General features: G+C 39.0%; 6 protein-coding genes and 1 long non-coding RNA gene across 13 annotated transcripts; 2 read left to right on the top strand and 5 right to left on the bottom strand.

Annotated features, from left to right (window-relative positions):
• Positions 1 to 655: 655 nt before the first annotated feature.
• On the bottom strand, positions 656 to 28,087 carry adam11 (ADAM metallopeptidase domain 11). 3 transcript variants are annotated; one of them, XM_074618880.1, is made up of 26 exons: positions 27,577 to 28,087; positions 27,021 to 27,172; positions 23,182 to 23,258; positions 22,600 to 22,666; positions 15,283 to 15,365; positions 14,218 to 14,275; positions 12,942 to 13,005; positions 12,033 to 12,193; positions 10,830 to 10,904; positions 10,596 to 10,667; positions 8,724 to 8,890; positions 8,202 to 8,286; positions 7,932 to 8,022; positions 7,395 to 7,446; positions 6,962 to 7,061; positions 6,517 to 6,588; positions 5,990 to 6,082; positions 5,775 to 5,855; positions 5,612 to 5,662; positions 5,467 to 5,530; positions 5,190 to 5,295; positions 4,955 to 5,074; positions 4,438 to 4,606; positions 4,207 to 4,318; positions 2,748 to 2,838; positions 656 to 1,158 (listed from the first exon to the last, which is right to left on the bottom strand). In XM_074618880.1, the coding sequence occupies exons 1-26, from the start codon at positions 27,632 to 27,634 to the stop codon at positions 1,119 to 1,121; spliced, it is 2,361 nt and encodes a 786-aa protein (XP_074474981.1). In that variant the 5' UTR covers positions 27,635 to 28,087; the 3' UTR covers positions 656 to 1,118. The 3 variants fall into 3 exon arrangements, with proteins under 3 accessions (XP_074474981.1, XP_074474982.1, XP_074474983.1); XM_074618881.1 differs by having other exon boundaries at positions 12,045 to 12,193; XM_074618882.1 differs by lacking the exon at positions 2,748 to 2,838 and having other exon boundaries at positions 12,045 to 12,193; positions 27,577 to 28,086.
• Positions 28,088 to 30,671: 2,584 nt separating this feature from the next.
• On the bottom strand, positions 30,672 to 39,115 carry dbf4b (DBF4B-CDC7 kinase regulatory subunit). 3 transcript variants are annotated; one of them, XM_074619945.1, is made up of 12 exons: positions 38,976 to 39,115; positions 37,049 to 37,249; positions 36,517 to 36,708; positions 35,530 to 35,580; positions 35,327 to 35,396; positions 35,034 to 35,098; positions 34,693 to 34,732; positions 34,544 to 34,589; positions 32,913 to 33,044; positions 32,670 to 32,808; positions 32,439 to 32,572; positions 30,672 to 32,304 (listed from the first exon to the last, which is right to left on the bottom strand). In XM_074619945.1, the coding sequence occupies exons 2-12, from the start codon at positions 37,196 to 37,198 to the stop codon at positions 30,891 to 30,893; spliced, it is 2,433 nt and encodes an 810-aa protein (XP_074476046.1). In that variant the 5' UTR covers positions 37,199 to 37,249; positions 38,976 to 39,115; the 3' UTR covers positions 30,672 to 30,890. The 3 variants fall into 3 exon arrangements, with proteins under 3 accessions (XP_074476046.1, XP_074476047.1, XP_074476045.1); XM_074619946.1 differs by having other exon boundaries at positions 37,049 to 37,202; XM_074619944.1 differs by having other exon boundaries at positions 37,049 to 37,252; positions 38,976 to 39,112.
• A 1,384-nt stretch (positions 39,116 to 40,499) lies between these two features.
• On the bottom strand, positions 40,500 to 53,329 carry LOC141758592 (gap junction gamma-1 protein-like). Of its 3 annotated transcripts, none has more exons than XM_074620165.1 (4): positions 53,208 to 53,329; positions 52,452 to 52,567; positions 49,641 to 49,714; positions 40,500 to 43,104 (listed from the first exon to the last, which is right to left on the bottom strand). In XM_074620165.1, exon 4 carries the CDS (start codon positions 43,049 to 43,051, stop codon positions 41,672 to 41,674), a length of 1,380 nt encoding a protein of 459 aa, XP_074476266.1. In that variant the 5' UTR covers positions 43,052 to 43,104; positions 49,641 to 49,714; positions 52,452 to 52,567; positions 53,208 to 53,329; the 3' UTR covers positions 40,500 to 41,671. The 3 variants fall into 3 exon arrangements, with proteins under 3 accessions (XP_074476266.1, XP_074476265.1, XP_074476264.1); XM_074620164.1 differs by lacking the exon at positions 53,208 to 53,329 and adding an exon at positions 52,652 to 52,810; XM_074620163.1 differs by lacking the exon at positions 53,208 to 53,329 and having other exon boundaries at positions 52,452 to 52,777.
• Positions 53,330 to 62,172: 8,843 nt separating this feature from the next.
• LOC141758134 (putative phosphatase phospho1) lies at positions 62,173 to 68,591 on the bottom strand. Its single transcript, XM_074619255.1, has 2 exons — positions 68,478 to 68,591; positions 62,173 to 65,849 (listed from the first exon to the last, which is right to left on the bottom strand). Exon 2 carries the CDS (start codon positions 65,811 to 65,813, stop codon positions 65,052 to 65,054), a length of 762 nt encoding a protein of 253 aa, XP_074475356.1. The 5' UTR covers positions 65,814 to 65,849; positions 68,478 to 68,591; the 3' UTR covers positions 62,173 to 65,051.
• Positions 68,592 to 71,910: 3,319 nt separating this feature from the next.
• Positions 71,911 to 90,680, bottom strand: LOC141759083 (synaptic vesicle membrane protein VAT-1 homolog). Its single transcript, XM_074621010.1, has 6 exons — positions 90,020 to 90,680; positions 83,244 to 83,451; positions 78,945 to 79,115; positions 78,651 to 78,740; positions 77,411 to 77,649; positions 71,911 to 76,348 (listed from the first exon to the last, which is right to left on the bottom strand). The coding sequence occupies exons 1-6, from the start codon at positions 90,413 to 90,415 to the stop codon at positions 76,139 to 76,141; spliced, it is 1,314 nt and encodes a 437-aa protein (XP_074477111.1). The 5' UTR covers positions 90,416 to 90,680; the 3' UTR covers positions 71,911 to 76,138.
• On the top strand, positions 86,140 to 89,802 carry LOC141759084 (uncharacterized). Its single transcript, XR_012592004.1, has 3 exons — positions 86,140 to 86,299; positions 89,461 to 89,584; positions 89,786 to 89,802. It is a non-coding gene; the product is annotated as an uncharacterized LOC141759084 (long non-coding RNA).
• Positions 90,681 to 96,900: 6,220 nt separating the features above from the next.
• LOC141758678 (rho-related GTP-binding protein RhoN-like) lies at positions 96,901 to 130,195 on the top strand. Its single transcript, XM_074620296.1, has 5 exons — positions 96,901 to 97,236; positions 99,231 to 99,318; positions 120,239 to 120,348; positions 125,680 to 125,814; positions 129,139 to 130,195. The coding sequence occupies exons 1-5, from the start codon at positions 97,129 to 97,131 to the stop codon at positions 129,391 to 129,393; spliced, it is 696 nt and encodes a 231-aa protein (XP_074476397.1). The 5' UTR covers positions 96,901 to 97,128; the 3' UTR covers positions 129,394 to 130,195.
• The last annotated feature ends 358 nt before the right edge of the window (positions 130,196 to 130,553 follow it).

Here is a 130,553-nt window from a genome sequence, read left to right as displayed (position 1 = left end):
ACGGAGACAGAAAAGGAAATCAGAAAAGGAAACAGAAAAAGGTCTGAGGGCTCGTAAGTGGAAGACATCTTTGTTTTGTTTCCTCAGAGCGGACTGGACACCGTGTAAGGAAGACAGGACAGCGAAGAGATACGACTCAACCCCCCCCAGATCTGGAGAGAGAGGAGGAATGAAGTGGAGAAAGAAGATGAAGAGATAAGGGAAGGTAAGAGAGAGAAAAACACTGAGGAATCTGATAGAACTGACAGGTCAGCTAAGACAAATTAAAATATGGAAAAGACTGATTATAGCTGCAACGAATGATGATTTTCATTATAGATAAGTTTTGTTTTTTTCATTTAATTACTTGGTTGGTCTATAAAACATCAGAAAATAGTTAAAAATTCCCATCACCATCTTCAAATGTCTTGTTTTGTGCGACTTACTGTCCAAAAACCCAAAGACGTTCAATTTACTATAACATAAAACCAGGAAATTCTTACATTTGAGAACTTGGAACCATCAAATGTTTGACATTACATGAAAATTTGACAATTAATCAATTATCAAAATAGTTGCCAACTATTTTTCTGTCGACTGACTAATCGATTAACCGACTAATCGTTGCAGCTGTTATGCAGATAGATCATATAAAGTAACAAAAATAAACAAAAACTTAAAAGAGGCATTCACATTTTATTATTGAAAGTCTTATGAAATTAACATTACAAAGTCAACACTGCAGCTATACTCTAGAAATGGCAGCCAAGTTAGTGAGGGGGACACATGCAATACAAATAATAATGAAGCAAACTAGGATTATAGATTATTGATAATGATGTTTAATACAAATAACTAAAATTATGATTAGGTTGTGTGTATTTTAAAAGGCCCATCTATGGAAGGGTATTGCAAACTAGCATAGGCAATATAAATGCTGTGGTATGTGTTCATGCTATATAATTGATCATATACATTAGATACAAAATGTGTGAAAGATGTAAAATGATGCCTTAAAAGCAGGTGACCGATAGATGTGTGTGGGTTTAGAAAAGGTGCTCAGAAGCAGATAATTATTATAAAACAGATGGCATCATAATGAACGGTGATTCAACACTCTGATAATGTTTTCAGGATCACTACTGAAAGGCGGGATCGTACCTTCCTCTCCGGATGTTCCTGGATCCGCAGTGAGGCGGGAACAAGACGGAGGGAGCAGACAAAAACAGACAGAGAAACCAGTGAAGTAGAAAGACAGATAAGAATATCAACTGTGTTGTTTCATGTGCGCAAGAAGCAGAGTGAGTAAGAAAAGAAACATGCAATGAACCCAAGGCCTTGAAAGCACAGCATCAAAGAGGCATTTGTTATTTTTGTTATGCAGAAAAGTCTACTATCAAGCAACTTGCAACTGCAGCATCCATCCAGGCAGATCTGCCGCTACCATACGAGGTAAATCACGAGATTAAGGCAAAAGATTACAGTCGCAGACAAGCGTTTTAGTTTGTTTGCATCCTGCAGGCATGCCACAGCAAAGCTAACATGAGGCGAGACAGCATTGAATAAAACAAACTGCAGAAAGAAGATCCAGTCGTGCAGAGAAGAACATGGAAAGAGCTTGTTAATCCATTTCTATATCTATATCTATGTATTATTTTTATAGGATTGAAGGAAGTATGCATCATTACTCCACTGATTACACTCCTACAACACTGTCAGACTCACGAGAGATGGATTAAAAATCTCTTTTTTTTTTTTTTTTAATGCAACACATTCTTCCTCCTTATCAAAACCTGGCACCTACATTACCCACAATGCAACTCGACCACCAACAGTTCAGTTGGAGACTGGCTACAGAGGCCTGGTAAGCTCACGTCTTTCTAACTCCACACACAGATTTATTTTCAATTTCAAACTTGTAGTCTTCAACCCCAACAACCGCTAAGTTCCCCTTTAAAATATACACCGTATCGGGGTGAGAGTTTATAGCAGTTTCACATCAATATAGTCTATAAAATGTCTAGAAATAGCGAATAATACTAGTCACAAGTTCCCAGACACCAAAGTGACGTCCAAAACGACAAAAGATATTCAATTCATATTGATATAAAACAGAGAAAAACAGCAAATCATCAGTTTTGAGGAGCTGGAACCAGAGAAAAATTACTTGAATAGGGCTACAACTAACTAAATATTTTTATTACTGATTAATCTACTGATTATTTTCTTGATTAATCGATAAAAGACAAAGAAAACCAGAAAATATTCATATTTGAAAATGTGAGGCCGGTTAATTTTTTGCAAATTTTGCTTTAAAAAAATTACTCAAACAATGAATCTATTTCTGTAAAATAATTGATTATTTGACCAACTATTTCAGCACTAGTTCAGGATTTAGCTCATTACAACTGATACAAATTTAGCTTTTACAGTCCACTTAAAGTCTTACAGATTTTAGCAAATTAAATACATATTATGCATATTGCAAAGTGGCCAATCATCTCATGCCATCAAAGAGCTTGCTAGCAAAAAAGGACTAAACAGGGTTTGTAAGTACTTTCATTCACGCTCCTCTAATAAAAGCCACAGATAGAAACCGATCTACCGCCCGTCCACCAGTGTTACTAATAGACCGACGTGGTCTCTGGATGTGAGTATGGATCAGACAACAAGCAGAGGAGCATTCAGCAGCGAGCCGCAGGCATGTGTGTTAGCTGACAGAGGAACACAGCAGGCACACACAGATGGAGACATGCCAGAGCTCTTACTTAAATCCCCAGCCAGTTCCCCCCAGGACTATCGCTGCCACCAGAATTGCACCGGCGACGGAACCTATTATGATATTGGTACCACTGGGACCTGTGGGAGTGAAGGAGTCAACCAGTGAGGGGGAATAAATAAGAAAACAAAAGCAGTGCTGAGAACCAAAAATTAGAAATACTTTTGGTTATCTTTTTTTATGTGTTGTATCTCTGTTGACTGTATAAAGCATCAAAACGTAGTTAAGATCTGTAAAACACTTTCAGCCGACATGGAAAAGTAGAAGAACACGTTATGATAACTGCTATCAAGATGGAATTGTGATTTGATGCGAGAGTCCTAGGTGGGAAAATATCCTTCAGCCTCCATGTCCTGCACCATTTATTTTTAATACTGAAATCTAGTGAAAAGATACAGTGAAAAAGGTGTTGAAATATGTACAAGAACGAGTGACCCGTTCAATAAAACACAGCCTGTAAATTGCCAAATATGATGCTTATTTTGCACATTCTGTAAATTCATATTTCTTTCTTCTTATTGTTGTAAATTTAAATTAATATGTTTTTTTCATTTGCTTTTATGCTTTATATGTGTATTTTTAGGTATTTTGTGTCTCACTGCACTCTTTAAACACGCTGTAATTCACACATTTGAACCCCTTTCATTCACATATATTTCTATTTTGTGTGTTAATTGTTTTTAGTGTTGCTAATGAGACGTAACAATTCTACTTTTTCTACTATTTGCACGACAACTACCCAGAAGCCTTAGGACATTGTTCAAGTTTAATTTTAACTTACAGAAAATAACTACATAAAATGACTAGCGGTTGTATGCCTCCGCCAACCTGTCAAGTTGCAGTTTACATCCATGTCTGTCCAAAATGTCACCACTTCATCATTTTATCCTGTTAGACATTTGTATTAAATTCTCAGAATTAATGTATTATTGTATGAATGTAAAATTAATTTTTCAATTTAATCAATTCCTCCTTGATTCCAGGTGGACATTTGTGCCAAATCTGAATAAATTCCCTGAGATATCACGTTCACGAAAATGGGAAAGACGTGAGGACACATTGATCTTTGATCACCAAAATTAAATCAGTTCATCCTTGAGTCCAGGTGGACGTTTGTGCCAAATTTGAAGAAATTCCCTCCAGGCGTTCCAGTGATATCGCGTTGACGAGAATGGACTGGACAGACCAATGGAGAACCCGAAAACACGTCGACGCAGAGGCATTATGACATTGTTTAGTTTTGTAGTGAGATGCAGATCGCAGTTTTCAGACCATCCTGTGTGGACAAATTGTATTTTGTTTCTTTGGGGGGAAAATGAGTGACTTTTGAATTACTTTTGTTTTATTCATATTTTTCTATCACAGCAGGTTCTTTTACAGATTTGAGGAGCAACTGTACTGTTTCTGTCAAAGGGACTATGTGGAGGTTTACTGCTCAATGTGGTTACCTCTGTATTTCTCTGGGTCTGAAGGGGTGGGGATGATGATTGGGTCAAACACGCTACAGTCCTTCCCAGTGAAGTCTGAATCGCAGATACACTTCACCTCGTTGCTGCAAGTCTGCGGAACGAAGACAAGAAAATTGAGTGGATGCATTTAATATCATGTTTATTATCCACAAAACTTTGTTTTCCACCAGCAAAACTCAGTGACAGCAGTGACAGCAGTGACAGACTCACCCCGTGGTGGGAGCAGATGCGTGAGGACGAGGAGCCCGGGCACGTGCTGAGGTTGAAGGTGGTGACGGGGAGGCAGCGACGCTCCAAGCACATCATGTTTGGCCCGCACGGCGTCCCGTCCTCCACGTAGCCCATATCCAAGCCGTCATCCAGCACCGCATGTCCGCCCCTGCAGGTCAGACGGTGACATAAAATCATCACTTATTTGTTTCTGATAGTACCGTTTGATGAAGTCAAGGCAAAACATTATTTGTATAGCACATTTAAAACAACCGCAGTTGACCAAAGTGCTGAACAGGCACAAAATACAAATGAATACAAAGCAAACAACAATAAAGGAAAAAAATAAGCACATAGTAAAAGAAGATAAAGTCTACTTTAAGTAAACTAAAATACAAATCCACAAATCTTTCCAACATGTAGTTAATCCAGATTTGGTTAAGCAGCCTGCTGTATTTGTTTAATCGTTGAAATTGTTGTTCAAACCAACCAAGCTACCAGAGAGAAGCTGCCTCACCTGCAGTCCAGGTATCTGTTCTGGTGGTGGATGGTGAGACTGGTGAGCCTCCCCTGCAGTTCACCGAACCTCGGCCTGTCTGTCAGATTGGTGCACAGCAGCAAACCGCACAGGACGTCTCTGATGGACACAAGGGAGAAAATAAAAAAAATTAAAATTAAATATACAAAAAAAACATGCAAGATTTCATATAGCAAAATTAACATGTGTTATGTGTATCATGCTGTTCACTCACTGCTTGTTGCACTGCACCCATCCCTGACCGCTGGAGTCCGGCCCACAGTTTCCTTTCTCTGTGCCCTCAGAGTTCAGCTTTTCATAGCAGAACCTGTCGGCTGAGTCTGACAAGAGAGAACACTCACTTAATACATTGCAACCCAATGCCCTCGCTTTAATTGTTACAAAGCTCTTCACAGATCTTTATAAAAGATTCATAGATGTGAGGAATGAAATTTTAACCATCAGAGGGCCATGCATTGAGAAATAAAGCTCAATATCCAATGCAAACCTACTGTAGCCCCACAGCGTTCTGCACTGGCCGTCTCTGGTCTTACAGCGACCTCCGTAACACCGACCCTGAGGAGGAGAGGCAAAATGAGAAATATGTTTTATTAAATGTAACACATTAAATTAATTAAATAAATAGCATGACATTACCTGTCCAGCATCACACATGTAGCCATCCAGTTTGTGGACGTTATGAGGACACTGCAAGAGAGACAGAGAACATTATCTGTCCGCTCACCATCACGGTTGGTTTCACATGCCTGAATTCTTTGAGCATCTTGATAAATGTACTGTGTATTGGAGCCTCTTTTACCTGGCTGGTGTCTCCCATGCAGGTCTCGGGGATGTCACAGTCGTTGACAGCGTCACGGCACGTCACCCCTCTCAGCTCGTGCTGTCACAAACAACCATAGAAGAAGAGGGCAGGTGGAGGATGGAATGGAGCAGGTGAGAGTATAAAGAGTCAATCAGGGCCTTAAGAATCAGCGACAAACTATCCAGTTAAAGAGATGTGTTAAAGCAGCTCACCTTGCATTCCCTGCAGCACAGCCCGTTGCTACACATGGCATTATGGGTAAGGGTGCACTTCTTACAGCAGTTGGCTCCACTCCGTGCACACTCCTATAGGTCAGAGAGGGTTTATAGTACATCTGTAGATCATGACTGTCAGGGTGTTTTGAACACATATAGCTGACTACACTTGCAAAGACAGAGGGATTGTGGGCAAACTTAGACCCCGGGAGTGTTCCCAGTTACGCCGTTTGTTCATTGAGAAGGATTTCTTCTAAACAATAACAACAAAATGTATTTTGAATATAAACCATGGGCTCTCCTTCATGATACAGGGAATGATAACTATCCTATGTGCAGCTCCACTTAAACTGAAATGTTCTGGACAGGTTGGAAAAGATGTGACTGGTCGTTACTGGAAGTCTCAGCTTTTCCAACCAGGCTTAAGGCTGAATGGCTGATTAAATTAAAATCGGTTCAAATCAGTCCTTATAGTCTGTGTATAAGACAAGCAATAAGAAATTAGTTAATTCAAATGTGCTCACCACTAGTGATCCACAGTCACATTCCTCTCCCGGCTCCACATATCCATTTCCACACTCTGAAGCGTCCAACAACTACAGGAGAAAAAAGTATACTTGTAAAACAACACATATCACCAGAAAACGGACAATGAAAATACATTCAAACCAATTTAACTTTGATAAAAACAAAAATCGATATTTAAATCACACACACAACACCGCTGTATCATTCTGGAGATCACAAACATTTGCTTTGTATTCTCGATTTGAAATATAGGTGTGTGTTTTACTAATGTAAAACATGTCTTTAAAGTAAGTGGATTTGCTTTGACTGTTCATCATGTCACAAATAAAGTCAAGAGTTAAGAGAGCAAATGAAAGAAGATAGCCGAAGCCTCAGCGTTGATCTATGGATGTGATTAAACCCCCAGCAGAGCCTCTCTGATGATGACCGACCACCTCTCACCTTGCTGGGCTTGTTGAAGAGACAGCTGCCTCCTCCCTGCTGGAGGAACCGCAGGTACTCGTCTATACTGCAGCGAGAGAACTTCCTGGGCAGGTAGTAACTAAATAATACAAAAGAAATATACAGAAATCACTCATTATTACATTTGCTTAGCAACATTTGCAATATGATAACCAGTCAACTAAAACGTTGTTTATATTTGGGTACTTTTACAAGCTACATATACAAGGCACATTTGATACTCCCAAAAAAAAAAAATCATACACAACTTGTCAATTACACTTTGGATGCTTTACGGAGACATATTTGACAAAAATAAAAGTGAGTGGTTGTCGAATACGTCTGTCTATGTACACTCCTGTTTTAACTGAGAATTATTTCTTAATGTACTACAGGTCACTCATTCATTTACTGTAAATTAAAAAGTGCGTACCCTGTGTCCTCCATGATACAGCCCAGCCATGGGTCTGGACACCTGCAGTCTCCTGGACACACAAACACACAAAAACCCATTTCAAAACAGGTGATGACTGCACACAACAAAACATTTTTGAGCAACTCTAATGTCACCACTTGAGGGAGCTGTTATTACGGCAGAGTTGGAGTGTTTTCATTTCTCAGAGATTAATTTAGTACAATCAGCACGTTCTCTGTGGAAAATCAAATGAGTGCTCTGTAATACGTTTACACTACTTGAGTTTGGTAAAAGACAGATTGTAGATATAACAGGGCAATACAATTTAGAATGTTATTTTACTTTGCTTAAATAACTAGATATTGCAGAAAGGAACAATTAAAAACAGGAAAAAGTATATACAGTATGTATGTATGGTGGACACCAGTATGTAAAGTAAAAAGCTTGTATGGCACATTTCCTTTTAACGCCTCTGTGTTTGAGTCATATCAAGAGAGATTGTCCTTCTATGACTCCTTGTGCAGGATCTCAATGTCTGCAGTACGTTGGACTCACCTGCAGCCAGTCGCTCTTTGTTCCTCAGCATGCCGATGTTCTGGCCGAGACTCTGACTCAGTGTGATGGCCATGGGGCCCACACTGCCAAACTGAAGACATACGAATAAATCAAGTTAATGAAAACAGCTAAAAGGAAGAGAGACTAAACCAACCTGAGTTACAGACTCATGAGAACGATTCATTACTTCTATAAAACACCGTTTTTATGAGGTTCATTGGACAATGATTTGCAGCTAATGTCTCCAATCTATAAAGTGTAAAGTCTCACCTCATTGATGCCTCCACCCCTAGTGATGGAGCAGATGCCGCCGATGTAGGCCGCCTCACTGCGGCTGCTCATGAACGTCCTCCCACTGTAGTGAAGACAGGGAGACTGCTATAATAATAAGCACAGGAGGAGGAGGAAGAGGAGGAGGACGACAGAAACGTAGAAGAAGAAGACATAGAAGGACAAGATGAAGGAGAAAGAGAAGAAGAAGAGGAAGAGAAGGAAAAAGAAGACAAAACAAAGAGTAAGGAAACAGAAGACGCCAGAGAAGGAGGAGGAAGAGGAAAAGAACAAGAAAGAGCAGGAGGAAGAAGAAGAAGGATAAAACAAAGAGAAGAAAAAGAGAAGGAGAAGACAAAGGAGAAGGAGGAAGAGGAAGAATAAGAAGATGAATGATAAAACGAAGAAGAGTAAAGAAACAGAGAAGAAGAAGGAAGAGGAGGAGAAGAAGATGAAGGAGACAGAAGAAGAAGAAGATGATGATGACACCAACAACAACTAAAATCAGGAGACTGAACCCACGAGAAGAGGTGAACGGCGTCGCAGCGTTCCTTGATGCTCTCCTTCCTGTACTTCATGAAGTCACGCAGGGTGAGCAAGGCGTCATCACCCACGGAGATCCTGTTTTCAGAAGACCAGGTTTCCATGGCCACCAGGACGATGCGAGTGTTGAGCTGCTCCTTGTAGATCTGGAAACAATTAATAATAATAAAAAAAAAACATTCAGATAATTAATCTTTTGTCCTTTTGTCAGTTATTTACCATCGTCCCTCAAAACAATTGAAGCAAAAACTGATTGACAGAATAATAAATAAAAACTAAACATTAGCTTAAACATGCATGTGTGAAAGTGAATATTATAATGATCAGAAATGTCGTCTTGGAAGATAACAACACTCTGAATGACCTCAAAACAAACGTAAAATTAAATACAAATTCAGGGACAAAAGTGCTAAGGACTGATCTAATAGTTTTGGGGGGTTTTTTAAACAAAATTTTACCATAATAAGAAATATTTTTAAGTGTTGAGTTGACATAAAATCTCAGATTTAGCCCCTATTTCTATTTATGGGGAAAAGGGGTAAGAAAAAAAACTACAAAAAGTTTCCTGTTGTCCTGAAAAAAAACTCAGATCTTGAGGAGTTAAGTGAGAGTTAAATACTGCAGATGATGGAGACAGTTGAATCCGTCTACCCTTAGACATGTGAGTGGGAAGAAAGCAGGCAGCAGTCGGTTGCCATGGAAACCAGCATCACTGTGTGTTTGTCCCCAGTCAGTGAAGGGTTTCCCGTCCTGCTGCTGCCACAGCTGAGGACACACAGTTAATTTCCTGCACTTCATTTGGTTGTTTTGGGAAGTAATCATGTCTGATCAGCTGTACCATTAAATACACAAAAAGCTCATTATATATATATATATATATATATATATATATATATAAATATAAATATGATGCAAACAGCTCAGTGATTTTAGGTAAAGCCTCAACTCATCACTGTATTCCAGCACAGATTCTCCACCTTCTTAAAAGCGTAGGCTGAAACATTGGAAATATCTATTTATAAAGCTATCCTGGTTAAACCTCTCTCCAACCTTTATATAGATATATATATATATTATTGTATAGAGTAAACTTTGCAACCGCTGCCGCATGATGATGCAAATTTAAAGGAGTTGTTAGACGTTAAAGAATTTGAAATACAAGATCAACGTGGAACTACTTCATTGGTAACTATCTCTTGAGAATTAATTCTTTCTTTCCACAAAAATAATAAACATATTTTAATATGCAATGATCTTTAAGAACGCATTTTCACATTTTTTGGTACCCAATTAAGAACATCTCACCACATATATAGGTAACTGGGCGACATCAATCCTCCGCATTTATGTTTATTGTGTTTCTACTGTGTTTAGTGTTTCTCTTTGTATATATTGCGCTGAAATTGATGTTGATGCAACTTTTAATACCTTGAAATGTAAAGATTGGGTGGGAAAAAAATGGGCTTAATTCATATTAACTAGATTTATATACATTTATATCACATGTTTATTTATTTATACATTTACAAACATCATATAAAAATGGATGAAATAGGAAATAACCATTGAAATCATTCATATTAAAAAGACCCTGTTTAATGATGATGAGGATTCAAGAGATGATAGCAAATTTTTGGCGTTTAAAAGACGGTTAAAAATAACATCAGACAGTAAACTAGATTGTTTGTGAATAAGAGATGGCGGCTGTCCCACTCAGGAAAAGTTTCATCTGCAGGGAAAAAGCTCTGAAATGTGGCGACTGTCCCGAGTAAGCACCAGAGACTCCCTACAATAGATTCACTATGAAGGGGTGCCATGGTTAAAAAAAGACGACAGGAAGAGGAAGCTCACCGCGTCGGCCATGTTCACCACCGCTTTGGCAAAGTTCTTCGTGTGACTGGTCGACCGTCGGAGCTGCACGAACTAACACGAGAGGAGAGGACAAAAATACAGAGTTACTGCCTTTCAGCTGATTATAAAAAGCCTTATCAGCTGATTAAAATTCAAATTTTAATGAGAGCCACACTCACTTATTATTCATGCAGCAGTTACAGATAAAAAAGTAAAAAGAAGCATCACACCTACCAGTTCATGGTCGTTGACCACCATCAGCTCGATGTACTTGGTCTCTGTCTGGACGGTGCGCTGACCTCGCCGCACCTGGAGAGGACAAAAGAAATCCACAGAGCCAAAGTTTTGAGTCCGCTGTCATAATCACCTTCACACAGGACAAACATAAACACAATGTACACACACACACACACACACACACACACACACACACACACACGCTGATGAAACTCTAGTCTTTGTCCTTGAGAGGGAAAAACAACTTGGAGAGCAACAGTGATTCTTATTCATTAAGCACAATATTGTTCGGCATTTGAAAAGATAAAATGCAGCTTCTGTATTAGATTACTTCAGGAGTGTAACAAGAAAGAAAACTAATTTTAAAGCCGCTGAAAACTTCAAATCTTTTTCTCGGTAACATTATATATGCACGACTAAATAAGCAGTCAAAGTTTAAAATAAATATCCTTAGGTATTATTATTTAGAAAGATTTTAACCAAAGACTATAAATAAGGAGTGAACGTAGTCACCGTGATGTATTTTCTTGATTAATCGATTAGTTGTTTGGTCTATAAAATGTCAGGAAATGGTGAAAAATGTCAATCAGTGTTTCCCCAAAGCCCAAGATGATAACGTCCTCATATGTCTTGTTTTGTCCACAACTCAAACAATATTCAGTTTACTGTCATAGAGGAGTAAAGAAACCAGAAAATATTCACATTTAAGAAGCTGGAATCGGAGAACTTAGACTTTTTTTTCTTTAAAAAATGACTCAAATTGATTAATCAATTATCAAACTAATTGGTGATTAATTGAATGGTTGACAACTAATCAATTAATCATTGCAGCTCTAGTTAGATAAACCATGCCTGGTAAAACCAACATCTTCAAACTTCACAACCTCAGTTTGTGATGCATGTAATGCTTTCTGTTAGAAATCTACAGTCCAAGCCTCTGTTGAGTAATTTTCTCAGATTTTAGAAAGCTCCTCCAGACATATCAGACTTCTCTTATTAGCATGAAAGCGGAGACAAGCTATTAGCATGCATGTGGAAATTTGGCATCATCTGACAGACGTCTCTGTAAAATATTAATTGTGTTTGAATATCTTAACTCTGATGTTTCCCTCATGATGCTGCAATGCATGTGACATGTTCCTGGCAGGGCCTTCTGTGTGCGTGTGTGTGTGTTGGGAGAAAGAGACTGATATCAGCCACCTGAAAACTGACTTGTCTTTTTGAGCGTCTCAGGCCTTCGATTAAAAAGGGCTTCTTCTTCTCCTCCTCTTTAGACCAGTCGTCTCCATCCTTCAGCTCACCGTCTCCTTCGCCGTGGCCGTCTGTCTGCCCTGCGGGCCTGGTGCTGTTCACGGAGCATCCTGGGAAACATGCAAAGAGTAAGTGAGAGAAAAGTGGCGAGTCATCAGTCCGGGGATGGATGTAACCATGTATTTTAGTCCACTGATCTGCAGGAGAAATCAATATCACAAAGCCAGCGGAGGAGAGAGGAGGAAAGGGGGAGAGTAGAACTGGCCAAATGGGAAGAGAGAGAGAGAGAGAGAGAGAGAGAGAGAAGGGTGAGGAGGAACGGCAGGGGGTTGGGTAACAGGAAGGAGGAAGGGAGGCGAGTGTCAGGGACAAAGAGGAGAGGCGGAGAAGAGGCAGCCAAATGAGACATTTAGCAAGGACGAGGAGGGCAGCTGGACAACCTGAGGAGGACGCTGTATGCTGCAGAGTGTGTTTGAGAAAAGCAGCCAAAAAACATTCTTGCCCAATGTCCAGGACGAGGCTGAACATGTCGTCTCCAAACAAGTAACCGCAAGCAGCTTTCGTGCTCATCAGTAACAAGCTGCATCCTGCCGGCTTTCGTCAAATCTAATCTTTTAACAGCAAAACAACAACCAAATATGTGCCAGTTTGACAAGTCTATAAATTTGTATTATAGCTTGATTTGTGCGGCAGGTATTTTGTCACTGAGGATTAGGAATTAGAGACGGGGGTTTTGTTTCCATCAAACTTTTATTGTTGCATCAGGAGGGACTGAGATATCATCAGTTACAGGGGAAAGAAAGTAACAGTGAGGAGGGTCAGTGTGCAGTTTCTCTGTTAGATGGACGGTGGTCCTACCTGGACAGGGAGGTGGGAAGAGGTCAATGTCCGGCATACGGTACATGATGTGGTCATTCTGCTCCTGAAGGAGAGAGAGAGAGTCATTAGTTTGTCTTATTTCTGCAGCTGAAAAGGTCTAAAAGTTTAGAAAAAAATGTTTTAATAGCTTTTCTGAGCTGCTTGTTTTAAATCAAAGACGCACGTGGAGACGCATTCTAATGCCAGGTGTGAACAGACGTATTTAAAGCTGTCCACTTGTGATCGGATCAGGAATAAAAAAAATGAGAAGTTAAAAAGTTTTACTAAACTAAAACTTCACCTCAAGCCAGAAAAAAAAAGGCCAGACAGCAGCAGATGTGGGATCCGGTCACAAGGAAAGATGACATTGGTCTAAAAAAAGGTGTGCCAGACAGTAATCAGCAGAGGTGAAAGAAACTGCAGAACTCTTCCCTGTGAAAGAGCGTGACTATGTAGACCTGAACAAATCACACTTATAACACCATACAAGCCTTGAAATGACTTCACATCCTGAACTTTTAGTCCACAGCTTCTCTGTGTGAGAAAGCGCTGCCGTGTGCTCTGAAGTACAGATGGATCAACGGGAAGGAAAAGTGCTCTGATGCATATTTAAATCAATCACTGGGCTGTCATAATGGCAATAACATTGCTGGACACTGTGGTACATTTGAGCTGGGGATAAATACTTTATGAAAATGACCCATCTCAGATAGAGAGCCGAGGAGAGAGGGAGTTTGGAGATGAGCTGGGAGGCTATTGATCCATCTCTCCAGTCTATGTAATTGAGCTGTACTTCGATTACTGTGGGCCTTAATGGAAAAAAATGCTCAGCCTCTTCCACTCTAAACACTTTCTCCCCTCTACCTTCACTCACTCTGTTATACATCCATTTCTTTTTAATACTACCTCTATTCTAAAATCAAATTGTGTATTTTTTTAAAGATCTAAAAAGCCTATTTTTTTGTCGATTTGAAATTCCTCCTCTCTGCCTCTGTGAGATGATGATATGAGACAGGAGATGTGTTTCAGTGCGGGATTAAGTGTCAACTCAATAGTTTCCATACAGCAGCTCAGAGATAGAGTAACACCGTCTGGACTGACGGTAAGTCATGGAGACGGAGAGAGAGAAAGCGAGACTGTGGGCGACATATTTTGTTGAGTTTGAACAATTGGTGCAAGTTTTGGGAGAAATTTTTTTCACACAACCTTGTTGCTGCCTTGGTTAGATGCCAAGAAATTTGATACGTGTGTGTTTACAACTAATCTGTTGACTCACCTTTCCACTGCCAACAGGTTCAATCCCGTACGAGAAGTTCCCATCAGAAAACATCCCGCTGAAAAACACCAAACACAGCAGCATGTTGTAGTTTGTCTGAGGATGATTGGGTCAGTGTATTTATTGTTTTTTAAAAAATTAATAGCTTGAGATTTGGGGGAATATGTTTGTTGACTTTCTCTCGTACAAAAAGTGTAAAAACAACAATTTTACGAGGGGATATGTAGCAAACTATTTCATGGCTTTTTGTACGGATTAAACAAACCAGATATAACGTGTTAATTATAGATAGATAAATGTAATTTATTTTTTATCCCAAATTGGGAAATTATTGTGTTACAGCAGCAGGTTATCCAGGTATTGCACAGGAACAGTAAATATACATATCAACACTAGAGATAAACATCTATTAAATATCTATAGAATACACAATATAAAGTATATATTAAATACACTATACATATACCAAGCTACTATAACTAAACATAAAAATATAAAATATGAACATAGGATAACATACTATAAACATTAGCAAAGTGTGCAAATTATTATTATTATTATTTTTTTTCACTTTAGTTTTTATTGATGTTTTTCAAGGTTACAAATTTTTTAATTTAATTTTATGATATAATAATTAGTGAGCTTCAGAGGTGCTGGTAGGTGGATTTTGTTGGACAGAGGCTAGCAGTTTCCCCCCGTTTCCAGTCTTTATGCTAAGCTAAGCTAAAAGATAAGCAGCTGCTGGCTCCAGCTACATAGTTACTGTACAGGCGTGCAAATAAGAGAAAGAAAAATAAGAGCAAATAAGCCCACTTGTTAAAATGTTGAACTATTCGTTGAATTTTTTTTATGTGTAATTTTCTACTAAACTAAAAAGGAGAAGAAGAAAAAAGATTTTCTACTTGATAACTTTGTAGAAAATCGACACGGAGCTCCCAAATGTGCATTGGGCAAATTTACAGCAAGTCTTTCAACATTTGAATCACATAAAAACACCAGACTTTGGGTCCTGACTGAGTCTAGATTAGATGAAGTGACAGCATTAACTCAAAGTACTGGACTCACTGTAGGCCGTGGCAGGTGGACAGAGCCGCCCAGGAGCCCGGCAGCCCCCGAACACAGCCATGGTAGTAGCAGTGCTCTCCTCCCTGGAAACAAACCATAGATTACACAGTGAGACACTGAACCGACTGAAGGATATCAATGACAACTGTACGACTCCGGGAAAACCTACACCTACAGAGGCTGCAGCTGAGTTGAGTTTCACCGAGGAACAGCTGTGTATACATGTGTTTGAGTGAACGAGAGAGCAATTAGAGTGCAACAAGGACAGGGGTCAAGTGGGAGAAACTTAGCGATGCACTCTGGTTTCAATGTAAAGTAAGTGTAAGCATGCACACTTTTCCTTCAAACGACAGTTTTTCGTAAGAAATTCAGCTTTGTGCATGCATTGCCCTCGACATTGGGAGAGTGAAAACTCATTGTTTTGATTTAATGAGTGAATTTGGCAACAATTTCAGTTTCCTGCAGCACAAAAATCAAAGAGTATCGCAGTCGGATCTCAAGGTTACAGAGTGTCTATACTGTAAGTTGATACTAACTGGACGCTGGACCTCAAAGAATGACCTCTCACTTATAAAGAAACCTGACTATAATGTGTTCTTACAGATGCTAATGTGTTTCTAAATCAGAAAACAAAATCACAAAAACATAAAAAAAAAAAAAAAAAAGTAATGTGTAGATTAACTGAGTTTGTTTGTTGTAATTATACTGCATTCTGTTGCTGTTGTAAAGTTGACAAGTAAATTGACTTCCTCGGAGTGGTCTTTTAATATAGGATAAAATGACAAACTTTGGAAGCAGGGTGCACAGTTAACACTTTACAGTATCAACTTAAACGGATACCTTCACCTGATTATTCATAATCAGGTGAAGTGGCTGCGACTGGATGACCGTGTTTTGAATATAGTGTTTCCACGCTGCCTCTCACAGTACAGGAACGATCAGATTACGACAATCGGAGAGGAGACTTTCGGCTGTCAGTCAAACAACACGTGCGTGTTTAAATGTGAGAGATAACAAAAGTTGTTGAGAAGAAAATAGACTTTGCTTGGCAGAGAGAAATACACTCGGGAGAAGATTCTCTTTTAATCAAGCAGGTTTCATAAGTGGATGGAGATTACAGTATTGTGTCTGTGTTTGGAGCTACAGAGTGTGTGTATGCATGTGTGTGTGAGTGTGTGTGAGAGAGGGTCAGTTTCAGGTGTTTGTAATGAACCCCAATAAGTCATGTCTGAGCCACCTGAGCCTGCTGTTGTCTGGCGCAGCTGATGGACCAAAAAGAAAAGCGGCGACGTGGAGCCGCTGCTCTTCATGCTCGGTCAACCTTTACTCCGAGCTCCCACTCAAACCTGAACAATCTCTCGGACGTCCCTTCAAATCAAGTACGAACTCGCAAAATAATATTCCCCCCTTACAAATAAGACTTTGCATGCTTTTTGTGCATTAAGTGGCTTCATGATTGGATCTTATATGGGCTACTGTACTGGGTTCACGGGGAGGAGGACTCTAAAATTTCTGCTTCAAGCTAAAATCAGAGTGCAACATGGGGAGCTTCAGATGAAGCTGTGTCCATCACACAGAGAAGGACGCACAGCACTGGTTTGTTTTTGATTACAAGCGGGGGGAGGGTGGTGTTAATGCATTTTGTCTGTCTTTACACTGATCTGATTGCACTAAGGCTGTTAAAAATTGCATTAATGTCTGTACACAATTTCATGGCAATCCATCCAACAGTTGTTAACATATTCTGGACCAAAGTGATGCATCAACTGATTCTCGCTGCTAGTGTGGCTAATAATTAGCAGTAGCTTAATGTTTAAATACATTTCTAAGTCTAGTCACATAGAGTCTGACGGTTAACTAAAACTAATAACCCAGTATTTTTCATAGAGCTTATTTAGATTCTGTGCCATTAGTTCATGTGTTGAGAAAGAAACAGGCTTTAATCATTCATACCGAATAGTGAGACAGCCCACAGCACTTAGTCCGGGGCAAGATAATAAATAAATAAAAAGGTAGGATTACAAGGCTAAATGGAGGAAATCAAATTGCCTAACACAGCAGACACACACTCTGACTGTGAGTGCGCTTCTCAGACCAGATGTATACGCTTCAAATAACGGCCACTCACTCGCGCAGAGAAACCATGTTTTATAAGAAATGATGGATTAAACATGAAATATCATGAGAGCTGGAAGGACAGGGACATGAACGCACATTAGAAGTGAGCGACTATATGGAATAAAAACTGCTTGCGCGAACAAATAGAGGCAAATAAACAGTTACGTCCCAGAGAGACGAGGATTAAATGTGACATTAGAAACTAACCGAATTAGAAAAGCTGGAGTTGACTTGATGTCTGGAATTTGACTCAGCGTTGTTGGAAAGGTAATGAAACAATAGGAGCTAATGTAAAGTGAAAGGAAGACGAGACGGAACAAAAGCATCAATAAGGAATACAAGACGTCCTCAGTGAATAAGAGAAGCATTTTTCCAGATAAAATAAAGCCTAAAACATATTAAAGAGATTTAAATTAATGAGAATAGTGAACACAAATCACCCTTCGGATTGTGTCTGATTGAAGCCAATTCATCATCAATGCCCAGGGATTGAGATTATTATCTAATATGCAAAACTGCAAGGTGATAAAAGGGTGTTAACATTGTCTATCAGTGTGTTAGTCTGTAAATAATATGATTAGTACAGAGATGAAGCTCTGTATTTGTATCAATCAGAATGTCAGGAATAATTCTAACAACTTAACACAGACATGCATATATATATATATATATATATATATATATACACAGTATATAGCATATACACATACCAGTATACTGTATGTATATATCCATACACAAATCCACAAAAATACAGGACATCTAACAAAACCACCAGTACAGCAATTGAATATTTAACACGCATACAATCCATCCCAACCCACCAATTAAATAAATAAAAAATAAAATAAATTGTATTGGTTGAGGATCATAATATGGTGATACACCTCAGTGCATCTTATATTATTGTATATTTTAAATAAAAAAAAACAGACTTGGACGTTGCAGAGGGCTACTTGCGGTTCATCCCCAGCCGCTTCCATCATATCCTATTGACATCTTGTGTTTTCAACCAATCACAATATACGAAAGAGTTTGTTGGTGCTCAAAGAGCACTCAAAACTGATTTTGTATTTTCAGAAAATAAAAGACTAAGAAATCAAAACAACAAGTATTCAGCAGGACACTGACAAATATACAGTATATAAACAGCTTCAATCAATTCCATCCTCGCCCCTAATTCAATTCCTCTTTTAGTCGTGTGTCATTGAGATTCAATCCGAACGAGTCGGTCACCAGCTCAATGCAATAGCATAGATCCAAAGGGACCAATAAAAAAAAAAAGTGACACACAAAGGCAGGAGGAATTTATTGGCGCGTCAATAAAACTAAATAAATCAAGATGGAGATGGTGGTGGAGGGGGAGGGGGCTGCATGCAACGAGTTCTCAGTCCAGCATGCAGAAAATGAAATGACCATATGAGCAATTTGTGCATTTCTAATGTGTGATTCCTCCATAGATGCATGAAAGTGTTTGTATGTGCATCAGAAAATGTGCAGGTATTTACATATGGTTAATTCATGTAGCGGCTCAGACATACAAATATATAATGTTAACTGACATCTGCCATTTTATAATCAGAAATGTGCAACATCAGAGCCAATCAGACGCAACTATTCATCCCAACAATAGGATGCTAAGAAATAGCCATTCAGACATAAGTGAGCGGAGGGGTATTCAGTTGGTTGCAATCTACAATAACTATTAACGGCTCATTCTAAGGTAACAAAAACAGACACTAATAAATCCTACCATATTAATCTGAATTTCATCTATATTCTTTATAGACATCTTTATGGTTTCCAAAAAGAGACTGTTCCACATATGTGGCTTTGCTTCACCTGACAAAACATCCACAGCATTTGACATTAATGAATATATTTGTACCATATTCCTAATTCTTTCAAAAGCTGTTCATACAGAGATTAATGTAACTTTACTAAGTAAATAAATTGTATTTATGGTTAAAAATGTATACTTCGCCAAGGTGTTCCTCAAGGATCCATTCTTGGGCCACTATTATATATATAAAAATATCAAAAAGAAATCCTATGTTATTATTTTCAGTGGCAAAAGGACATATTGTAAACTTGTAGAGTCCAACAGATTGAGGCCAACACCATCACCAATCTGATTCAATACATTGGTCAATATTCGTTTTACACATTAACAACATTTTCAGGAGTATCCTTTAAATTTGCTTATTAACCAATTTTGACAAGATATAGTATAACCGTTTTACAGTTGAAAAATAAACCTGTCTGTGCTGTCTGGTGGACTAATTTATCGATAATGCTCTAAAAACTTTGTCCATGATCTGTCACGAGAATAATAAAATGCTCCAGGACTTAGCTTCCCAAACATTTTACTAATTTATGGGGGTCTTTTTCTCAAAAGGACATGTACCTTTAAGTTCTACAGAACATACTCATATACATCTTTGTATATAATTGTTTTATATTATATAGGTAGAGAGATAATTAAATCAATCTTTTTCCTCCCCCTGCACACAGCATCCCTTCATTTGTTTAATTTCAACCTGTGTAAATGAACTCAATAATTGCTCCAATATTACACATCTGGTTGCAAAGGTCAGGGCAGAGGGGTGGTTGTAAGATTTGGTTTAGTTGGTTCTGGAAATGGACATGATTTGAATTCCCCTCACGACACGACAAAATAGACCCACGCTGCTGCTGCTGACTGCTGGTACCCATGGCAACCATCTACTGATTGGTCAGGTGGTCGTTGGCAGAGACAAAGAGAGTGAATGAGGGAGAGGTAGAGAGAAAGGGACAGAGAGAGGGAGGGACAGAGACTAAAATAAAGCAGAGGATACAGACAGAAAGAGACCGTCTCTTCCAGATGTTCTTCAGTCTTGTAAACAATCTAGACCATAACATTATTGTGGGGCGGTTTACTCAGATTTATAATGCACGACAGATCGGTCCATGTGCAAGCGCAGCCAGACAGCTGTTTTTGGATACCAAAATGTCAGCAGGATGTGTGGAGTGATGGGTGGAAGAAACCACACTATGCAGCAAAACACATGAGCTGAAGCAAAACATCTTCACAGCCCTTTACACTAGCCTCTAGACATTCAAAAACATTTCCTGTCTGAATTGCAGGAGAAACAAGCTCTGCTGCTATTGGTTATTGATTCTGTTCAATTTCACTCAAGGGGATACAATCACTGGAAACAATACACACTGGACATAAAAGCTACACTGCTGTACGCAGTGGCACAAAATCAATTTCTATAAAGATTGGCTGTGATGGAAAACTATCTCACTGACTTTTATTAAATTCTGATAGAAGGAGAGGGTGTCAACATTGGCCAAGAGCTTATTTAAAGGAATAGTTGGTCATTTGGGAAATACGCTTTATTATTTTCTTGTCGAGAGGTAGAAGAGAAAATCAATACCGCTCATGTTTGTATGGTAAATATGGGTTGTGTCTAGAAGGTAACCCGCAAATTGCGAAAACTTGCAAAAATGTGCAGAAAAATCTTGCAAGACTTGCTGCCCGACAACCTATCATAACCTTAACCATTCCAGGTCAATGCCTAAACTTTAACCATTCCAGGTCAATGCCTAACCTTTAACTATTTCAGGTCAATGCCTAACCTCAACCATTCCAGGTCAATGCCTAACCTCAACCATTCCAGGTCAATGCCTAACCCTTAACCATTCGAGGTCAATGCCTAACCTTTTACCATTCCAGGTCAATGCCTAAACTTTAACCATTAGAAGTCAAAGCCTAACCCTTAACCATTCGAGGTCAATGCCTAACCTTAACCATTCCAGGTCAATGCCTAACCTCAACCATTCCAGGTCAATGCCTAACCTCAACCATTCCAGGTCAATGCCTAACCCTTAACCATTCAAGGTCAATGCCTAACCCTTAACCATTAGAAGTCAATGCCTAACCCTTAACCATTCGAGGTCAATGCCTAACCTTAACCATTCCAGGTCAATGCCTAACCTCAACCATTCCAGGTCAATGCCTAACCCTTAACCATTCAAGGTCAATGCCTAACCCTTAACCATTCAAGGTCAATGCCTAACCCTTAACCATTCCAGGTCAATGCCTAACCCTTAACCATTAGAGGTCAATACCTAACCTTAACCATTAGAAGTCAATGCCTAACCTTTAACCATTCGAGGTCAATGCCTAACCTTTAACCATTCCAGGTCAATGCCTAACCCTTAACCATTAGAGGTCAATACCTAACCTTAACCATTAGAAGTCAATGCCTAACCTTTAACCATTCGAGGTCAATGCCTAACCTTTAACCATTCCAGGTCAATGCCTAACCTCAACCATTCCAGGTCAATGCCTAACCCTTAACCATTCAAGGTCAATGCCTAACCCTTAACCATTCCAGGTCAATGCCTAACCTTTAACCATTCGAGGCCAATGCCTAACCTTTAACCATTAGAAGTCAATGCCTAACCCTTAACCATTCCAGGTCAATGCCTAACCTTTAACCATTCCAGGTCAATGCCTAACCTCAACCATTCCAGGTCAATGCCTAACCCTTAACCATTCAAGGTCAATGCCTAACCTTTAACCATTAAAAGTCAATGCCTAACCTTTAACCATTAAAAGTCAATGCCTAACCTTAACCATTAGAAGTCAATGCCTAACCCTTAACCATTCGAAGTCAATGCCTAACCTTTAACCATTCGAGGTCAATGCCTAACCTTAACCATTAGAAGTCAATGCCTAACCTTAACCATTAGAAGTCAATGCCTAACCTTTAACCATTAGAAGTCAATGCCTAACCTTTAACCATTCGAGGTCAATGCCTAACCTTAACCATTAGAAGTCAATGCCTAACCTTAACCGTTCAAGGGCAATGCCTGAACTTAACCATCTTGCGAGAGTTTCCCAAATAGCGGGTTACCTTCTAGATATGACCGTAAATATGACCCTACAGGCAGCAGCTGGTTAGCTTAACTTAACATAACGACTGGAACCAGCTATCCTGGCTCGGTCCAAAAGGAACAAAATGATTAAATTAAACAAACAAGATAAAATGTGTTAATTAGTGAGGTTTAGATGTGGTTTAGGTAGATAAAATATTGCTTACTGCTCAGACAGTAGAGGTAGTAACAATCTTCTCCTCCAACTCTCGGCTAGAAAGTGAACAAGCTTATTCCCCAAACATGTCAACAATTTGTATGAAATGGTCTTACCATATTCTGTGACAGCTGCCCATCCTCGTCATAGTGACGCTCCACGTAGTCTGTAGACAGCAGGTTGCTGAAGAGAAGAGGAAGAAAAAAGTGAGAAGAGCAATACTCATTCTAACATTTAGTTTCAATCTGAATTCAATAATTGTTTGAAAAAACAAGACTGCAGCGCTGTGTGACCATTAGCAGCCGTTATTGGTCATTATTCTGGAGTGCTATTTAACAGAATAACATTATGACTTGCGTGAATCTAAATCAACAAATGGCTGATTCATAAGTAAAACCAAAATGTGTGAAGATTCATTTTATTCTAAGTGTTTATAAAGCCAGTGAAAGGTATTATATAAATGCAGTCCAAAGGAGCAAAATGTGTTGAGTGAGAGGAGGGGGAGGGGAGGTATACATTGAGCCTGCAGCCATTCCGTTAGGATGCCAACACACAGGACATACAGTACAGAACTGCAGGTGGGCGGGAGAGACGGATGAAGGAAGTACGGTCATGTCGGCGACTGCTGTAAACAAACCCTTAAACATTGTTTGTGGTGCAGCTATGTGTGAATGCTTTGCAGGCATGTGGCGACTTACTGGTTGAGTTCCAGGTCAAGGATGAAAGACGTGCCGAAGGCCTCCACCAAGAAGCTGCTCTGGGCCAGATGGACCGGCTGAGGGAGGGATGGAGAAAGAGAAGGGAAAAAAACAGGAACTGAGATTTACATTTGATTACATTTACTAAGATAATGATGCAAGCAGCAACAAAAACTCCGACTGAATCTTATTGGGTGTTATTGTGTTGATGGTAGTTTATAGTTTGTTCACTTCAGGAAATCAATTTAATCATTAGAAATCAATGGCCTTATTTGACCAATTTCAAGTTTGTTACGCTTAGTCCTGATTCATACTGCAGCTATACAGGATGTACTATATATATATTCAATAAATAAATAGTAGGGCTGTCAATCAAAATATTGAATCGCGATAAAATTGCATGATTGTCCCTGATTAATCGAGATTAATTGAATTTTTTTTATCTGTTCAAAATTGTACCTTAAAGGCAGATTTGTCAATTATTTAATACTTTTATCAACATGGGAGTGGGCAAATATGCTGCTTTATGCAAATGTATGTATATATATATATATTATTGGAACTCAATTAACAACACAAAACAATGATAAATATTCTCCAGAAACCCTCACAGGTACTGCATTTGCATAAAAAATATGCTCAAATCCCAACATGGCAAACTGCAGCCCAACAGGCAACAACAGTTGTCAGTGTGTCAGTGTGCTGACTTGACTATGACTTGCCCCAAAACTGCATGTGATTGTCATAAAACGGCCATGTCTGTAAAGGGGAGACTCGTGGGTACCCATAGAACCCATTTTCATTCACATATCTTGAGGTCAGAGGTCAAGGGACCCCTTTGAAAATTGCCATGGCAGTTTTTCCACGCCAAAATTAACAAGAGTAAGAAAAAATGCCCAAAAATCCAATTGTTATGTTTTCGAGGTGTCCCTGGAGCTCTTTTACCACCATCAACAACTAGTTTTACTTTTTCTTTTGGTATTGTTTAATAAAGTGCCTAATAAAAGCACACAATTTTTTTTTATTTTTTAGTATGCATACTTATTGTTTGGAGTATACTTTATTATGTTGCTTTTCTAATCTGATCCCACTACATACTCATTTGGGATTAGTATGTCGTATGGAGTTGGGACACAGCTTTAGTGTTGTATTTGCATTTATTCGTCTTTAAGGGATTCATGAGTTTTGTACTGCAACACTGCACTCCAATGCATTATCAAGTCAATTTTAAGTTACTTTATCTATGAAGCCCATAACCACACATTTGGCTTTTCAAATCGGTGCGCACTCCCTCTATCGTTAAACCTTCAATTAGGAAAAGAAAAGAACCTTTAACTGGACTTTAACTGCATGTACAGAGCAGACAGAGGAAGCAGTAGTGAAATGATTATACGGAAAATGTCTACATCTCTCTAAGTCAAGGTCATGCATTAATTTTTGTGCTTCGGTTTCCTGGTTTATGTCTCACGGCTCTGTCTGCTGGGAGGGCAAGTATTCAGTTCACTGCTGGATAAACAAACATGAAGATTTCCAGTGATGTGCATAAATAATACAGTACTTGGACGTCTAAAGCTTACTTTTAGATTAATAAACCATGCATCTTTAATTCATATCCCTGCTTGGTGTTGGAACCCAGACACTGATTCCAACAAATGACTCACTGCTTTGTCAAGTATTTCATGTTTTTCGGGGAAAAAGATGTGACGGAATAAGATAAGCAGAGAGTGGAGGAGGAAGAAGATTGATGGATATATATGAAATATTTTACAGTAAGTGTGCAAAGCAACAAAGACGCTATATAACGTCTTATTCCAGGAACCTCATCTATCCCAGAGGTGTTTTAGAATAATACTGGGTCTTGGGGCTCATCAGCTCTTTGTAACCTTGCTCCAAGGTGAGCCTCATCCCCATTATAAGACGGAGCTCTGTGGTGGCTCCCACCAGTACTTACTGGCCAAGCTGCAAGGCAGCTCTCATTAGTCTTGCCATGCACTCTCTGCAAACCACTTAGTATCAATCTAAACCTCCACTGGGTCCATATACAGTACAATAAAAGCCCACAATGGTGCCTGTGAGCAGAGATAAGAATGCTGCATCAGAGCTCTGACTGTGGAGATTTTTTTTATTGTATTCTTTTATTATTATTTTAACATCAAATCCCAAATATTCAATTGTTACACACCATAAAGTATCTCAGCTCAAGACACTGAATCTTTGAGTCGATAGACACAAATATGATGAAATTTAAAAAAAAAAATTAGTATAAATGGAAAATATTTGCCATCTTCTCAAATGTGAGTAGAAGCTAATTGCTGTTGGTAGGCTCTGGTAATTTACGATGGGCAGTTGCCATTACTTTTTTGACATTTTAACGACTAAAACATTGATGGATTAATGAAAAACAAAATAAAGATAACACACTAACATGCTATTTAGTACGCTAAAACAGTATGTGAGATATTTTAGTATGTCCGAAACCTTAATATGAAACCAATAGTACGCTAATGCATACTATTTACGGCGAAATATTACAGTATGCAATGCTGGACTACTACGGCGGCATAAATATCCCACAATGCAATGCGGTAGCGACGACAACGTTCATGTCAGGCGTTGACTGACAGCCTTGTAACATCAATGACACTTCAATTTAACCGTCAGTATAAGATTTCACTTTGCTTGAAGTAATATATATTTTAAATTAATTCAGACTTTCACAAACTGTTGTTTTGGTCACATGAGGTTGGCACGGGTTACCATGGTTACACGTCTCCAACCGGCAAGACTTAAATTACTGCTCAGTGTATCTGAAAAGACACATACTACTGTTTTTTGACACAAAAGTAGGTTGAACGATTGTACACATATTGGGCATGTACTGTATAGTATGCGATTTTGGACGAAACCGGTAAATTTTTACGTAAACTTGCCATGTCAAATTAAAACAAAAGATTATTATGTAGTTTACGGCTAGTTGAGGGACTCTGAAGGCTGGTTCTACCTCACATTTAAATTCACATTCTGCAGCGTGGCAGCCCTCAGACTTCCCGGTGGAAAACAAACAAGCACACATCTTTCCGAGGGCTCCTACTGTCTCAGAAAAAGAGCGGTCATGAGACCGGCACGCTGCCCACAGAAGGGTAGCCGAAGGTCAGACCTGTGTCATATCCACTGACAGGCCTGCAGCTGACTGACAGACAGACAGTGTTTATAGTGAAGGTAATGAGAGAGGGCAAGTAGAGGTGTGAAATATAATCTAATGGACTGGAGAGGAGGAGGAGGAGGCAGCTAGAAGAGGGGGTGGTGGTGGTTTATGCCCTGCTGTGACCCGGGCAAGCTGGGAGGGGTAGGAGTGACAGACGTGACCTCAAGAGAGAGGACAAACAGGGGGTTAATCGGGTCAAGGTTACATCCAATGTTTCTTTCTCTCCGTTTTCCCTTTTCAACTCATTTATCTATTTATTATGCAATTTTTGTCCCCATTGTAATCTGCCCCAGATATTCATTGTTTTGATTTAAGGTCATTGGGTGGGGGAAGGGCGTTGCTTGCTGTACAGTGTGGAGACATACAATATACTGTACACGTTGAGATGGGTCTATACTTTATCGTCAGTGTGGATATAGTAAAAGCAATAAAAACTTGATAACCAAAAGAAAAAAGATTTAAGGGCCGGGACAAACTATCTAGCAAAATTATAAAACTAACATATGAACATTTAAAATGGAACTAATGTCTGTCCAGCATGAATACTTAGTCGATTTTAAGTTTCACTGACGGTTTGACACAGTACAATGTGATCATATGTGCTCAAAACAAGTTAACAGGTGTTAAAACTCACCTGAGCTCCGGCTGTGTGGTTTCTGACCCGGGTGTCCAGGCGGCTGTGGAGCAGCTCCTCCTGGGAGTGGATCTGTTGCAGGAGCCTCTTGGGCTGGACGACCTCTTCTGCAGGAGGAAGTCTTCCTTCCAGACTCACCCGATCCCTCAGACCTGCAGAGGACAACAGGAGGTTCAGTGCACAAGTAATAATAATAATAATAATAATAATAATAAATGTATTTATATAGCACTTCTCAAAACAGATGTTACAAAGTGCTTCACAAGACAATAAAAGCAGATAAATAAAGTAAAAGATATGGTAACTGCTAAAACACAACATCACAGAACATATAGATAATAATAATAGTAATAATAATAATAAAAGTGGTAAAATGGTAGGACAAGTTGATAAGTGAGTGTTTATGGATCTGAATGTGACGTTCAATGTCTTATTTCTGCAGGATTCAACAGCTCCTGGTGAGCTGCTTGCTGACTGACACAGGTGCAACAATTAGACTGGATGCAATTGCATGACAGAAAAACGCACAATTGCATGAAAGAAACGCGCTTCTTACCTGTCACGGTGCACCGTGCACACACTGCAGCGAACAGCAGGCATCTCACAGCGAGCATGGTGCTCACATAGTCCCAGGGATGTCCTCGGTGCGGCGCCGTTAAATGAACGGAGAGGAGCTGCAGCAGGAGGAGGACTGTTGTTGACAGTGAAGAAAAACACAACAGCGGGGTTCCTTCAGACTCAGCGCCCGCATTTCTCACCCCTGTCCCCGCCTGAAGCGCGTTAAAAGCCCCCTGAAGAGGCTCCAGTGCTCGGCTCCAGCAGCATGGTGATGGTGATCACACTCTCCTCTCTCGACCTGACTAGACTGAAGCTTGATTGAAGCAATGAGGCTGCAGGAGGAGCCCAATCTGGACAACAAGGAGCACGTGGGGCTTGACGGGGGCCCACCCACGCGCTTTGATGGGTCCAAAGCTCTGGTCCGGGGACCCAAGGTTGACCCCCTGATAGTAGGCTACACCTATGAATCATGAAATATTGTATTTCTGTCAGAATTAGGATGCATATTAATTATTTAAAGGAGAATGAAAATTGTATAATGCATTTGATATGATGCTTTAATAATCATCATATAAGCCAGGGGTCAGCAATCTTTACTATCAAAAGTGCCATTTTAGGCAAAAAATCTGTCTGGAGCCACAAAACATTTGAGTTTATAGTCTAAGTATATAGTACTTAGACTATAAACTCAAATGTTTGTCCCCTAATTCCGTGAGGGGAAAAAAAATAAATCTGATTTCCAGAATAAAGTCATAATATTATGAGAAAAAAGTCATAACTTAACGAGAAAAAAGTTGTAATATTACGAGAATAAAAGTGTAATATTACGAGAATAAAGTCATAACTTTACGAGGAAAAAAGAAAATAGCATGTAAAATTACTACTTTATAATACTATAACTTTTTTTTCTCGTAATATTATGACTTTATTCTTGAAATCTCAGATTGATTTTTTTTCCTCAATGTGGCCCTAATACTCCGTCGTACCATAGACCTACAACAATGATAAATAAAAATAAATGTGAAAAAATAAGTTATTCATTTCCATTTTTATAAATCCACAGGGAGCCACTGGAGAGGGGCTAAAGAGCCGCATGTGGCTCCGGAGCCGCAGGTTGCTGACCCCTGATATAAGCAAACCTGATCAAAATTTTTAAATTTCCCCACTGTGGGACTAATAAAGGAATATCTTATCTTAAATACATTAATCATTATTTTGTTTCTCATCTTTGCAACTCTGGTGACTAAAGATTGGTGGCGTGGATCCCAAAAAGGAGTCCAAGGGATAAAAATGTAAGGGTCACAAGATGATTGGGATACAAAAAGAAAGAAAAATATTTCTGTTACACCCCAAAACAAACCGTGTTTTTGTTTTGATATACAGGGTACTTTTATGTCTTCAGGCCATGTTGCGATTTGTAACATTAAAGCACATAAACATGTTCTAGTAGAAACCCTTTATACAAGTATGAACCTGAAAATGAGCCTAATATGACCTCTTTAAATATATCATACTCTTTTTCTAATTAGTGTACATTTATATTGAGACGCAATATTCATTCTTGACATTGGAAACAGCAGCTGACAAAACAATGTGCCAAGTACTTTGACCAGAATATTTGGTATTTTGAGCTTTTGTTGGAAATTGCACCCCTCACAAGACACATTCCTCTCCAACAAAGTCTTCACAGTACATAACGACCAGAAACTGTCCTAAATTAAAGGGTTGGGTTGTTCTCCTCTCTGGTGACAAGCCGAAGATGTTTTGGCCGGGGTCACCCATACAAAGCATCCCTTCATTCAAACAAATCTGGATAGTCATGGGTTACGTAAGAAGATGAGATATCAAATATTGTTTGTGTCAGCTGGAAGCTGGCCTGATGAGCCCAACAGGACACATCGACCCACTGCTGCCCTTGCCTCATCCTTCCCTCCCCATTCAGCCCTCCTTTAGCCTACGAGCAGAGTCAGCATTTATGAAGACGACCGGGAAAATTACCCTCAGCATACTCCCAAGTGTTCTTAACTTTGCTTTACCTGAACTTTTTTCTGAACTATGCAGCAGGAAATGTTTAAGGTTAAAAACATTTATTTAAAAACACTGTACAAGACTTCACATATTCACACAGAGAACTGCTCGTCCTCCACATACTGTGCGATTTCTCTTTGCTTGTTGCATTCTGCATCTGTTTTAAATGTCAATGCATGATATTCAGATCCTGCAAGGTGAAGACAATAAACCTCCCTGCAGCTGCAGCGCACCACCGTGAAGCAGCAGTCTCCTCTTGACAAAGACAATCCTTTGGCTGACCTTCAGAAGGCAGGAAAAGCCATTTGACATTAATCAGATTTCTTTCTCACAGGTTGCGCGAGTCCTCCGCTCCATGAACGCCTCATCAACGCCAGCGCAAGTGGGATCTGATCCAGACGCAGCACTTACAGTAATTGAGTAATGCCCCCTTCAGAAAAGCCTCATTAAATTCTCAATACCGCCATGTGTTCCCGGACATGGCTGCTGAAAGACTGCAGTCAGCACAACATACTGTACATATTGCTTTGGGTCCTGTGCACAAGGAGGAAAAATTATAATGGACGCCCTTGGAATTCATGGGAAGATGCATCTGCTAAAAATCTGTAAAAATAGCTATTCATTACATCTTAGTTTGCACTAAATTTTAAATATTTATTCAGTGTACACACCATTAATTTATTTTGATGAGCGTAAGTGCTGCCCATTGTTTGTTGTGGTGGGATACGCAGCTGCAAAGTCAAAGCCTTGCTACTCCAGGTGCATGATGATATGGTGTCCACGGGATCCTTCCTTTCCACGCTTCCCATTCATTGTCTATGTAAACAGTTGTGCAGTGCATTCTGGTAGCGTGGTGGCATGATTCGAGAGACGGGGCGTCACGTTGGCCGCTCATCATTTGCTTAAAGTTGAGGTCTAGGCTACTTTATACAAGTATGGGGCGTCTGGCGCGACTCGCCGCCTCTGGAAACTCCAGAGAAACTTTTAAATTAACCGCTGTCGATCTAAAATGAAAACAGATTCAGCAACTGCATGGCTTATTTCTCGCATTAAATGTTATCAGAAATACATTCCAGTGATTTATTTTCATTATATAAGAGAAAAAAAGTTTCCAAACGAGCTGCCATGTTGGTTCTGGGTTTGAAAGCGTTCATACAATTGGGTGCCAAGTGTCTAGTGGAGAGTGAGGCGATCCCTCGCATCCAGAAATGCCTCTGTGGACACGTATCATTACACAGATTTAGTGGTTCTTCCAGTTCTTTAACCTGACCGAGGCAATAACTATCAGTGCTGAACCTCAACAATCGGTACCACAGTCCTGGAAAACGCTGAGGGGTCCAGTGATGTTGCCGGGGCTGACGGCTGAAGCACAGTGTGTAGACGCGACTCGTAGCTGGTGTCGTGCATCCAGGTGCACGGCACGTGGAGGCGCTCCTTGTCACAGTTTTGCTCAGCGGGCGACATAGGAGTAGCGGATGTCGGCCCGAGTCGCGACAGCAGGCCGCAGTCCCAGTCGGAGTCTGACGATGATGTAGAGAGCATGGCAAAATCTGGGATGAGGGCCGGCTCGATGCAAACTGAGGTGGAGTGGGATAGTGAACGCTGAGAGTCTTGACTGGAAAACGTGCTGTGAGATTTATGATAGGGGAACAGAAGTGGAGGATCACATGTCTGTGGCCGTGATGGATGATCGGTGCTGCCGTGACCTAAAATGTCCATTTTATTTGGTGCGTGAGTGAAATTCTGCACAGCAGGAACACAATACATGGTAAAAGTCTGTTTTGAACCAAGCGTTTCCTCAGTGCATGTGGGAGAGACCTTTGGGTTAGGACAGGACTGTCTTATCTGACAAGAGACTTTATCAAATAATAAACAGCCCTCAGGTTTTGCCTTAATGTCATTTTCTGGTTTGGCAGATATTTGTCCTTGTTCGTTCCAGCTACCACTGGAGCCAAACTCTGCTGTTATCCTCCTCCGTTTGCTCCGGCTGTGTTCGGGGCTGGCTGATCTGCAGCGCTTTCTGGGGTTTGGTGCCGTTGCTGACTGTCGAGGGAGGGACCGAGATCTACGTGACAACAGCGTAGCCCACTTCAAACCACTGGTGGAACATGTGATCTTGCGTTCTTGGTTTGATCCCTTTACTCCTTCTGCATTTGTCAAAGCCACAGAGGGAAAAAGTGTTGTGGAGATAAGATCTAGGGCAGAATGAGACGCACTTTCTGCAGTGTCCATTTCACAAGTGTGTCCTTCCACAGCCTCCTCTGCAGCGTACCGTTGAGGACTGAGGACAGGAGGCTCTGAGTGCGGCTCCATAATGTAGGAGGTATATGGGACTTGTGGGCTGAGGACCGGAGGCAGGGAGTAAGGGTCAGGGAAGGGGGGGAGATGTTGAGCATCAGGCTGCTGGCTGGCTGAGTTATCGGCTTGTGGTTCAGCATCTAAAACAGGCATGGCTGGACTTAAAGCGTGAGTATGGCTGTTAGGGAGCTCGCAGAAAGGCTGGATGTCCGCAGGCGGAGTGGCTGGTGGATTTGGGATGGGAAACTGTGATGGGCTGGCTGGGCCAGAGGAAAGAGGGCCCTTAGTAAGACTGTGAATATTGAATGATGAAACTTGTCTCTGCAGGTCCTGAACAGCATGCTCCGTCTCAGCATCCGTAAGAGGCTCCAGTTCACAGATGAGCAAAGGAGTTGGTGGTCTAGGAAGAGGAGGACACAGAAAATACTAAAAATCCTCCATATAAACACAGAAAATTCATTGTTCTCCAGCGAAAAGATGATTACAGGGAGTTGACAACATTAGGACAATGCTAGGTGATAATCAAAAACTCACCGGTTCGGTGTTTCATCCGATTGTTGAGCTGGATCAGGGTCGAATCCCGGAAGCATTTCGGTAACGAGTTGGTCCATCACATTGTAGTTCGAGGGGTCGAGCACAAACGCACGGTGCTGATCAGACTGCAAGTGCTGCAAGCGCCAACAAAGACAGACAGTCACAGATGTAAATATTAGCCTAACAACGAATGAAAAAAAATCAATTGTGCACCAAAAAAAGGGTTTCCACCTCCTCCAGATTAGTGAAGGGTTGATGACAGCATTCACAGAAGGACAGGTCCTTCTTGCGCGGCCGCCAAGGTGAAGGGTTACAGCTGAGTGGGGTTTGAGGTTTGTCCCGAATGCTGCTTTCAACTTTTTTCGTCTCCCTAATTTACAAAGAATAAACCACAATTATGATAAATCCTTTATAATAGACATTTGAATCCAAACTGTTTGTCTGTATGCTTCAAATAATGGCAGTTAAACAAACCTTGTTTTACTTTCTCCTTGCTCTTCCTGCTTTTCAAACAGAGGAGGAGGAGGAGATTCGAAGGGACTGAATCGGCCCGAATACCACAGAGTGGGGAAGGTCATAGATTGCATATGCAAGGGCTTGTATTTCCTAGTTAGATAACAAAACATAATTTAATACAAAAAATGTAAATCAAATAAAAGATATTTTAGCATCAAAAAAGTTATACATGAAAAAAATAAATTACATTGCAGTAACACAGGACATCTGAATGCAGATTGAAAAATATTGTGACTATTATTATTATCATATTAAAACTATTTCAATCCACTTTGCAAAACTGAATGTGAGATTACACATCTGAGATCGACCCCCGCTAGGCTAATATTCAAACGTTTCAGATGTCATGGGTTTTCTCACAGCAGTGGCCGACACACATTAGCGAGAGCACTTCAATTAACTGAAATGAGAGGGCAAATGAATAGAGCTGTTAGCAGATGGAGATCCCCTGCAGGAACAGGCAGTGGAGCTTGCAAAGCCTTGTCGAATGGAAATCGTATCCGGTGGAGCTCTAGGCTCCTGGGGAGCGGCTTAACTGGGGGGGCTTGTCACGTTACACGACGGGACTCCTCAACGAGTTCAATTAGGAAAATCATCTGGGCTGAAATGCAAACCTTCACAACTAGCGCCCAGTGGGGTAGAAAGGGCAGAAACACAGGGACGGGTCACTGCCACTCATTGTTGTTTCACTGTCGTTATGTTTGAACTGCAAAAAAGGATCTAATCTGATACGAAACAACTATCACATGAACCTGGGCAGGCCAAACAACTTCATTTCCCTTTGCCTTGCTGAATTATAGGTTGTCTTTCTTAATTAACTGGAATCAAAAACAGGATTAAAGCAGCTATAACCTATATTTTTAACTAACCATATATCAAATGACAATGATAGTAATGATGAACCTAAATCTGCAGCTCCCCACAGCTTTAAAGGTGCTAAATGCAAGACTGAGAGCATTTCTATTGCCTCTGCATGGCTCTCAATATGGCGATGGCTGAGCCGGCAGCTCGTAGCTAACGGTGCTAATAGTGAAAACACCGGCAACAGTGCTGACAGAGCTACCAGTGTTAACCTGGCTATGTCAACAAAGCACAAACAAGCTTGGATTACAAAACACAGAGGGAGAGCGGCTTCATTCTCTGCTCAGGTAGACATTACTCCTCTATATCTTTACATAGCAAATAGTTGTTTGCTGCTATATTAATGCTCTGGATATCGTATAGAGCACCTTTAAGGAGCTTTATAGCGACTTTCGGCTCATTGTTTAGCTGTCCAACAAGCAACTTTGCTGTTTTGGTTCACTCACTGTTCTAAAAAAAAAAGCTCTACAAACCCACTGTACACTACCTGCTCAGCACCAAACAGCAGACAGACAAAGTTAGAAACTAGATGGTGAAAGTGGAGCATTTAGCAGGTTAAGAACTTGATATTTCCCTCAGGAGTTAAGGAGATTTCTGAGGGAATAGGAGAGACGACTGCTCTTTCCCAAGTGTACTGTTACACATGGATTTAAATCCTCCCCCACTGCTAGAGAGAAAATAAACAAACTAAAAATAAATAAACTGCACTGAATGAGGTATAAACTCACCTGCTCAAGTCTTCAATTTTAAGATACGGAGACCTCAAAGCTGCAGCTGTAGACCAGGAGAAGTGAAAAGGAAGAATTAAATAAGCACTTAAACCCACAGAAATACAGTATTGTTGGGAAATAAACACATTAGCAGCACATAAACTAACCTTTGACAACATGATGACCTTGTTGTTTGGTGCCAGTCTTCTGCATTAAGAAAGAAAGTTTAAAATAAGTCTCATTAATATTAAACAGCAATGGCTGATGTACATTACATTACAGCAATTTGAGTCGTTCTTATATTTTTTCTTTATAAACCCCAACAAAATTTATATCATTTTATTGGGAGCTTATTTAATTAATAATTAATTAATTTACGTAATCTTTTCAGAACTTTTTTACTAATTAATTCATAAATTATTTACTTAATTATTTACTTGCTTTTATGCAAAACTGCTACATTTGGATATCTGGTGAAGTGAAAAGACGTTCAGCCCAAACTTCTTACCTCCGGCCTCCTGTGTATAGCACTGAAGCTCTCTCGAGTCAAATGTTTCAAATATAAAAGGACATCTGATGCTACATTAAGGAACAATACAAGACTTTCAAACACACTGTTCTGTGATTAAGCTATGCTGGTTAACAGCAGACCTCTCCACCAGGTATCAGTAAAACACAGAACAAAACATAAGCACTGACATGGTGCCATCTGCTGTGAGCAGAGGTTCACTACAGATATGAACACATACAAGCCAGATAAGAGTTTGCATTGAATCATGTTATTATTAGTCAAAAGGATACCGTCCGCATACAAAATCTTTACTCCCCATGATCGGGCGTTGGCCAAAACGCTGCTCCCCTGCAGTCGTTCCTACAAGACAGATCCATCAGAATCAAGTCGAGATAACAAAGCACATCAGTCTTTAGTATGTCATCAATATCCACAAAAAATAAAGTCCACAGATCTGAACGATAAGCCATATTTCGGTTGTACTGACACTTACATTGTTGCGAATGGCTTTTTCAAGCAGGGCCTTCCCGCGGCTGCCACAAGCCTGTAGAGAAAAACACAGCACAGATATACATTTCATTAACACATCCACTGGGATATTGTCCAAATGAGTTGGTGATGAAAAAGACCGATAGAAAGTCAGAATGTTTAAAAAGTTATTTGTTTGTCAATGGTTATATGTAGCATTTTCTTAATTTCTTATATAAATATATAACAATTTACACTATTCAAAACAACATATTCATCTGTATCAGGGCACTAAATAGCATCTAAGTATCATTTTTTTTTTTTTTTTTTAAATCTACAGCAAGAAATGAATACAATAAATCATACACAAATATTGTATATACATTTCCTCAACGACACTGAACCAGAGGAGTTCCAGATGATTTATATAAGAGGTGTCGAGATATACCGGTATTGACGATAACCGTGATATTCAAAAAATGAAATACTGATATTATGTTAATAATACAAATATGATAATATCTTGTAAATAATCCAGTGCCTCTTAAATCATATTATATATATACAGTTATGGTTACAGACTCTCTCTCCACCTCCCTACACTCGTATTTTGAGTGCAATTCATTTGCCAAAAATTAGACAAAATGCACAATAAACAAAGACAAAGTTAAAGATGAATTTGACTGATAGCATTATTTTTTCCTTCAAATTTTCTATAAATATTGTGATTATTGTGATTTTTTTGGCCACGATAATCATGTGATGAAAAAAAAGATATTGTGACAGCCCTAATTTATATGATGTCACAGTCAAAAAACATTTATTAGGAAAAATTACAGACCACGTAAATAAATTAAAAATAATCAGCTGTTTGGTCAGATTGATTTGACCTCAGTAATATTTAATTCACCCTTCTCTTGCCGATTATCAGGTTAAATTATATTTAATAATAAGAACCAACATCCGTGTAAGCTGTAAAAGGTTTTAAACGTGTGTAGGTGATGCTCAGTACCACTGGTCTAGGAGTTCCTGGTCGCGGTTTGTCACTGCTGAGGATACTCTCTCGCTGCATTACAGGACTTTTGGGTTCTTCACTCGTCCCCTTCGCCTCTACTTTGGTATCTGTACACTTCTGCTCCTTCAGGCCCTCTTGGCTTCCAGTCACAACAAAGCTCACATCCTTGTGCAGGAAACTCTCGACCCTCTTAAGAATAAGAAAAAAACAACAGCGTCTGCTCATCAGTTTCTGCCCAGAGACATCTGTCATAGTCAGTAGGTATATTGACCAAGATAACAGAATTAGTTGGAATGTAGTCCATTTAGCTACTCTTTCAATGCACTGTCCGCTGAAATTAATTATTGCAGCTCCATGGTGTATCGTTAGTAGCGGTTTTGGCTACTACAACTTCTTCAAAACTGAGCCAAACTACAGCCACAGAGACACTAGATCAAATCCTGATAACAATTCTTGTATATAAACAACACAACAACCAATGTTCACAGCATTGGATCCACACAAATACTTCATCTTCCCACATGCTTACCCCTCCAAGAAGAGATACAGCCTCCAAAAGCAGGGCTGTTGAGCGTTTCTTCACATTGTCCAGGTAGAAGGTTTTCCCCTCCAGCTTCTTCTGCCCAGGATTCAGTGAGCCCAGAAGGCCTTGCTCTTCTGCATACTGCTGGTGCTGCATGATCCTGGTGCAGTAAGGGAGCTTACAGTTTTACAGAAAAACACCAGGATCCTACTTAAAAAAAAAAAAAAAAAAAAGAACAAAGCACAGGTGTAAAGGTTTATAAATCGGCACACACATTTGACAGAGAGCTAATATAATAAGCTCTCCAATCAAGAGCCAGAGAGTCCATATATAAGCGTCTGTTATACAAATAATGTTTAATAACTATGTTTTGACATTGTTGTGTCCAAATTTCTTTGGGTAACTTAATATCAGGTCTCCACTACTGCTACATAAGTACTGCATCGTCATATTGCTGCTATTGAGCCAAACACAATCCCCTTTTTTCATATACTGTATGTATATGGTGCTATATTTGTATTTATTTATCTCCTCATTCCTTTTTCTTATTACATTTGCGCAATACTGTTGGAGATACTGTTACTCACTTTTACACACAATCCTCATTTTCATATGTATATAGTACTATATTTTATTTATAATCATCACCTTTTAATCTTACAACTATTTTATCTTATTGTTGTTTCCCTATCTTATTAATGTCATTCTATCTTATTTTTTTTGTAATTAGTATTTTATTGATTTTTTTTACATGAACATTGTCACATTTTGGTCAACAAATCAAATGACTCCTATATGCACAATAATAATAACAATAATAATATGAAATAAAACATCTACAAAATCATAATAAAATACAAAAGAAACAAATCAAATACATATTTCTACATTAATCTGCACCATGATCTAAGGTAATTAACTTTTTTTATACTTTATTTTTTCAAGGTTGTTTTCATATATGCAATTTACAGTTCGTAATTACAATAGTTTATAAAAAAATTGTAATTAGTTGAGCTTATAGACAAACTCATTAAGTACACTAGAGAAAACAACTTCAACATTCAAAATTGAAATAAAATTAAGAAAAGAAATAATAATAATAATAATAATAATAATAAAAAGAATAGAATTAAAAAAAATTTAAAAAATAAAAATAAAATAAAAAATAAAAAAATAAGTGTAATAATAATAAATTAAATAAACAAATAAGTTAAGGGGTCTGTACATTCCATATTATTATTGCTATTTTATCTTTTATATGACTAGTGCTTGTATTGCTGAGCTGACCTGTTCTGTCTGTTATTTTTGTTGTTGTTTTGTTGTGTGGCTATTAATTATTTCACATAATTTATAAGAGAACACCTACAGAATTAAGTTTTTCTAATCATTGTTTTTCTTTTGTTAGATAAATTGCTAACCACTTACATTTCATAGTGTTCAAACAGAGAGAGACTGAAGTCTCATCTGTCACTGGATTTTAAATGAATGCCTCTGACTGCATTAAAATGCAGAAAAAATAAAATAATGTTTAACAAATTTAACAAACAGAACTGAAACTTGAACAAGGAGGAAGAGAAACCATCAGTCCATACTCCTGCACGACATGGTCACAGTTAAAAGTCATGTGGTTTCTTCTCACTGGTCAGATTGTGGTTCATTTTTACAATGACTAAGTTATTAGTTTACTCAAAACAATGTTGCAGCAATTTCCCATCTAAAAGTTCTGCAGAAAAAGCATGCAGCGTTAGTTTACTACCAAACTACAACATGGCAGTAGACGCTTTATTCACCTAGCCACCTTCCTGGCTAGTTAGCTGTAGTTAGCTTAGCTTTCCTCAATAGACACATCGCTTTGGGTCACAATAAAACACGTTTAGCTAGTTTTAATAGTCGTCATTGTCGGAGCAAAAAGAAAGAAGTATATTCCACTTACGTTTTGTTACTATGCTGGAGAATTTAGATAAAGAAATGAATGTTATTGATTCACAAAAAGGTGCTTGAAGAGCAACCGCCGCTTTTTTAAAAACACTGGCGGTGACGCGAACGTAACGTCAACGTCACATCCGGAAAAACGCTGCCTTCAAGTGCTGTCTTCAGACTTCTGAATAGCAGCCAGTTGTTGTTTTCAGTGATTGCAATATAGATTCTTTTTTTTCTAATTTAGCATTGAATTGAAATTAAGTTTAAATTCAGTCTGATTATCAAGCAAGGAGCTGAATAGGAGATAATAGAAAAAAAAGTAATCCACTCGAGCATCAACGTACTTCTTTCTCAAAGGATGTTGAGTTTTAAGTGAGGTTCTGATGGTACCCTAAACGCAGCACAAAGGATGTAGTGACAGCATGCTCTCTAGTTTGCCAATTTGAACATGAATCTTATTTCCTGTTTTCTGAAAATTATTTCTGGAATAATAAATTATAGAAAAATGGAGCACATTTGGAAACAAGTGTGTACCTCCATACATTCATACATATGGACTTTTGGAGTTTGGAAAAGAAAAGAAGCATGCACACAATGAGAAGTAATGTAATATCTGCCAAAACTGCTTATTTGTGACTACAAGAAGGCCTTTTTATAGCAATCCCTTATTTTAAATTTCATTATTGTTGACTTTTTGTACAAGTCTTATGTTCAACATTTTATTTTGGCCTGTGTTTTTATTCTGTATTGTTTTTATCTTGATGTTTGCACTATTTTAACTTATATAAAGCACTTTGTAACTATGTTTGGAAAGGTGCTATACAAATAAAGTTTATTATAAAGTTTATTATTACAAGAGTTGGAACTTGTGCAATATATCAAAAAAAGTTAATATGACTCACCTCTAATCATTAGTCTCTGTTGTTTTGGAATACTAACTGAGTGTAACAGTATGATCAGTTTTCAGACAGAGTATAATTGTGTAAATTATTTTTTAATTATTTATCCAGCTGCCCAAACACCTACTAAGATACTAAAATACCACAGAAAAAAAACCTACTATATAATCCATTCTGACCTATCTCTGAAACACAGAAATGATTGAAGAATAAAACATATTTTGTATTTATGAAAGTGATAGGTTACTTATTAGAAGTAAATAAAAAATGAAATATTGACCTGAATAAAGGTGGCCCAAAACTTGAAATAGTTTGCTCACAATTGGTCAAAATAAACAATATAAGAGCGTATTGGTATGCTTTTCCAAAAGGGGTAACATTGTTTGGGAAAAAAAATAATAAAATAATTTTTTGTTGCCTTAGCTGCCAACGTGAAACATTAACTGAAAATACCAAAAGCAACTTGATGATCAAAGCCAGCATTATTGAAGAGAGAAATTGTTTATATTTTATCCATTCCTGTCCAGCAGGGGGCAGTTTGTCTGTAAATACAGCAGTTACCTCAATTAAGAAACTACATTGTCAATTTGAATGTCATGACACCATCATTGTTAAATGTACGACAAAGACCATAAGACAAATACCAATTCTTTAATCAAAACATGCACTTTTTTTTCATAAAAATAACTTTTTTTTTCTCACAAAAACACTGGCACAGTGCAAAGGACTAGCCTTAATGACATTTCAATTTGAAAATCTGCAAATAAAAGTTGTATTAATGACAAGGAACTCTTTATAGCAGGCCTGGAAAAAAACACACAACAGGCCAGATGCACTGGTTATGTTTTGTCATGTAAATTACACAAACTAGTGTACTAATGGTGCAGAAAACCTTCATAGCATTAACTTCAAACAAACAAAAAAAATGTCAAAAAGTGTAACAGCTTGACAATAAGACACTGACGACAGTTTTAACAACACAGTTAGGTCATTAAACTTTGCCAAACACTTCCATTGAACTTCTTTTCTCTCTCCAAAAAAACCCACACATGGCTGGGGAAATCAATGGACCCACATCAAACCTGGTTTGGTGAAAATATCAATACAATTATGCATACTCAGAAACAACAATATTGTTCAAAGCTTAACCGATGGATGGTAATGAAACTAGTCACGTAGACAGTAGGTAGGACTCAGCTTCCGTTTTCGGTCCATAGTGATGAGGACGTTTTGTGACAAAGTGATGCAGAGTCAATAGGAAGCAGCACTTTGGCTGTTAAAGGCACCTTTAGGTTACAGCATGGAGGGAATCAAAGACAGCACCAACATCTTCCTGCAAAAGCTATTTAACAAAATATACAAAGTTATTTTCATACTTTTACTACTTTAATTGTATGATGTATACGGCGGCAACAAAGATTTATCCAGCTTTGTCACAGACTTAAAGGATTACATAATTTCCCATCTCCTTTACATTGTCTTCAATAGTTTTCATACAAGTTTCCGTTTACACATTAGAAGCAGAATCTCTCTTGTACTGTTGCGTTTCAAGGCTGCTGAAACCTGAATGCTAATGCCCTGGGGCTGTCAAGGACAGAGCTATCAGTGGACTTGTACAAGATAGATCCTGACACTAATAAGCCCTTATAATCACCTAACTATTTTAATGGTATGAATGCTACTGAAAAGAATGTAAATTGGGTGCCGTGTCCATTTTTTTATACACAGTTTGGACACACAAATGCGAATACTGTGTCGGTCTGAGAAGGCTTTGCATTGTTTAAAAATAACAAAAGTCACAGTCTGTATTTCAGATCCACTCAGAACCCTTTATGACTCCATATTTGCTGCTGCTACTGGTGCTGCTGCCTCTGTCCGTGTCTGCCTTGCTTGAGGCGTGTTTGGAGGCCTGCCGGTGTTTACGCTCACGGTAAGGCTTGCTGTGGTTATTACTGTGGCCCTGTTGCTGGCTGTAGGCTGGACTGTCAGCCTCCAGCTTGTTCTGAGGCTGACGGATGTCCTTGTCAACACCCCTGAGGGCATCTCCCATCCCTGCTCTGCACTGGTTTTCATCATTATTGGTGTACTGCTGACGCTCCTCCTGGACAATGTTCACGTGGTTCTGCCGGCACGCCAGCTTGGCATTAGTGAGATCAGTGATGGGTAGTGGCTGGTCGTGGTGCCCCGTAGATACCAGAAGAGGCTTGATGGCGACGTTGTACCCAGGTGGAGCTGATGGTGCGTTCCAAGAAAACGCAGAGCTGCTGTAATCCTCTCCGTTCAACCCCGCCTCATGAAGAGCTCCTTGTGCACGCGTCAGCCCGCACAGCTCATCGTCGGGAAACCGCACCCGGCGGGAGCGTACGATCTCACAGATGGTGCCCAAGCCCAGGTGAAGCATCTCCCATATATTGAGCGCCAGACAGAGCAGGGAGACTGTGTACATGATGAGGAGGAAGATGGTTTTCTCAGTGGGCCGTGACACAAAGCAGTCCACGCTGTGAGGGCATGGCAGGTCTGAGCACACGTAGGTGGGAGGCACGGCGAATCCATACAGGGCGTACTGTCCACACAAGAAAGCCACCTCCAGCAAGGATCGCGTCAGGAGCTGAAGGACGTAAATACGCATCAGTCCATCCTCTTTGATACGCTGGCGCCCGTCATGGCGCACCTTGAGCTTAGTTTGTCGATCACCGCTGTTTTTTTCTTTTGCCGTTCCACCACCGTCACTCTCCACCTCTGCCATTTCATAGATCATCGGGTCTTCCTCCTGGTCATCCTCGGCCTCTTCAATGGCCCTATTCTGCTTTCTGCCCGCAAGATAGGGCTTCTTTGGTTTCTTCCGCGAAAATCCACTCACTCCCCCGCCGCCTGTCTGCTCCTCTGTCCGAGCAATTTTGTTGACAGCGTAGCCCAGGTACATGAGTGAAGGTGTGGCCACCAGAATGATTTGGAAAACCCAGAAGCGGACGTGTGAGAGCGGAGCGAAGGCGTCGTAGCAGACGTTCTCGCAGCCCGGCTGGCCCGAGTTGCAGACAAACTTGCTCTGCTCATCGTAGTAGATGGACTCCCCTCCCACGGCCGTCAGCACGATGCGGAAAACAATGAGGACAGTGAGCCAGATCTTGCCCACGAATGTAGAATGGTTGTGGATTTCTTCCAGCAGCCGAGTCAGGAAACTCCAACTCATGGTAGTGGCAGGGAAACTACAGCGAGAGGCAGCATACACCTCCTGTTACTCCCCTGTGGAGGGAAAATAAATGATTAAACTCTGTACCATGCAGACAACACTATAAGGAAAAGCACCCACATTAATACTAATTCACTAAGACCTTCTTATAGTCAAATATTTTTCCATTTAAAGACAAGCAAAATATCTGCTCACAACTTAGTAGATGGAAATCAGGCACCTAATATGTGGAGAAAAATGAAAAAAAGAGTATTTATTAATGTGTCTTTTTGTGTGTGTCTCTTAATTTGTCTCTCTTTTCCTCACACACATAATAGACACATTTTAATTCTACAAATAAAGACACCACACATTATTCTGCTGTATTCAAAAAGTGTTTTGTCAGTGCACTTTTAAGCACTTTCCTACAGTATACAGTACATGGTTATCAAATGGTACATTTCTCCATAATAATAACAAGTTTATCCTTTATTCTTTTAATAGCTATGCCCCACAGTTCATGTCTAAACACACTCTTGGCATTAGTACACACAGGGAAGAGTAATGACAACAATGGAATGTCTAACCATAATTGCTATTGTTAACTGAACGTCCCTGATAGGCATTTTAAATGAGGTTGATGTTACTATGTCTGACTATCCAGATGTTGCATAAACTAAAAACTTTCTCATCTGGTTTAAGAAATAAATCTTTTTTTTCGTGCTGGAAAACGACTGAACCTGAGGAGGAATCAGCAAAATGATTCTTTCACTACCACTTAAATGGACAATTAATATCAAGTACTGACTGCATCGATTATGCAATTTAAAAAAATTAAGTGAATTACAATGATTACTTATGATAATGGAGGAAGTATTCCACGTAAAGAGTAGTGGTGTGAGGGGGAATGCATTACAGTAAAAGTGTTATTATTTCAAAACTCTTTTGTGGTTTGTTGTTGTTTCAGTAAATAAAAAATGCCTTTAATATCCGGTTTCTATCGGCTGTGGAATGTGAATTAACTTCAAATATATCCACCATTTAATACCTTAATGAAGGTGACATGAATTCACAGAACATAAACTAGAGTAAAGCCATTCACTGATTATCCATAATGGCACTAGCACATTAATATAAGACATTATTATGAGACATTATAAGTATTTGCATACTAATATATGACATTAACCACTTCTTAACATTACCCTCCTTAGATAAGAGGTACAACAAGGGATTTAGCCTAGTTGTTTGTTTAACTTTTAAATGTGTTTTTACTCTCATAAACATTGTTTTTCACATATAATGCAGAAAAAGAACATGATTCTAATTACTGGACAGATGGAACAACACAACAACAATATGGACTACATATAATAGCTTTAAATACAGCTCAGCTCCGTGCTAACATGTGCTGTAATTAGCTAGACAGGGCTGGTGTAAAGAGATGCTCTGAGGCCGTAGCACACTAGATGGTTAGCTAACATACATAGGCCACATGGAGATGAAGCAGCACACACACACAAACCAAAGAATGAAATCACTGTGTATGACTGAAATTAGTCTACACAGTATCTCTCTCTCTCTCAGTCAAATTTAGTCCTCTACTGAACTACACCATCTCATACTGTACCTAACCCTGAAATAACTCTGTTTAACCTGCAGACATCCATCTGCCCAAAACGTACGCAGCAGACATTTCCACCAGTCACTCATGCAAGAGGAAATCTAAAAGGTTCAGACTTTAGTGGGGCACACTATGTCTGCATGTGTGTGTGTGTATATGAGTTCAGAGGGTTTCTTAGGACAGTATATATTCCATCTACCGCGGCTCTTGCACGGTTGCTTGTATTAACATGCACATGACATCCATCTACCAACAGCGGACAGAGACTGAGGCAAACAAGGTCCAGTGATAAAGGAACAGCCTTGAGGTTGTTCTGGGGCTGTCCCTGTCGGAAGTCAATTATGTTATCATACTGTTTGGCAAAATATAAAAATAAAAAAAAGCTTGTTTCAGTGTTAAGGGTTTAAATCAAAAAGCTATTCTTTCAAACAGCTCACAGTTTTTCAGAGTGACCACTCCATTTGGCTAAATTAGGCCTTCTGGCTATTTCCATAGGTGTGCCTGACAACATGAAACCGTAACATGGGATTTGCTGTTCTTATTAAGGGTGTTAACAAAACATTAATCTGGATCAATATATGTATTCAGTTATCAACAATCCAATATCATCGATGCAAAGTGAAAACATCGATACATCATTTTTAAGATACGCCTTTATTTTGAAAATTCCCCTGGCATGTCTGTGTTATCATTTCCATCCAAGCGCACGTCCTTCCTACAGAGCCCAGTAATAAAATTGTCAAATTATATTTTAGTTGCTTTTTATGAGTTGATATAAATATAACTCATTATGTTAAATGGGCATATGTTATCGTCCCATATTGATCACAGGCCACTGCAATTGAATCGAATCAAAATAGTATCGTGGCACACATTGTGATATCAGCAAATATTGTATCCAAAGAATCAATTTGATATTGTATCGTGATGAAACTTGTGATTTACACCACTAGTTATTAGTTTTATGACTGAAATGATTAATTAACGAGTAGAAAATTAAACTTTGATAATTGACTGTTTGCTTGAAAATCGTCAAAGAATTTTTTTTTTTGCTGTTCCAGCTTTTCAAATGTGAGGGTTTACTGATTTCACTGTGAATTGAATACATACAAGACATTTGAGTATGTTCCTTTTCACTATTTTTATGAAATTTTATGGACTAAACAATGATCGAATAGTTCCCAGTGACTATCTAAATAGTATTTTTACTTGAGATGCCTATCCCTAACAATTACTTGAGTAATCAAAACAATAATCGATAATACTAATAATTGTTAGTTGCTGCCCTAATTTGACCTACTCATTACAAATTGAGAATTTATTACTTTAAAAAGTTGCTTTTCAGGTGACTTTATTTTTCGATATGCAATACCCTGGCAACCCCAGAGATTAAAATGCATTTAAACAAGTGCATACAGTATACAGAGCTCTCACACTTTTATCAATGACATGCCACTGAAAAATTCTATCACTGCCACGTCATTTATAATGGGCATACTGACACACATACTGACACAAAAATAGAAAGAAACAAAAAACTCCTATGAACCAGATCCAGTTGCTGTTACCATGCTTCCTCCTTATGTCTCACTCAGTAGAGAAAACAAGTCCTGACTGTCTCATTAAGAGTCACATGCCCTCTAAAACTGCACATCTGGCCACGTTTGTTGTGTAATGCTCTATTTGGAGGCCCAGTAGAACAGCTATCACCACCCAAACACAAGTCTCGCATGGGAGGAAACTGGGAGCAATCCTTCACACTGCTCATTTTCGGCTCAGCTCAGCTCATCAGCAAAGCAAATCATGCTGCTGCACAGCAATACGGAGGAAATTACAGGCCATAAAATCAGGTATTTTAAGTCATAACAATCTTACGACCTAATCTAAGACCTAATTTTAGAATAACATGTAAAAAAACAAAACAGATTTAGGTCTAACTGATCCTCTTGAATGAAAGTAATGACTCAAAAATAAGAACTTTTCCCATGTTTTTACTAAACTTGAACAGCTATTGGCCCTGCAGGTAAACATTTTGATGAGGGGTTCCCTATACTGCTTGTAATTTGCAACACTAGTAGTCAGAAAACAACTTCATTCAGCCTAAATAGAGCCTAACCCTCTAAACACAGACACAAACTAATGGAATAATAAGATGAACACGTGTATAAATGATTACCTTTCAGCTTTTGGTGCCAGATTTGTGATAAACACTCCATCCTCTCTTGTAAAACATGTATGCGTCCAACCAGAGCCTGCTGTTAACACTTTTTCTGGCAAGTATCTATGTGAAACCACTGAATGCAGTTGTAAAGCGGACCAGAAAATGAACCCTACAGATGTTTTTTTGTAAAACTGCTCCCTTGAGTTTGAATGAAGTGTGTTTTACGATGATCAGCGGGGCAAAATGACTGTTTCTGTCGGTGGAGTCTGGTGGCTTTGAGGAGAGCATACAACGGCAGTTTCTTTTCACATCTAAGTCAATGAATTAAGGGTTTATTTTGACCAAAAACAGATTTGGATGATTGTTGGAACAGTGGAAAGACTAACAAAGAAATATGGTTTTACGTTGATCAACGAGGTAAAATTACTGTTTCTGTTAATGGAGTCTTGTGGTTTTGAGGAGAGCATATTGATTGTATGTTTTGTACTTTAATACATTATAATAATTGGCCAAATCTCTATTGATTTTATCTATTTCTTAATAGGCCTACATTTTCCATTCTGGACATGTAAGTTTGGCTATCGATAAAACATCTCAGGCACTTAGGGACATAAAAGCTTCATGTCAAGCCCTGTGCCTAGTCTCAAAAAGTAGTAACAGCTCCATAGCCCAAAGTGCCACATCGAAAGCCTGAAGGTGATACGTTGCATTTTCCCCCACATGTCTCCCAGACCCAGACCAAAAGCCTCCAGTTTCCTACAGCGCCAGTAAAATAAGTATTTTAGGAGTGTTACTTTAAAGAGCAGGCAGGCTCGTACATGCCTATCTAAGAGGGCTTCAAGCTGTGAACATGAAGGTTTGTGGTTTCCTTCAAAGCAGTTAAAGTGATGCTTTACCCAAAACCTGTCTTTTGAGTATGAAACACTCAACCACTATTAACTTGAAAGGCGACTGTAAAAAGTTTGTAGACTGCTGACAATACACTTCCTTTTTTTAAAGGTATATTTTGGGGGTATTTTTTCTTCTTAATTAGACATATTACAAACTAGAAAGCTGACGGGAAAAAGTGTTTAGATTCGCATAATACCCTTTTGGGTATGATAGACAGTTTGGTGCCGTCAGTGAGCGTCCGTCGACCTATTTTTTTTCGGTGTGTCCCGCACTGTCGGCTCTAGCCAATTCAGGATGTTGAATCTGTGGCGCTTGTCGGTGAGACAAATCCCTCTGATTGGCGGTTCAGCTTAAACGTATCAGTGCACGAGAAGAGAAACGGACATGTGGAAAGCAAGCCAACAAGTAAAGTTAAGAGGAAAATCATAGAAGGCTCTTCTCATTTTTCATCTTTATCTCATCTGATCATACCAATACACAGATATTTTCACAACGACATGGCCATCTGGAATGACGCTAAGTGGTGAGTGAGAGTGTTGTGAAAATGGTCGGTAAACGCCGCTTTGTTTCATGTACGTATCATAACAACGGCTTGTATATCCACAGAAGAAACAAATCACCGGCACTCACAGATAGAGACTTTTTTAGTTCTGTGCAACCAAACAAACGTGTTTCAGCTATAAGCCGTCATCAGCATATATCCGCAGTCCTTGGTCTTCCGGTTTCCCTTTTTGAATGACAAATACAGACTACAGCGACCTGCTGGTGTAGAGAGTTATTTCCTCTCACGCAGGCGCAGAACGTCTGTGCTAACTGGTCGTCGGCTTTAGTCTTTGTGGTGTGTTTGGGTGCAACTTGTCGGCAGAAACAAAGGCGACGTGAGGCGACGCAACAGACGGCCTTCGTCGGCACTAGTTCTCTGATGTCGGGTTGGTGGTTCCCCAGCTTTAGATCCCTAAGATGCCCCGAAACTGGACTTCTAAATAAATCAGAGCATGGCTAAGTATACGTTTGCTAAAACTTCACCGTTGTGCATTTAGTGCAGATGAAAAGATGGTAAAAAATAAAATCAGGTGATAATAACTAACAGACCTGAGAGCGATGACAATAACAAGAAGATTCATTACCACGATTGCATACGTCTTTGCAAACTTAAATAAACATTCTGTCTGGAGGAAATGCAAGTGTAATTACCCAAACTCATCTATCATCACTGTATATCCATACCTGCAGCCCGCAGCCATCTACTCAAAGACGTCAAACCACACACGGAAGATGTATAGTATGTGTATGCACAACATAACTTGATCTAGACACAAGCCTTTAGCATGAAGAGCTAATTTGTCATGAAGAAGACGCCAATGCAAGTACGCCAGCTTTCATACAAAAATCAATCATCCAGCTAAAAAGAGCTGGGATCTACCCAGGAGTACTACAAGAAGTGGAGAATTAATGCCTAGTACAAGAGTGTCTCAGTTGTTATTATGCTCTTAGTGTCAGGTCTTTTCAGGGGGAAACCTACTTTGTATACCTTCACATTTCACCATATGTTATTTTACTATGAACGTAAACACAAACATTAATTGTATCGTGCCTCCTCTACAGAATTAGCCTTTAATATTAGTGTATATTTGATTTGATTATCATTATAAGGATAATTCTGCACAGACAGACAATGACAGGTTTCTGGATTTTATCTTAACCAAGTGATATGTTTATCATGTGACATATTTATAGTTTGAAAACTAAGTAGACTACAAATAAGTATATATTTTTTTTTACATACTTCTACTAATCCTCATTTCATAACAAACTGCACTGCTCCTGTTACTCCTCCTCCGTCTTCCCAACAACTAAAACTAATAATAATAGAAAAAACATTCATCAATCATGTCATTATTTGCATTTTTGCATAATGAAGTGAATGTTATTACCTATTTTTGTTTTATCCACCCGGTCCTCCTTGTTTTTCCGGCCAGAATTTAGAGATATTTCAATCCCCATGTGCCTGCAAAGTGAACAGAGATGATAACACCATAAAACATGTATTTAATCACAGTTTTTATATTTGACAGTAGCATTGTTGATTGAGAGTTTCATGGTGATTTTCAGTAGCACATGTATGTAAATGTTTTTGTTCATGTTTTAACTTTAACTCTGCTTTGCCTCTAGTTTGAGAGCTAAAAGAAAAAAATTAAAAGATTAAAAGAAAAACTGAAGTTGACAAAGTTGTCAAAGTTTAAGCTTATATGTACTTCTGATCATCACTAGTAATTTTTTCACCGTAAATATGAAGGTGGCAAAACAACTTAACAAATACAATATCCCAAAAAGAAAAGCATGTAAAACTAGATTTTGTGCGGTACTTGGTTTCCAATAAAAAAACAAAATAATTTAGCTTTAGCCAGCTGCTTGGACATATACTGTACATATCAGTGGGTATATCGAAGGGTACTGCAATGAATAGTCGACTAACTTAATCAACTGGACAGAGTAACATATGAAAAACGAGGCAAACTTTATCTGGTTTTAGTTTCGGAAATGTGAAGATTTGCTGCTTTTCTCTGTTTTATATCAGTGTTAATTGAATATATTTGGAAAAAAGCTCCAGTAATATTTGAGTTGGATTCCAGGTAGGGCTGTCAAAGTTAACCCGATAATAACACGTTAACGCAAATTCGTTTTAGCGCCACTAATTTCTTTACCGCATTCATGCAATTTGCGATTTTTAGGGGTTTAGGTTGTAGGTTGTAGTGGGCTCATTTTTTAAAGCTAGAGTGAAGATACTGTACTTGCTTGTCGCGAAGAAGGTTAAATAACGCTCCAAACTTATGCTAAATTTTGGCATGGCCATTTTCAAAGGGGTCCCCTGACCTCTGACCTCAAGATATGTGAATGAAAATGGGTTCTATGGGTACCCACGAGTCTCCCCTTTACAGACATGCCCACTTTATGATAATCACATGCAGTTTTGGGACAAGTCATAGTCAAGTCAGCACACTGACACACTGACAACTGTTGTTGCCTGTTGGGCTTGAGTTTGCCATGTTATGATTTGTGCATATTTGTTATGCTAAATGCAGTACCTGTGAGGGTTTCTGGACAATATTGCCATTGTTTTGTGTTGTTAATTGATTTCTAATAATAAATAATAGGGCTGTCAATCGATTAAAATATTTCATTGCGATTAATCGCACATTTTGTATCTATTCAAAATGTACCATAAAGGGAGATTTGTCAAGTATTTAATACTCTTATCAACATGGGAGTGGGCAAACATACTGCTTTATGCATATATTTATTATTGGAAATCAATTAACAACACAAAACACTGACAAATATTGTCAAGAAACCCTCACAGGTAGTGTATTTAGCATAAAAAATATGCTCAAATCATAACATGGCAAACTGCATGTGATTATCATAAAGTGGGCATGTCTGTAAAGGGGAGACTCGTGGGTACCCACAGAATATTGGATATAGCATATAGCATTTGCATATAGCGTTATTATTGTGTTAACTTTGACAGCCCTATAATATATACATATATTTGCATAAAGCAAGCATATTTGACCACTCCTATGTTGATAAGAGTATGAAATACTTTGAACAGATAAAAATGTGTGATTAATCGCGATTGATCATGGACAATCATGCGATTAATCGTGATTAAATATTTTAATTGATTGACAGCCCTAGTTCTAGGACATTGTGATGGTGTTTTTCACTTTTTTCTGATATGTATGTGTGTATACATATATATATACAATGTATATATATATACATTCAAAATGATGTCTAGGGACATCCAGCTGTGGTTTTGAAAGTGCAACTAACCAGCCTATTATTTTCATATATACAGCTCTGGAAAAAATTAAGAGACCACTTCAAAATTATCAGTTTCTCTGGTTTTACTATTTATTGGTATGTGTTTGAGAAAAATGACATTTTTTGTTATATTCTATAAACTACTGACAACATTTCTCCCAAATTTCAAATAAAAATATTGTCATTTAGAGCATTTATTTGCAGAAAATGAAAATTGGTCAAAATAACAAAAAAGATGCAGTGTTTTCAGATCTGGAATAATGCAAAGAAAACAAGTTCATATTAATTTTTAAACAACAAAATACTAATGTTTTACCTTAGGAAGAGTTCAGAAATCAATATTTGGTGGAATAACCTTGATTTACAATCACAGCTTTCATGCATCTTGGCATGCTCTCCACCAGTCTTTCACATTGCTTTGACCATTACAAGTGGTCTCTTAATTTTTTCCAGAGCTGTATATACAATGTATATATATACACATTCAAAATGATGTCTCGAGACATCCAGTTGTGGTTTTGAAAGTGCAACTAACCAGCCTATTATTTTCATATATATATAGTTATATACATACACATATATATATATATATGTATATATATACATATATATATATACATATATATATAACTATATATATATGAAAATAATAGGCTGGTTAGTTGCACTTTCAAAACCACAACTGGATGTCTCGAGACATCATTTTGAATGCTAACGACGTTGAGCTAACGTTGAGCTAACGTTAAGGAAAGACACTCAAAAAGTTTACTTAGAGGTTTGTTTTTCGTTTTCAACCTTGACAAAAATATATAGGCTAATGCTTATTAAGGCTAACAATAATTATCAAGTACATTTGTCACGTTACAGTAAGTTAAAAAGCCTTGTAAAACACAATAGACAAAGTGATGTTGTCCTACCTCCAGTGACTTCACCATGGCTTCACCTCTTCTTCCTCACAGGCACGTTTTGGCGCCGCTCAGGAAGCTTCATCCGCGGTCACACTTCACACATCAACCGGACAGATACGGTACTTCTGTGCAGAGGAGAATACAACTCTTCAGAGCCGAATTACAGAAAAAAGTGCGGTGTAAACGCTGAGTCATAAAAATGTACTCACAGTTTTAAGTGAGGGTGAGTTTTTAGTAATTTGAGCTTTAAATTGACTTTTTTTGTATGTATCCTGGAGAGACGCGACTGGAGAGGAGAGAGAAGCTTGATTGTGTGAGCAGCAGAGGAAGACTAAACAGGCTGGTGCAAGAGGCAAGGAGGGGTTTGTGTGTGTGTGTGAGTGAGAGCGAGAGAGAGAGAGAGAGAGAGAGAGAGAGAGAGAGAGTCAAGCATGGGCAATTTTCTTTATTCACATTGTTATAAAAGATAAAAAAAATAAAAAAAATACTGCCCCCATATTTGAACAAACCACAGCATTAGTGCCCTCTTGGATGCTCTGGTAGATAAACCATGATAAATTGCGCTTTAGGGAGCCCTTCCAGTGGAGAAAACGTGATAAAGTGCCCTCTATGGCAGGGGTTCTCAACCTTTTATAACTTGAGGCCCACCTCTGATTGTTAAAATAATTCAGAGGACCACCTTACCAAATAAATGACAAACTGGGCTATAAATATGTGTTATATGCCACTGTCAGGTGTAATGACCCAGATAAATATTCAGCTTACCGTCTCCCATCACTGCCATCCAATATGAATCCAAACTATTCAGGGTCATATTTCCACACCACAGGCTTTGGAGCTTTTACTGGAGCAGGGTTGTCTCCAACATCACTTTTCGTTAAAAAAAAAAAAAGCTCCATTTTGTGTCACTGCATCTGTGACATACACTCACCGGCCACTTTATTAGGTACAAGGTGTACCTAATAAAGTGGCCGGTGCTAGTACCGGGTGGTCTTCTGCTGCTGTAGCCCATCTGCTTCAAGGTTGGACGTGTTGTGCGTTCAGAGATGGTATTCTGCATACCTTGGTTGTAACGAGTGGTTATTTGAGTTACTGTTGCCTTTCTATCATCTCCAACCACTCTGCCCATTCTCCTCTGACCTCTGACATCAACAAGGCATTTCCGTCCACACAACTGCCGCTCACTGGATATTTTCTCTTGTTCGGACCATTCTCTGTAAACCCTAGAGATGGTTGTGTGTGAAAATCCCAGTAGATCAGCAGTTTTTGAAATACTCAGACCAGCCTGTCTGGCACCAACAACCATGCCACGTTCAAAGTCACTTAAATCCCCTTTCTTCCCCATTCTGATGCTCGGTTTGAACTTCAGCAAGTCGTCTTCACCACGTCTAGATGACGTAATGCATTGAGTTGCTGCCATGTGATTGGCTGATTAGCTATTTGTGTTAACAAGCAATTGAACAGGTGTGCCTAATAAAGTGGCCGGTGAGTGTATATGTCTGTAAAGGGGAGACTCGTGGGTACCCATAAAACCCATTTTCATTCACATACTTTGAGGTCAGAGGTCAAGTGACCCCTTTGAAAATGGCCATGCCAGTTTTTCCTCGCCAAAATTTAGCGTAACTTTGAGGTGTTATTTAGCCTCCTTTCCGGAAAGCTAGCATGGCATGGTCGGTACCAATGGATTCATTAGGATTTTTAGTTTCATATCATTCCAGTACCCTTCCTCTAGCTTTAAAACCCGCCTGCTACAATCTCTGAAAAACAGAATAGCGGCCGTTGGATTTTGAAGAGGTTAATCTAACCATTTGTCAACACCTCCGCAGCCCACTAGGTGGTACTCTGAGGCCCACCAGTGGGCCCCGGGCCCAGTAGTTGAGAATAGCTGCTCTAGGGTGCCCTTCCAGTGGGCAAAACATGTTAAAGTGCCCTCTAGGGTGCCCTTCCAGTGGGCAAAACATGTTAAAGTGCTCTCTAGGGGGCCCTTCCAGTGGGCAAAACATGTTAAAGTGCCCTCTAGGGTGCCCTTCCAGTGGACAACACATGATAAAGTGCCCTCTAGGGTGCCCTTTCAGTGGAGAAAAGGTGATAAAGTGCCCTGTAGGGTGCCCTTTCAGTGAGGAAAATGTGATAAAAGTGCCCTCTATGTTGCCCTTCCAGTGGAGAAAATGTGATAAAGTGTCCTCTAGGGTGCCCTTCCAGTGGACAAAACATGTTAAAGTGCCCTCTAGGGTGCCCTTCCTTTGGAGAAAATGCGATAAAGTGCCATCTAGGTTGGCCTTCCAGTGGAGAAAACATGATGTAGTGCCCTCTAAGGTGGCCTTAAAATTGAGAAAACATAATTGTAGTGCCATATAGGCTGCCCTTTATACTAGAAAACTTTCTGCGTGCTGGTGCCCGACCGTTTCTCACTGCATCACTGAATCTATACGTCACCTTTTATAACTGCAGTTGAATGCCAAAGCAATCACAACTGTGTGGGAAATACCAGTTCTCCTAAAAACATTACACAGCACACAGTCTATTATTCTGTAGCCACATATTTTCAAAGGTTATGACCTCCTTCCTTCATCTTTGTCTTCATCTGTCATCATGTACTGTACATGTGGAAGTTTATCTCGTGACAAGTGATGACTTTGACGTTCGCTCACCGTGCAGCAGAGCATGTGAAAACACGTGTTGATAACTTCCACCTTTTTGTACAGAGGTTAATCGCAAAGTTTCTGGTTTCCTCCTGTTCCTTCTAGTTCTGGCTGCACTAACGGTAGAAAGATTTAGAGCTTTATTGAAAAGGGAGATTTCATAAAACACATATATTTACCACACTGTTGTCTTTAGACGGAGCTTGAGACTGAGCAGACACCAACAGCTTGTTTCATCTTCCATCAGGCTTTTGGATACAAATCAGGAGCTTTTATGCTTTCAGCTATCAATTCCTCAACAAGCTGCTTTTAAGGGGCACTCCATGAATTTTACACATAAAGGTCAATTTACTTATCAGGGAGAACACTACTCAGCTTGTCAAAACAGCTGTATAATGTCATCTGTAGTTCTGGTTTGGAGCTTTCTAAAGCGCTAGAAAATAACCCTGATGATGTGAACAGTCTGTGTACAAACTGGGGGTGTGAAGTTTGAAAGATGAGGGCGGTTAACAGGCACCGCAGCTCTGATAAAAAGATGCTATCTAGTTGCATTGTTGGAATTATAGTGTGTTTTTTTGACACATATTATTGACATTGCACATGTCAGCAACAAGGACACTCTGAAAGATCATATTTTTAATCTGAGGTGGTGTCAGACCATGTGACCTCCTCGTAAATGTCTTCCCAACTTTGAGAAATGTGTGGTGGGCTGTGTGAACTGTTCAGGAGGGACCGTGACTTTTTACTATAGCTGGGAATTCTTCTGCTTTTCTTGCAGAAATCAGAGCATAGCTATCAAGATAACAATGTACAATAGATATAGTAAACCATAGCTAGCTTACCTCCAATTCTCTCTGCAAAATGAGCAAGCCATAGTGTCTGCCTACATGTCTTTCTAGCCACGGCAAGTTCATATACACCGGCATTCAGTTTTAACAGTTTTCTTCATCTCCTTGTATTTTTATATCTGGTATATTTTTTTGTACTTTGCACTACTAACTTTTTTACTGCCTTTTTACGAACATGTTTTGCAATATGGAACTGTGATACTGGAAACTTGAATTTCCCTCGGGATCAATAAAGATATTATCTATCTATCTATCTATCTATCTATCAGACAGACAGGATGGCACGGATGATCAAGGCAGCCCGTTTCTGCCTTGTTAGCATTGTGACCCGTACAGACCTCTGCTACGCACAGTATGAGCACTCAGGTCGTGTCTGACGATCGGACAGTAGCGTGTGAGCAAATAAATCGTGAGATTTGGCTTTACATCGCAAACGATCTACTCGTACAGTAGAAACAGGAATTACACAACAACATTTCTAAAATCGTACAGTGTATTCCCAGCTTAAGTCTGCAACACATTCTCATCCCAACTCGTCAGATACTGACACTTTGTCAGACCCGTCCGTTTCATTTTTCGGTCGCAGTAAACACGTACTCAATGTTATGAATTAAACAAAAACACTTGTTTAGGTTTAGGCAACAAAACCATTTAGTTAGGTTTAGGAAAAAACAACATGGTCGGGCCTAAAATTACTATGTTTTTACAGTGCAAATGTGACTGGATGTTGTCAGCACAGGACACAAACAAACAGCTGATTGTAAAGTCAAAGTGAAATGTAAAGCACGGGACACGGACAGCGGTCTCCTGGATGAAAGCCTTGTGTTTGTTGGACCCATCCACCTCCCCTCCTGCCCGTCCTGTGTGTCTCTTTCACTCTTTAAACTACGTCACTACAACACTTTCCCTGTGCGTTTAATGTTGCCAGGGATGGGTTTTCATTGTAGTTAATGGAAAGCCCGGTGCGTCTCATCCCGTCACTAAAGGGTGCCTTGTGTGTCGTTATCGAACGCCGACAGTCGTGACAAAGCGTCGGTATTTGACACCCTGGGAATGAGAACGGGCTGAAGTGTGATACTAAATTTCTTTAATAACATGATGATGTACTTTTGCCTAAAACATTTGTTTGTTATCATTGTCCCCAAAAATTATTTTATTATATCACACAATGCATGTCCTTTGTTCAGTTTTCCTCAACCGCTACAGCTTCAGCAGATAACCCACGAATACACGAAAGCTCCTCACAATGCAGGCAGGCTGATTTTGTGATATTTAAGCTCCTCAAGGCTGATTTTTAAGCTCCTCAAGGACGTGCAGATAGATTATAACATTGCTTTTTCTGTAGCTGATGACCTACAAGCGAAGGAATCTTAGTTTTTATCTCCACTGTTCAGTTCAAGGACATCAACATACGTCGACTCGGGCATCCCACACTCCCCTCTCCTCTCCATCTCCATTTGTTGCTAACTGGCTGTTTCTGTCAGGGAGGGACTCTGCACGAAGCTATTAGCTTGACTTTTGGCGGGCATTGTGTTCTTAAACTATCAGCAGAGGAATCAAACACAGAGGAGTGGATCGAGCCTAATCAGCCTGATAGCGTTTTGGCGCAGGAAGTCCACGTCCTAATTCAAAGCGACCTCTTACAAAGCTCAAGTCCCTTAATGGAGTTATCTTTCACCTCGGAAGGAGTAATTGAATGGAGAAAAATCAATGAGGGTTATCAATAAAAGCAATCATCGGACAGCATTGCCAATTTAAAGCATTTTAACAGCTGAGTGTCTCCTGTTATTGGTGGTGGTGGTGGGCTATGTCAGCTGGTATGTGGATATTGACAGGGAGGTATAACAGGAAGCGGCGTGGCTGTCATTGACGACTTCAAGATCCTCAAATACGATTTGTCATCGTTGTCCACAGACTGATGTTAATTGGGTTTTCTGTCCATTCACTTATCCCTGGAGGTCATTGGAAATTGGGTTGTACGGAGAGTTATCTTTAGTCTATTTAATCATAATAGACAGCATGTACTCTTCTCTCCCTAACAACGTCAGCATCCATATGACCTAAATTGAAGGATCAATTCTGTTAGGATCAATTGAGCTGAGAGTTGCAAAAGTCCAGAGCGAACAGAGAAGCTTTCCAAAGAGCGATATTAGAAAAAGAAGGCAATGCATAAGGAAGAAGCGTTTCGTACAGTCAGCTTTTTGCCGGTGACGTTATCATTAGAAGCCCCAGACTGACAACAGAAAATATGTAGGTAGACAACAACAATGACATGGAATCACCCGAGGGACCCGAGTGACAGGATAAATCAGAGAGATGTGGGGTAAGAACAATGTGAGATTGGATGCAAAGATGACACGTGGAATGTCTTTATCTGATCTGACAGAAGTCGAACTAGATAGGAAGACGGGGGGTATCGGGGGAAGAGATAAAAATAGGGGTTAAACGCAGAAACAAGGTTGAAATGGCAGGCACAAAATAGATTTTTACAAGCTGAATCAACAAATTACTTGGCTGACTTCAGCAGCACGTCAAACCCACATGGTGATATCATGGAGCACGCACAAACACCTCATGTCATCTCCGTCACCACAGCCTTCAGCCTCTGCTGTCATATAGTTGTTTCATGAATTCACATCAGCACGACTGTTTACGCCGAAGGAAGCCTGTTGTTGTCACAAGAGTTTCTCATTAATCCAGCGCAACACAACTCTATGTACTTGGTATATTGTAAGAACTGATAGAAGTCAGTTATTGCACAGGACATAAGCAGTTTTGACAAAGATATTTGAGACTTGGTGCCATCTTCTGGTCAAGAGGTGTAATACAGAAGTTCTGCACATACTGTAAACCAGTGGTTCTTAAGTTGGGGACAGTTCACTTCAAGGACTTTTAGAAGCTCAAGGAGCTGAAAGTAATACATTTTACTTTTATTGCTTTATCTTATTTAATTGCAGCACTTTGTAACTTAGTTTTGATACATGTTATAAAACATTAATATGATGTAAATGTATCAGATTTAGCCAAAATGCAAATTTCCATCTGCAGTCGCTGGTTTAAAGGACCAGTGTGTAAAATTTAGGGGGATCTTGGTATTAATTTATCAGATTTTGTGCAGCTCTTTCTGGAGCATAGACTGTATATAAGAAGTGGACGTAGACACCGTGACGTCACCCATTCGTTTGTGGACTGCCAGTTTTGAAGCCTCGATTTTGGCATTTTGGCTGTCGCCATCTTGGTTTTTTTGCAACCAGAAGTGACCCAAGAGGTTGGAGCTAAATACAACCGAACGCTGAATGAGGCATTTTTAGGCAACCAAAATGTCTCAATTAACTTTTATGAACTGAAACCGAAAGTTGTAAGACGAAAACACGGACAAATCCCAGACCGGACAATGCCGTGGTAGTGACCCGTCAATCACAAGGTAGCCACGCCCTAAAACATACCCTGCTTTATGGTCTATTTGACTCTAAATGGGACCATAATTTACTAAATGAACATCATGCTGTATTGAAGAAGACTTGAAACTAGCAATTGAGAACATAAACTCATCTTTACAATGTTTACTGAGGTAATAAATCAAGTGAGAAGTAGGCTCATTTTCTCATAGACTTCTATACAATCAGACTTCTTTTTGCAACCAGAGGAGTCGCCCCCTGCTGGCTATTAGAAAGAATGCAAGTTTAAGGCACTTCAGCATTGGCTTCACTTCTCAGACCCTCTGCTCTGGAGACACAAAAGGTTTTATGCAACATATTTTCCACATATGCAATAGTACTCCCCAAGGCCTGTAAACAGACTTTGAAGTGTAAATTCTGTGGAGTTCCCCTTTAATGTAGCCATATGCCTCATCCACTGAAGGTCGTAACTATCCTGACCATGCCGGTGGCACACATGTTTATTCATCTCATCTCTAATGTCTTCTCAAATCCTCACAGCTCAGTGTTTCTGTCCATCTTTCCTCTCCTCCTTCCATACTGCTGACTCTCTCTCTCCACTGACCCCGCCACCTCCACTTCTCTGTCTGCACTCTCATCCTCTCTCCTCTAATCCGGCCCTTCTGTCTTCACTTTGTCCTTTGGCTGTCTGAAGTCCTGCAAGTTGAGAACGGGGTTTGGATGACTCCTCTCACTCCGGGTCTCTTCTGTCCTCCTTTTCTCTGCTTCTGCCTCTGCTGCTAAATCAACATGTCACCAACTTTAAGAGGACGGTTTTGAGTCATCTGAGGCTTCTTCTCCTTGTCTCTTCTCCATAAATCACTCTCCCGGTCTCTTCTTATCTCTTTGACACCGGCTTGACATTGTCTCTCCAAAAACATTCACTTAAAACCATCAACAAATACATACTAGTAAATCTCCATTTGTTCCCTTCCAATATTCTTGGCCCAAACTGGTTTATAAATGGTCCTCTCCACTGAGACTTTATTGGGTTACACAACGCAATTTTAATATTGAGTTCATTTTTGAACTTTTAAACAGCTGCTGACGAAACAATCTCAAGTCAAGCTGCTTAAACTGCTCTGACAACTGCGTACCTGCAGAGCCTCATAGTGTTCCCCAATAAAGCAAAGCATATTTAAAAGCAGCTGCTGCTGCTACGCCCGCTGCTTCGGTGAACACCAGGCAATTAATGCCAGGATTTCAGCGTGGTGAACTCTGCAGAGCAAAATCTGTGCGCGTTCATGTGTGCGGCAACTACTTCACAACCCTACCACAACGCGTCCCCTCTGCCGCCTTCCCCTCGTTGAAATGACTGAAGGTGGCGAGTTAGTGTGCGGTGGTTTGAAGGCCCTTTAAGGTCAACTAGCCGTATTTGATCTTTTGATGATATCACATCATTTGCTTGATTCAAAACAATTAATAGTTTTTAGGCTATAAAAAAAAAAACGATAGTCCAAAACCCAAATAAATGATATAAAACAGTCAAAAGCAGCAAATATTAACAATTGAGAAGCAACCAGGTATTTTTTGGCATCTTTGCTTAAAACTAGAATTACCGCCTTATGGTTGTATGCCTCTGCGAAGTTGCAGTTTACATCCGTCTGTCCAAAATGTCATCGCTTCATCATTTTATCCTATTAGACATTTGTGTGAAATTGTCATAATTAGCATATGAATTCTTGAGTTATGGACAAAAAATGTGTTTCATGAAGACACAGTGACCTTTGACCACCAAATACTGATCAGTTCAGACGCCATGTGCCAAATGTGAAGAAAGAAGGCGTTCCTGAGATATCACAAGAATGGTACAGACGTGAGGACACAGTGACCTTGACCTTTGGCCGACCAAAATCTAATCAGGTTATTCTTGAGTCCAAGTGGACGTTTGTGCCAGATGTAATACAATCCGCACAAGGCATTCCTGAGATATTGCGTTCACAAGAATGGGACAGACGTGAGTGTGCAGTGACCTTGAACTTTAATCACCAAAATCTAATCAGTTTATCCCAGTGGGCAACTCTGGGTCTGAGAAGTGAAGCCAATGCTGAAGTGTCTTAAACTTGCATTCTCTCTAATAGCCAGCAGGGGGCGACTCCTCTGGTTGTGAAAAAGAAATCTGATTGTACAGAAGTCTATGAGATAATGACTCAACTTCTCACTTGATTTATTACCTCAGTAAACACCATAAAGCAGGGTGTGCTTTAGGGCGCGGCTACCTTGTGATTGATAGATAGCTAGAACGGCGTTATCTGGTCTGGGTGTTGTCCCTGTTTTCATCTTAGAACTTTAACCCTTTCAGTGTTTTTTCAGTTCATGAACGTTAACTGTAACATTTTGGTCCTCTAAAAATGTTTTAATCAGCATTCGGTCTCCCCTTTACAGACATGCCCCCTTTATAATAATCACATGCAGTTTGGGGCAAGTCATAGTCAAGTCAGCACACTGACAGCTGTTGATGCCTGTTGGGCTTGAGTTTGCCATGTTATGATTTGAGAATATTTTTTATTCAAAATGTAGATTTCAATTTTCCATTTTTTTAATACGATATTTTTTTATATTTCTTTTATGTTCAATATTTTATACTCAAAAATTAAATTTTTTGCATTTTTTTAAAAACTGAGCAAACTCATGTGTGATCAAAAGCTCCAGAACAGCCACTACATGGACCTTGAGGTGAGATTCTTGTTGCCAAAATGGTTCTTTAATGCAGCTGATTAAGTTATGATGAGCCTAATTGATCCTTAACAGGAAACTCGTAGTTTATAGTCACATCTGTGAAACACACAACAGAAACAGATTAATCAGATAATGGCTTTATATTCCTGATACACTGATGCATTACACACAATGTTGGGTTTTTGATTAAAAACACACACACACCCGAGATACAGCAAACCACGAAAAAAAAAGTAGCATATTAGTCGAGCAGATTCCTAACAACACAGTTTTATTTGGTTGTTGTGAAGCCATGATACCATTTTAAAGTTTAATTATAAAAAGCTCTTTAGTTTGGTGATCTAGTGTCGATTCACATCCCTGAAAATGTCAAATGTCAAGTTTTTCTTCCTGTTTATCTCTTTAACATCATATCAAGTAAACAGCATTTAATTATTGCACAAAACTCCATGGAAGTTTTACAAATACACAGACAGTTAAAGTAAATTAAAATACCCCCTGTTACATTTTTAAAATAATCCTAGCGTCTGAAGGAGTAAAGCTCACAGAACATTAGTCTCCTGATCACAAAGCATTAGTGGATTAGGTTTTGATCTCAAAGGATTTCAGGATCACACTCCAGCTGTGTTGATTATTACTTCTACAGTATACTCTTAGAGCAGCAAATAAAACATATTTTTTAAAAAACATGTTTGGTTGTTAACACTTTCTTCTCTACTCCCTGAGAAACTAAAACACTGAAAAGGAAATTTCCAGCACTTATACAGCATAATGTTTTTTTTAAGGCTAGAAGTATTTCATCAAAGCTTATTACTTATCTGTTTTACGGCTTTTCATCAGCACCCAAACTTTATCATTGTTAATCGCAATGGCTTGAAAAGATGTTCAGTACAAGGATATGAATAAATGCAAATATACGCTCAATTATTCATACTCAAGACAGGACCAATATCAGTGATTGTTAACGTGAGTGTATACTAACATGGAAACCTTAAACAGGCTGCAAAAATCAGCAAATGCACAGTATACATATGCCCCATTAAAATCTGCTTTTTGTAAACAGGATGGAAAAACATATTTCACAATTTCCTGAATTTAAACAAAATATGAATGTCCCTGTAAACCATCTCAGTGTATACAAGTGCTCCTAATTGATGTTTTTAAATATATTTTCCAGTCCCTGTCATGGATTTAGTGAGGCAGAATGAGGTTACATGTTGAGTTCAGTATGCAAATATACTAAAGAGGCTCATCTTCAGTCACTCACAACACTGCAGTTTACTGGGAATACATTCAAACATAAAGACTGTAAATCCTCCTCAAGCTAAACAGATAGCCTTTTAGCAGTACTAATATTCACTGGGAGTTTTAATAGGGTATAAGTACAGTGAGTGCTAGCTAATAATAACTACACAAATACAATTTAAAGTCTTCAATTGGTACTTTTCATTGTTTCAGAGTCACAGGGTATAATGTTGGGGCCAAAGTGCAAGCGAATGGCTACAGCGTTCCCTTTGGATCTCATGCTGGTGTAGATTACTGTTGTATAATCAAGCCCTAGATTAGGTATCAGTAATGAGTGGTGGAGAGAGCACAGGTACTGTGTCACCTTATCCCTGCTCTACGCCGTCCGTGTCCCTGCCCGACACGACATGTGTGGTCTTTTGTCCCAGGTAGTGCTACAACACCTGATCCTACTCTGTGTGTCCATCGTCGAGGTCCTTCAATGCCGCGTTAACACAAGAGACCGACAGGATTGGACTAGATTTAAGCTGTTGCTCATGGTCACTAAAATCTCTACACAGTACCTGTGACACAAACATTTACAGCTAGGATTGCTCAATAACATCAGATACAGTGAGATAGTTCAATGTAACCTATATTACATTCATATTGAAGGAGGTGGTGTGTTAAATGAGCTGACTGCATTGGGTTTAGCTCATCCCCTGAGCACACTAGATACAACTTTGGTTAAGATCTTCAGCATTTTGATCAGACTCAAAAAACAGAACTTAGAGCTTCATCAATACTGTATATCTCCATTAATCTTCATGATTATCTTGACCAGTGAGCTAATTTATTTGCATTTTAATGGGAGTCAAGATCTAATATTGCATACACACTTAAAACCTATTAATTAAGATGGCAATAGAGTGCTGCAGGAATGAGTCCTAAAACTCGAAAATGAGTATTTTAGCACTTCCGGTTCCCTCGTCTGGAAGTCAATGGTTTTTTTTTAATGGGTTTTTAGTTACATGCCTGAAATAAGGTCTGTGGTTAACACAAGCTTAAGAGATTTTAACGTTTTGTTCTACAACATAAAATACATCAATAAATACCCCACTTGTGAATTTTTAAGCTTCTATGTGTCTTAAAAAAGGCGGCTGCTAACAAGTGGCTAAATGAGACGTCGTCACGTCGACTCGTCCGCCATTACAGCCTCGTTGTGTTTACGTTAGCTTTTTACTTCTGGCGATTGCATTTACACTTAAAGTATCATGAAAGTGGTGTACATTTGTGGAGATTATCTTGCTGAACAAAACGTGTAAGTATCATAAACGTTTGTTTGCCACACAACTTATTTTCTGCAATAATCCAAAATCCAATGCAAAAATCCCATTGGCTTTTTGTGGTGGGAACCAGGGCGATGCTAAAAATACGTCATCCCTGGAGCACTCTATAGGCTTTTATACCAGGCTAGCATTAAAGGAATAGTTTGACATTTTGGAAAATACATTTATTTGCAGAGAGTTGGTTGGGAAGACCGATAGCACTCTCTCAGGAGTATCTCCTGACTCCACAAGAAAGCAAATTCCAAAAAACTATTCCTTTAATTCAAATAGATTCCCACTATTTGGCTAAGTCTTTACAGGTCGTACCAAGTGCTGCTGGGGTAAAATCATGCATATCCTGCTGCTCACCAGGACTGGGGCTTGGTGCACCTTTGCTATATATTTGCCCCCCTCATTCACTCTCCCTTTCACACACACAAACACACGCATCTCATCTCTCCTCCATTATTTTCTTCAGGCAATCCACTATGTCCTCGCCGCTGACCCAAGGAACGATGTTGGCCTTGAACGTGGCTGCCTGGGACTGCAGCAGCCTGTGCATGGGGAAGTCCCTCCTGGGGAAGGCTGTGTCCCGCGGCCCCAGAGCCAGAGAAGGACAGATATCATTGGCCCCGTCTCCGATATAGAACACCCTCTGAAAGGGAGCACCACCATGCTCCTTTTGTCGGCCCGCCAGATACTCCCGAAGGATCTTCTGCTTGCACATGTTGTCAGGACAACAGGAGCACGAGTGGGAGTGGAAAGGGAGCAGCACGAGATGGCCGGTGGCGTCAAAACTGGCTGGGTTTGTGAAAATCTTGCGGAAAAGGTGTCGCACCCCGGCGTGCTCCAGCCACGTCTCGATGAAGTACACGTTGGCGTCGGAGACCACCGCCAGTTCAAATTCCTGCTGATGGCTCTGCAGATACTGGAAGAGGTTCAGGAGGCCGGGCGAGGGCGGGATCTTCTCCACCGCTGCTTGGATGGAGTCCTCAGACACGCCCTGCTCCGCCATATAAACCAGGATCTTCTGCATGTGCTCGTTGTAGTGGCCCTCCCTGTAGCTGTTTCTCAGCCAGTCGGGAAGCTGTTGGCCCGGCAGAGCACGCACCACAGCATCATCGCTGCTCTCATTGATGATGGTCTCGTCAAAGTCGAACAACATCAAAAAGCGCTGTTGCTGTGGCGCCGCCAAGTTTGATGGAGCTGTCATCTTTGGTGTGTGGAGGAAATGGTGAGTAGTCCCTCTCTGGGAAAAGGAGACGGGAGAGGGGATGAAAATTTTCAGTTTTTTTCTTCAACAGATTCTGAGGAGCATTTTACTGTTTTATTACACCCTACTCTAAACAAAAAATGTAAATGGCAGGATGCCATACAGTATGACATCACACGGTTCAATTAAACTGCCACATCGAACCACACCACATCCAAATATATAAATACTCTTAATTAGGCTATAAGCTGTAGGGGAAACATGTGTTTACAAGAGGAAAGGAAGGGAACAGTTTGAATTAAACAACACATAAACAGGATGTTCATCACACTTAGCGAAAAGAAAACAACCGCAAAGTCACCCGTGTTCATTTTCAGGAAATATCGTTGTTTAAAATCACTGCAGCATTTGATATGCAACACATACACGTCCTATCATCATCGTAGTTCTCCACACAGACATTCCTTTATTCCTTTAGGATTGCAGGGAATAAAACTAAATGTATACATACCAGATTTCGGATCAGGCCCAATTCCATATTTACATAGCAGATATATTTGCAGCATAAGGGCTTTCACTGTTGCAGGCATGTGGTAACTTGAGTGAAGAGGAAGCTGTTATGTCACAGCATACCTTTGCCATAAATGGAATAAAAAACGTTTGAGTGGTGATGACAAACCAGCAGTGGTGAGGCGTGAAAAAGTAAAGCTACACAAGCAGTGTACAATTACAATTACTGCTTTTGATGTATTTACATGCCATTTCATACACAACATTTCAGAGGACATATGGATCTTTTTTTACTCTAGGAGGCTATATAGGCTATAGGACTATACTGCCCTACGAAGCTAAAACACAGTAATTACATATTTGGTCAAAATGGAGCAAAGACCAGAATCTTTGACTTTTTGACATATGTGTTACTATATAAAAAATATTATAAGAACTAGAAAACAGATGTAAAAACCAAAATGCAGTGAGTAGAGTGCACTGTGGTTAGTCAAGGCCAGCTGGTAGCCTTAGTTAAAGCTAATTTATCCACTTTTACTATTTCCTAATTCATAATAGTAATAGTAATTGAAAAATCATCCCCTGTCTGCAGAGGAATTCACATGATTTGACGTGGTTAAGCTACCTTTAAAGGGACAGTGTGTAGGATTTGGTGGCATCTAGTGGTGTGATTGCAACCAACTGAGTACGCTATACACTAATGAAAACATAGTTATGAATATTATATTCCATTTCTGCTAATAGATCCCCCGAAATGTTACACACTGTACCTTTATATCACATGTTTAAATGTATTTAATTAAAAGTGATTTTATGAAACTAGCTTATTAGTTCAAATGGACAAGAAAGCTGAAGAAGATTTTATGTAAAGTCTGTGACAACTGTTAAAACGGCATAAAAATCATTACAGCTCATATCACAGTTACACAGTCAAAATAAAATTCCTATATTTTTCAACCACAATTGCTGTTATAGATTACACTGCCTAACTGTATATACAGTAGTGTAGTTATAATTAACTCAACCAGCTACATTTAAATTATATTTACACATCAGTAATCTACTGATTGAACTACAAATGGTATATATTGACAGATATATTCAGAGTAATAAAATACAATGCACTACTACTACTACTAGTACTACCCTGATAAGTTTAAGATTATGATTTAAGGTCATGTGCCAGCCTTTACATGCCAACTATCTAAATCCACACACCCCTTGTAGCAGAGCCTTATACTATACATATTACATTATATTTACGTTTCAAATATTTTTTATTAGGAAGCATGTGCATGTCAGATATACAGACTTCTGTGGGGTGTGTATCATGCCTCATTTCTGATATATATTGACAAAAACAGACAATACTAGGAACTAAGGGCAAACAAAAATGACAAGACAAGCAAATACAAAGAACATAAGTAATTAAAGGAAAATAAATAAATAAATAAATAAATAAATATATAAAATAAAAAATAAAAAATAATTAATAAATAAATAGATAAAATAAAATAAAATAAATAAATAAAACACAGACAACACCCTAAGGCACACAAGTCAGGGAAACATTGGCGACATACAGTTTATATACATAAACATGTGTAACCCACCCCCCCCCCATTATATTTAAAAATATATATTTATTTTTAAAATATAAATTACACCTATGTATCTAATATATTTCTCTGGGTTTGCAGGAAAAGCTTGAGCCTGACAGGAAATGATGAAATGCATGCATTTTTCTATGACAATGTCAGCTCATTGACAATATAATAACAACAGAGCAGCTGGATTTGGTGCTCAGTAATGTAAATAAATGTCCTGTATAAGTAACCTGCAGGTTTGGCTGCACAGACGCATTGTGCCCAAGTGAGCCTGCATGGTCTCTCTGCCCTCAGCAGCTCCATTATTAATAGAGCATATTTACACACTAAGCTATCTAATTTTAACCCTGGAGCAGCTATTCCTGTATAGAGAGAGGTGACCACTGAAAGTCATTAGAGGCAGCTCTGTCAGGAGTCGTTAGGCTGACCGGGTGTGTGTGTGTGTGTGTCAGAGATTAAAAAGGCAAATTAAACCTTAAAATCATACACAGAGAAAAAACACACAACAGGTAAACTGTGCAGAATAAAACATAAATATCAGGCCTACCTGTGGTGGATATATGACCGGGACGGGAGGCTAGATGCCCGGCTCCGGAGACCGCATCCCTGTGACGCGGCAGACTCCCACAGCAGCGCAGAGCAGAGGGTATTCCCATTTAAAGCCCTGGTGTCAAATCAGACAGCGTCAACACGGCACTTCCGACGTGACCTTCCAAGTTAAAAGCTCCAAAAGAGTAACATTGTTTTTTAATTGATGTTTTACTGTAGAAATATGAAAATAGGAAAAATTAAACAGAAACAACCGCAGATCATTGCAACTATAGCCATATTTCACACACACACACACACACACACACACACACACACACACACACACACACACACATATATATATATATATATATATATACAGTATATGAAGTATATATATAAATATATATATATAAATATATATATGTATATAAATATATATATGTGTGTGTATATATGTGCATATATATATGTGTGTGTATATATAAATATATATATATGTGTATATATATGTGTGTACAGTATATGTACACACATATATATACACACACATATATATACTGTATATATATATAATTTAATTTGTAGCAGTAGGTAATGGTCAATGTCACCGAAGATATACACTCCCTGACCACTTTCAGTGGTGGAAAGTAGGCCTTAGTTAGTATCCCACACTTAGCTCACACACTTTAATAGGCTACTCTATCTAAGTATACCTTTTTGTAGGCCTATAAGGCGAGAATACTGAATTATACTTTTCTTAAGTATATCTCGATCAAAAGATTAAGTACAAGTAGGTCTATAAGCCAAATATACATAGACTTTTCTGTATACTTGTCAGTATAAGCCAAGTACACTTAGACTTTTCTGTATACTTGTCAGTATGAGCTAAGTATACTTAGACTTTTCTGTATACTTGTCAGTATGAGCTAAGTATACTTAGACTTTTCTGTATACTTGTCAGTATACGCCAAGTACACCTAGACTTTTCTGTATACTTGTCAGTATACGCCAAATGTACTTAGACTTTTCTGTATACGCCAAATATACTTAGACTTTTCCATATACTTGTCAATATGAGCCAAGTATACTTATGTATACTTTTGTTAATTATATCTCTGATAAGTACATAAAAAGTAAACTGAAAGTATACTCTCTTATTTTAAGTTTAAAATAAGTATACTAATAGCACACTTGAATAAACTTCTTTTTGGTAAGTGAAGTACTGTAGCCTACTTGAGTACGCATTTTAGGTACTTTAATAGTTTATTTTGAAGCCAATACTTTACACTCTGATATTGCTACTTTTCACTAAAGTAAAAGATATGAGTACTTCTTCTCTGTGCCACATATTATATATATATATATATTACATTTTTCTTGCAAACAAGATGGTGTTTCTCACACAGCACTTTTGGAGCTAAAGGCCTCCCTCCAGTAATTGGACACTATAATTCAGTACCAGTCATGTAACTATGCCACAATGTACAGTGCTGTATATTGTCTGTTGAATTTGTATTCAAAGTGCAACTCAAGCTGATACAGTAGCAACAATATTAACTGCCTACTAATAACTGACCTAATTGACAAACGGCTGTTACACTGTGGTAGAAACATGTGTTGTAGTTCTGAAAAACACATATCACTTTGCCGTGTGCTGGAAATGTCCATCTAAAAATAAATGGAGGCATTTCTGTTGGAGTCAGCAGCAGCTACGTATATAGCTGAGGGTTAAACAAAGGGCATCTTTTAAAGACAGTGTAAAGTATCTCCTGTACAAAGAATCGGCCAGACTCGTCGTGAGGTAAGAACAAGATAAACATGCAGTTACATTCTCTGCTGATAGAAAAAGGGGATAATAAGCTAAATGTTATCACTGGTATCAGCAAATCTCCACCTTTTACAAACACACATGTAGTTCATCTGTGGTCTTCAGTAGCCCTTATCCTTCATGATTCATTACCAACACTGTGTGATCATTTGCAGTGTATGTTAAACGGAGACAAGAGCGGTTTACTGACAGTAAACAGTGTGTTTGAAGCCCCAGATCTCCACTGACCCTGGCAGCGCCCCTGTTGAGTTGTACACCTCAGTTCATGTTTGAGTCATTGTACTTTACACGTCTACTTTTTGTATAAGTAGTGTTTACACTTTATGGCACATGTACTTTTGATCTTTACACTTAATGTTTCACACACAGTTATGTATCTGAGGGAATTTTTTTCCGTAAAAATATTATTTCTGCTTTACTGTGTAACTTCTAAAAGCCGTACCTCTGTGTTTTTAGAAGTTTTACTGAAATGCATTTTGTTGCTGGCCTTGGTAAAAAGCAAAGTCTCCTTGTATTTTACATGAGCCATTAAATCTCAGTCCATATTAATACTGCAGACTTCAAAAAAGCACACTCATATCTTTTGTGACACTCTTTCCAATTGAAAGAAAACTGACTTGCATGTATGCTAATTTCTTTCCTGTACTAAATCAGTGTGATTCAGGCTACGTTCCCAATTGCATACTTTTTTATTTTTAGTACGTACTGCAACTGCCCTTACTGTTACTGTTAAAATGCAGTATGCATACAATTGGGACATACTACTTCGTCCTAACATTGCACCTTGAACTTTGACCCTCTTGCTCATATATCCGCTGGGCAGAGGATTGTGGTTCAGAAGAGCCAGAAAAGCATGCTGACTTGCAAACTGCAAGCCCAAACTTGCAAAAGTACGACTTTACTGAGGGCCGATCCAAATGTAGTTTGAAATCCTGGGAGCGAAAAAGACATAAACTCAACTAAAAGATTTTGACTGTTAAAAGACTAATAGAGCTGAAATATATGGCATTTAATTTAACATTAAAACGGGCAGTGTATGCTGGGATGGTTCTCAACACACCTATACCAGATGTAACTGCAATCACAGTTTGCTTTTACTTCAAAATAAAAATCCTCAAGCTGTTTTCAAAGAACCAAATCAGCTGTATGAGTATTCATATGACAATTTCAGCCCGATAACAGGATGTTAGTCTGGATTAACTAAACCACATTTGAAGAACAGAGCCCTGGTCACTGAAATCCCATATTAGTCATCCATGATCATGAGACAGTGTCATGAGAACTTCCTCACACATTTTGGTTTCTTTGGAAAGAACAGAAAAATGAATCACAGATGCTTGAGCAGAAGAAAAACTGTCAGTGCAAAAACAAAAATGACCCGATGAGGACCCCTGCTGGTCGCCATGTATGTCTGAGAATATTAGTCAACCAAGTACCAATTTGGTTCCAGGTTTAAGCAACTGATCTTTGTAGGACAACTGATAAAATACAAATGTTAAATTTAAATGATCACACCTGTGGTTTGCTTTCTTGGCCTCATTTAGTTGGATTACATCCAATCACAGGGGTCAATTTAACCACTATGGAATCAATTGAGTAATTGACAAGATTAGAGCAATTTATGTGATAACACTTTAATAATACAGAGAGGTTAGTGCCATTTAACACAGAAGGCAAGTGTGCGTAAATTGTGTATAAAAATGAAAAAAAAGGCAGCGTTGTTTGATCATCATGAATGCAATATCACATCAAATATTTCACTTATTGAAACATAAAAACAGTTTGGAGCTCAACATCATATTTAGAGATTAATAGGCTCAGCACACAGAATGATCATTATCATATCCGTTATATGTACAAAAAAAATTGCATTTAATTTGCAACATGTTTGAATGAAGCGTGCTAGAATCTTTGAATGGGTTCATTATTATAATGGGTTATTATACATTTATTTTAATAGCTATAATAGAATTTTATTATTGAACAAATGTGATGTCTTATTACAAAGTAAAAAAAAAAAACATTTGTTGAACTGAGGAGGCTCCGTTTTAATTATCCTTACATTTGACAAGGCAGGTTGCAGTACATTTTGTTCATGGGCAACACTGTGGAGAGTATTTTAATTACTTATTTAAAGGCACAAGTTCACCACCAGATGTCCCTCACTGCATGATAGATCAGTTTAGGTATAATGTTGTCAAATCATTATGGGAAACACTTTCCTTACATTTTAGACAACCACTTTTGAAGGTTACATTTAGGCACTATGTAGTTTTGTAGTTATATTTCCTGGCTGTCACTGCAATCATGTTAAATGTGTCCAGCCCTCATTCCCAGGGCGTCAAATACTGAAGCTTTGTCACAGACATCTGCATTCGGTACCGCCGCACAAGGCACTGGTATGAACCGTACCGGGCGTTCCATTAACTATAATGTAAACCTCTGGCCTCTCCGGTCCAGCTTTCGCTGCGAGGCTGCAGATTTCCACTTGGAGTCGCTGCGCCGCCGTGCACATCGGCTGTGACCGCTCCGTCCTCCTCACGGGGATTGCCTCATTAACGTTATAGTTCCCTCATAGCGTTGGGTTTAAATCCAAAATACTGCCAAATAGGTGCTTTTGCTTTTCGTTTTGACGCCAAATCCTCCGCCATCGTCTTGTTTGTCAACTCTCTCTCGTCCCGTGTGTGAAATCTGACTCCAGCTACTCTGTGCTGAGACTCTATACGGAGCAGACACTTTCACTTTCAGATTGTAGCGTCCGTCGTCCGACTATGTATTGATAACACGGTGCTGATACGCCAAAATTAACTAAATGTGATTTATTTCTATAAAAAAAGCACGACGGTGGGGGCGGCGGGCAAGTAATGTAATCAGTGTGTGCCCGACCACCGTGTAACACCGACTACCGTGCCAAGCCCACTGCGCGTTCCATTAACTATAATGTAAACCCATCTGTGGCAACAGTTACCGCTCTGAGAAAGTGCACCTGGAGTGTGGTGACGTAGTTTCAAGAGCGAAAGAGACACATCGGGCGGGCGGGAGGGGAGGTGGATGGGTCCAACAAACACAAGGCTTTTATCCAGGAGACCTGTTCGTGTCCCGTGCGTCACGTTACAATCAGCTGTTTGTTCGTGTCCCGTCACAACGTTCAGTGTCATTTTCACTGTACAAATGTATTAGTATTAAGCCCAACCATGTAGTTCTTTCCTAAACCTAACTATAGTGGTTTTGTTGCCTAAAGACGCCAAGGGGGGGTATGCGACGAGTTGGGAGGAGAACATGTTGATGTGTTAAATCTTATAGCATTGCAGAAATATATGCAAATAGGATTTAGCTGTGTGTTTTTTTTATGTTTTATCTTCACTAATTGCTCTCGAACATCTGGAGAACGCAGCATGCTCATTAGATTAAACTCTTCGATCAGTTGGTTCAGTAGTTAAATGGTAACATTTCCATCTGCCATGCAGGCAAACATCAGGCTTGAGGGGGGTAGAGCAACACCTCCCAAAAGAAAGTTGGAAAGAATACAAAAATCTTACATAAGAGCACACTGGGATGAACTTCACATAATCACAATGAGTCGACTCCAGTTCCCATTCAAAAATCCACATCAGATCTTACTTCATGCTGGGAGAAGGAGACCTGGCCAAACTTAACAATACTTGTCCAAGTGGCCAAAAAGGAAAAAACAATGTCACAAATGTAAATAACAAGAAGAATTATCTGTGAAACTTCTTCTAGGCGTTTTTTTTTTTTTTAAAACAAGGTATGCTGGAGAGGGAGAGAGTTTTGAGAGACGTAGAGCGAGACAGAAAGCAGGACTGAGAGGGTGGGGAGAGGAATGTGAGGCGCTGCTCTGGTGTGGATGGAGGGAAAACTCCATTCTCTTGTGCTTTGGTAGCGTCTCAGCGTTGAATTACACCCACAGCTGGACAAAACATACTGAGCCCACTATTTAAGATCATCCATTCAAAGAAACAGCAAGCATTTAAAAAAAAAAAATGGAAGCTTAATAATCCATCACTATACTGTAAAGAGCTTCAACATGAATATGTATTGAACACAGAAATACAAAAGCAAAGCAAAGTTTTTCTTCATAACTTTTGAACCCACTCCTTGTACATATATCTATAAGAGGAATGACTAAGTAACACATAGAGTAGTTCTGTAAACTTGGCACAATTTTTTGATTTTGAAGAGGCAATGTAGGATTTAAGAAAGCAGCTAAATCAATTAAGGCGAGAAAACCTGCCTTCACATGGCTTGCCAAGTAAGGGATAATGTACAGCGAGCCGGTCATTGTTGTGAAATAAACCCTGACACGAAGTGGAGGGGTCCTGCATTGCCCTGAAGGGGTTTATTTCACAACAATGACCCGCTAGCTGTACATTATCCCGCTTATTACACAGCTACTTACTTAAGAAATCAATAATTTGACACAAAAATGGTCCGCCAGCGTCCAACATCAGAAGAAAATCCACGGGGGGCGACGAGTGTCAAGGCAGGGAAGCCCGCTAATAGTTATTCACAGTTGGCTTGACGGCAGTGGTGAAAGCTGGCTTTAAATTTGGCACAAATATGCGCAAAAAATATAACAATTTAAACGAGAATACAATACAGACCTATCGTCTGACAACATTCATCAAAGAGGAATTTGAGTAGTGCATCACAACCCATGAAGCTAGAATGATAACTGCTATTCTTGACAAGTCTTACACTAATATTTACTGATAAAACAGGCAAATTTGATTACAGTTAGTCATTACTTCATCAAATTAATAATCTGTAACAGGATCCAAGGAAATACCAAAACACAGTAATATATTCTGATTACATTCAAATTACTTTGCCAGATATGAGGTACGATGCCGATTAAAGAAAAAAGTGAAAAAGGGAAATGCATTTCAGGTTAAATCTTTTACTTTGAAGACAGTACCAGGGCCGGTATGTATGAAGACGCTTTTTTTTTTTAATCTTAAATATGTTCAAATTCTACGAATGACATCATGATGCTCTTATTCTTACAGTTAAGAATAAGGGTCTTGAGAAAAAGAGTCATCCGTCAGCTCCCAGATGAATTAAGAGAGCTGTGAAATATAAGAATTTTGTTTTGAAAGACAATGAATAACAAAACAAAGAAAGTGCAAATCAAAATTATTCTTAATATATAAACTTTTTTATAATCTTTTCATGGAAATGCTTCATTTTTAGGTCGACCTTTGCGACACAATTAAGCACATCATTGAATAACATTTTCTGGTTATCACTTAAAATGGTTACTATCTTTAACTCATTTAACATTTTTATGAATATTTTAGCTTTTTTTATAGTATATAATCTTTCCTCTTGTGCGCTGCAATATAGTGAAGCAATGGCTGCAGTGCATGATGGGTAATCTGGATCATGACTATGATGACTGATGCATTATTTTCCGCTTCTATATTCAAAGCTGTGTCTTTTTTTTTTACATTGTTTACTCAGAAGTCAATGTATAGGACCACATATGGGACCATTTCTTAGAGGTTTCATACATACCGACCCTGGTTTGTTGTGATAACAAATATTATTCTTGAGCTGTTGCTGAGCTGACCTAATCTTTTGAAGCTGCACCCCTTCATTTTGTCATTTTTAAAAACCATCTGTAATACGAATACAACCCCAACAATCCCCCAACACAGACACTACACTGTAGACATATTGCACGACAAAATCCTCATAAACATTTGAAAATACTGACAAAGTCAAATAATTCATGGCATCTTGCTTTTCTTCTCTTTTTGACAAGTGAACAATAGGGAACTCATTCAGGAAGTGCTTGAAAATATCATTCAAATAAACACTCTTACTCAATCCTCGGCTTTAACTTCCTCTGTGGTCTCTTCTTTCTTCTCGTTGGTGGCACCTTCAGGTTTTTCTGCACTTTGTACCGGCTCAGGGTCGGACTTTGGCTTCTCGGGCTCGGACTTTGGCTTCTCCTCCTCCTTCTTCGCTTCAGGCAGAAGGATGACTTTCCCGATGTTAAGGCGTTCGTGCATGCGCTTCATGGCATCAGCCACCTGACAGAAGACAGAAGAGCAGAACAGATGGGCACAATAGGTATTTTTCCCACCTATTTTTGGGGCTAGTTTGATGTAATGTATACTTAAAACACTTCTATTGATCAATTTAAGGTTATGCATTGCTTTTTAACATCATGTCAGAAATATGTTTTATCCTCTGCGTTAAATACGTCCATAAATAAGTCAAATCCATAAAAAAAAACAGCGACATACCCAGAATACATTTCCTTTTAAAACTTAGAAATATATTCTACATGAGCACACGCTGACGACCGATGAGTCGAAATGAGGAGGAAGACAAACGAACACAATGGCTATCTATGTATCTCTGCCATAAGTCATCTTCCTATTATTTCCTGTCTCAGCTATTTGTCCTGCTTGCAAACACAAAGCCAGGGTCGTCTCGCATCACACGCCTGTCTATCCTTGAAGCCAGCCGGGGAAACTCGAAACACAGAGAGATATCCCCTGTAAGTAGTGGATGCCACGGTAACAATTTAGACCGTCACCTAGCAACGGCCCTTAAGCACCGACTCATCTGATGAGGGGGATCGAGGTTTGCTCCCCTGCCACACATGAGTGATGGGAAAGTGGAAAACACCAGAAGATTGTGACGCAGAAGAAGCTTCAGAGGAGCTCCTCCTGTGCGATGTCCATTCATCTCATGTCTGTGAATACATGAGTGTGCAGCTGAGAAAACAATAAGGGCTTCTTTTGTATTCAAACCTTTATGATATTGTTTGACATGTCGGGAAATACGCTTATTTGCTTTTCTTGCCGAGGCTCAGATGATAAGATTGATACCGCCCTATAAATATGAAGCTATAGCCAGCAACAGGTTAGCTGAGCTTAGCATAAAGACTGGAATAGTCTGGATATCGTATAGAACCTTTAAGAATTATGTGCAGCAAATCAGCAAGACATCCACTGTCATTTTGTTTCTTTTCATTTCTACGAGTAGCAGAGGTAGATACTGTTTCACCTCAGCCCCAAAAATGTGCAATCATGCATGCATACTTCCTCTTTCACATTTGAGATTTAAAACATGATCAAACTAACCTCCTCAAAGTGATAGCATGAGTCAATGCGGGGCTTGATCTTCCCTTGCTCGTAGAGCTCAAGCAGCTTGGACATAGTCCTGTCGATGAGCTGCTCATCAGTGATGTAGCCCAGGTGGAAGCCGCTGATGGACTTGTTGGCCTGCATCAGTTTGAGGGTGGTGAGAGAGAACTGGTAGGCCCAGGTTTTTGCCATGGCCAACAGGTTCTTCTTCTGGCCTGTCACACAATTGGCCGCACCTAATGAAGCATAATAGAACAGAGTTCATTAACAACCCCACAGAAGATTTATAGCTGTCTTGTAGAAAGTTAGAGATGATGAAAATGTTGTCAGTTAAGTGGTGACCCAATTAAATTTTGGCACCTGAGCTGAAGCTGATCCTTAGATCTTGTTTTGTTGAGTAATAGCATAAAGTATGTACTATATACTTATTTATTAGGGTGGAATAAGGTAATGTTCTCTTTTTTATTTCTTTGGGAGATGCAAGAGTTGTAGTCTACTATGTCTAACCTAACATCAAGTATCTGATTGTTTTCTATCAGTGATGGAGGATGTTTTCAGATCGTGTACTTAAGTAAAGTAGTAATACTGCAATATGAAAATACTCCATTACGAGTAAAAGCCCTGCATTCAAAATGTCACTTAAAAGTATGAAGTATTATTGGCAAATTGTACTTAAAGTATCAAAAGGAAAAGAGCTCACAATGCAGAAAAATGGTCCTTGTGAATGTACTATTACAATATATATTATAGTATATTACTGAGTTATTATTATTGATTCATAAGCAGCATTTTACGGTGCCAATTATAACTACTTTTATACTGTTTTGTAGTTTAATCTACAAAAATGCATCACATCACATCTAAAAATAGAAATAGATTTTTTTATGTAAAATTTAAATCTTCGGATTAACTTCTACCTTAAGCTGTCATAAAAGTTGCAAACAACATCTCCCTCTGAATTTGATTATACAGGAGCATGAAATGATAAAAACTCAAGTAAAGTACCTCAAATTTGAACTAATGTTCAGTATTTGAGTAAATGTACTTGTGTTACTTTCCACCTCTGTTAGCTACCAATCAAGTCTATTCATTTTTGATAAAATGATGCAAAACAGCATCATTATAATTAGTTAAAATTTGAGCAATTCAAGTAAAACAAAGTAAAAACACAAATACATTAAGGGAGACTCATCAAATGCATTAAAATGTGTTTTTTTTCTGTTTCCAGATGTCTTACCAAAGACTACAAGCTGGCCCATAGGTTTCAACAAACTATAGCCTTTCTGGGTGTCTGAACCACCGAGTGGGTCGAGGACAATGTCCACTCCTGCAGAGAGACAGAATTTAAAAATGGAAATGGATGGGAAGGAAAAACAAAGATGAGGAACTTTTATATTCATGAAGCAAAACACATATTAACATTTAATATGGAAATATGAACTTTCCTGGCCATGCGAGTAAGCTACTGATTCGTGCTTTGAGTGCTGAAACACTTATGATGTGCAGTGAAAGCAGTTGTGTGTTTTCTCACCCTTCGGGCTGATTTTGTGGATTTCCTCCACGTAGTCTTTGGTGCGGTAGTCGATGGGGTGAGTTACGCCACCTTGGGCAATGGTCTCGTGTTTGGAGGCTGACGCCGTGCCAAAAACAGTCACATCTGGCACAGTCCGACACAGCTGGGTAACAGCGGTACCAACACCACCTAGGGATGTGCAGACAGCAGCACAGACAGAAGTGAGAATAGTAACTGAAGGTGTTTCATTTTTCACATTAAAAGCTTTTCAACCTCTGTGATTCCTATCTGAAATGAGTGATTTAAATCATGAAACAATGAATCTACACCAGTGCTTTTTAACTCATAATACCTTGCAAGGATGTGTTGTATGGCTCAGTCATTCAAAACTCATGCCGTGCAGCCAAACATTGTTCAAAACCCACATAATTTACAGTAGATTAACAGTGGTGGGATTATGGTCTGACTCATTTCTAATAACTCCAGTGATGGTAATGGTATCACACTCAGTTCTACAGTGGTTGGTGATTGTAGGGTGGTTGAAATCTTGGAAGACCGAGGAACAAACAACTGAAATAGCAGACAGTCCTGTCTGGACAATGATGGCTGCTTGGACGTGCAGACTCACCAGTAATCCTTCCTGCCCTCTCCTTCACCCTGGCTGATTCATACAGGTCAGCTGACAGCCACCCACACGCTCAACACTGAAACGTGGTCTTTGAGAGAAGGAGGGGATGCATGCAGCAGAGCACTGGACCGTGATGGTGGATGCTGATATTAACTGACCTGTATACTTGGACTGGAGAGCGGTTGATAAACACTGAGCTCTCTTGAGTCACTGCAGCATTAACGTCTTTTAAACATATCATAAATAACTTCAAATAGACAAAAGCTAAAAATGACAAAAATGGCATTGTGACTCATTCAAAAAGGCAGGAGTCATTTGAGTAGACGGGCAAAGCTCAAGTGCTGAGACATTATGCTGATCTGTCTTAAAGCTAGGAGTGGTAATCTAGAGTTGTTCCGATACCGATACCAGTATCGGAAATACGTCAGAAACGGACCAAAATTTGTATAAATTGGCGAGTATGTTATGTATGCTCCAATCCGATACCATAATTTATTAACCCAGAAAAAAAATCCACTCGTTGAACCGGATTATTTTATATATTATTAATTTATGTTCTGTAACTGACAAACTAAATAAGAAAAGAAAGTTCTATTGCATTCATTCTCTGTATGTATTTGTTCATGTTTTATTAAGGGTTTAACCTGAGCCAGGCCATACAATAAAGACAGTAAGAATATCACATCCATACACGGTCAGTAGTAAACAGCTGTTGAATAATAATAATAACTATATCATCTTTTTTTATCATGCTGGTATCGGATCGGTACTCGGTATCGGCTGATACCACAAGTCCAGGTATAAAAATCGGTATCGGGAAGGAAAAAATGGCATCCGAACATCTCTAGTAATCTTGAGAAACCAGAAAGAATAAGCTAGATTTTTAAAAATTATCCAACCGAAAAACCCAGCCCGGGGTTGCCAACTCTTTTCCAATGAAAGAAGCTAGCAGCACTAACTCCAAAAGTCCCTAAATCTAGCGAGAAAGTCGCCAAGTCTGCAACACTGACAGTCCGTCACTTCAGGCTTCCCTCCAAAGCCACTCCCCTACAATTATCATTATGAACATAAACATATCATAATGAACATGAACAATGAGCATGGCTATTATTAGTACTCACAGCTAACAAGCTGGCAGCTTGTGGAAGACTCCAAATGAAATGTTTGAACAGGTTTATTACAGTCCTGCGACAGCCGGAAATGCCGGTTTTACATTTTTTAGTCAGAGCATTTGATTTATTGATTGCCATCGGGATGAAATGAAAAATCCAACAAATATAACAAAAATATGCTTTTGAAGAACATTACCAACCCTAGCTTTAACTAGTGACTACAAAGCAGGCTTTTATAATACATAATATTTATCTCTAATTTATCCATGCTTACAGTTTTGGACAGACACTGGGTGCAAAATTCCCAGCACTCACATAATAAGCTCATAATTACTATTGTTAAACAACTGAAATACACATTATGTTGTCTTGAAGATGTTTCACTGACCGTCTGAAAGGTTTTATGGTCGTCACACCCTCGAGAGAGGAACATCTGAGGGCGTGTCTAAACTGCTCAGGTTAAACTAGTCCATCACATTGTAACACATATAAAGTACAGCACAATAAGGCACAGGTAATGTGTGATCAATCAGGGATTTATTCAGATTTTTAGCTAAAATAACAGTGTTTTTTTGAAAGTGAATAAAATGTCGATTTGGCTGAAAGCACTGTCTGCTATTTGTTTCTCAATCTTCTAAGGTTTAGAAGTGTAGTGCCACTACGGTCACTGGAGTTATTCGAAATTAATCTGACCATAATCCCACCACTGTTAATCTACTCTACATGTATGACCTTTTAACCCCTTGAAATCCAGTTTTCCCCTACTCATTTCCTTTAAGTATCTCAAAGGTTGAAAAATCATCTTATTCTAACTGACAGTAATACATATACTGTATATATTCTGTTTCAGCTTGTTCCAACTCTAAATTATGTGTGATTTGTATCTCTTTATACATATTTTTCCCAAAATTCAGCTGGACATAATTGATATCTTTGGAAAGTTTGGGGTCTCCACTAGAATTTAAAATAAAGTTATGTTGTTTTGAACAATGCTTGGCTGCACTGCATGAATATTTCCAACAGCAGTGGATAAAACAAATCCCACTATAAGGTCCATTTAGTTTACCTTGCACGGCAGCTGGATTCTTGCGATGTCACGAGATCATGTGGAAAATATCAGGATCAAATATCACACGAAAATCCATCGTTTCAGGCTTCAAATAATGTGTTTTTGTCCGGCGAGCCAGTGCACCGACCAATTGATGTCCTGTGAGGAGCTACTAACTGCTACGGGCGTGGCTTAGATGTGTTTTAGTAGCTGTTCTGGAGTAGCAACTAACGATTATTTTCATTGTTGATAAATCTGTCGATTATTTTTCGATTAATCGATTAGTTGTTTGGTCTGTAAAATGTCAGAAAATGGTGAAAAATGTCTAAGTGTTCGGATGACGTCCTCAAATGTCAAAGATATTCAGCTTACTGTCATACAGGAGTAAAGAAACCAGAAATATGGAGTTTTCCCAGTTGTCATACAATTGTAGAAGTCCAAATTTATATTTTGTTTCTGAGCAAAAGCTGAGGTTCAAAGTTCATTGTTAAAAGATGAATATCATCCTACTGTGATTAAAAAAAGAATACTACATGCACCTTGGTTATTTAAACACACACAATTCTCTGCAGTAAATGAGACGTATTTGCTTGTTACAATGTTGGAGCCCCTTTTTGAAATGTCAGGTGTTGCCAAAGCAACCACACCTAATAATTATCCTGTTTTCCATTTTATGAATAAGCTGCTATGAGACCGCAAAACACACACACACACACACATACACACACACACACTGTCTCTATAGTCACCCGTGACCCATGGTCTCTCGGCTTTTCAGCACAGAAATGCGGCGGCATTCAGAGAAGTGATTAGTGTCCCGGAGTGAACGAACTGTGTGACTCTTCACAGGTTACCCAGGAGACTGGTGGGGGACGATTGTTATACGTCACAATGTGGGAGACGGTCTGTCCACCCGCACAACATAATGGAGACCACTGATTTAGTTTGAGGAGATCAATCGTGTCTAAAATCACAATTTTGTTAATTTATCATGTATAATGTTTATACTGTTGATATCTTTTTCCAATTAAATTCAGTGTATTGTCTATGTTGTTGTCAAGTACTAAACTATGTCTGTTTTTTACTATCTCTAAAATTATTGATAGATACATACAAATCGTGTATATTACATGACTGTAATTATTTCATATAATATGCAGCCTGGAGGGTTTTTAGGCAATTCTCCTTCACATCCCCTTGCAAATTATATATTGTATTTTTTTTTTTTTTTTATATGTGTAAATAAATAAATAAACAAACAAACAAACTGGTCCTTTAAATGATGATTCAATTATAAAAATTGTCATTTAAATGGCACAAATTCTACAGCATACCTAAATTAAACGGAGAGAAGAATCCAGACTTTGGAGAAATTACTTTTTCTAATTTCTTGGATTTTGTTATAACTTGCTGGAATGATGCATCTTCATTATTATGGCGTAATATTTTCATATGACACGGATCACTCGCTGCCTCAGGTTTTCAGTAATCACTGAAATTCATTGTGTGTGTGTGCGTGCGTCTCTTACCTGCTGCCATGTGGATGAGAACACTCTTGCCCGGCCTCACGTTGGCGATCTCAAACAGCATCATGTAGGCGGTCAAGTAGTTAACGGGGAGAGCAGCACCTTCCTCAAAACTCATCTGCTCGGGCATGAGGAAGGTGCGGTTGGCGGGCACAACAACCACTTCCTGCCACATGCCACAGAGGCTCAACACCATGACTCGATCCCCGACCTGAGGGAAGGAAGAGGAAGAGAGGAGAGAAAGTTATGGAGGGGATCTTGGTGGTGATGTTGAGTCTGTGTCCTGACTAGAGTTGCAACATTTCTGGACAATTTCCAAGGGAAGTGAAGCTTGGGATTTTTGAAATTTTTGCACAATTTCAATATAAAAATCTGACCTTTGAACAGTAGTAATACTCTTCCATCATATGCACAGATCATTTGCATTTACCATGTGGGATGTAGGTTGATTGAGCACACTAATTGACGAGTTTGAATTAATCTACTTCCATTCATTCTTTATTGCAAAACATTTATTTTATAGATTGGCTGTTCACTATAAACCAGGGCTATTCAACTTCAAAATCAAGTGGTGCCAAATAAGAAAAAATCACTGTGGGTTTGTGGGCCACACAGGATACTTTGTCAGTTAACGGCTACAAATAACCCTTACAGTATAATGTTAATAGACATTACTACATGGAATAAACAAGTCACACGCTTCCCCTTTTCTTTCATTCGAGCCCTCAGGAAAACTGGCAGAAAACGAGCCGTGATTTGACATGTAGTGCCTCTTCTAGTGTATCTAGTGCTGGTAAAGTACTCATAATTGGCGATTTTCACCATCAGCTTTACGTCTCTTTGGCTTTGAGATAGACATTTTTAAGCTTGTTGTAAGCTTAGCTAACGTGAGTTTCTCTGTGGCCCGCCAGCCCAGAGTGCAACGTGAGGCTTGACTGAGAGAATTGATTTATTTGGCATGGTAAAAGGTTGGTTTCTATCTGTATATGACATGATATATGCAGCCTGAGAAGATAACCGCTATATTTCCATTTTATTCTTGTTAATTTCCATTAACTCCCATGGAAAGGTCCAACTTGAATATTCCTGTAATTTTGCATCCCTAGTCCTGACTCTTTAAGGGACGAGTATAAGACAGATGTTGTTTGACTGTGAAAACGAGAAGTAGCTGCCTCTTCCATGAGCTCATTTCTCTTGTGTCACCACCACTTTGCTCTCGTCTGCAGTGCCGGCAAATGCCAAATTGAGGTCAAGCAGGCAGGAAATCACCTGATGTATCTTTGCTGTTGAATGACATGAGGGCAAGTTATTACTCTGCTGCTGTGCTCTGTCAACGATCATGTTCATATATTTGAACTACTGAAATTATGGCAACAAGCAAAGACTATTTTCACTATCGATTAATCTGCTGATTTATTGTTTGGCCTACACAATAGTAAAAGATGCCAATAACAAATTTCCAAGTGCCCAAGGCGTCGTCTTCAAACTGTTTGAGTTGTCTGACCAACATTTTAGAACCCAAATTTGATTTACTGACATATATGACACAGAAAAGCAAAACAAATCCTCACATTTGAGAAATTTGAACCAGCAAAAGTTTTGCACAAACAAGGGGGCTCATGGGAAATGTTGTTCCTGCGTTGTGTCCTGTTTTCTTCCACGGGGACGCGCTAGTATAAAAGTGATCACTGGTGTTGCGAAACTTGCCAAGAAAGTGAAGGGCTCAGGAAAGAAGTGTGATTGTGAACGCTGCACTGCTTCCTGTTAAAACAGCCTTGAGAGCTCTGAGCCACGCCCACTTCCTGCTGCACACAAACCCATCACAATAGACAGATGACACACAAATAATTACACACCACATTAAAAAACACACACACACACACACAAACACATCTTGCAGCATATGTCTGTTTATAGTGAGATAACTCTAATAGCTCAAACTTCCAGCTTCAACTTCCACCTCACATGACTCAGATGCTCCGTTTTGGGGTTGATAACATTTCTCAACCTCTGGGTCTTATGAAACTCAAAAAAACGCACGATAGTCAACTTTTAAAAAAGGCTGAGCTCAGTTCCTGGAACGCCGACGTGACCCGAGGTAACTGAGGTGATGTTTGAAGTAGGACAGTGACAGTTTGTGTGGAAACCTGCTGTTTATTTTGAATCAGTTACTACGAAACTTTGGCCAGCAAATTAAGTGGGACAGTACAGTTTTTACTGCTGTTTATATCAATACATGGAAGATATAAACACAGGGCACCTGCTTTAAATTGACCGGATTATGCTGCAGATGAATACAGAACACATTGCTACACATCCTCTCATCACACAACACTAAGTTGATTAAAGAGATTATTTTGCAGAACAGATGGTGTGTTTCTTTCAAAGCGGCCAGTTGGAACAGTTTAACACACAAACATCAATCAAGTTATGAGGCATAATTATTGACCGTTGATGCTTTTTATCTCCGAGCATCTGTGACGAGGTAATGCTGTAATGGGATCCTACATCACACATCAGCTTTGTCTGCTTTCCAAGCGTCTTATGAAGCAGCCACACCCTGCTGTCCTCATCTGGAGAAGCCTGGCTGCTGCTCGATTGAAACAGGATCAGCCTCTCTCGGTAAACACTTTGGATTCCCTTAATGTGATTGTCCGCTGCTCTGTGTGCCTATACTGCAGTCCCACCCAGATTCTTACACCAACCTAACCTACCATCTTGAATCTTAACCATTTTCCACCTAAAAGGTCTTACTGGAATCCTTAAATTCACACCATTTCCTGCACTGCTGCATGTGGTGTTTTGCTGCTTCCTTCCAAAAAAGAGATTTTGGGAACGCACTGCTCCCTCTATAGGATTCTTGCTCTCGAACATGGAGAGAAGGATGGAGGGAGGAAGGAGAGGAGGGTGGGATAGGAGGGTTATAAATGGAGGAGGAAGAAGGGAAATTCCATACTGACACAGAGGGACACGGAGGAGGTTCGGTAATCCAAAACACACGTGTTAAACATGTTAAAGATGTGGCTAATTGAAAGAAGACTGATGACTGACCTCAAAGTGTAAGTTAAACCCGCAGTAGGCAGGATGTTTTTGGCATTAGTGGGCAAAGAATTCCATAATAACCTTTCAGCATGTTGTTATTCAAGTGTTCTGAGAGAGAACTAGACTTCTGCACCTCCTTGTTTGTCTGTTTTCAGGCTTTAAAACATCTAGACCGTGACAGGAGACTTTGGCCAATCACAGGGAGAGAGAGCATTCCTATTGGCTGTTCATTCAACAAAAGGCAGCTGTCAATCACTCACAAACTCCGATCAAACGGTCAAACTAGGCAGCGCTGATCAAATATGAATTAATATTCTGTTACTGCAATGCCTATTTCGCTCCTCAAATGTTTTCAGAAACATCTGGTAGTGTACTGTTTAGCTTTAAAATGATGTCATGATGGCCAGGTCACAAACTTTCTCATTTTACAGCTAAACAGTACACAGTACACGGCAGGCTGTCGTGTCGATGTCAGTAGGGGCACCGGAGGACACTTGAGGACACAGAGGGACGTGATTTTTTTCAGATTACCTGTCTCATGCACTACTGTCAGGATATAGTGACCGTTTTATAAAAATGACTTTTTCTTAATCATATTCGCTCCATTTCTACCCACTTCCGCTTTAAGACCCAGTTCACGTTACAGCTAAATATAGTTACTGTGTCTCATGCTGGTGATTAGTATGGTCTGTGGTTTGAATTGCTCCATGAATCACACATATAATGTTTGTCAATTTAAAACATTATTTTTTAAGTCTAAAAAAGTCGCAGTTTGTTGTAAAACTGTATCAGACTGTGAAAATACATAATTAGAAAGATGACACGCCCAAAAGTCGCGTAAGTGACGTCTCTCTCTCACTAAAGCTACGATGCGTGTGTGTTTCCTACTGGGATGTACTCACACGAGCTGATAAAAAAAGACCAGGAGTCGCTGGATAAAACACATCAGGTAAGATAACGTTACCTAGCTAGTGTTGGTGACGTTTATTATATCTCAGACGAGAGATGTAGTTCACTGAGCGGTTTCACACAAAACTAAATTATACTACGACAAACTGCGACTTTCTTGACTTGCAAAATTATGTTGTAAACTGACAAACATCGTATGTGCGATTCATGGCGCGATTCAAACGGGATCATCAAATGATTTGTCTCTCACCGTTGACTACCGTTCATATTTTTTCCCCCAATATGTTGGTCCACCGGAAGGGGCGGGACTTCGCCTCTCTATGGATGCACGTTGCCCTAGTTTGTGCCTCTCATGTATTAACATTACATCTAGTCACAGAGCCAAGCAGCAGATATTATTACTGGGAATTTATACCCAGCGATCTTTGAAAGAAACTAGGTTGTTTAACAAGACTTGATGAATGAAAAAATATTCCTTACAAATTGAGCAAGGAAATATGTCATTTCCTGCTGCCATCTTTGTCTGGATTAGGAAAAAGTGGAACTTGGGAAACGGGTTTTAAATATTTTCCATCCTGACGGTTAGAAGAATCATTAATTAATACACAAGAGGCACAAACTGGGGCTAGGATTCACAATGATTAACTGTGCAAAAGCTCCCTGAATGTTTCACTTCTCTTGACAAGAACAGCAGATCAAGGTTCAACTTACTCAGATCATAAAGGAAAAAAAAAGCTTCTTCAGTTTATGGAAGGATGAAGATTTAGAAGAAAAATGAGAGAAAATAACGTCAGATTTTTGTCCCTGAGTTCTGCATGGGAGTCATCGGTCGCTGAGATTTACATACAGAACAAATACATCGCCTCTTTCGAACCCAATGACACAGCTGAAAAATCCTGTTACTCATTCAAATATGAGTGTCTTCCATATGTACTACGAGTGTACTCACGCAGAACATAAGCGAACTCTGCTGCTTTGATTCTTTGTAGCAGCGCAAGTAAACAAGTGAAAGCTGGAGAGTCTCTGCAAAAGCCTGTGACATGAAGTCATGGAGGTTGCTTCCAATGAGTCACTATGTTTTTTATCCTCCATATGTTGAAAAATAATAAAACACAGTACATATAACCAGTGGCCTCTGGGATCAGCTCTGCAGCTTTAACTGCAATGAATCAGGTGCTTCAAATAGAGCAGTCTGCAGCTGACTGGATTTAAAAGGAGGCACAGACACATATTGCATATAAATATTCTGAACCTTTTTCATCAGACTTGATGAATTAAAAACTGTAAAACTCGACCTCTGGAAAGCTCTTATCAAGGAGAAGGTAAATGTACTCTTGTGCCGGGGAGAAGAATGTAAACACTCTTCAAGGACACACTGTAAATCAAACACTGTAACTGTTCATAACGCAAGAATTTTACAAGAAAAAACCTCTTTCCTCACATGAATAGACCGCATTACATTAATGGATTGTTAGACTGATGGAGGTTATTTATGAAGGGGTTCGGCTCTTTCCCTCTGCATACACAACAGAATGTGCGGAGATGTTTTAAGACATAGAATAAGGCTGCTTGTACAAATAGATGGCATTGGTAGATATTGCAAATTGACTAATTAATTGGTTCCAGTTTGTCAATTGAGGATTATCTGCTTTTCTATATTTTCTATCATTGCAATCTGGAATATTTTTTTTTTTTTTACTTTTGGTCTGACAGATTTGAAGTTAACGCAGATTTGTTTTAACGCCACTAATTTCTTTAACGTATTAACGCAACTAGTGTTTTTTAAGTTGTAGCGGGCTCAGTTTTAAAGCTAAAGTGAAGATACTGTTATCATATATATCATTTAATTATCATAAAACTTAAGGAATTTATTGGTACCAACAATGTCATACTAGCTTGTTGCAAAGAAGGTTAAATAACACTCCAAAGTTACGCAAAATTTTGGTGAGGAAAAACTGGCATGGCCATTTTCAAAGGGGTCCCTTGACCTCTGACCTCAAGATATGTGAATGAAAATGGGTTCTCTGGGTAACCACGAGTCTCCCCTTTACAGACATTCACAAATTCAGTCAGGAAGACTAGGGGTGCAATCTCATTCATTCTCATTTATTCTGGGTCTCTCTCTCATGGGCTTTTACTATGTCAGCTGATTATGGGCGTCTCTCTCTATTCAGTGACCAATCAGATCTTGGTATATCTCCCTAAACCAATCACATTGTTGCTGTCAAAAGTTTAAAACTGTTCTCTTCTATGCTGCTTTCAATGTCAGTATCAGCACAAACTGATGCGACCCTCCATCGCCCCATCACCTCCAGATTCATCACATCAGAGTAATCCTGCTCCACTTCATTCATCAGATCTGCATCAATCGTTTCACTACCACCATCACCTAGGTGAATAATCCTAAATCCAACCACGGCATCACTTCCCCCTTACTATGTCACATTGGGTCTAAATCGCCAAAGACTGTTACTATTCATAAATGTGTGCACTTTGTAATAAATTACCATTCAATTCATATGAGTCTCTCCTGATTGAAATATATATATATATTCAGATAAACAGTGAAGTAATGGCTGTTTTCATTTTTACAGGTTTCTCTACAACTTCCACAAAAGAAATGGGGGAACTGTAGATGGAAAAAAGATCTGTTTTAATGTTTGGAAAAGATTACCAACATGTTTTGGCCAGGAGTGACAACCCATGTGCCACTGGAGAACCAATAGGATGCAGATTTACAGACTAGAAACACTTTGCATACTTCAGTAAGTAGTAGTGGTATTTAGTGGCTATGTGAGTGCACATTCAGAGGGCCTTTTCTGACTCACCTTCCTGTCCTTCACATCCTGCCCGACTGCCTCGATGACCCCTGACCCCTCCATCCCCATGGCGACAGGCGGTGCAGGCAGCAGCTCGTACAGTCCCTGTCTGCCCATCAGCTCGGCGAAGTTCAGCCCGCACGCCTTGATGTTCACCAGGACCTCTCCAGCCTCCAGCTGCTGCTGCTGCGTCTTCAGCGGCTTCACCTGCATCAGCTTCACCTTGTCGTAGCCTCCGTAGCCGGTGAGGACCAGAGCCCTGCAGGAGACGGGCTTCTCCTCCTCGGCTGCTGCGGGGCTGCCGGACTCCTGCGGAGCTTCTGCAGCCGCCGGTGGAGGCTCCTCGTCGGGCATCTTCTCCTGCTGCAGTTGCTGCGGAGGAGTTGGAGCCTCTTCACCAGACATGATAATAACCTACTTGTGATGAGCGCACCTTCTTCTCTTGTGGTTTTCAGTCCAGATCAATAGTTCAGCCTGTTTTAGGGCGTTTTCTTTGAAAAAAATTTCACACTAAAGGAAAATAAAACAGTCCTGTTGAATGACAATATTTCTGGTAAACTGATATAAAAGAAGTCCCTCACCAAACACAGTGGTTTCCTTTGTAAAATGAGCTTATTGCTGCAGGGTTTCCTGTCTGCGCTCAACAAGTGACTGACGTCAATACAAACACGTGTTAAACACTAATTCCGATTTTGGTTTTCACAATAAAACACTTCCTGTGGCCTCAAAAGCAATTAGTCAAAAAATTATATAGTATATAATCTCACCAATTTAAAAAAGAGATAAGCAATGACTAAAATAAGATTTGATTAATGAAAACATATGCTATTATTCTTTTAATCTTTTAAAGGTCCCATATTATAAAAAAGTGAGATTTTCATGTTTTTTTTATTATAAAGCAGGCTTGAGTCCTATATAAATACTGTGAAAGTATCGAAACACTCAATCCACAGGGAAACACACACAGCCCGTATTCAGAAACTCTGCATTTGAAACAAGCTGTCGGGATTTCTGCCCATTCTTGATGTCACAAATATACAATATTTAGACCCTTGACACAGTTTTAAACGTAAACATTCTAAATGTGTCCCAGTTTATTCCTGGTTGCAGTGTATGTGAATGTCATCAGCTGACAGGAAGTACACATGGACCCAAGCTGTTGCCTAGCAACGCAATTCTGTTACAATTCCGTCAAAATGCGCTAAAACAGAGCGTTTCAGACAGAGGGTAAATACAGGCATATTCAGGCTGACAGTATGAGGAAAATTAAGTTTTTTTTACATTAAAGCATGTAATCATGTTCTAGTAGAAACACAAAATACAAGTATGAACCTGAAAATGAGCATAATATGGGACCTTTAAAATCAGTCCCAGGCCATGAGGTCACTGTGACCCAAGAAATCTAGGCTATTTTCTTTTGAACAATAACAATAATAATAATAATAAATCATATTTATATAGCACTTATCAGCAAAGATGTGTTGAAAAGTGCAGAATATGAAAGAATAATTACACCTAGTCTCTTTGTGGGTGCACTGTTTCCACACATCAACAATGTAACCTAAATATTGAAGCAATCTTTCTGTGAATGTAACTGAATGAGCTCCACACTTTTCAACTCTGTATAACCAAATGTGATATCAGCCTATATATAGCATTTCAATTACTCAGCTAACTGACATTAAAATTGCTCAGTGGGATGATCCATGATAAATTATGAGCGTGTTTGTGTCTGGTTGTACTCAATATTTATTGTGGACAGGATTCCATTTATGAAACTGACTTGACATGCTTTTATTTTTATGTAAAATTCTGCAGCTTCCACTGTTTTTCTACCTCTTTGTGGCTGGCTTGATGCAGCTGAAAAAGTGACCAATCCGTTTTGTTGGCAAAAAGCTGAGAGATGTGAGCCAGAAAGCTGTGGAGAGCTTCAAACCCCGGATACTGGAGTGCTGGGAGGAAGAAATGGGATTATCTGAGGTCTGTCCTGGAGGAAGCAAAACAGTTTGGCTCCCATTTGTTATTCAGGAGGAGTCATATAATATTATAACTATCTAGTGCATACAGATGTGAATAAATTATTATCTCCAGGTTGTGACAATAAAGATGTCACTACTTTTTGCTCATAGTTAATCGCAGATTTGTTAAGTATTTAATACTCTTATCAACACAGGAGACAAATATTGTCCAGAAACCCTCACAGGTACTGCATTTAGCATTAAAAATATGCTCAAATCATAACATGGCAAACTGCAGCCCAACAGGCAACAACAACTGTCAGTGTGTCAGTGTGCTGACTTCACTATGACTTGCCCCAAACTGCATGTGATTATCATAAAGTGGGCATGTCTGTAAAAGGGAGACTTGTGGGTAATCATAGAACCCATTTTCATTCACATATCTTGAGGTCAGAGGTCAAGGGACCCCTTTGAAAAACATTTCTGACCAAAATGTAGCTAAATTTATAACATATCTTCACTCTAGCTTTAAAACTGAGCCCGCTACAACCTACAAATCGCAATGCGTTAAAGAAATTAGTGACCTTAAAACAAATTTGCGTTAACGCATTATTATCGCGTTAATTTGACAGTCCTAATGGGAACCAATCTGAGGTAGGTTCCTCCCATATATCCTCATGCAAGCATCAGCATAAACTGACATTGTAATCCATTATTCTAATAAAAAACCTCTGATGTATTTAAGGCCTTTGTGTGTGTTTTAAAACACCAGACACAGCTGGGTAATTGATATTAAGACGTACTCAAATGAAATATTTATAAGTAAGCTCCTTCCCTTCATAATGGCAATGACTGGTTTCAGTCGCCCAACATGTGCCTACACAGTCTGTGCACACTTCTTGCACCCTGCAACTGGAGCAGCTTTCTCATGGTGGTTGAGTCTGTCAGACAGGAAGTAGAGGGATGGTGAGAAAGATAAATGTATTTTTAAAGGGCAGGAAATTCCTTTTGCTAATATAAAGACACATGTTAAGGTCAGAACACTTCTTTCCCCCGTTCAAGTTCATAAGAATCTGTCACCGAGACTCAACGAGAGGATTTGTCTGCACAGATGTTTACACTGGGCCACACGGGCATCAACTTAGTTGAAAAACAAACATTTGTGGTAACTAAGTTTGGTCTAAGGGAAATGTCTGAAGTGTTCTCAGATGCTCTGTGTTTTCACACTCTTTGATCACAGTTTTTCAGTGACAGGATGCTTTTTGATGCACCATGTGACCACTTGTTGGTGAACATTATTGTCTCAAGGCATCTTGTCATAACAACCAATATGACATATTTTCTTCTTTACCACATTTCCTCTAAAAAAACCCAGTTCAGTTATTTCTAAACTTGCTGTGAACTCATTTAAAATGGAAGTTTAGCCTAAAAAAAAGGAAAATGTGACACTATCTGAATTTCTGCTATTGTTGGAGTTACAGTGTTGAATTAATTTATGTCTTACTAACTTTAACAACTGAAACCTACACTTTAAACATGTTTCCAGAAACAACTGATCTATAATAAAAGAGACAGTGATGGAATATAATAAGAACACACTCTGCTTAAGCACAATGTTGAGTATTTCCATTTTCTGCTACTTTATTCTTCTACTCCACTACATTTCAGGGGAAAATATTTTATCTTTTTTATTGTAAGGAATCCATTCACGTTTTGGTATGATTGTGTAGATATTGATGTCATACAGTGGTATTGATATTGTAAATGATTATGTTCTACCACAACTAGAATGGATTCCTTTCAATAGAAAAGATGATCTAAATGGCCATAGAGAATAATTAATTTAAAAATGTTCCTCTGCTGTCACCCTCTGGATTGTTACTGTAACAGCAGGCGAGCTATTTTCCCAGTCAACAAATGAACAGCCTTTACTTATTAAATGGCTGATATAATTACACTCTACTTCACTTATTTGAACATACAATATTTATAAATAATAATAATAATAATAATAATAATAACAATAATAATAATAATAACAATAACACAATAATAATAAATAAATAAATAAATACATAAATAAATAAACAAACAATAAAATAACACCCAAGTGCATACTTGGGATTTTCTTTAGGCTACCCAAACAAACAGCAAAGGAGATCAGTACTTGATTAATGTGGTCTGCCCTTCTCCTTTAATGACTGGGGGATTACAGTTCAAATGTATTGGCTGTGGAAACAGCATCTAACAACACCACCAGGCGTTTAATAATGCCACCAGGGTGCTCACCTGTGATGACCTTATTAAATATGATGCACTGGATTAAACTACACAAAAGAATATTAACTGGTTAAAATTATTCTTCACCTTCCACAAAATTAAAGTTTGTCTTCCTTGTACAATGCAATATTAATTAAGTGGCGTATTATCATTACATGGACAGGAGCCATTCTGCGGCATAATGACTACTTTTGATACTAAGCACATTTTATAAATTATACTTCTGTGCTTTTACTTTGGTAGGATTTTGAATATACCTGACTAGTATTTCTACTTTTTATTTCCTACTTTTACTAATTACCATTCCTAATTTTTCTACTTTTACTTGAATTTAGGATCCAAAAGTTAATTCTTCAACAGTGAAAAGAGGATGGAAATCAAGAAAACTGATAATATGATGATATTATTAACTGTTAACATTACCAGGAATATTACAACAACATTATCACGTTACATTTCTACTATTAATCGTACAAACAGTATTGCTGTAACATTTAACTTAATAAAGATAAGGACTTGGAATTTGTCAATTTTGCTTTGTGAATATGATATTTCCCAATTAAAATAAACAACTGAATGAAATCAGACTCACTACATTTACACTGTAGCCTGTGGAAAGTAAATTTACTACTTCAGTTTGACCAGAAGATGGAGCTACAAGACTCTCTTCAGCTCTCTCTAGATCTATCTGAGCCAGCTCACTGATCTTATTGTAAATGACAAATAGCCTATAACAAAGCGAATAATGTAGTTAAATGTTATTCATAGGCTACCAAACGGTCAGGATACAGGTCTTTATGCAGGGTCACGTGCCAGTTAATCCAGTATCTTTGATTTAAAAGTACATTTTAAAAGCTCTCCACTGTACAGGGACTACGACAGCTTGAAAAACAAAATGTGAGGAAGTTGTATATATGAAGTATACATGATCAGCCTATTGTAGGCTATAATGTGTGACACTTGTGATAATAACACTCTATAAAAAATATAATTTCCTAAAGGTTTCACTATATTGAAAAAATGTCAGATTTCCTCTGTAATGTTAATGAAACACATCCACATTTCATATGTGCTGCTGTTCACTGTTGGGGACAATTGATATGAATGCCTGTCACTGGTTGAGACTAGAAGACAACCAGAATCAGCTACTGAAAGACCGGAAGTAAGATGGTCTCCTTCAAAATAATAGCACAGAAATATATAATAATAATAATAGATGTATTACATTATCCAACCTTGTTAGGAATTTATCCATCTAATCTACCTAGATAGAGTGTTATTGGTGCTTGAGGGCATATATATATATTTTTTAATATTATATTTATTGTTTTTTTTTGTTCATTTTGAAACAACAGAACAAACATTCACAAACGTCCCAAATAATAACATTCTCAGTACAAAGAAACTTAACAAACCTAATATTAATCTAAAATAAGCCAGTATAGATACAGCAAAAAAATATTATATACAAAAAATTGATAAATAAGTAAAAACAATATACACAAGTAAAAAAATTTAATTAAAAACAATAAAATAAAATAAAATCTATTTATATATACATATATATATATATATATATATATATATATATATATATATATATATACTGTATACATAGCTTGAGGGCATATTAGTTACTTTCTTAAGGACACTATGGCTTTAAATCTGGCTGTGTGGTAAGAGTTAGGTTATTATGGCCATAAGATAAGCAACTAATATTGTTTTGGTGCACACAGGCCACATATGTTAAAAGTTTACCTCTGATCTACCATGTAGCCCACGAATATCCATCTAGACCAGGGGTCAGCAACCTGTGGCTCTGGAGCCACATGCGGCTCTTTAGCCCCTCTCCAGTGGCTCCCTATGGATTTTTAAAAATGGAAATGAATAACTGTTTTTTGTTTACATTTTCATTTCTCTTTATCATTGTTGTAGGTCTATGGTACGACAGTACGACAGAGTATTAGGGCCACATTGAGGAAAAAAAAATAAATCTGAGATTTCGAGAATAAAGTCGTAGTATTAGGAGAATAAAGTCATAATATTATAAAGTAGTAATTTTATGCTACTTTATAATATTATGACTTTATTCTCCTAATACTACGACTTTTTTTCTCGTAAAGTTATGACTTTATTCTCATAATATTACGACTTTATTCTCGTTAATTTCTGACTTTATTCTCATAATATTACGACTTTTTTTCTCGTAAAGTTATGACTTTATTCTCATAATATTACGACTTTATTCTCGTAAAGTTATGACTTTATTCTCATAATATTACGACTTTTTTCTCGTAATATTATGACTTTATTCTGTAAATCTCAGCTGTTTTTACCCTCAATGTGGCCCTAATACTCCGTAGTACATTTGCTCTTTGGCCCTCACTGCATTAGACTTATAAACTATATACTTAGAATATAAACTGTGTTACCGTCATCACAACGCTCAAACATTTTGCGGCTCCAGACAGATTATTACTTAATTTTTTTGCCTAAAATGGCTCTTTTGATAGTAAAGGTTGCACACCCCTGATCTAGACAGATATACATTTATAAACAACTATTTTTTATACTGCTTTATTTTGAAGGATCTCACAGGAAGAGCGTTTTTTAGAGTCGCACCTTGACAGGTGTTGTCAGTGAGCCTCAGTGAGTTCAGCCGGTGGAGCAGAGAGAGGAGCGCAGCATTACGCAGAGCATGTGGCCGAAACTACACCAGACTGCGGTGCTGAAGTTTCTGGATCTGAAGTGATTTCTTCTTCTTCAAGAGAGAAATATATATTTATAACATTTAAAGCTGCTCTTCAGACACTCAACTAGTTTGGAGCTAGATGAGCAGTAAGCAGCAGAAAGGAACCACTCAGTGATACTCTGGTTGCCATGGAGAGCAGTAAAGGATTACTCCGCTGTAAGATCGTGGTGGTTGGAGATACGCAGTGTGGCAAGACGGCTCTACTTCACGTTTTTGCCAAAGACTCGTACCCAGAGGTAAGAGACAGCATTTCATAAAGATAAACACGAGCAAAAGTCCCTAAAAAACACATAGTGCACGATGGAGTCTCCATCCAGCAGGACATTTCTTGTGAAACTTCAAAAACCTGCTGATGTTTGTTTATTTGTTTTGCACAATTTAAGACTATACAACATAACAAAACAATTAAATGAATAATATAAAGTGTATGAAGAGGCAAAAAACCCACTGGGCTTATCTGAAGCCTCCACCTAGAGACAAGATTAATATAAAGAAATAATATGACTACATAATAGTGATAATAAACAATCTAAATATATGTCATGTCATCTAAATTATGGGAAGTGACTGACACTTAAACCTTATTCCCATTTAATTAATCTAATTAGGAAGCTAATTAGAAGCTTAAATTTCAGCCAGATTTCATTGTATGTGGTGGTTGATTTTAATATAAATTAAGGAGTGTTTTGTTCTTTCTTAATGCAAACCGGCTTGGTGTTTTTTTATTCTTCGATTTAAAGATAAGTAAAGTAAACAGCTGCTTGGCATTTGCTCTTATACAACCATGGTACATTGTTACTGCTTAGAAGTAACAATGATTGTAATGAATGCACAATGTTGTAATGGAGTGATTTACACATTCTCTATATTATTTTGGTTTATGTTTAGTGTTATGTTATGTCTAATTAAAACTAAAGTTTTGTTCCTGTTTTATTGACGTCATTTAAATTAGATGCAGTCATGCCCATGGGTGATTTCTTCACGCAGGTTATGTGTTTCTCTGTAATAAGAATTTGGCTTGATCTTTGTGGTCTACTATAAATGTAAAAACAGCCAGATCAGTGCCTAGTTATTGCCACAGAAATCTCTGGCTCTGTGCGCTTTTGCGCATGGAGAGCTTCGGTGGCTGCAGGAGCAGTCTGGTCTGTAAATATACTGAAACATCACTGGTTTGACCACAACAACAACAACAAACAGTGAGCTGAACTGCTTCTAATCATACTGAATCAACACCTGCCTGTAGAGTGTGTGGAACAGAATTAAATGTACAATTATAACGTTTTCATGTGGGACTAGAAACAAAACTAAATTGAGATTTGTCAAGTATTAAATACTCTTTATCAACATGGGAGTGGGCAAATATGCTTGCTTTATGCAAATGTATGTATATATTTATTATTAGAAAATCAATTAACAACACAAAACAATGACAAATATTGTCCAGAAACCCTCACAGGTACTGCATTTATCATCAAAAGATATGCTCAAATCATAACATGGCAAACTGAAGCCCAACAGCTGTCAGTGTGTCAGTGTGCTGACTTGACTCTGACTTGCCCCAAACTGCATGTGATTATCATAAAGTGGGCATGTCTGTAAAGGGGAGACTCGTGGGTACCCATAGAACCCATTTTCATTCACATATCGTGAGGTCAGAGGTCAAGGGACTCCTTTGAAAATGGCCATACCAGTTTTTCCTCGCCAAAATTTAGCTTAACTTTGGAGCTTTATTTAACCTCCTCGGACAAGCTAGTATGACATGTTTGGAACCAATGGATTCCTTAGGTTTTTTAGTTTCATAGGTTAAAAACTGAGCCTGCTACAACCTAAAAATCGCAAATTATAATCAAGTCTGAGTTGTGGTTTTGTCTATGCTTACAGTGTATTGATGATAATAGATAAACAATAAGGGGAAATACATTTAATTGGCAGGTATTGTATCGAAAATAACAAAAAATGTATGATATCCAAAAGTAGAAGAAAGACTAGAATATCCTCTGTACTTTATTTTGCAACTGAAATTCTTGAACTGTTGAGGGTAATGAAATCAAAGCTTGGTGACCTAAATGTCTGAATTTGGAAATAGGTCAAAGCTCAGAATTGGCCTCACCTACTTTACACACACACTGAAGTAATAGTTTTCTTGTCTACCTTAAATTATGTTGATTTAAATTAACACAACACCCCTCTGAGCTTTCTTCTAATTTTAGCCCCACGTGTCTCCTTACAGAATTATGTTCCCACGGTGTTTGAGAACTACACAGCCAGCTTCGAGATCGACAAACAGAGGATCGAGCTCAACATGTGGGACACTTCAGGTAAGACGCACTTGAGTTTTGGTTTCACCCCTTTGTGTGGCGTCAAGATTATCATGCCAATGTGATGAGAGAGGTGCGCCGCGTCATCGGCCCGTGAAGGAGTAACAGGCGCTCCAGATTGGAAAGCATCTGACTCCTCGGAGCGTTCGACAACATCCAGGCTGAGGGCCAAAAACATTAGCAACCACTAAGAGTGCGTCAGGATAATTTGTTGGAAGTGAATGACACTTTTTTATGTTTTTCAATATAGATTCACATTAGCAGACACAGAACTCCATACAGTGTTTATATAACGTCAGTCCTGTCGCCACATTTAGAGTAAATTTGACACTTGTAGTTGGTTTTGAACAGCCGCTTCAGAGTTATATCAGCTCTGTGAGGATAAACAACTTGTCATTCGGCACATGCCGGCTCCAAGTAGCTGTCACAGCACAATCATCACTTATGAAAGCTGTAAATCTGGCTGCAAACAGGGACTTTTATTACAGTTACAATTTGGCATCATTGTCAAATGCATGCAACATGGCAGGTTTTTCCAGTTATCTTGAGTGTGTTGAAATGTTGATGGAAAAGTTGTTTGTCGACTCGTAGTGCTGATATGGCTTTGGGGCAGCTGTTCAGAACTGTGATATGCGAGGATTGATGTCATAATGTTGTTATTTAGTTGAGTTATTTAGCATTTTTTTTAGATTAAACTTAAAGCTTCAGTAGGCAGAATGTTTTTGGCATCATTGGGCAAAAAATCCATGATAACCTTTCAGATAACTAGACTTCTGCACCTCCTCATGGCTCTGTTTTCAGGCTTTAAAAAATCTAGCCCGTGACGGGAGACTTTGACCAATCACAGGTCATTTCAGAGAGAGAGCGTTCCTATTGGCTGTTCATTCAACGGAGGCAGCTGTCAGTTATTCGTGAACTCCGATCAAACGGTCAAACTAGGCAGCGCTGATCAAATATGAATCAATATTCTGTTGCTGTAATGTCTAGTTCTCTCCTCAAATGTTGTCAGAAACATCTTGTAGTGTACTGTTTAGCTGTAAAATGAGAAAGTTTGCTCCGGCTGGTGGGCGGCGTTTGGTATTTCCTCGAACTGATCTCAACATGGCTGCAGAGTCACAAAAAATCTAATTTTACAGCTAAAAAAGTACACTAAGAAATGTTTCTGAAAACATTTGAGGTGAGGAATAGTTATTACAGTAACAGAATATTGATTCATATTTGATCAGCGCTGCCTAGTTTGACCCTTTGATCGGAGTTCGCGAGTGATTGACAGCTGCTCAGAGACGGCAAGGCCCCAGCTCGGCTCTGATTCGTTGTTTTCCTGTGAAATCTTGCAGATGCCATTAGGAGCACCCCCTCGGGATAAAAATAACGTTTAATAAAAATATATTTTTTTAATCATATTTGCTCCATTTCTACCCATGGCAGCTTCAAAGAGCTGAGAGTTTGTGGAGCTCAAACAGTCGGATTCTCTCAGTCTCTGCATATAAGCTAACTTTCTCCACTTCAGGGCCTTTCGCATTTCATTTCCACTTACATAACGACACCCGAAAACTTGTTCTCGCACAAACTACAGAGAGCGGCTTTAATGCCCAGCGTTCCATTAACCTCCGCCCATGCAGACACACAGAAAGACCAGCTAGACGAGCTGGAGATTAAGAGCTGCAGCTGCCGAGGCTGGTGTTGCCTGTTGGTTTGCAGTGGGAGAGGCCACTCCACTGTGTTTGAACAACACCCTCTGAAATTGCTGGTTGTTTCACACACACACGCACTGAGCTGCATGGTGGATAATAACAATTACACCAAAGGAATGCTTAAACAGTAATTTCATGTGCCATTTGGGACTTTATGATGTCATATTAAAGGCATCTTCTCGCAGACAATAGAGGCTGAAAAATAGCGGAGGCTCTCCCAGGTGTGAATGCGTCTACCTGCATGGATAAGATGGAAGGTGTTTTGTCAGCAAAGCCTCACTAAGCCTTCTCCATAAATACATTTAACACAAAATCTATTTCTATGTGCTGTATACTTTAAAGAAAAGATATTACTTTTATTAAGAAATACTTTATAAAAGCTTTATGGGAGGATACACACCAGCCAAAATTGATTATTTTTACAACCTGGCAGCCCAAATACCGCATTTATTAATGGCTTTTTATTGATTTATAAAGCAATAACCATTCGCTATAACTTTGAAAATATGCTAAATTCTACTGAAAGTAGTAGAGATAAAGGTAAAGAAAATACCTTGGTGGTCATCATTTTGGAAAATAGATACTACTTTCATGTGTTTATAATAAATATGAAGCTACAGACAGTGGATGGTTATCTTAGCTTAAAGACTGGAAACGAGGGGAAACATCTAGCTTATATATTAAATATAATTAATTGGATTTCTGTCAAAAACAAACTTTGACTGCTCTAGATTATGGCAGGTGATCTGTGTCTGACCTGAGCTGGTTTCCTCCAGCTCTGAGAGGAATTGTGTGCGTTGCCTCGCAGCGTCCCTGCGAGCTATTCTGGGTCTGTCTCAGGAGACAGGTGCATCGGCACCTACATCAGTATTACCACAGTCCCCCCCGGTACCTGCCTCGTCTTACTAATGACTCAATACGGGTATTACAGTCACTTGGCGTGCTTACAAGGATGGTTTTGTGTGTGTGCGCTGCTGTAACAGTGGCTGTAATACCCTTGAGTTCTGAACTTCTGTTCTTACTTACATTTGCTATTTCTTATGCAACCACAGTTTTGTTTGAGAATGTACTTACGTCTGCTGGAGACTGTGTGTGTGTGTGTGTGAGTATTCACAGGCATGTGCAGGCATGCGTAAGAGACAGCCGGGCAAATGTTTGTTAGCATTCAGTTTGTCTGTGTATGGCGTGGCCGGTGTGTGCAGTTTGCATGACCGCAGGTGAACCGAACCAGTGGGAGACAGGCCGTGGCTGAAACTAGGAGATGGAGAAAATCAAATATCACAATATTTTTGACCAAATACCTCGATATCGATTTTGCGACCATAGAGGGCTCCAGGAATGACGTATTTTTGTAGGCCAACCAGGAAGTTAGAATCGCCCTGGTTCCCTCGACAAAAAGCAATGGGATCTTTCCATTGGGTTTTGGATTATTGCAGAAAATAAATACTGTGGTAAACAAACGGTTTATGATACTTACACGTTTTGTTCAGCAAGATCTCTACAAATGAACACCACTTTTATGATTTTTGAAGTGTGAATGCAATCGCTAGAAGTAAAAAGCTAATGTTAGGTTATAAACGGACTACACCACGGTCGCATGAACATGAGTATACACAACAAGGCTGTAAAGGAGGACGAGTCGGCGTGATGACGTTTAGTAGTCTCATTAAGCCACTTGTTAGCAACCGCCTTTTTAAAGACGTATAACGGCTTCAAAATTCACGAGTGGGGTATTCATTGATGTATTTTATGTTGTAGAACAAAATGTTAAAATCTCTTCAGCTTGTGTTAACCACAGACCTTATTTCAGGCATCTAACTAGAAACTCATTAAAAAAAAAACATTGACTTCCAGACAAGGGAACCGGAATTGCTAAAAACTGAAACTCAAAAATCTAACAAACATTATAGAAAAATTACGATTAAGTTTTGATTAAGTATCAAAACAGTTTAATTTATCATTTTGGTGGCAAAGTGGTACCAACTGCATATCAAATTCATTACAAAATGTGCCTATCAACAAAACAGATTTGTTGTAAGTGGCTTCAGAGCACCAGCGGATGCAAATACAGATGATAAAAAGAACACAAACTCATCACAGTTGTAAGCTCCTGTGTGGATAACAGATTACAGGGCAGATAAGAAGATAAGGAGTGTTGTGAGAGTGAGAGAGCGTTAGGCAAGGTGCCAGACCGAGCCTCCGAGCTGCCCGCTCATTGTGCAGAAACAAACAGTGGATTTAATTAATCAGGCACTTGCTGTGTGACCAAACACTTGCCCCCTGTCTCCTTCATTCTTCATCTCGCTACACCACCCACCGCCTCTTCAGCCTCCTGCCTCTCTCCTCTACATCCTCACATGCTCGCTTTCACACTCCCTGCCTCGTAGGTTAAACTCTATTTCTTTCTTATTCTGTCTTCCTGCCAAACTAATTTCCTCCCTCGGTTTACTCTGCGTACATCTCTGTTAGCCTTCATCGTTCTCTCAATCTCTCTGCCATCCTCATCGCTTTCTTTTTCTGTCTTTCATCATGCTGGGGTTGTATGTGGCGCTGAGTCAAGATCAAGAGGCAGAACAATATGATGAGTTTCAAAGTGTATTGTTGGCCTTGACAAACCAGCCTCACCGTTCTCCCACTCTGAATGAACTGCATATATATTAGTTAGCAATTAGTAATTCAGCAGTTATTGTGATATTTTGATTAAACTCAAATTCATTTATGAATATCATCATGTAATATAAACAAACAATAAAGGCTTTCCTACAACACAAGGTCTACGAGTCAACACACAGGTGGTGTCAGCTTAAGGCCTCTAATATTTTAGTTTATATTGTGCTTTAGTGGTGCATACAGTATTAGCAAACTAATTTGCAAATAACAAAATTGCCACATGGTGAATCTGGAAGCCTCCGGCCCTCCGAGGTCCTGGGGTCTCGGGGCAGTTGCCAGCTTTGAGATGATTCTCTGCCCAGGCCTGATAATCAGACTGAACTGTTCTTTTGTTTTGTGACATAGTGTTCATGTTGGCCAACTCTGTTTGGGAGGTTGCCCAAACCAATCAGTAGCAATAGCGCCCATTCATTCCAATGAAAATTGTTCGTCTAGCGCATGAGCCAAAAAAGTTTTCCCCGCTTCCTAGTTTGCTTTTACACACGTGTTTTTCTCCCCACGTGTTCCCACTCGGCCCATAAACATTACTGGGATGATGTTAAATATAATATAGCTTTTCTTGACTCTTGGAAAGTTTTGCAGATATAAAAGTTTTGTGGTAATTTGATACCTGAAATTGCGGTATTGGCCGACACCGAGTGCCGATCCGACACCAGTGGGTCAACAGGAAAAGCCGTAGTAGCAAGCACCAGTTAAACTTTTTGAAGACGATCAAATGCAAACACTGATTTAAGTTGTTATTTCTGTAAGTTGACATACAGCAACATGTACAGCGACGTCAATCTCATTCATGCTTGTGGCCGTGTGGCTCTGGCACAAGAAGATAATTACACATTGTACATTTTACCCCTTTTTACATCCACCGCCCTCATACACGTACAAACACAAGCAGGGTTAATTGTTCCAGGCCTAAAACAAACCCCTATATCCCCCCACCCTCCTAATGGCGAACCATACACCACCCCCACCTCTGATCTCTCTTCCCAAAAAACAAAAAGAAATACATTAAAGTCGATCATGCCGTACCCTCTTTAACTAAACTGTAAGCTGCATCCCACGCTCTGAGAGTCTTACAGTTTCCCTTTTGTACTGCTCTGTGCTGCACGGTGCTGAAAAAAAAATGTGCATTTGAAGTCGAAAGCCTGTTGGGAAACAAAATAATTTCTGCTCATAACAAATTACTAAAGTAATAAGTAAAATTGTCCTTTGAAAGAAGCTTCCGCAATATTTTAATGTGCAATGTGCCTTGTGGAGTCATCAAAAAGCAATTGTTAGCTCAAATGACCATAAAACAAAAAGACAAATTAGTCTCAATTTGCAAGCACTGTTGATTGTGATGACGCAGCAGTTGTATAGTGAGGGACCTTTTGGTCTCCAAATGAAATAAATAACAAGACTGCGAACTTAAAATGGGATCCCAGCCGACCTCTTCGGCTATAACCCAGTTTTCATGACTTGATTTACCCTTCTCTGCACTTTTTTTCCTTTTCCTCTCTTTAATTTCATTCATTCTTTATAACTCTGGCTGCCAACCTCTCACCGGTCTCTTCTCCACTCTGTTTCCAACAAGCCAAGGTCAGGAGTCCCACTCTATTGGGGCACTGCCCTCTCAGCACTCTTGCACTTGATTAGCTTACCTTGCGTTTTCTTTGTCAGTCTCTCTATCTGTCTTTATGTCTCTCCTCCACTTCTCACTAAATCTTTTTCTCATTTCCTCTGAAAAATCCCAATGCTGCCTCCATCCGTAACCCGGCGTGTCCTGGCAGTTCAGATACCACATATGACTCACTCTAATCTGTCTTTATGGGCTGTGACAAAAAAAAAAAAAAGGACTTGGTGCTGAGTGTAATTTCGCACGCATCTGGTCAATTATAACCAATTTGCCAATGTGACTCTTAAAAAGGTCATAAATTATATTAGTAGACAGACTCCAGGGGTGACCTTTACATTCTTAATTAATTGTCTGGTGCTAATTATGAATATGTTCTAAAATCACTTTTCTAGAATCCGAGGTAATCATACAGTATGTCGTATAATAATATTAAACTTGGTATTAAAAACCTGTCCTGGTTCACCTTCGAACTTTATGAGTGCACATGTGAATGACTTGTCAAGCATGAAAATATTGAGGTGGTAGGCTAACAAGTTATTTGGGCAAAGCATGCTACACAATAAAAACAATTGAATATATATAAAATGTGAGGAAAAGGAACTATAGTGTGAGGTTATTTCTAAATGGATGACATGTAGATGGTTATTAGGTTGCTATGTAATATATTTGCCATATCAACTTAAAGGGACAGTGTGTAGGATTTGCCGGCATCTAGGGGTGTGGTTGCAGATTGCAACCGACTGAATACCCCTCCGCTCACTCCTCCCTTTACAAGACTGCGGTAACATAAGCCGCCGAATGCAAAACCGTGGCAACGCCGTTAGCCTCGCTCAGAGGAGATCCTTACCATAATAACACTACTTTATGAGCAACGGGATTCAGACGGCGGCTGGCGGTACCACAGTTTTGCACTCTGCAGCTCACGTTACTGCAGTTTCACAAGCGTGGCGGAGAACTACGGTGGCATTCAGGTAATGAAAAAACGCTAAAGGCTCTCTCTAGAGCCAGAGTTTGTTTTTTCCGTTCTGGGCTACTGTAGAAACATGGCGGAGCAACATGTCGGACTCTGTGAAGAGGACCCGCTCCCTATATAGACATGAAGGGCTCATTCTAAGCTAACGAAAACACAACGAGTCTTAGTTTCAGGTGATTAGACACCAATGAAAACATAGTTATGAATATTATATTCCATTTCTTCTAATAGATCCCCTGAAATGTTACACACTGGACCTTTAGGGTGATAATATTTTAGTGTTGTGTTTATAGCTCGTTTCTGCAGCTCCCAAGTAGCCAAAAAAATCTGTTTTGCAGGTTTTAAGGACTATTCTTAAATAAGCTGGTTTTAGCAACATAATTCACACTTTAATTGTAGTCACATACTGTAGTTATGCTGAATAATTAGCAACTTCTCCACAACATAACTGTTTTATTCATGATGCTGTAACACACACATAACGCTGGGTTTGAAATTAGGGTTTGAAGTTTTGTTGTCTTGGCTGGACTCATGAAGAAAACAGTGCATTTTACTGCTGCTGCAAATAAATTCAATTTCTCCTCTATATCTATTTTCCTCTGTGGCTGGCAGACGACAAAAAGCAGTTGTTGTTGTTGCCTGCAGGATACCTTTGCCACAAAAACACAAGCCTCCAAAACATGCAGGTTTCACAGTCTTAGCCTTGTGAAAGTGTGAGGTAACAGTCGATAAAGCAACCGGCTGAACCTGCAGTGTCACACCTTAATACAGCGAGCAGGGAATGAAGGGAACGTTTTGAGGTTTGCCGCCTTGAACTCTGCCCTTCAGGCGGCTTCCTGTTCAGAAGCATGTAACCTGACAAGTCAATAAGAACATGTCAGTTTTTTAAACACACACGGATGCTTGCTTGCACTCACTCTACACATGCTGCTCTTTCTTTCTTTGCAAACATCTCTGGCACTCTAAAGACCCTGTTGCATCCATCCATCCATCCCAGGTCGACGGAGTCCGTGGCTGAGATTGCCTTAACAATGCATCATTCATTCATGAGCAGCTTTTATGACCCCAATTACACGTTGGCTCCTTGAAAGCACTACCCAGATGTGCTCCGAGCGAGCATCCGTGTGTGAATGGCACCTGGCTCCATGACAGGAACGAGCGGAGAAAATAGCTTGATGCGTTGAAGCGATTCGTAGGCTTTTTGGATAGAAGTGCAGACAGCGTAGGATCTGGGTTTTTAGTCCAAGTGCTGATGGTTTTTCATACTAAACATGTCTGTATGTTTGTATGAGTAAGTGCTCTGAGAGATTAGAGGAGTGGTGAAATATATAAATAGAGATAGAAGGATATAGTGTCAAAGTGGAGTGAAGTTTTAAGTGCTCAGAGTCATGTATAGGAGAAAGCATGCTGGACTAAATGAGTGTCAGTAGGTTTTCATAGAGCGAGCCTGTGCCCCAGTCACCCTGGTGTGGTTCTCTTCTGCTCATGCAGCCCATTAGAAGACCAAGGGTACATTGAAAATCAATGGCCTAGATGCGTCTCCGCTCTCACTCTCAGGGGACACCCGGTCTGTCTCTCAGCTACCGGTGCATGTGTAACTGAGCAGTCTGTCTAAGAGAGACAGCAAGTCTGGATGAACATGCACAAAGGACTGCTAACTTTTACTTTTGTATGAGACTCTCCAACATCGACGAATACAGACTTGTGTATTTAATCTTAAAGATCTGTTTCAGTGCTCATTGGTGCCTACGATTTTTTTCAGAACTGGTTTTAAACATATTCAGTTCTTTACTCTTTATTCATCTTCCATGTTCCAAAAAAATGTGATTTAAATTTTCATTTAGATACAGAGGCACTGTGTTCACCATCTTTGTTTTTTTTCTACAATTTTCAGATTTTTGTCAGACAATAATCAACCAAACCTGACATGTACCACAAAACATAATGTATAGCAACGTATCCTCATACAACGGCTCGTAGGATATCTTAAGAAAAGTTATTTCTCATGTTTCATGCATTTTCCTACGAATGTCCAGCAACACATTAAATGCATACAGTCTTTTCTAAATAAACTTCTGTCTTCGCAGGAAACAACTTTGTTAAGAACTACAACACGACAACAGAACTACTTAGTGAGGTTTAGGAAAAGATCATGGTTTGGCTTAAAATAACTCTGTAAGAGGCGTAACTTTAGTACGGAAGTTACGTGAGAAATAAATCAAAGTTGACTTCTGATTTCACATGGGGTATGAACATCAGTCTCCTAGGCAAAAGTCCAGTGTTTTCTTACGAATGTCCAGCAACACGTGTCAATTTCCGCTCATTAAACTTCCGTCTTCACAGGAAACAACTTGGTTAGGTTTAGGCAAAGAAACAACTTAGTTATGTTTAGGAAAAGATCGACTTCATTAGGTTTAGGCAGCAAAACTACTTAGTTAGGTTTAGAAAAAGATCGACTTCATTAGGTTTAGGCAGCAAAACTACTTAGTTAGGTTTAGAAAAAGATCGACTTCACTAGGTTTAGGCAGCAAAACTACTTAGTTATGTTTAGGAAAAGATCGACTTCACTAGGTTTAGGCAGCAAAACTACTTAGTTATGTTTAGGAAAAGATCGACTTCATTAGGTTTAGGCAGCAAAACTACTTAGTTATGTTTAGGAAAAGATCGTGGTTTGGCTTAAAATAACTCCAGAAGTGGCGTAACTGAAGTACGGAAGTTATGTGACAAATAAATCAACGTTGACACACGGGATACAAACACTGGCCTCCTGGGCAATTGTCTGGTATTTTTGACACACCCATCCACCCCGAACTCCTCCCTACGTGGCTTGGTTCTGTGGATTACATAGAAAATTGATTTCGTGGGATAAATATGATTACAGTGCAACGCTAAGTGAAATGGATGTCGGCTTGAACATATTCATGGAAATTTAATATTCTCGACAAGACAACGGACACAGGCATTTTGAAATGGGCCATCAGGCCATAGCGATGTATAGAGGATTCATTTGTCATGTTTTAAGCAGTGGTTTGAAACCATAATGGCTCAGTTGTTATTATTATGCGACTGGAAAAAGTAATTATGTTGTGTAGACACAAAAGCACACAGAGGGCACTCAAGGGGTCTATCCATCCACTTAAGACCCTCTCTATCCCTTATCTATAATGCAAGACGTAGCTATGACCACTCCATTCAACCCCCAACACCTCAGCCATTACTGAGAGGGCTGGAGGGGGTGGATGGTGATGACCCTATTTCTACTGCATTGTGATATACTGTAATTTCTACTGTAAAGTAGAAAATGAACCCATGTCACAGCCAGGATATTATTGTTACCGTACAGGTAAGTTCAGTGGTCCTCAACCTGTTTTGACTGATGCAACCTCAACTTTGCATAGAGACTACATGGAGTGACAGAGACTGGACGTTTCAACAATTTATTTCTTATTTCTGTGCTCACAGGCTATTTAGTTTTCACAAATTCTGAATTGCAACACATGGGGTTAGGTCTATTAGTAATCCTGGTTGGGAATCACTGCTTTAGTTTGTAAACAGCTTTGTAGTAAAACTGTGTTTGCTATGACTTGGGCGTGACACATTTTCAAAGATTGACAAGTATAAAATGGGAACGTTTATTATGAACCAACACAGTATTTTCTGAAATTGTCCCTGTAGCGTAGGAGCAACCTGACAAAAATAAACAAGATACATGGATCAGAGGTTCATGTGTTCTCTGGGTTTTTGAGGAACATAAGGCTGCTCAGACAGCATATAAAATCACAACAGGAGCTGGGAGGTTTAATGTGAAGGGGATATGCCCAGATGTCCCCCTGTCATTAATTTGAAGGAATCCTGCAGGATTTCTGCTGATTTCAGGCAAAACTCAGCTCACTGGCAGCGCTCTCCCTCTGTGCTAACTGAATCAGAAACATGCAAGAACATTACGGAGGATTTTTCACAGAAATCCAGCCAGCTATTCTGTTACTAGTCTCAGTTTAAAAAAAAAAAAAACTTGACTTAAAGGAATACTTCACCCTTAAAATGTCCATTAGCTTGAAGAATCCAAATGATCCTTGATGAATTGAAATAAATGGAGGCCAAATTTATATTAAAACATTCGTTTACAAAAACTCACACAACCTGTGCAGTATAATCTAAGTCTCATTTATCCAGTTGTATGCGCAGTACTTCCCAAACATATGTATTTATCGCGCTGCGAGTTCGTGCATGAGACAGTAGTGGTGGAAGTTGTGTTAGAGAAATGTTTTGATATAGTTTTGCTGTTGTTAAACCTGGCTTCCATTTATTTCAATTCATCAAGAATGAACGTTTGCACTCAGCAGATGCAGAATGTTTCCTCAGTATTTCAGTGATTTATTGCTGCACTTCTATAAAGTTTGGGGACTCACAAGAGACAAAAAAAAAAAGTCACAAATGAAAGCACAGGGGGTCGATATTTTCAGACTGAAGACTAAAAAAAAGACTCCAAAAAACACTGGATGCCACATTCCCCACAATGCAACTGAGGAGCATATTTTTGGTACCCTCCCTGCCTGGCAAAAGGTCACGTCTTTAACTTCACTCAGCCAGCTTGTCACGCAGGCTTTCTCCTGTAAATTTGTACTCTCTACGCCCACGCCAAGATAACCTGCATGACATTCAGGGGGTAGTCTTTTACTCAAACTTGACAAAGCTCCTCCAGAGGCACTGAAGACATACAACTGTTTTCACAGGCTGAGTAGTAACGTTAATCTCCATAACTAGTGAACCGAGTGCCCCTTTAACTTTAAGGTTTTAGTTCCACTGAGACTCCACTCACTTTTTCTTCAAATAAGCTTTGTTCCATTGTATAAAAAAAGATCATTAAATCAACAATTGAAACTTTTTTTTTTGTCAGAAATCCATTATTTGATCTGATCTATCTGGTTTAATGGATGGCTTGTTTTTAATCACATTGCAAACAAAATGAGAGAATGGAGGAAAATATATCAGGCATTATATACCTTTGTGTTAAAATTATGTGCAATTTGAATGCAATTCGGTGCAGGGAAAGAGTGCCGGAGCGGCACAGTGTCGGCTCTGCAGGGTGTCTCAAGGTGTTTATGCATATACTCTGAGTGATTATCCACGCTGAGTGTGCTTGTGTCTACTGAGTGGACTCTATTACTGTATGATAATCATCTGAACGTACAGGCTGATTTCTCTTCGGTTATTTACCAGACAGTCGTATTGTCCCCACAGTTCAGACAGCATGAGTGTGTAGCACTATAATGCTTAATCTCTGTGGGAGGCATTACTTATATTTTCCGGTGGTGGAAGAAAAATACATTAATCAGTAGCATAAAATTTGACTGCCGTTCCCTCTCTGGATGTATTTCAGGAAGTCAGACCTGTATGAACACCCCTAAAAAAAGGCACTATTTCTTCAGAAGGGCATGACTGGGACAAACATATTTTAATATTAATGATCATTACTGCGCTGTGATGGAAGCTGGCAGGCAAAATGTCGTAAGAGAGGATTAAAAATTATTTTCTGTGCAAAACATCTCAAGGTGTGTTTGTGTTCCTCCTGAATCACGCAGAGCCGTGAATGCTGAAAGATACGTCATGCAGTCTGATAGTCACTTATCAGTCACTACAGCTTTGAGCTTGACTAACCAAAGAAATTTATTTTTCTTTTGGTTAGTCCAAAAATACAACAGCGGATGTTTAATAACGAGATTTACAAGTTCTGACAAAATGAGAAAAAGGGAGATATCTCCGGAGCATTAAAAAAGTCACTAACAAGATTTACCATATTTAAACAGAATAGATAACACGCCTCCCTTCATTTCATAATTAAGAAACCGGCCCAGTGGGACTCATTAAAGGTCGCTCATCAAGAAACTTAAACTTCATAAAAAGCTTTTGTTCCTTTAAGCTGAATTTACAGTACAGTCAGACGGGGATGAATTCAAGAAAAAAAAATGGAATAAATGAGTGGAGAAACATAACAAATGCAGACGCAATGCAATGAAGTGTCACTGAAAGGTTTGATGAGAATGAAAATGATGGGATGTGATCTCCCGTTTGTGTTAACACAGTCAATTTAAATAACACTTAGATTTAAAGATTTAGGAAATGTATTTGTTGGTAAATTATGTAGTAAAATACTGGTCTGACCTGCATCTACTTAGTGCTGAATAATTATTTCATTTTGTATTATGATGATTGAAAAGCCTCTATTTGCCATAACCAAAACCCGGAATTATTCTAGTGCACAGGAAAGGATGAGTTGGAACGGATGTTGAATTTTGATGTGTTTCACAACTTTGTTTCGAAAGATTGCAATTTATTTAGTATTCATTCAGATTTCTGTATTATTAAAAATATGCAGTGCAGGATTTGTCAGTGATTTATGAATTTTGGATGCATACGCTGCATTTTGATTCTGGATTATATTCATTTCTGGTGTCTTGCAGGCCCACGCAGGCTGGGCATAGTTATATACATGACTTAACAATACAAACTTCATTCATACATACATAGTCATACATATAGTCATACAAAGTATAGTCAGTACAGATGATGTATTTTTTACCACCCTATCTCATAATCTGATCTCGTATAAATAGCGTGACATCAAAAAGACATTCCGCGTCTCATGAGAACACTTTCACGTGTCATTTGTACGTCTCTTTTTGCGTGTCATTTGTACGCCTCGCGACAAAACTACGCTAACGGTCGCAGTTAGGTTTAGGCAACAAAACCATTCAGTTAATTTTAGGAAAAACATCCTGGTTGGGCTTAAAATAAAAACATTGTTCACGTGCTGACACTGTGTTTAACTGAGGACGAGGAGAGCTGCTGAGTTTCCCTGTGTGTGTATGTGTAACAAGCAGAGTGTACCCGTGTTGTGAAACCGCCTTTATACTGTAGTCACATCCTACTATCTGAATAATGCGCCCTTTAAATAGCAGGAAGCCACATTTTAAGACCAGGTTTTTGTTGGTCAATGGCAACAAAGCACCTGACCACACCTAATTTTAAGACCAACACGCCCATGGGTGCACAGATGGGCGCAAGTATATTTGCTACTTACACAACGTGGGTGCTGGGCGTGAAAATGACAACTGCGTCAGTCTATAACTAGCAATGACGCTGTGTGCCGCTTTGTACTGGGTGTAAAATAGGGCCCTTTATGTGTTTTAAACTGTTGGTCATATGTCATTTTCAGCTCTAGAAAACTGTGATGATGCAAGTAATTGTTAGTTGCAGCCCTGCTTCCCAGAAAAGCAGCAATTTCATCACATATCTTGTCTGTATGACGTGTTTTGTATACGCTATGGGCGTGAATTGACATCAAATGGCAAAATTAAAGGATCTCACTTAAAGGGATCATTAGTGACAGGAACAGGATATACAAACCTTTCCACTCCTGTAATGCAGCCCAATGTCATTTCATTAAAGTGGATTACATACCAGCTTTTGTGCATTTACATTTTCAAAGTAAATTGGCTTCATGTGTCACATTACTGTAAGAAATTTAGTGTAGCTCTCCTAAAAGATATCATTCAGGCAACATCCCGTGAGCCTTTTAGAGAGGACGAAGCTCTCTAAGCAGCCACTGAATCTGAGAGATATATCCGTCAAAAGCAGCACACAAGTGGATTACATAAAGTTACAAGGAGGCGTGGACAGTACACACTCGCCAACCTGTTGTTGCGAGCAACCGAGCAGACAAGAGAAAAAAGGGAAACAGCTTTTTGTAAGGATCAAACATCAAAAGCATGACAACCCCATGTGGAGTCACAGCGTGTTGTTGCTGTTTCCCAGACTGCTGTGCGTCACTGTGCCAAACGTTGCACAGCAGCCACACATCTAACTCGCGTTTGACGTTTCGTTTGGCTCCTTTTTAAGCGAAACTTCAATGTATACCTGTGTGTGATCTCTCACATCCTGGAGTTTTAAAAAAGAAAAATGTAATTCTGTACGATTGGTGGAAACGGTGAAGTAAATGAGCTATAAACGCTGTGAATGCCACTCATTGTCCTTTGAGATAGTTTAATACATGCAGTACTCCAGTGGCTGAGTGCCTTTTTGATCAGAGGGTTTTAGACAGAGACAGATGGGCTGAAGTTTCCTTTGTGCTGCTGCTACAACAGCAGGAATCTTCCCATGAGGGGCATCATACTACCGGGCCCAGAGAGGGTCAAAAAAGCTCACAGATCAATACACATTAGCTGCTGCTCGAGTGCTGAACATGGATTAGTTGACATCATGGAACCTTGAGGGGTTGCAGTGTGTGTGTTATGAAGAGTCAAGTAAGCACTACCATTATTCAAGATTGTGCCAACACCAGTTTTATGAGGAATACATTTACAAGCATGAATGATTTTTTGATTTCCTACATCTAAAATATTTAATATATATAAAACGTATATAACTAGAGAGCATTTTGCGGTGGTATCACACCAGTTGGGAAGCCAACTCGGACCAATTGTCACGGTTGGTAATAATATGATAATAATGAATTATCATAATTGTAATTCTTAGTGGCGTCAAAATGAGGATCACTAAAGTTGTTATATTGTATTTTGCACAGGACAGACCTTTATTGAAATCATTCAATAGGAGCATTAAAGGAATAGTTCTACATTTTGGGAAATACACTTCCTCACTTTCTTTCCAAGAGACGGATGAGAATATTGATACCATTTTTTATCTGTTCAAAATAAACCTTAAAGGGAGATTTGTCAAGTATTTAATACTCTTATTATCATGAAGTGGGCATTTCTGTAAAGGGGAGACTTGTGGGTACCCATAGAACCCATTTTCATTCACATATCTTGAGGTCGGAGGTCAAGAGACCCCTTTGAAAATGGCAGTGCAAGTTTTTCCACGCCAAAATTTGAGTTAAGTAAGTTTGGAGCGTTATTTAACCACCTTCCTGACAAGCTAGTATGAGATGGTTGGTACCAATGGATTTATTAGGTTTTTCTAGATTCATATGATACCACTATCTTCACTCTAGCTTTAATACTGAGCCCGCTGCAGTTGTGTTAATGTGTTAAAGAAATTAGTGGCGTTAAAACTAATTTGCGCGTCATTATCACGTTAACTTTGACAGCTCTAATTGATACCACTCTCATCTCGTCTGTGCATTAAGTATGGAACAAGAGCTAGGAGGTGAACTCACCTTTTGGCCACTTTACTGACATATTATCGCCTTATTAAGTTCTTTTGCAAACCTGTTCGAGTTGCCTATTTACACATCCAACACATAACGGAGTAACATTAGTATTTGGAGTTGTGTTTCTGGCCGCCTGATGTATGTCCAATATTCACTCTTGTTTTAGCTTTATTTTGGTCTCTACCAACTCCTACCAATATCTAAGTCTTTAGCTGCTAAATGCTTCACTATGTTCACCAGCTAGTCGTTTACTTGGTCTGCCATTTGGTGCTGATACGGTAGTTTGCAGTGGGTTTATCGGAACTTCTTCACTGTAAACAGCTGCCTGCTGCGGCTGAAAATGCTGATGAGCGCTGTTAGAGTGAACCAAAACACTTAAGTTGCGGTCTAGAAAACCAAAGAGGTAAAAGACACTGAAACACTCTGTAGAGCTGAGGGAAACTGCAGCGTCAAGTGGTAATTCTCTGAAGGTTCATCACTGTGAGCAACCTCTTTCACAGACAAGTAGGCATGTGATCCATTGTTAATACGAAAATATTGATTGCAGCTGCTTTAACCGCAGACATGCACTCACGAAGAGAAAGCACATTTCCCAAAATGTACGATGACACGTGTGTGTAACTATTCCCTCAAGAGACATTTGTGACATCTGTATAACTTGCTGTTAAATCATCATATTTCATGTGATCAGTGTTATGTTATCAGTATTATGATACGGATGCCTCGCCTGTGATGAACTGGACTTTTCACTGTAAGTGATTTTGTGGTCTATTTTACATGATATTATGGCCTTTTTCTATGGTTTGTATATGCATACTGTGAAGTCCCTCCCACATTTCATATCCATGGGCTCATTTCTATAGATTCCTGCTCCTATATATGTTTGACGTACATCCTATTTTTTGATATAGAGGCACCTCTATTTCATTCTGGCCAATTAGAAAGTATGACAGCCATGGGCTTGATGCTATTCTTATGAGCTGAGAGGTACATACTTATTATAATATTATTCATTGATAAATTATTGTGTATGAACTTTTGTATATATTGTTGAATATTCTGTATATATGAGTTTTTCTTAATATACATACAGTATAACATTACGTTTGTTTATATGTGAGATACTTGGGTCACTGGCGGTATCATGTGACTATCATGTGACCAGAGCGTTTACCTTTTAAGATGACGTCTGTGTAGATTTATTTAGTCTGAAGAAGAGCTTGTGCTCGAAACGTCACTAACTAAGATGTGCCAATAAATTGCACTTAAAGGGAGCTACAGTGTGCGGAGCTTCTTCTACGTTTTTCATTGATAACACGTCAAAAGCCTTTGACAGCTTAATGTAATACCTCTTTATAAGTTTTAAATCCAAACCTAGTGTGGGGGTGTATCTGTTTTTGGAATCACTGATAAGAGAAAGAGGAGGAGGAGGAGGAGGAGGATTCACTTGAGTCTCAGGAGAGTCTTGTGCTTGTTTATTCTGGCAGGGCTAGGTAGACTGAGCAGAGACAGACTTGGCAGAACAATAAACAACTACTGCTGCTGAAGGAGTACCAACTAACTGAATATACCAGAGGAAAGAAATCAGCTAAACTCGATAGACGGGCTGCAAAATAAACAACTTTTGTTGTCTTAATGGGCGGCCAGTCCTTAGACAAAGCAAACTCAACACACATTAGGTAACACTGGGAGATGTTTCTGTTGAGACTGATCCCATGTTAGACTGATCCCTGGTTACATGCCTGCAGGTGATTACATTCCCCAGTCACCTGATCAGCACCCTGGACAGTTCTTAAAAAATCAGTTTATTTGCGAACATCTGTGATGTAATTGACCATCATGTTGTTGTCTAACTCTGTTATGTGTCCCAGCTTTTATAATGGAGAATAGATTTCCACCTCCATTATTTCTGCTTGAAAAAATGTAGAAGAGTAGAAGGAGGTTGTTAAAACTGCCTTTTTAAAATGACATTAAAGTATGATGGAGTTTCACGATGTTATAATTCAGTATTCTGCCATGCTCTTTTTTTTATTTTACTCCTTCTTGCCTTGGGGAAAAGTTTGGGAGGAACGTAATTGTCTGTATCTGAAGTTTTATACTGAGAACGCTGGGGAATAAACGGGATGGCAAACTGACTCACATTGAAGTTGTTTTTCAACCTTTTCTCTCAACAAAGTATTTTAAAATTGCTTAAGTTGTAATTTCATAACCATGAAATATTCCTCCCTTGTTTTAATGTTAAGTATGAGACAAATACGTTGTTAATTTAACCAATTTAAAGGTGCCCTGTGCAGTTTTACACAATGTAAACAGAAATTTTGTTTGTTTACAAGAACACTTCCCAGGGTACCTTTTAAATTGTTGTTATTATAGCCCGACCAATTGCCTATGACGATACCGATATTTGAGAGTTAAAAGTATCATTTTGGTCCATTTTATTTATGGTAACACATAACATAAACAAACATTTTTGATAAGAATCCCTTTGTTTGTTTGTTTTTTATAAACAATTGCAAGTAGAATTGTGCTGAGCGGGATACTTTTGAATGTTCTCTGAAGGAAAAACTGATGTCAAACATATATTTGGCATTTCTGGTGCACAGCTAAAAGTGCCAGTGAGTCATAAATTCAAAGGAAGATAAAATGCGGAAATTGCAACAACTAACTCATACAGTATATTATGTCTGTACGTGCAATAACTTTAGCTTTGTGGACAAATACATAATTTGTTAAAGTATTTTGGAATAGTCGGCATGAATTCTAATGATAACAGCTGACCAAAAGACATTAGTCTGCATAGCTGTAGCCTATATAGGCCTGGTGTTCTGGCAAAAGTGCTGACTAGGCAGCTCTGCAAATCACTTCTTTTACAGCGTCCCATCCTATTGCCCAGATTAGGCCACCTCATAAATACAGTTTGTATGGCTTCAGGTGGGTTTGAGACTAAGATCTCTTGTTGTTCATCTCTAGAGGATTTTTTTACAGCGACAAAGACGCTACGGTTGCTCACAGCTGTCGTCTGATGCAGATGTGGAGCTGACAGTGTGAAGCTGAGCTACAGTACAGCTGTCGGCTCGTTGATGCCAGTGTGCGTGTGTGTGTGGAGACCTACGGGTGGTTTATGGGGACTGTCAGATACACCTCCACTTACCCCTGTTCACCTTTTATTAAATGAATCATCCTCATTTTCTGTGTTAGGACCGAGAAAAAGCTAAAGCACAAAATGGAAAGTGAGATTGTGTGTGTGTGTTAGTACAGTATGTGTGAAACCCAGGAGCAGGAATTAGTCAGAGAGACAGGGGAAATGGTTGTGGCCTTTAGTTTGACATTTTTGAACACACGTGCACAAACACGTGGTTTGCTTTGGGGACAGATTTTGACACAGATTGTGGTAACTATAACAGCTTTTTTGGGCACACATACTATACCTGTATATTGCCCTCCAGGTGTGTTGATGTTGCGTCATCTTAATTAAAAACAACTTTGTAGCTTCAAGAAATGTTTTTTTTTTTCATAGTTTTGGCAATTCATATTATCTGTTATAATAACATTTACTCCATGATTTAACAGCAAAAGGCAACACAAGACAGGTTGTTAACAAATCTTTTTCTATGTTATCTTCCTGTAAATATTATTAACTAAACTGTATATTCTATACTGTATTTTCCAATGCAATGGATATGTGTACTGGATTTATTTGGTGTGTTTATCTTTATTTTAACTTCCAAATAATCATCAACAGAAAAAAAGGTGGTCAAAAAATAAAAAGATATGGTTGTAACAAACAGGATTTTAGTTTATTGTCACAGTGAAGTGGCTGTTAGAAAATCTTTCGCTTCTGTGATGTGATATATTTGCGATTGAAATGGAATATGCAGAGCGGGAAATTAATTTAAATCCACAAATACACACGGTTGGAAACTAAGCAATGTTTTCCGCTGGCAACTACGATCAACAAGTTAACGGTCAAGTGTGGATTTATATGAGTTAGACACATTTGATTGGATATTTTTACATCCCTGAGCGCTGGATGAGTCATTAAATATATTAATAATTACCAGGAAAAGAAGGTATTTTGATGTAAAAAAAACACACTCAAAAATGTTTTTTTTTTGTTGATATTTTTGACACATACCAACGTTTTTTTAAAGATAAATAATAGTCTCCTTAAGTATCTTTAAAATTCAAAGCTGGGTTATTTTGAAAGCAACGTCTATGTGAATTGTGTTTTGGTGTTTGTGCTGAATGTGTGGCAACGACTCAGATTCAGTCGGCCTCTATGGGAATTTTCTGTCAAACACATTTTTGTTAAGTTGCCAAAGCCCTGTGCACGGTGACAATAACACGTAGTGTTGGACACAATGAGGGAAACGGAGAGGGAATGTCCCCTCTGGATAGGAATGCGTCCCCTTGCCCAGGTCACAATGCTCAATTCAGACCGGGCCCCTGGCTAAAAAACATGCCATTCTGAAATACCAGGTGACGCTTTGTGCGAGCCATTCATTATATCATTGTCACATGTCTGTCCGCTTATTCAAGACTGTCAGACGAACAGACCAGGGGTTGTGGACGAGGCCCCTCTGTTCGCCTCGAAAGCAATGAATAACACCCACTCATTGTCATCTGCAGAGCGGTTTAGTTCATGGTAATTACATTTAATCATAGTTATTACCGCCAAAGGTGCTCTGTAATGACTCATTTTGTGATAAAAAAGTTAACTCTTCTTGCAAAGTAACTAAATTACATATAATCTACCTGGAAACGTTCGTCATATCTGTGTGTATTTTTTGCCCCTGCAGGTTCAGCCTACTATGACAACGTGCGGCCGTTAGCGTATCCTGACTCAGACGCTGTCCTCATCTGCTTTGACATCAGCCGTCCGGAAACACTGGATAGCGTGCTGAAAAAGGTCAGTGTCACATTAAGAGAAGTGAGAATGTGTCCTGTCTTTTTTTTTTTTTTTTTTCTAACAAAGCTGAGACCGTTTTCAAGGACTGCAAGCGTCAGAGCAGCCTTAAAGGCTTACTGTAGCTTCTGATATTTTCAAGGCAAATCTTAATACAATACTCACATGTTGTGTGTACACAGAGAGAGTTATGGGTCAATTATTTCTCCTCTCTATGTTGGCCATGAAAAACTACACAGTTGGAAATAGGGAACAAAATCTACAGTCGTTCTTTTGGCCATTTATTTGGCCACTTTGGGGGCAACGGAAACATGTTGCAAACGACATTGACATTTGAAGTTGATATGGTGAACTTGTTGGCAAACAGTTTCTTATTTACACATCCGGCAGTTACGGAGCATCATTGTCATTGGTTTAGACAAATGTAAGTCCAATATTCACTCAGTTTTTGATCTCTACCAGCTCCTGAGGGAAATATCTGGCTCTTTGGCTGCTAAATGCCTCACTATGTTCACCAGCTAGTCGCCAACTGTGTCTGTCTCCTGTTTGGTGCTGACGGGTGGTGTACAGTGGTTCCTAGAGCTTGCAGCGGTCCGAAAACAACGCTAGTCAAACACATAAACAATGAGCTGAACTCGCTCCGTAAAGCTGCAGATTTGGGTGCTAATTCTCCCTAGGTTCATCACAATGAGAAACCCTTTTTCAATTGTCATTTGACACATTGTTACTATAAGAATTTAGATTACAGCTGCTTTATAGCTGCTGTGACTCAGGGGGGAGACCTTTAAGCACAAGGTTGATGATTCGAAAGTTTAAGTTTAGCCAAAGCTTACATGAGCCTGTAGCTGTCTGAGTTAGCTAAACCAAGTCGGTGTCTCCGTCCTGATAGTTGTGTGTAGGTTTGTTGCTGGCGCTTTGTCTCTGCAATAGCCCTCCACCGTAGCTCAGAAAGGTGGACAATGTCCAATGAAGCTAAAATATTGAATTTTGTACTGATAACTTTGAAAATGTCCACTCTATTTGAAGCCTCAAATTAGCCTTGGCTAAACTTACAAAGGCCTTTTTGCACAAACGAGGTCTGTGGATTCTGTCCTCCATTTCTTACAATGTAGTTGCGAGGAATGATTACAGCAAGTAATAACTTTTTCAGCTTACACATGGCATGCAAGTATTCTATTAAAATACACTTGGAAAACTCCTAACCTATCCTTTAAGGGTGTAATCTTATAACAAGGGGAAAATCCTTCCAAGTATTGAGTTATTTAATCTGCCTGGAAGACAATCTTTTTTCAAGACTTTCAAGATAGCATTTTTTTTTTAATTTTAAAAATGCTAACGAACATATGCGAGTTGTGAACATCAAATGCATTGGAGCGTTTGACCTTTCAGTCTGTAGACATTCCTGCAGTCCGCACCATCATTCATCAATGACATCATCAATACAAGACAAAAAAACATTTATCTTTTATGTTGGACAAATTCTTCATTCAACGACAGGGGGTCCACTTGAGAACTAACTTGAACTTTGACCTTATCAGATGACCTTAGTAATCGCGGTGAACAAACTGATCTCACAATGCATGCCCAGGATGCCAAAGTGACATGTTGATGGGTCACTCTGCTCAAAGTTTAGAGACAAAACAAAGGAATTTATCCTTATTCTATCTAATTTAAGTGCCACCATGTCTCCGTTCCATTTACTTTGACATTGCAAGCCTCTATCTTCAAATAACGCCCTTGCAGTACATAGCACTTTTTCTTCTGCTATTTTTGACAGCCTTCCGCTTAACCAATTCTTGTGCCCTCCAATTTTCCTCTTAGAGGGACTATTTTTTCTCAGTATTGCTAAGCTACAAAAATACCCCTTGACTCCTTATCATTTCCCCTTTTCCTTTTTACATCCTTTGTTCTCTTCAGTCCAATCTCTCTTCAAATACTCATTCGATTTCTCATCTAGCATTACGCACTCAAGGATGTTATCCCAGTTTCTACCCAGCTATCACCTTTTTTTTTTAACGCTTCAACCCTTCCTTTTCAGCTAGCAACATTTTCTCACCTTTTCTTCATAACTTTCTGACTAGCATCACCGCATCTCCTGCTTTCTATCTCTTTTCTGTCTTTCTATATATTTCTATATATTGGAAAGCTGTGATGGGAACATCTCTACATCCAACCTTCAAGGCTACAACATAAAGCATCCTCAACTCGTACATATAAGGAAGCTGTACAAACACTACACGAAAATAGCAGAGGATGACAGACACACACAAACTCACTGGCTGATGATGAAAGGGTCTATAATTGTAATCACAGGTTCTACCAACCAGTGTAGCTGAATAAAGCACCCCTGGGTCAGTCAGTATAAAGAGAGTATATTAATAACATTTGAGCGCAGCATCAATGCTCGAAGGACTCATTCACACTAGTTACAGGTTTTTCATGAGCTTAGGGACCTGGTGGCAGAGCTGTAGCCAATATGTTAGAAATAGTTCATGAGTTCAAATTCTCCCTGAGAGCAACTCATCCCACCTCAGAAATCTTTGACTAGCCACCAAAAAACTCTTGAATTTTAAATAAATTTTCCAGAGATTTAACAGATACCCAAGTTTCACAGTTTTAACATTTAAATGAATTGTTTTCTACTATTTTTTTCTCCCTTGTCTAAATGTTTCAAAGCCTCCTCCATACTGCCATGTATTACATGTATTGTGGCAAAGAATACTAAATCCCAGTCAGATTTTAAGATAAATAGTCTAAACCAGATTAAGATTCTACAGCCATGCTAGTGGCTCTATATAGGCACAGCCATGCTTTGAGCTAAATGCTAACATCAGCATGCTAACATGCTGCTAAAATGCACATTTGCTAACATGCTGATGTGTGTTAACTATCTTAGTTTATTACACGGCTTTGTTGAATACTTCATTCTGATTGGTCAATCACAGCGTTCTACGGTCTGTTATTTCTTTATAGCAGACCGTTGCTATGTATAACAGACCGTTGCCATGGGTGCAGTTCTGATGTTGGACTCTGGCGGACCGTTTTTGTGTCAAATTATTTATTTCTTAAGTAACTAGCCATGTAATAAGTGGGATAATGTACAGCGAGCGGGTCATTGTTGTGAAGTAAACCCCTTCAGAACATGAATGTCTGTACCAAATTTCATGGCAATCCCATTATAGACATTTCAATTAAAGCCACAAATGTCAACGTCATGGAGGAGCTATAGAAAAAGTAAGGGGATCACCAATGACGTTATGATTCATCGTCTGGGGACCATTAATGTGTGTACAAAATACAGTCATATTTTGTCATATAGTCATAGTTGCTGAGATATTTCAGTCCGGACCAAAGTGGTGGACCAACCAAAAGACTGAAATTGCCATTCCCAGAGCCACGCTGCTAGCATGGCTAAACATCAGAATCAGCCTTCAAAACTCAACATGTGTTATGTGTATGTAATCACATAATGCCAACTCCTCACAGGGCATTAAACCACTGGAAATTCCCAGAAATATTACTGTGAACATGACCTCAGTGTCCTCAATGGCTACAGCCCTTCCTGGTGGTCTAGATATGTGTATTTTGAAAGTGCAGTTACCTGGATTGAACATATATTTTCAAACTAAACTTTCAGTCGAAGTTATCAAAAATAACCAGCCTCCATTTCCTTCCTTTGATAAAGCAGACACTCATCTTCAACTGCTCGCATTCATGCTCTTTATCCCGGACAAAACTTTTACCAATTCTTAACATTAACTCAAACAATAAGATACTCTTCCCATGGGTCCTTTGTGACTCATCTAAATTGCTGCTATTCACCAGTTGCACACTGTTTGGCAGAGCGACCTATTGAAAGGCAACAGCTCACTCTGCACAACTGCACAACACGCTGCAGCCTGTAACAGCAGCGACACAGGCATCCGGGAGAAAAGATCTCTTTGTAAGGAAGAACAAATGGAGCAGCAATGCTCAAAGTGGTTGTCTGTGCCATGGTGTGAGGAGATAATGACAAGAGTCTCAGAGAGAAAGAAGACGACAGAAAGAGTTTAATAGTTTGAGTCATGTCTGTGTTGTGTCTCGGTTTCTATGTCTACTTCAAGAATTTATGACTATGAGCATCATGCTGTCGTGTTGTAACTAACGGAACATCTATAATGGTGTATTGTTTCAGTCATTGCTTCTCATCTGTCCTACTGTGGCCAATTTTCATGCATGAAGATTCTTATGTCAAATGACAATTATATGATGTAATGTGCTGCAAGTTCAGAACTCAGAGTGTTTTTATATATTTTTGCTCCAAGTTACAGGTGAGAGGATGAAAGTCCAGCTCATCAGACACAAAGACACAGTGATTTATACTAATACTAAGTTATCAAGGTAGCAAAAATATGTATATATAACACAGTCCTTTAAGGCAGTGATTCTCAAAGTGGGGTCCGTGGACCTCTGTCAGAGGGTCCGCACTCTACTCCCACCCACGTTAGCTTTGGGCCAATAGAAACTCTGATATGACTGTGACAAACAGCAATAAGTTCATTATTTTAAAGGTGAAGCACTTACTGAAAGTCAGCTTTAGACTGGTAAATTTGAATATCTGGAGTGATTAGGACTATGTGAGTCTTAATACTGTTCAAATTCTGAAAGTTTTTAAGATAAATTGCTTGAAAAATATAAAATACAATACAAATAGTTCCAATGGCATCAAGTACAAATGGTAGTAGAAACGGCTTAATTGGTGTTACGATTAAGAGGGGGTCCTATAAGCCCCAACAAGTTTGATAACCCCTGCTTTAAGGTGTACACAGTTTTGTGTTATTTAAAAACGTACAGCATTTGATTAACATGGTTTTCTTGTAACAGCAACATGTCACTAACAAAGATTATCATTTTCTTTCAAATCCAAATAAGTATAATTGTTTGAATAGAAAGGTTGGGAAGTTAACCACTGGAGGTCTGCAAAAAGTTACCCTTTAGGCGGTAACTCCAGGTTAACGTTTATTAAATATAGACTGTCACGGCCACATTATATAGCCAAAAATAAGTGCATACCCCTATTCACATACTGAGGCTTTTTTCAGGGTTTGCGCTAGGCCCCCTTTGTTCAAATTAAGGGAAATCTTAATGCTACAAAATATAATGATATTTTAGCCAAAATTGTGTGTCCAGCTTTTAGGAAACAGTTTGGGGAGTATTTTTTCTTGCCTAGTTTAGTGTGGAATTGTGGAAGGAAAGAATGGAAATGAGATGTTGTCTATTAACCTAATTTAAATCTATATATGAGCCTATATAATGACCCTGTGCACTCATCTGTATTTGTCTGTTGATACACAGTGGCAGGGGGAGACGCAGGAGTTCTGTCCTAATGCCAAAGTGGTGCTGGTCGGCTGCAAGTTGGACATGAGGACGGACCTCAACGTCATGAGAGAGCTTTCCAAACACAGACTCATTCCTGTCACCCACGAACAGGTGAGGAGTGCAGAGAAACTCATCTCTCTTTATCTGTTTGCATCAACAGTGCCAAACCTAGCTTGAAATTAACTGCTGCTCGTGCTACCATAGCCTAATTTTGCATGTGCGAAGAACTGAACAGTATTGATTTAATTTATTTACGTTATAATATTAAGAACATCCATGAGATACGGTTTTAAATAGTCCTTTGTAATTTTCCGCTGCAGCGATTTTCATTTGACTATAACAACACTGACTTAAATACAACTCTAATAGTATCATCCTAGACAAATGACACCCATTACTTTGCTCCCTTTGTACACATAAACAAAACTTCTGAAAATGAATTGGGAGGATGACATTTGCTTCAGATCATAACTTACACAAATATGGAAACACAAGGAGAGTAAAAGAGCTGGGACTGAACAGAGATAGAGACAAACAGCCGGATGTGCGATAATACAATTGTTTTGTTTGTGTCTTGGAGCGATGAACAGTGGCATGGCATGTATGAATTTTAATAGCCTATTTTCATGTAAATTTGAATTCACACTTCTGGGCAGCCTTTTGTCAACATATTAATATTTTCCCATACCTCCGACAAAGCAAAGGTAACCACCCTCATTTCCCCGTCCGTAATGGCATCAAAATTGGTCCATCAAGATCTCAGATTACTTTCTCTGGATAAAGTGATTTAGCTCCAAATTAACTGAAACCTCTGATTACTCCAAATGTTTTTCCTGAAATTGTAACAGCAGCAATTTTCAACTTTGAAACTCTTTCTTTCTTTCCCATCCACTCTAACTAAAACCCTCACTGTAAGGGCCACTTTTACCTTGTTTGGCTGGATGTATACTGTAGCCTTCCAGTGCAGTCCTAATTAAAGAACATTTAAAATAATCATCCCAAAGGCACCCATAGTATGTCTTGTTATATGTGTCCAATTTAGCTGCATCAAAACTGTGTGAAAACAATGACTTTACATGATTTAAATGACCTGTTTTTGCCAAAATGAGCGATCACAGAGTGAACAATCAACAGTGAAACACTTACGGTGCATCTGAGGCTGAACTGTGTGTCCATTGGCTTTATAGAGTGCTCCAGGGATGACGTGTTTTTGTAGGCCAACCAGGAAGTTAGCATCACCCTGGGTTCCCTCAGAGTAAAAAGACAATGGGATTTTTCCATTGGTTTTGGATAATTGGAGAAAATAAACTTTGTGGCAAAAACGTTTATGATACTTACACGTTTTGTTCAGAAAGATAATCTTCACAAGGGAACACCACTTTTATGATTTTTGAAGTGTGAATGCAATCGCCAGAAGTAAAAAGCTAACTAATTAGGCTATAGATGAACTACACCACGGTCGCGTGAGTAAACACAACGAGGCTGTAAAGGCGGACGAGCTAACGAGCTCCAACTAAAAACCCATTCAAAAAACCCGTTGACTTCCAGATGAGGGAACCGGAAGTGCTAAAATGCTGAGTCATTTCCGGGTGTTAGGACTCATTCCTGTAGCACTCTATAGTATCGTACAAGAGATCCCTTAATCTTTGCACAAAAAAGCCATAAGCACAGTACTTCTGTGCATGGTCAAACAATTAACCAATACAAAAAGATGGAGAAAAGAGCACAGGCTGAAAATAGCTGGAGTTAAAAGTGTTGCTATACAGATTTTCTTAATGGGCCCCATTCAATGGGCTGCACTACAAACAGCCACAAACTGGGACCTTTACACTTCAGCTACTTAACCAACTGATGTGATCCCCAGGGGAAGTGCATTCACCAGAATGAACCGCACACAAACTATTAACACTACTGCTGTAATCGGCTTAAAGGCGTCAAAATAGAGACTTGAAGTGTTGGAACGTTTCCATTAATGCAAACATAATGCAGCCTCCCTGGAAGCACAGCACAAGCCTTTAAGGTTTTTCATAGAAGAGGAATATTATTACCACATCTGACTGCTAGATACTCCTTCAATACGGAATATCTCTAACACTGATGGATGAACACCCACACTGTCACACAGTGTCGATGTTTCATTGCCAAAGAAGTTGATGAATCCAATTGATGACACACGCCAATGACATAAAGTGAGAAACTCAAGAGATAGTGAGTAAGAAGTAGAAATGCTATTTATAAGATCTAAAGAAGGATTCGTTAAATCAATACAAAATCTAGGTTCCCTCTTTTCTTACTATAAGAAAAATCAGTGTTGTTGGAGAACAGGTAAGCGACATGAAAGCACAAAATACAAGTTCAACCAGTCCAGATTTAAGATGGTGATAACCACTACTGGGAATAAGCTGAGCCTTTTTACGCTTGAGTTTTACAACTGCACAGATAGGCCTTTGAATATTTCATAGCTGTGTGGAGGATCTTAGCTTTTTTTGTATGCCCCAGCTGGCTATCATGCTTCTGAGAGCTTTTATTAAGAGGGGAGTGTTTACTGTACATGACCAAGACCAGTGGTATGATATCCACAAAAGGATGAGGTAAGGATAATCTAACAGCATGTAACAAATGGTGATAATAATAAACTAAAGAGTGTTGCAAAGTCCACTGTTTGTGCACTCATAGCACTGTATTTTCAAAAATTAAGTATAAATGTTTTGACTCTATTGAATTACATGAAGCTTCCAAGAGTATGCCAGAGGTTCAACATGGTTTAAGGACATTTAAGAGTGTAAAAAGCATCATTTCCATCATATGACCTTTCTGTCTCTCTCACACACATACACACAATTTATTTGTCATAGCTGTAAGTACTAGCTCTCAGCAGCTCTCTACGTGAGTCACCCTCGTTTGGACTACAAACAAACACAAACTGAAGCACACAGCTGGATTAATGTTTGAATTTTTAAAGCTGCACTAATCTTTTTATAGTAACAATGGATCAAATGACTATATGCAATGAGAAAGGAGTCGCTTGCAGCGATGGACCCACAAAGATTTACAACTCGACTGCAGTTCCCCTCCGCTTTGTGAGCATTTTAGGGTCTTTAAGCTTTTTGTTTTTGTTTTTACTACCCACAGATTTACTGTTTTGGTTCAGCCTCAGTATTCTCATGATACTTTTCCCCCATCAGCAGCAGGGAATAGAAAACAAAGTTAGCAACTCGCAGCTGAGAGACAGTTTTTTCTCTCAGGAGTTGGTGGAGACCAAACCCAGAGCTAAAAAGCAGAGTAAATATTGGATTTGCATTCGTCAGGTGGCCAGAAACACAGCTCAAAATAAATGTTACTTTTGCAAATTGTCTGCTGGATGTACTACCTGTGTCTTCGCTGTTCATTTGTCCTCTTAACAGACCCACATTCTGCATTTTTCTGTGTTTTTAGGGAACTACTTTGGCGAGGCAGATCGGAGCCGTGGCCTACACAGAGTGCACATCGAAGTATTCGGAGAACAGCGTCCGTGATGTTTTCCACGTCACCACACTGGCATCTGTGTCCCGTATCAGTCGGCCTCAGCTCAAACGCGCCAACTCGCGTCGCGGACTCAAACGGGTCTCCCAGCAGCCGCCCCGGACTGAGATTCATGAGCACCCACCTCCCATTAGAAAGGACCGGGCCAAAAGCTGCGTACTCATGTAGGACCAGAGTCTAACCAGCAGCCTGACCTGTGTGTGCCGATGGACATGAAACCATACTGCACTTGAACTTAATTTATTGGTGAATTCTTGTCAGATATTTGCACTGTATAAAGGACAATATGATGAAAACAAGAACCAATGCTATCCTGTGGAGTGTTTTGAGGAAGTGTTTGTCCATCTTTAGCAAAACTCTCCTTGTTATTTTTTCTCTGTGGCCGTGTTCTCATCAGGGGAGGTCATTGTTGTGGCAAAACCTCTTTTTCTTTAATGCTTTTACTGAAACAAGTGGACAAAAATGGTCATGGACACAAACAGGCTGGTTAGCAAATGAAACAAGGACAATAAAAAGAGATGAAAGTGGAAAAAAAATCATAAATGGAAAGATCACTTTGCAGGAACCAGCAGTAACAGTGCTGGTCTTGACCTCTGTTATGTTGTTTCCTGTTTTGAAATGCTATTCTCTCTTTAAGTGTTTAAGTAAATGAAGCACAAGACGATGCACGCAAACTGTTCAGAGTTATTCGTAAATGTCAGGAAATGAACGCTGCTGTTCCACATATATAACAAGTTGAAAATCTGGACAGACAAAAAAAAACATCGTGGGCTGAGGTGACACTAATTTTCTTAAACCACAAGTGCTTTTAATATTGAAAACTGAATAATCACTCACCACATAAGACTAAAGTTTTGTGAAATTAAAATTGTTTTAATAATCCACACTGGGAAGGAAAGTCACGGAGAGAGTAAAGGGGGTGACTGTTATGTTGTAAATGTGATAATGAAATAAAAAAACGTGCTCTGCTGATTGTTGGGACATCTTTAATATGTAACTTATTCACGGACTGTGCTTTTGCCTTTATCTTGAATTATTATGCTTGGAAATTTTAAGTGTATGAATGGGAAAATCTTGGATTCGTTAGACTTTTGTCTTTGGATCTCAGTTTTATTTTGCAGAGAGCACAGTAGTTTCCAGCTATGAACATTTTGTCTCAGAAAGACAAGAACATTTCTCTTTGAAAAAGCGTCTTCTGTCAGGGAAGATATAACTTTTTTACTTGAAATAGATTTCCAATCTGAATCAACAGAACAGAAGTAGTAACAGTAAAATAATAACTTTGTAATGGTAAACAGCAGTTTTAGATTTTATATATACATTTTACA

The sequence above is a fragment of the Sebastes fasciatus genome, chromosome 20 (genome assembly GCF_043250625.1).
Source record: "Sebastes fasciatus isolate fSebFas1 chromosome 20, fSebFas1.pri, whole genome shotgun sequence".
Lineage (NCBI taxonomy): Eukaryota > Metazoa > Chordata > Actinopteri > Perciformes > Sebastidae > Sebastes > Sebastes fasciatus.
Note: the sequence above shows the minus strand (reverse complement) of the source record. Positions and strands in the feature narration are given on the sequence as shown.

Excerpts from the sequence above, each read along its gene's own strand:
- adam11 (XM_074618880.1), bottom strand. The coding sequence starts at position 27,634 with ATGCTCGCTGTGAGATGCCTGCTGTTCGCTGCAGTGTGTGCACGGTGC. Across the intron at positions 14,276-15,282 it reads TCCACCTGCCACGGCCTACA|CGGGATGTTTTCTGATGGGA; the intron begins GTGAGTCCAGTA and ends GGTGTTTTTCAG. Across the intron at positions 5,075-5,189 it reads TGGGTGCAGTGCAACAAGCA|AGACGTCCTGTGCGGTTTGC; the intron begins GTGAGTGAACAG and ends TGTGTCCATCAG.
- dbf4b (XM_074619945.1), bottom strand. The coding sequence starts at position 37,198 with ATGCAGCACCAGCAGTATGCAGAAGAGCAAGGCCTTCTGGGCTCACTG. Across the intron at positions 35,397-35,529 it reads AAAAAGCCATTCGCAACAAT|GAACGACTGCAGGGGAGCAG; the intron begins GTAAGTGTCAGT and ends TCTGTCTTGTAG. Across the intron at positions 32,809-32,912 it reads CAAGGAGAAAGTAAAACAAG|GGAGACGAAAAAAGTTGAAA; the intron begins GTTTGTTTAACT and ends TTTGTAAATTAG.
- LOC141758592 (XM_074620165.1), bottom strand. The coding sequence starts at position 43,051 with ATGAGTTGGAGTTTCCTGACTCGGCTGCTGGAAGAAATCCACAACCAT.
- LOC141758134 (XM_074619255.1), bottom strand. The coding sequence starts at position 65,813 with ATGACAGCTCCATCAAACTTGGCGGCGCCACAGCAACAGCGCTTTTTG.
- LOC141759083 (XM_074621010.1), bottom strand. The coding sequence starts at position 90,415 with ATGTCTGGTGAAGAGGCTCCAACTCCTCCGCAGCAACTGCAGCAGGAG. Across the intron at positions 78,741-78,944 it reads CCACAAAATCAGCCCGAAGG|GAGTGGACATTGTCCTCGAC; the intron begins GTGAGAAAACAC and ends GTCTCTCTGCAG. Across the intron at positions 77,650-78,650 it reads GGGCCAGCTTGTAGTCTTTG|GTGCGGCCAATTGTGTGACA; the intron begins GTAAGACATCTG and ends ATGCTTCATTAG.
- LOC141758678 (XM_074620296.1), top strand. The coding sequence starts at position 97,129 with ATGGAGAGCAGTAAAGGATTACTCCGCTGTAAGATCGTGGTGGTTGGA. Across the intron at positions 97,237-99,230 it reads CCAAAGACTCGTACCCAGAG|AATTATGTTCCCACGGTGTT; the intron begins GTAAGAGACAGC and ends GTCTCCTTACAG. Across the intron at positions 99,319-120,238 it reads CAACATGTGGGACACTTCAG|GTTCAGCCTACTATGACAAC; the intron begins GTAAGACGCACT and ends TTGCCCCTGCAG.